The sequence below is a fragment of the Aegilops tauschii genome, chromosome 4 (genome assembly GCF_002575655.3).
Source record: "Aegilops tauschii subsp. strangulata cultivar AL8/78 chromosome 4, Aet v6.0, whole genome shotgun sequence".
Classification (NCBI taxonomy): domain Eukaryota; kingdom Viridiplantae; phylum Streptophyta; class Magnoliopsida; order Poales; family Poaceae; genus Aegilops; species Aegilops tauschii.
The window spans coordinates 325,443,132-325,587,310 of NC_053038.3; the positions used below are offsets into that span (position 1 = coordinate 325,443,132).

The window sequence follows — 144,179 nt, forward strand, 5'->3', positions numbered from 1 at the left end:
GTCGGCGGGTCTGCAATTGCTATCTTCTTCGATCTCATGTAGGCATCATCATACGTATTCAAGCCCAGCCAGTCCGGAAGGCCGATCCCAATGGTGGATAAGGGGTCTACGGGAACGGCCGCACTGCTGTGGATGTTGTGCAAAATGATGGTGGCATCCGGCCGGAGGTATGCAAGCCAATCTTCGTCAGCACCAAACCAAACCTATATATAAGACGGTGGGCAGGGGAGAAATTATGGGATGGAATAACTAAGTACTACATGATCAAACTCCATGACTGACCTACTCATCGGACAAAATCCGACTACCTCTCAACGTCGGCAACTCTAGCGGAGTCAATGTGCAACCATGGCCAGGGAGCTGTGGACTGTTCGAAGGATTGTCCCATAGAAGAACTTTCTCCTCGAGGACGCATGGAAGACCAACAAGCATGGCCTTTTCCCCAGCCTGTTTAAGCACTGTCTTAAAAAAGTTGGTGCAGGAAGCACCGAGTCTTGCGGCGGTGAGGATGTCGGAGCGGCGTGCGATTTCTCCCAGAGGATCGTCGCCCAAGGTCTCTCAACCCCGACGAGGAGGAGAACCGCCTGGTGAATCCATGGGAGCATCGACGCACTGCCTTCTCTTCAGGGGGAGGGGAACTGGCGAGGAGGAGATAAGAGTGTAGTAACCGCAGGGCCTCGTCCCTTCGCTAAGAAAATTATGCGGGCACACATAGTGGTAGTTCCTCATGCCCCGCGATGGTGAGGCTATTATTTACTACGTACTCGTACAGTAGCAGTACTAGTACTACTTTCTCAACTAGTAGTGTGATGTACTGTACTTCTATAGTGCACCAGTTTTGAACTCTTGAATCTCAGGGCCAAGGAGCTAAAGTTGGAATTTTAGGGTTCTACTGCTCTCTAGAACCATCGTTGTACTATCAATGCAGGGAAAGTACACCTGCGTAGTGGGTACTCTCCGTGCTCTATTCAAGCGCGCAGTTGGCCTACTCAGCCGCTCCTCTCACGCACACACTAGCAGCCTGTTTACCAGCGACGGTTACTGCGGGGGCAGAACATTTGAGGTATTTGATACAACGAGACTAGGCTTTTCGCTTCCATTTGTGGAGGTGTAACGGATCTCGTCGAACTTTGTTAGTAGTTCCTTCTTTATGAATGAGATGAGGCAAAGCTTTTGCCTCCGTTTCAAAACAAAAAATAATCACGTCAAGAGGAATTTCTTTTATAGAGCCGATAATGGAGTGAGTCCATGCGTGCAATGCCACAAGCTCCAGAGTAGTAGAGTACTAGCACTTTACGTACAAAGCATTGCATAGTTCCCAAAGCCGCACAAGGCTTTTCCGACTCCTCGGGCTTAATTGGGAGGCGCTAGTTTAAATATGCTAGCTGGTGAGGAAGCTGCAAGCAAGGTGCGGCTAGGGCGAGCACGCAGGCGAGAAACTTTGCATGGTGTGAATTGATATATAGGAGTACTACTCTAGTACACGAGCCACGAGATGATGGGAGGGAAAACCCGTTCACGTGGCTGGGCTATCCAGTGCACCCAGATTATGGTGTGACACGTCCGTTCGACTTCAAAAGTCAAACTACCAGTGTACAATATTGGCTCACAACAAAGTTACTATTTAAAAAAAGGTCGTCGTGCGTTCGGCCGGGATCGAACCCACAAAACGAGCTATACACTCCCGCGAGCACTACTAGTACTCGTTGGAGTACAACACAACCTCTAATCGCCTTTTGTCGCTAGTACATTGTTCCTTACAAGAAACCACTAATAATGCCAAGAAACTACTACCACTTGCATATGTTGCAAACTTAAGATAAGACTACCTTATCAACCATTGTACATGCCTTACCAACCAGCCCTACCAAGAAACGATTACTCTACAAAGTGCCATTATAGGCACGTTTCAACCCATGTCGCCCATTAAGTCAACGCCTTCTATTCGATCGGCAAGTTAGGCGTTATGACTTGTGGGTCCTACATGTCAGTCTGGACAAAAATCCCCGAGTGACCTCCTACCTTCAGCCCGTCCACCTAGTCATCCTCGGCCATAGGACGCAACTACCGCCGCTGGCAGAAGGCGAGGTCAAAACCGTCGGTGGTGCGGAGCCCATCTTGCGGCAGCCCGGATGCCAGCTCCGTCCGGCGCTCGCGGCCGCTAGCTAGCCAAGATAGCACACACCCTGCTGGATGCATCCAGCTGCTTGTCTGCAAGGTTTGCTAGCTAGGTTGGCATGGCGGTGCGGCGGTTTGCTCGCGCACGCCGCGCTAAGGCCAGCCATGTTGCTCGAGCGAAGGCCAGCGCGGCGGCTTGCTCACGCGTGAGTCACGCTCGGGCCAGCCAGCCAACCCGTGCGGAGGCCAGCATGGCGTCCGGCCGTCCGATGGAGCGGCGGCCAACTCGCTCATCACCGACGCCACCGATGAACACGCATCAATACTGTTTGAAGTAATGTTCAGGAAAAATAATGATTTGAGGAGGAAGAACAGGATAGAAGGTCAGATGTGGGTCCCTCGTGTCAATGGTCAAACAAAATGTGTTGGTTTAAGCTGCCTCGTCAGCACGGACGTGTGGGCCAACCCTGTCATAAATGGGTTTAAACGAGCCTAATCGGCACTAGGTAGTAGTTTTTTGGCGCGGATTAAGAAATTTTGGTTATGTTTTTCCTATTTTTTATACAATAGTTTCTACCTAGGGCTGGTTGAAAGTGGTAGTTTTTTGTTAAATACTCTACATACTGCAAGTAGGAGTGAAACTTAAGCTTTGGAAGCCAATAAGCAGGGCTAGTTACATTGTGCCTATGTGTACGTAATTGAAACTAAATATCAACCATGAGTGACTAATATCTTGATGGAAAACTCGAAACTATGAAAATACTAGCATTTTTTGCATGGTTGGAAATACTAGCAATGTTCACGTGCGTTGCAACAGATCATAATTAGAATAATAGTTATTCACAAACTTGATAGAAAACACTCTAATTTTGATATACAAATATCACTAAAGATATATTATGTTTCAATCAGAATACATTCCTTGGGCTGTTTTGGTGAGGTGAGGGAGGGATGTGGTTGGTTTTAAGATACTAATTATGGGTTTTTCTGCAAATTGGTAAGTGGGATGTTGGTGAGAAAAGGCAACAACTTACCTCATAGTCGTTAGATGTAGATCTAATGGTCAGAAATGACGGATGGCAGACACACCATCATCACCAACTAAGTCTTCTGTAGGAGTACTAGCAAGATATCCGTGCATTGCACGGAACATCAAGATGCATTTTTTTATAAAACACCTATTGTGATTGACCCATGCGGGAGTAATCCCATGTGTAAAAACTAATGATATCTCGAGAAAGAGGAGAGCTAAGGTGAGGAGGAGTGGGGCGTGGTGGTGATTGGTGGTCGGACTGAGCGGATGCATGGGGATGGATGACGCCGACAGCGACCACCATGATAGTTTGTTCCAGAGGATGTCTTTTTAATTGTTCAACAATGAGGTCGTTGGAGATAAGGATGAACGAGGGAAGGCCTTGTCTGCAAATGTGGAGAGAGGTGCGGATATCTTTTAGTTTAATTTCTATCCGTCAGATATAGATCGGAAGTCTATATTGCAAGATGGCAGGCATACCATCATCACCAACTCGGTTTTTTTATAAGAGAAGAAATATAAGTATGAAGATACAAACGTATTATCGATACTTGTTTCCGTAAACTTGGATCTACATTCTATTCAACGGCTCAGCATGTGGGGCCCTAGCACAATGACTTCTCGACAGTGTAAAACAAAGGTTTTCCCGTCGCTGATAAGGAGGGGATGACGGCGGCACGCTTTCGGCTTGCTCTACTCCTAGTAGTCATACTAGGTGGTCTACGCACGTGTAGATTTATTCTTTTTCACTTCTCGTGTTTGTCATACTGCCACGACTGTTGATGAATAGACGGTAAGTTATTCATGGGAAAACCTTTGTTGAGCGTGTGTGCGAGAGAAAGAGACATCGTGCGTGTGTGATATGTGTAGAGACTGAGGCAATGATAAGATATTCTTTGTGTCTTTGTGTGTGGAGGATAGAGAGAGACATGTGCATGGGGCTTTGTATTGTGTAACGTGGACACACATAGACATAATCAGAGAGTGAGTGTGTGAGATACACTTCGGACATGGGGAGAGATGCGTGAGTTAGAGAGATGGAGAATTTTGGTGTGCATCTGAGCTAGAGAGAGGGGAGATATATACATACCTAGAGCTGGAGAGAATATGCAAGGGTGTGTGTCTTAAAAGAAGGATCCAGATAGATGGGTGTTTGTGCGTGTCTGTTTCTGTTTGTGTGAAGGAAATATGCCCTAGAGGCAATAATAAAGTTATTAATTATTTCTTTATTTCATGATAAACGTTTATTATTCATGCTAGAATTGTATTAACCGGAAACTTATACATGTGTGAATACATAGACAAAACAAAGTGTCCCTAGTATGCCTCTACTTGACTAGCTCGTTTATCAAAGATGGTTATGTTTCCTAACCATAGACATGTGTTGTCATTTGATGAACGGGATCACATCATTAGGAGAATGATGTGATGGACAAGACCCATTTGTTAGCTTAGCATTATGATCGTTACAGTTTCATTGTTACTGCTTTCTTCATGACGTATACATGTTCCCCAGACTATGAGATTATGCAACTCCCGAATACCGTAGGAACACCTTGTGTGCTATCCAACGTCACAACGTAACTGGGTGATTATAAAGATGCTCTACAGGTGTCTCCGATGGTGTTTGTTAAGTTGGCATAGATCGAGATTAGGATTTGTCACTCCGTGTATCGGAGAGGTATCTCTGGGCCCTCTCGGTAATGCACATCACTATAAACCTTGCAAGCATTGTGACTAATGAGTTAGTTGCGGGATGATGCATTACGGAACGAGTAAAGAGACTTGCCGGTAACGAGATTGAACTAGGTATTGAGATACCGACGATCGAATCTCGGGCAAGTAACATACCGATGACAAAGGGAACAACATATGTTGTTATGCGTTTTGACCGATAAAGATCTTCGTAGAACATGTAGGAACCAATATGAGCATCCAGGTTCCGCTATTGGTTATTGACCGGAGATGAGACTCGGTCATGTCTACATAGTTCTCGAACCCGTAGGGTCCGCACGCTTAACGTTCTGTGACGATTTGTATTATGAGTTATGTGATTTGATGACCGAAGTTTGTTCGGAGTCCCGGATGAGATCAGGGACATGACGAGGAGTCTTGAAATGGTCGAGATGTAAAGATCGATATATTGGAAGGCTATATTCGGACATCGGAAAGGTTCCGAGTGATTCGGGTATTTTTTGGAGTACCGGAGAGTTACGGGAATTCGTATTGGGCCTTAATGGGCCATACGGGAAAGAAGAGAAAGGCCTCAAGGGTGGCGCCGCCCCATCCTCATGGACTGGCCCGAATTGGACTAAGGAAAGGGGGCGCCCCTTCCTTCCTTCTCCTTCTCTCTTCCCTTTTTCCTATTCCATGTGGGAGGTGGAATCCTACTAGGACTAGGGAGTCCTAGTTGGACTCCACACTTTGGGCGCACCCTATGAGGGCCGGCCTCCTCCTCCCTCCATCCTTTATATACGTGGCCAGGGGGCACCCCATAGACACACAAGTTGATCTTTGATCTCTTAGCCGTGTGCGGTGCCCCCCTCCACCATAATCCACCTCGGTCATATCGTCGTAGTGCTTAGGCAAAGCCCATGCGCCGGTAGTACATCATCACCGTCATCACGCCGTCATGCTGACGAAGCTCTCCCTCGACACTCTGCTGGATCATGAGTTCGTGGGACGTCACCGAGCCAAACGTGTGCAGATCGCGGAGGTGCCATACTTTCGGTACTAGGATCGGTCGATCGTGAAGGCGTACGACTACATCAACCGCATTGTCATAACGCTTCCACTTACGGTCAAAGAGGGTACGTGGACTACACTCTCCCCTCTCGTTGCTATGCATCACCATGATCTTGCGTGTGCGTAGGATTCTTTTTTAAATTACTACGTTCCCCAATAGTGGCATCCGAGTCAGGTTTATGCGTAGATGTTATATGCACGAGTAGAACACAAGTGAGTTGTGGGCGATAATAGTCATGCTGGTTACCAGCATGTCATACTTTGATTCGGCGGTATTGTTGGATGAAGCGGCCCGGACCAACATTACGCGTACGCTTATGCGAGACTGGTTCTACCGACGTGCTTTGCACACAGGTGGCTGGCGGGTGCCAGTTTCTCCAACTTTAGTTGAATCGAGTGTGGCTACGCCCGGTCCTTGTTGAAGGTTAAAACAGCACATACTTGACGAAAAATCGTTGTGGTTTTGATACGTAGGTAAGAACGGTTCTTGCTCAGCCCGTAGCAGCCACGTAAAACTTGCAACAACAAAGTAGAGGACGTCTAACTTGTTTTTGCAGGGCATGTTGTGATGTGATATGGTCAAGACATGATGCTAAATTTTATTCTATGAGATGATCATGTTTGGTAACAAAGTTATCGGCAACTGGCAGGAGCCATATGGTTGTCGCTTTATTGTATGAAATGCAATCGCCATGTAATTGCTTTACTTTATCACTAAGCGGTACCGATAGTCGTAGAAGCAATAGTTGGCGAGACGACAACAATGCTACGATGGAGATCAAGGTGTCGCGCCGGTGACGATGGTGATCATGACGGTGCTTTGGAGATGGAGATCAAAGGCACAAGATGATGATGGCCATATCATATCACTTATATTGATTGCATGTGATGTTTATCCTTTATGCATCTTATTTTTCTTAGTTCGACGGTAGCATTATAAGATGATCTCTCACTAAATTTCAAGGTATAACTGTTCTCCCTGAGTATGCACTGTTACTACAGTTCTTCGTGCTGAGACACCACGTGATGATCAGGTGTGATAAGCTCTACGTTCACATACAACGGGTGCAAGCCAGTTTTGCACATGCAGAATACTTGGGTTAAACTTGATGAGCCTAGCATATGCAGATATGGCCTCGGAACACTAGAGACCGAATGGTCGAGCGTGAATCATATAGTAGATATGATCAACATAGTGATGTTCACCATTGAAAACTACTCCATCTCACGTGATGATCGGACATGGTTTAGTTGATTTGGATCACGTGATCATTTAGATTACTAGAGGGATGTTTATCTAAGTGGGAGTTCTTAAGTAATATGATTAATTGAACTTTAATTTATCATGAACTTAGTCCTGATAGTTTTTGCATATCTATGTTATAGATCAATAGCTCGCGTATAGCTTCCCCATTTTATTTTTGATATGTTCCTTGAGAAAAATAGGTTGAAAGATGTTAGTAGAAATGATGCGGATTGGATCCGTGATCTGAGGATTATCCTCATTGCTGCACAGAAGAATTATGTCCTTGATGCACCGCTAGGTGACGGACCTATTGCAGGAGCATATGTAGACGTTATGAACATTTGGAAAAGCTCGGTATAATGACTACTTGATAGTTTAGTGCACCATGCTTTACGGCTTAGAACCGGGACTTCAAAAATGTTTTGAATGCCACAGAGCATATAAGATGTTCCAAGATTTGAAATTGATATTTCATACTCATGCCTGTGTCAAGATGTATGAGACCTCTGACAGTACTTTGCCTACAAGATGGAGGAGAATAGCTCAACCAATGAGCATGTGCTCAGATTGTCTGGTTACTACAATTGCTTGAATCAAGTGGGAGTTAATCTTCCAAATAAGATAGTAATTGACAAAAGTTCTCTAGTCACTATCACCAAGTTACTAAAACTTCGTGATGAACTATAATATGCAAGGGATGACGAAAACAATTCCCAAGCTCTTCGCGATGCTAAAATCGGCGAAGGTAGAAATCAAGAAAAGCATCAAGTGTTGATGGTTGACAAGGCCACTAGTTTCAAGAAAAAGGGCAAAGGGAAGAAGGGGAATTTCAAGAAGAACGGCAAGCAAGTTGCTGCTCAAGTGAAAAAACCCAAGTCTGGACCTAAGCCTGAGACTAAGTGCTTCTACTGCAAAGGGACTAGTCACTGGAAGCGGGACTGCCCCAAGTATTTGGCGGATAAGAAGGATGGCAAAGTGAACAAAGGTATATTTGATATACATCTTATTGATGTGTACTTTACTAGTGTTTATAGCAACCCCTCAGTATTTGATACTAGCTCAGTTGCTAAGATTAGTAACTCGAAACGGGAGTTGCAGAATGAACAAAGACTAGTTAAGGGTGAAGTGACGATGTGGTTTGGAAGTGGTTCCAAGATTGATATGATCATCATCGCACACTCCCTATACTTTTGGGATTAATGTTGAACCTAAATAAATGTTATTTGGTGTTTGCATTGAGCATGAATATGATTTGATCATGTTTATTGCAATACGGTTATTCATTTAAAGTCAGAGAATAATTGTTGTTCTGTTTACATGAATAAAACCTTCGATGGTCATACACCCAATGAAAATAGTTTGTTGGATCTCGATCGTAGTAATACACATATTCATAATGTTGAAGCCAAAAGATGCAAAGTTAATAATGATAGTGCAACTTATTTGTGGCACTGCCGTTTAGGTCATATTGGTGTAAAGCGCATGAAGAAACTCTATGCAGATGGACTTTTGGAATCACTTGATTATGAATCATTTGATGCTTGCGAACCATGCCTCATGGGCAAGGTTACTAAGACTCCGTTCTCCGAAACAATGGAGCGAGCAACAAACTTGTTGGAAATAATACATACTGATGTATGCGGTCCGATGAGTGTTGAGGCTCGCGGCGGGTATCGTTATTTTCTGACCTTCACAGATGATTTGAGCAGATATGGGTATATCTACTTGATGAAACATAAAGTCTGAAACATTTGAAAAGTTCAAGGAATTTCAGAGTGAAGTGGAAAATCATCGTAACAAGAAAATAAAGTTTCTACGATCTGATTGCGGAGACGAATATTTGAGTTACGAGTTTGGTCTTCAATTAAAACAATGTGGAATAGTTTCACAAATTCATGCCACATGGAACACCACAGCTTAATGGTGTGTCTGAACGTCATAACCGTACTTTATTGGATATAGTGCAATCTATGATGTCTCTTACCGATTTACCACCACGTTTTGGGGTTATGCATTAGAGACAGCTGCATTCACGTTAAAAAAGGGCACCATCTAAATCCGTTGAGACGACACCGTATAAACTGTGGTTTAGCAAGAAACCTAACCTGTCGTTTCTTAAAGTTTGGGGTTGCGATGCTTATGTGAAAAAGTTTCATCTTGATAAGCTCAAACCCAAGTCGGAGAAATGTGTCTTCATAGGATACCCAAAGGAGATTGTTGGGTACACCTTCTATCACAGATCCGAAGGCAAGACATTCGTTGCTAAGAATGGATCCTTTCTAGAGAAGAAGTTTCTCTCGAAAGAAGTGTGTGGGAGGAACGTAGAACTTGATAAGGTAATTGTACCTTCTCCCAAATTGGAAAGTAGTTCATCACAGAAATCAGTTCCAGTGATGCCTACACCAATTAGTGAGGAAGTTAATGATGATGATCATGAAACTTCAGATCAAGTTACTACCGAACCTCGTAGGTCAAATAGAATATGTTCCACACCAGAGTGGTACGGTAATCCTATTCTGGGAGTCATGTTACTAGACCATGATGAACCTACGAACTATGAGGAAGCGATGATGAGCCCAGATTCCGCGAAATGGTTTGAGGCCATGCAATCTGAGATGGGATCCATGTATGAGAACAAAGTATGGACTTTGATTGACTTGCCCATTGATCGATGAGCCATTAAGAATAAATGGATCTTCAAGAGGAAGACGGATACTGATAGTAATGTTACTATCTACAAAGCTCGAATTGTCACAAAAGGTTTTCGACAAGTTCAAGGTGTTGTCCACGATGAGATTTTGTCACTCGTATCGATGCTTAGAGTCTGTCCGAATCATGTTAGCAATTGCCGCATTTTATGAAATTTGGCAAACGGATGTCAAAACTGCATTCCTTAATGGATATCTCAAAGAAGAGTTGTATATGATGCAACCAGAAGGTTTTGTCAATCCTAAAGGTGCTAACAAAATGTGCAAGCTCTAGCGATCCATCTATGGACTGGTGCAAGCATCTCGGAGTTGGAATATACGCTTTGATAAGTTGATCAAAGCATGTCGTTTTATACAGACTTGCGGTGAAGCCTGTATTTACAAGAAAGTGAGTGGGAGCACTACAGCCTTTCTAATAAGTATATGTGAATGACATATTGTCGATCGGAAATGATGTAGAATTTTCTGGAAAGCATAAAGGAGTGTTTGAAAGGACTTTTTCAAAGAAAGGCCTCGGTGAATCTGCTTACATGTTGAGCATCAAGATCTATAGAGATAGATCAAGACGCTTGATAAGTTTTTTTTCAATGAGTACATACCTTGACAAGTTTTTGAAGTAGTTCAAAATGGAACAGTCAAAGAAAGAGTTCTTGCCTGTGTTGCAAGGTGTGAAGTTGAGTAAGACTCAAAGCCCGACCACGGCAGAAGATAGAGAGAGAATGAAAGTCATTCCCTATGCCTCAGTCATAGGTTCTATAAAGTATGCCATGCTGTGTGCCAGACCTATTGTATACCCTACCCTGAGTTTGGCAAGGGAGTACAATTTTGATCTAGCAGTAGATCATTAGACAGCGGTCAAAATTATGCTTAGAGGACTAAGGAAATATTTCTCGGTTATGGAGGTGATAAAGAGTTCGTCGTAAAGAGTTACGTCAATGCAAGCTTTGACACCGATCTGGATGACTCTAAGTCACAATCCGGATACATATTGAAAGTGGGAGCAATTAGCTAAAGTAGCTCCGTGCAGAGCATTGTAGACATAGAAATTTGCAAAATACATACGGATCTGAATTTGGCAGACCCGTTGACTAAACTTCTGTCACAAGCAAAACATGATCACACCTTATTACTCTTTGGGTGTTAATCACATGGTGATGTGAACTAGATTACCGACTCTAGTAAACCCTTTGAGTGTTGGTCACATGGCTATGTGAACTATGGGTGTTAATCACATGGTGATGTGAACTATTAGTGTTAAATCACATGGCGATGTGAACTAGATTATTGGCTCTAGTGCAAGTGGGAGACTGAAGGAAATATGCCCTAGAGGCAATAATAAATTTATTATTTATTTCCTTATTTCATGATAAATGTTTATTATTCATGCTAGAATTGTATTAACCGGAAACTTAGTACATGTGTGAATACATAGACAAAACAAAGTGTCCCTAGTATGCCTCTACTTGACTAGCTCATTTATCAAAGATGGTTATGTTTCCTAACCATAGACATGTGTTGTCATTTGATGAACGGGGTCACATCATTAGGACAATGATGTGATGTACAAGACCCATTCGTTAGCTTAGCATTATGATCGTTACAGTTTCATTGCTACTGCTTTCTTCATGACGTATACATGTTCCTCAGACTATGAGATTATGCAACTCCCGAATACCGGAGGAACACCTTGTGTGCTATCAAACATCACAACGTAACTGGGTGATTATAAAGATGCTCTACAGGTGTCTCCGATGGTGTTTGTTAAGTTGGCATAGATCGAGATTAGGATTTGTCACTCCGTGTATCGGAGAGGTATCTCTGGGCCCTCTCGGTAATGCAAATCACTATAAAGCTTGCAAGCATTGTGACTAATAAGTTAGTTGCGGGATGATGCATTACAGAACGAGTAAAGAGACTTGCCGGTAACGAGATTGAACTAGGTATTGAGATACCGACGATCGAATCTCGGGCAAGTAACATACCGATGACAAAGGGAACAACGTATGTTGTTATGCGTTTTGACCGATAAAGATCTTCGTAGAACATGTAGGAACCAATATGAGCATCCAGGTTCCGCTATTGGTTATTGACCGGAGATGAGTCTCGGTCATGTCTACATAGTTCTCGAACCCGTAGGGTCCGCACGCTTAACGTTCTATGACGATTTGTATTATGAGTTATGTGATTTGATGAACGAAGTTTGTTCGGAGTCCCGGATGAGATCGGGGACATGACGAGGAGTTATGAAATGGTCGAGACGTAAAGATCGATATATTGGAAGGCTATATTCGGACATCGGAAAGGTTCCGAGTGATTCGGGTATTTATTGGAGTACCGGAGAGTTACGGGAATTCGTATTGGGCCTTAATGGGCCATACGGGAAAGGAGAGAAAGGCCTCAAGGGTGGCCGCGCCCCTTCCCCATGGACTGGTCCGAATTGGACTAAGGAAAGGGGGCGCCCCCTTCCTTCCTTCTCCTTCTCTCTTCCCTATTTCCTATTCCATGTGGGAGGTGGAATCCTACTAGGACTCTCCACACTTTGGGCGCGCCCTATGAGGGCCGGCCTCCTCCTCCGTCCATCCTTTATATACGTGGCCAGGGGGCACCCCATAGACACACAAGTTGATCATTGATCTCTTAGCCGTGTGCAGTGCCCCCCTCCACCATAATCCACCTCGGTCATATCGTCGTTGCTTAGGAGAAGCCCTGCGCCGGTAGCTTCATCATCACCGTCATCATGCCGTCGTGCCGACAAAACTCTCCCTCGACACTCTGCTGGATCGTGGGCTTGTGGGACATCACCGAGCCGAACGTGCGCAGATCGCGGAGGTGTCGTACTTTCGGTACTAGGATCGGTCGATCGTGAAGACGTATGACTACATCAACCGCGTTGTCATAACGCTTCCGCTTACGGTCTATGAGGGTACGTGGACTACACTCTCCCCTCTCGTTGCTATGCATCACCATGATCTTGCGTGTGCATAGGAATTTATTTGAAATAACTACATTCCCCAAAATTGTGCGCGCGTATGTGTGTGAGAGGGAGTGTGTGTATGTGGAGTAGAGAGACCACTAATGATGTAAACCTAGTATAAGGGAAGGGGGAATGGTGTCACATGTCTGTCAAAGAGAGACAAAGGCATGTGTAGTAGCGGGATAGCATGGGTGCGGGCGGGGAGCAGACTATTTGGAAGAGGCATCGAGTGTGTGTGGGAGAGGGGTGTGAGAGCGAGAGAGAGAGAGAGAGAGAGCTAGCGAGGGAGATACAGAGGAAGAGAGGGTAGAGAGAGGGGTCGTTTGTGTGCAGAAGTGGCGTATAGATAGGGAGACAATGTTGATGTTGTTCAAAAGTGGCCTATGTACGGAGACGCAAGGGAAGCGAGTCATCGTGTGTGTGATAGGGACTTCATGAGAGATCTAGAATACATGGTGTAGAGAACAACGTGCGAGATTGAGAACGATGATACATTAGGGAGCTATGGAAAGAGTCAAGACATATATGTATACAGGGAAGGAGCTGGGGCGGGTCCACATGTGGGAGAGATAGAAAGAGGAGAGTGGTGCACAAGGAGACAAAGTGTGCTTGTTTGCAGTGGGGTGGTGTGTGAGGTGAGTGTGCGAGAACCACATAACTAGGGAGATAGACGTTTGGGGGCGGCGTTTTGTGTGTATGGGAAAGATACACTCTATATAGCGCGCGTGCTTGGGAAAGAGAGATGCCGGGAGACCTAGAGAGTGGGGGAAGTGATGTGTGCATGCCCGAGAGGCAAGTGATAGAGACCTATATTGGGGTCTGGACTTTAGAAGAGAGGAGGGTCTTAATGTCCTCGTGTGTTCGTGTCCGGGGAAGAGAACGACTTGTGTGTGGGGGGGTGGCTTCAGATAAAGAGTGAGGTGTCTATATTTGAGGGACTTTAGCGTAACTGAGATATATATGGTCAATAGTGTGTGCACTCATGGTTGATCAATTTGTTTCACAGTTTGGACTATGAGATAACGATACTTTCGAACATGCGTGACATACCTTCAAGTACCAAAATTACAAACCTAAGATTGGAATTTTGGAATTCGACTCATCATTAGCTTTTGTAATTCATTTAAACAGAGGTACATTTTTTAAGTCGGGATTTCGTGATTTCAAATTCATATATCAAACCTAGAGATATACACATACAGGCATATTCAAACTTTATAATCATCCACTTTATTCATATATACACATTTTTGCTTTTGTCATCATGTTTAGGATAAACACATTTGTAATTTCATTTGAATTGGACCATATGATGGTATTTCCTTGTACTAGCTCAATGATCCATATTTGATTTGAATGGACAATCTAAGTTTCGAGTTGGAGACATTGATTTTTGAAACTTGCAGTTTTTTGCGTGCAAAGCAAATAAATTCTCGGCCATGATATCATAGTCGGCCGTACAAGAGCAGAACACTTAATTTCAGGCGCCAAAAGCTTTCAAACTTCCCGCTCACATCAAAATATCTCGCACCCGAAAGTTTAGCCCTGCGATATTCCTGTTTTACCCCTGCCACATGAACGGAAAAGGCTGCTTTGGTAACTCCAATGTTTTCTCCTCTTTGCCCCCAATATTCTTCCCTAGAGCCCCTCCCCTTCCCCTCCCCGACCCCCAACTACGCCAAGCCGCCGAATCTAGTCCCCCGTTGTAGCGGTGGACCTCACACCCCGCCAGATCTACCTTCCGCACCTTGGCACCCCCAACTACCAACTCACCACTTCACCGAAGCCGCTTCAGCGACTGGCTTGTCCACCACTCCAGATCTCCTTGACCGCCATCATGGTCCACCGCACCGGATCTGCTTAACCTGCGCCCTCGTCCACCACAGTGTAGGCCCTTCACTGACTCCCTCATCCACCCCATTGCTAGCCCTTCATACAAGCCCTCGTCCGCCGCAACAGATCCGCCTCACCGAAAGCACTGTACATCCCGCCGGATGTGCTTCGCCGACGCCTTCGTCCACTGCACCAGACCCGCTCCACGGACGCCATATTCAACTCCACCGGCCCTGCTTTACTGACGCCGCAGCCTCATCAGATTTTTTCGATTTGTACTCCTTCGGTTTTTCTCTTCTTTATCGTGGAACTGTTCACTTACCACAACTGAGCTTTCTTGCATGTCGACAGGCGCCGCAACCGAAGCACCGGAGCCGCTTCAGCAACGGTGACAGCCGGCCCAAACTCAACCGCAACACGAGCACCATCGACGATCCTTAGCTATCAAGTATGACAACGATACCCATACGCCACCGAGAATCAGGTACTATTATCCAACGGCCGACGCCTAAGTTCACTTTCTTATCATAAGCACCGCACCTTTGAATTTCTTCGGGGCATCATTTAATTTTTCGTGAGACGCGTTATTCTCCTTGCACTTGTAGGGCCATACTTCTGGTAGTGAACATGTTACATGTGCTAAATTACAAACCAGTGCACATATAGTTACAATGCTTTAGTTTTGTCCTAAGTATTACTGTACTTCCTAGATATCACTGCCTACTATTTTACTTCTTGCATGCTATATTTATGATAATGGTGTTGTTCTGATGCCACCTGTTGGTTCCATCAGATTGCTTCATGTTCTCTATGCTTAATTACACATCAGCAAACTAGCATGTGGTTCCGCTGCATTTTGTTCGTTTTACCCTACATTTTCTGATGCTAGCTATTACATCACTGCTCCGAGCGTCTGTTCGTTACTTTTTTGTGCGTTCTTGATCTTCCCAAGTTGCATGACTAATTTGATGCTTCTACTAATTATGGAGCTGCCAACCCCATCAAGCAAAATATCTGTTCTTTTGGGGCTGGCACCTCGAACAAGCATAAAAATAGAGTGAAGCACATATATTATCGTGTAAGCACACACCCTTTCTTTCATTAGTTTAGATGAACCATTGATGATCAATTCGAACCAGTGCATGCGATTAAAATTAATTTTACCTAAATAGAGGGTGCAGAATAAACTACAACAACTAGATTTGCAACCACGGGATGCTAACGATATCTTCAAAGAACATTGCAACAGCAGTGAGGCTTCACAGCAACACATGGTAAGCCAGTGTGTTTTAATACATGTGAAATGTAATGCGTGTGGGCTGCTTTCTTGGCTTGTGCCCTCAACCTGTAATCCTACAGAATTATAAATAGTTCAGTTGTCTGCTTTTTTGTATTGCTTGATTCGAATGCTTGTTTGTTACTTGTTAGGCTATACCTGAGTTGGGGAACAGGTCAGCAGTGCATGATGTACTATCGTCAAGAAATGCATGCCTAGTTCATTTGAGTCCTTAACTTTTCCTATGAACTTCGTCACAAGACTGTCTTCGTAGTTTATACGAGGCCACACTGTTAAGTGCTTTCTCAGATTATTTCAACTGCTTAGATGCCTTGGCAACTTAAATATAGCGGTGGTACACTCCCTTTCAACTAGGGATGTCAACTGGGTCCCGTTTAATCCCGATTAAAGTCCACTAGTGGTACGATAGTTCAAAAGAAATTTTTTTTGAGGAAAATGAACTAGGGAGCTAGCAAAAACTAACTAGATGGGACTAGCGGATGTAGTTTATTTGCCACTTACATCCCTAGTTTCAACTTACCGTTTTAATTTATTTTCGGCTGATGCTGCTTTGAACCATTTAAATATAGCTTGACATGCTCGGCAATAATTCGTATGTCGTTTACCATGTAAGCTTACTGCCTAGATCATGCGATAACTATCTCTTACTTATGTCTAGCAGAAACCTTTCAGGATGCCGTTCACACCAGGACACAATGTACAACCCCAGAATCTATTTGTGGAGGCAGTGAGCCATCCATGTTACCAGATGGTAGCAGTTCAGAGGCAACACCGCCGGAGAGCAGTCTGAGCACAGATATTATAGTTCTTGAGGCTCTACTAGAGGCAGAAAGAGATGGTGTGGCTGCCATGAATGAGGTAATCTTGATCTTGGTGCTGGAAATTATGCAATTAGCTGCACGCATCATGCAAGAAACCCAAGAATTGGAGGAAGTAAGAATGTTGCATTTGAAGACGGAGGAGGTCCTGCTGTTTCTGCTATCTGAAGCCCGGGGTATTCCCAGTTCTTCTTTAGATACCAGTTGAACTTGTCATTAGATTATTATACTTGCATGTTGTGTCATGTCTCTAAATGGATTATGTTGTAAGACCCCCTATGTTGTCCATGTGTCCTAATGATCTGAATTTTTTAGGCGAGGTAATCCTCAGTACTTGTATGATTGACATAAGGTGAACTATTTTTCGTGTGAGCATATTGTATTGGATGAAATAACTGCTTGACTCAAAGTGTATCCAACCTACTGAATTCGAAGATCACGGCATTTCTAAATTATAATCGTATATAAAGGTGGAATAAATATTTGTCGTGGTTTTGAAGAAATAAATAACAAAATGTAGAATTATCTATGGATATTCGTAATCGAATACAAATTGGATTTGAATTTAGTTGCCAGGGCCCAGGGTAAATGTGAATGCTAATTCTCCCAAGTTTTGAACGAAGCGGCTAAACACCCACTATCATTTGTGGGCTGCCTGAAACAAGTGTTTGCGAGATGGAAATTACTGTCTACCCCTGACACTTGACTTCCTAATCGACCGGATTTACACTGTTGTTGATAGGGGTGGACTAGTAACTTCAATCAGACGTGACACGACTGCCTCTGAGCCCATTCAGACATAGTGGGCACCAAATGTGGGTGGCAAAACACATTTGATTCAAGCTCGTCTGAAAGACATGTGTCTCTCCCTCCATTTACCCATTCATACACGGTGGGCGGCAACACAAACTCTCCTTGTCCGAAATCGATGTAGGCAAATATTTTAAATAGGGGCAGATGTGTAACTTCCCTCGGACATGACACAACCACCCTACCTGTCAGCCCCGTTCATACACCGTGGGCGCCAACCGTGGGCGGCAAAACACCCTATCCTCGCCCGAAATCGCTACCGGCAAATATTGGGGAGATCCGAGATTACCGTCCTATCCCCAACCGACGTGATGTCCGAAATTTTAAACGGGGGATAAGTTCGTAACTTTCCCACATTTCAGACAAGCGCGTCCCAAAGTTTTAGACCCCCCCTACCCCTCCATTTCCCCATCCATACACCGTCGGCCCCACAACAACCTCCCCACTGCGGCCAGCCTCCTCCATCCGCCACCCTATGCTCCACCTTGCCGGAGCCGCTACCCCTACCCCGTCGTCCACTGCAAGAGATGGACGTCTCTCATCCACGGCGCCGGACCAGGATCCTTTCATCGCGTCCTCTCGCTTCATCGGTGTCGTCGTCCACCTTGTCGTTGCCGCTCCTACGACCGCCTCATCCACGGCAACAGGACTTATCCCCCGACCCGGCCGTCTGCCGTCTAAAGTCGTCTTCCGTGCCGCCGACAGCCATCGTACCCGCAGCACCCTCAACGTATCAGTAGGGGCCTACACGGCGTCGCAAGAGAGGTGGTACTCTTTCATATCTGCTTAAGTCATTGATCTCAACCGGAAAATAGATCATAAATTGTTTACTGTACTTTTCTTGTCTGTACCAAATCGTAGTGGCTAGTTGAAAGCAAACATTGGTTGCGAAGTAGCTTTGTCCGGTTTGCACCTTCAGATCTGCCATGGCACGGTCACTATACTCGTAAAGCTTATGGTTTCCCCCTTTATATTCACTAACATCATCGTAGGTGCTTAGTGTCGTGCTAGCACTGCTCCTCAAGACCTCAACCCATCAAGCGAAACAACATGCCACTCATAATTCCAAAGCTTACTTGTTGAAATACGAATCTGATATGATGCTCATATTACTAAAACAGAGAACTTTTAATTGGTCACCTAATGTTCCTCTATTTGTTTTGAAAAGCATGTGTGCCACCCACTGGTCTAGCAAGTTCCACTTTCCTGATTTTACTCTTGATGCTTAGGGTTTCCCCTTTTATCTACTCTACTATGATCTACGTAGGTGCTTTTTGTCATACTAGCAGTACTCCACCCTTCAAGCTAAACAACACAACACTCATAATTCCAAAGCTTAGTTGTTCAAATATGATTGTGATATGATACTGGTATTAGTTAACAGAAACATTTAACTGGTTAGCTAAAGGTCCCACTTGAGTTTCCAAATGCATGTCGCGACATATAGAGAGACAACAGAATTGCATTTCTTTGTCACTTGTTGACTGTACTTTCTTGTCCATACCAAATCTTAGTTGTTATTTCAAAGCAAACATAGGTTGCTAACTACCCTTTGCGTGGTTTGCAACTTCAGATCTGCCATCCCACTACCACAGTCAACACTATACTCATCATGCTTACGGTTTTCCCATTTTATGATGACCACGATCAGCCTACGTGGTTCGTGTCGTAATAGCACTGCCCCACCCATCGAGCTAAACAAGCTTAGCTGTACAAATTCAAATATGATATTATGCTGATATTAGTAAAACTGAGACATGTTTAATTGGTCAGCTAAATGTTCCTACTTTAGTTTCGAAATTCATGTGCGCCACATATGGAGAGACCGGAAGGAATAGTATTTCTTTGTGCGCTATGGTTCATCATGGGTGGGCAACAGACATTGTATAGAAAGACTTGTAATATCTTCAATCTGCTTGCTCTTCTGCTCTTCTTTAACATGATCCTCTTCTCTTCTTTAATAAGTATGTTCCTTGTTGGGAAGAGTAGCAGAGACATTTGCGGTCGACTGGTCAGGTCGAGTTGTTCTCCCTTAGTATATTTTGAATCTGACAGGTTAGGTCGACTTGTTCTTCTTTACTATATGTTGAAGTTGTCATCTGCGAAGTATCATCACTTCTGGAGCTCTCATATTTTGAGTAGTAGGCCACATTATTAATGCACACACCAAATTATAGCATGCATGGCATCTCTCAGAAGAATTGCAGAGATAGCACAAAGGGTTTACAGGGAGGCAGTATTGGATTAGAATCACTTATGCATTACAAAGATAATCTCACTTGTTTTTATGTTTTCATGCATGTCAGGTACTGAACATGATCAAAATGAATATGAGAATGGGCGCATGAGAGGAATATTGCGGAACAATCCACTGGCTAACAAACTTGGCATGGTGGAGGATGGCCTATCTTATTCACCCATCAAGGTGCTTGCTCTAACTTGGCAAGGTTGCATTGGTCGCACGTATTTTGCCTATGACCTCTTGCATTACTTCTACTTTGTTACACCACCATGTGCTTAGTTTAAGCATCATATATGCGTATATGCCATACCTATTGATACGTCTATAACGTATATATAATTTTTGATTGTTCCATGCTATTATATTATCCATCTAGGATGTTTTATATGTATTTATATGTTATTTTATAAGATTTTTGGGACAAACCTATTAACCTAGAGCCTAGTGCCAGTTTCTGTTTTTTCCTTGTTTTTGAGTATCGCAGAAAAAGAAAACCAAACGGAGTCCAATTGACCTGAAATTTCACGGAGATTATTTTTGGACCAGAAGAAGCCCACGGAGTATCGGAGATGGGCCAGAAGAGTCCCGAGGCACCCACGAGGGTGGGGGCGCGCCCTACCCCCCTAGGCACGCCCCCTACCTCGTGGCCGCCTCGGAGACCCCCCTGACATGTTCCCGACGCCAAAACCTCTTATATATACCCAAACTTCCAGAACATAACCTAGACCGGGAGTTCCGCCGCCGCAAGCCTCTGTAGCCACCAAGAACCAATCGGGACCCTGTTCTGGCACCCTGCCGGAGGGGGGATCCATCACCGGTGGCCATCTTCATCATCCCGGCGCTCTCCTTGACGAGGAGGGAGTAGTTCACCCTCGGGGCTGAGGGTATGTACCAGTAGCTATGTGTTTGATCTCTCTCTCTCTCATGTTCTTGATTTGGCACGATCTTGATGTACCGCGAGCTTTGCTATTATAGTTGGATCTTATGATGTTTCTCCCCCTCTACTCTCTTGTAATGGATTGAGTTTTCCCTTTGAAGTTATCTTATCGGATTGAGTCTTTAATGATTTGAGAACACTTGATGTATGTCTTGCATGTGCTTATCTGTGGTGACAATGGGATATTCACGTGATCTACTTGATGTATGTTTTGGTGATCAACTTGCGGGTTCAGTGACCTTGTGAACTTATGCATAGGGGTTGGCACACGTTTTCGTCTTAGACTCTCCGGCAGAAACTTTGGGGCACTCTTTGAAGTACTTTGTGTTGGTTGAATTGATGAATCTGAGATTGTGTGATGCATATCGTATAATCATACCCACTGATACTTGAGGTGACATTGGAGTATCTAGGTGAGGTGACATTAGGGTTTTGGTTGATTTGTATCTTAAGGTGTTATTCTAGTGCGAACTCTATGATAGATCGAACGGAAAGAATAGCTTCGTGTTATTTTACTACGGACTCTTGAATAGATCGATCAGAAAGGATAACTTTGAGGTGGTTTCGTACCCTACAATAATCTCTTCGTTTGTTCTCCGCTATTAGTGACTTTGGAGTGACTCTTTGTTGCATGTTGAGGGATAGTTATATGATCCAGTTATGTTATTATTGTTGAGAGAACTTGCACTAGTGAAAGTATGAACCCTAGGCCTTGTTTCAATGCATTGCAGTACCGTTTGTGCTCACTTTTATCAATAGTTACCTTGCTGTTTTTATATTTTCAGATTACAAAAACCTATATCTACCATCCATATTGCACTTGTATCACCATCTCTTCGCCGAACTAGTGCACCTATATAATTTGCCGTTGTATTGGGTGTGTTGGGGACACAAGAGACTCTTTGTTATTTGGTTGCAGGGTTGTTTGAGAGAGACCATCTTCAACCTACGCCTCCCACGGATTGATAAACATTAGGTCATCCACTTGAGGGAAATTTGCTACTGTCCTACAAACCTCTGCACTTGGAGGCCCGACAACGTCTATAAGAAGAAGGTTGCGTAGTAAACATCAAGCAATTTCTGGCGCCGTTGCCGGGGAGGTGAGTGCTTGAAGGTATATCTTTAGATCTTGCAATCGAATCTTTTAGTTTCTTATTTTATCACTAGTTTATTCTATAAAAGAAAACTACAAAAAATGGAATTGAGGGTGCCTCATATGCTTCATCTTTTTAATAACTTTCATGAAAATAAGGATTCCGATAATTGTGCCAAAATGTTAGAAGAAGAATGCATTAAAATGTTTGGCACTAAATCTTTGAATGATGAGCATGATTGCAATGTTGTTAGTACGAACTCTTTGAATATACATAGTACTAATGATGATTGCACTAGTCATGATGAAAATGTCTCTTATAAGCATGTTAATTTTTGTGGAGTGCATAGAGTTTGCAAGTACACACCAAATAGGGAAGATAAATTTTGCAAGAGGCATAAGTATTTAGAAACCAAATGGTTGCAAGAAAGGCTAGATGTTTGTGCTGAAAATTTAAATTTTCTTAGTCATCCTTGTGAACTTTGCAATGAACATGGTCATTTAAATATCCAATGCAAATTGTTTCATGATCGTATCGTGTCCAAAAATTGTGATGACTTGATTTCCCTTGCGTATCATAATGAACTTAGTTTGCTTGTGGGTTATGAAGAAATAAAACGTATAACTAAGGATATGCCAGAATTTGTCCTTGTTAAAGTTCTTCATTTTGATCTAGAGGAAATTTATATGTATTGTGCAGTGAATTGCATTGAAAATCCTTATATTGCCAATTACATAAAGACAAGAAAACAAATAGAAGAGAATACTAATGAAAGGGAAGAGATTTCCCAATATCCTCCTATTCTTTCTTATGATGAATCAGGTAACGAAGGAGGAGCTTTCTATTCAACTAATCTCATTAATAAGGAGCTCCAAAAAGAGGATTAAACCCACACATGATGTGAAGAAGAAAAAGAAAAGATGGAGAAACAAAGGTAAAAAGGTATCCCTCCCAAATGATGTTGCTCCTATTACTCATTGTGATGATGATAATTGCTATACTATTGGTGCTATCCATACTATTAATGATGAGAGCGATTATGCTTATGATATGAAAATACCCAAGCTTGGGGATGCCATGTTTGATGAGAATGACAAGTTTGAGAATTTATTTGCTGCAATTCATGATTTCCCAAGCTTGGGGATGCTATGATTTATGAAGATGATATGTTTAACCTCCCTAGTTTTGATATGCAAATTTATTATGATGATAGCATGCCTCCTATTTATGATGGTTATATTGATGAAAGTGGGTTTGGAATAGTGTCAACTTTAGGAAGTAATGATCCCACTATTTTGGAAGGTGTTGAATCTTATTGTAACAATTATGAAAGTGGATTTGGAGAGTTCATGACTTTATTTAGTAATGATTCCACTATCTTGGAAGAGGTTTAAATTGATTATGATGAGAACAAAGTTCCTACTTATGATGATTATTGTGATGACACTTATGCTATAAAAGTAGTGATGATTATATTAAAACTTGTCATGATTATGATTACCCTTTTTCTAAACATTACTCTTTTAATGTGGAAACAATTTATAGTATTCGAGTTTCTTATGATACTCCCACTATTCCGAATGAGAAGAATTTTGCTTATGTAGAGAGTAGTAAATTTTCTATGCTTGTAGATCATGAAAAGAATGCTTTATGTGATGGTTATATTGTTGAATTTATTCATGATGCTACTAAACATTATTATGAAGGAGAAATATATGCTTGTAGGAATTGCAATAATATCAACTTTTCCTCTCTATGTGCTTAAAGTTTTAAAGTTATGCTTGTTTTGCCTTCCTATGCTAGTTGATTATTGTTCCCATAAGTTGTTTGCTCACAAAATCCCTACGCATAGGAAGTGGGTTAGACTTAAATGTGCTAGTCAAATTCTTCATGATGCTCTCTTTATGTTTCAATTCTTATCTTTTATGTGAGCATCATTGAAATCATCATGCCTAGCTAGGGGCGTTAAACGTTAGCGCTCGTTGGGAGGCAACCCAATTTTATTTTTGTTCTTTGCATTTTTCTCCTGTTTAGTAATAAATAATCTATATAGCCTCTGGTTAGATCTGGTTTTATGTTTTAATTAGTGTTTGTGCCAAGTAGAACCAATAGGATCTTCTTGGGTGATAGTTGATTGATCTTGCTGAAAAAGACAGAAACTTTCTGCTCATGAAAATAATTATTAAAATTCACCAGAACATGATAAAATGCTAATTATTTTTGCAGAAGATCAATATACAAATTATACAAGTTGTCCAAGTTTTTCAAAAAAATTGGAGTTCCAAAAGTATTCTAACAAAACAGATTGCTACAGACTGTTCTGTTTTTGATAGATTCTGTTTTCTATGTGTTGTTTGCTTATTTTGATGAATCTATGAGTAGTATCGGAGGGTATGAACCATAGAGAAGTTGGAATACAGTAGATATTACACCAATATAAATAAAGAATGAGTTCACAACAGTACCTAAGTGGTGGTTTTATTTTCTTATACTAACAGAGCTTACGAGTTTTCTGTTGAGTTTTGTGTTGTGAAGTTTTCAAGTTTTGGGTAAAGATTCGATGGACTATGGAATAAGGAGTGGCAAGAGCCTAAGATTGGGGATGCCCAAGACACCCCAAGGTAATATTCAATGACAACCAAGAGCCTAAGCTTGGGGATGCCCCGGAAGGCATCCCCTCTTTCGTCTTCGTTCATCGGTAACTTTACTTGGAGCTATATTTTTATTCACCACATGATATGTGTTTTGCTTGGAGCGTCATTTTATTTTCTTTTGTTTTGCTTGCTGTTTGAATAAAATACCAAGATCTGAAATTCTTAAATGTTAGAGAGTCTTCACATAGTTAGATAATTATTCGACTACTCATTGATCTTCACTTATATCTTTCGGAGTAATTTGTCATTTCCTCTAGTGCTTCACTTATATCTTTTTAGAGCACAGCGGTAGTTTTATTTTGAAGAAATAGATGAACTCTCATGCTTCACCTATATTATTTTGAGAGTCCTAAACAATATGGTAATTTGATTTGGTTATAAAATTAGTCCTAATATGATGGGCATCCAAGATGGATATAATAAAAACTTTCATATAAAGTGCATTGAATACTATAAGTTTGATTCTTTATCATTGTTTTGAGATATGAAGATGTTAATATTAGAGTCATGCTAGTTGAGTAATTGTGAATTTGAGAAATACTTGTGTTGTAGTTTGCAAGTCCTGTAGCATGCACGTATGGTAACCGTTGTGTAACAAATTTGAAGCATGAGGTGTTTCTTTGATTGTTCTCCTTATGAGTGGCGGTCGGGGATGAGCGATGGTATTTTCCTACCAATCTATCCCCCTAGGAGCATGAGCGTAGTGCTTGGGTTTTGATGACTTGTAGATTTTTGCAATAAGTATGTGAGTTCTTTATGACTAATGTTGAGTCCATGGATTATACACACTCTCACCTTTCCATCATTGCTAGCCTCTTCGGTACCGTGCATTGCCCTTTCTCACCTTGAGAGTTGGTGCAAACTTCGCCGGTGCATCCAACCCCCGTGATATGATACGCTCTATCACACATAAACCTCCTTATATCTTCCTTAAAACAGCCACCATACCTACCTATTATGACATTTCCATAGCCATTCTGAGATATATTGCCATGCAACTTTCCACCGTTCCGTTTATTATGACACGTTTCATCATTGTCATATTGCCTTGCATGATCATGTAGTTGACATCGTATTTGTGGCAAGGCCACCATGCATAATTTTTCATACATGTCACTCTTATTTCATTGCCATCCCGGTACACCGCCGGAGGCATTCATTTAGAGTCATACTCTGTTCTAGTATCGAGTTGTAATCTCTGAGTTGTAAATAAATAGAAGTGTGATTATCATCATTAATAGAGCATTGTCCCGGAAAAAAAGAGAAAGGCCAAAAAAAGAAGAAAAAAAAGGAAAGGTCAAATAAAAAAAGGCCAAAAAAAGATAAATAAAAGGGACAATGCTACTATCCTTTGTCCATACTTGTGCTTCAAAGTAGCACCATGATCTTCATGATAGAGAGTTTCTTATATTGTCACTTTCATATACTAGTGGGAATTTTTCATTATAGAACTTGGCTTGTATATTCCAACAATGGGCTTCCTCAAATGCCCTAGTTATTCATGAGCAAGGAAGTTGGATGCACACCCACTTAGTTTCTTTTGTTGAGCTTTCATACATTTATAGCTCTAGTGCATCTGTTGCATGGCAATCGCTACTCCTCGCATTGACATCAATTGATGGGCATCTCCATAGCCCGTTGATTAGCCGCGTCGATGTGAGACTTTCTCCCTTTTTTGTCTTCTCCACACAACCTCCATCATCATATTCTATTCCACCCATAGTGCTATGTCCATGGCTCGCGCTCATATATTGCATGAAAGTTGAAAAGGTTTGAAAATACTAAAGTATGAAACAATTGCTTGGCTTGTCATCGGGGTTGTGCATGATGAGAGCATTTTGTGTGACGGAGATGGAGCATGGCCAAACTATATGATTTTGTAGGGATGAGCTTTCTTTGGCTATGTTATTTTGAGAAGACATAATTGCTTGGTTAGTATGCTTGAAGTATTATTATTTTTATGTCAATATTAAACTTTTGTCTTGAATCTTATGGATCTGAATATTCTTGCCACAATAAAGAAGATTACATTGAAAATTATGCTAGGTAGCATTCCACATCAAAAATTCTGTTTTTATCATTTACCTACTCGAGGACGAGCAGGAATTAAGCTTGGGGATGCTTGATACGTCTCCAACGTATCTATAATTTTTGATTGTTCCATGCTATTATATTATCCATCTAGGATGTTTTATATGTATTTATATGCTATTTTATATTATCTTTGGGACTAACCTATTAACCTAGAGCCCAGTGCCGGCTTCTGTTTTTTCCTTGTTTTTGAGTATCGCAGAAAAGGAAAACCAAAGGGAGTCCAATTGACCTGAAATTTCACGGAGATTATTTTTGGACCAGAAGAAGCCCACGGAGTATTGGAGATGGGCCAGAAGAGTCCCGAGGCACCCACGAGGGTGGGGGCGCGCCCTACCCCCCTGGGCGCGCCCCCCTACCTCGTGGCCGCCTCGGAGACCCCCTGACTTGTTCGCGACGCCAAAACCTCTTATATATACCCAAACTTCCAAAACATAACCTAGATCGGGAGTTCCGCCGCCGCAAGCCTCTGTAGCCACCAAAAACCAATCGGGACCCTATTCCGGCACCCTGCCGGAGGGGGGATCCATCACCGGTGGCCATCTTCATCATCCCGGCGCTCTCCATGACGAGGAGGGAGTAGTTCACCCTCGGGGCTGAGGGTATGTACGAGTAGCTATGTGTTTGATCTCTCTCTCTCTCTCTCGTGTTCTTGATTTGGCACGATCTTGATGTACCGCGAGCTTTGCTATTATAGTTGGATCTTATGATGTTTCTCCCCCTCTACTCTCTTGTAATGGATTGAGTTTTCCCTTTGAAGTTATCTTATCGGATTGAGTCTTTAAGGATTTGAGAACACTTGATGTATGTCTTGCATGTGCTTATCTGTGGTGACAATGGGATATTCGCGTGATCTACTTGATGTATGTTTTGGTGATCAACTTGCGGGTTCAGTGACCTTGTGAACTTATGCATAGGGGTTGGCACACGTTTTCGTCTTGACTCTCCGGTAGAAACTTTGGGGCACTCTTTGAAGTACTTTGTGTTGGTTGAATTGATGAATCTGATATTGTGTGATGCATATCGTATAATCATACCCACGGATACTTGAGGTGACATTGGAGTATCTAGGTGACATTAGGGTTTTGGTTGATTTGTATCTTAAGGTGTTATTCTAGTACGAACTCTATGATAGATCGAACGGAAAGAATAGCTTCGTGTTAATTTACTACGAACTCTTGAATAGTACGATCAGAAAGGATAACTTTGAGGTGGTTTCATACCCTACAATAATCTCTTCGTTTGTTCTTCGATATTAGTGACTTTGGAGTGACTCTTTGTTGCATGTTGAGGGATAGTTATATGATCCAGTTATGTTATTATTGTTGAGAGAACTTGCACTAGTGAAAGTATGAACCCTAGGCCTTGTTTCAACGCATTGCAATACCGTTTGTGCTCACTTTTATCAATAGTTACCTTGCTGTTTTTATATTATTCAGATTACAAAAACCTATATCTACTATCCATATTGCACTTGTATCACCATCTCTTCGCCGAACTAGTGCACCTATACAATTTACCATTGTATTGGGTGTGCTGGGAACACAAGAGACACTTTGTTATTTGGTTGCAGGGTTGTTTGAGAGAGACCATCTTCAACCTACGCCTCCCACGGATTGATAAACCTTAGGTCATCCACCTGAGGGTAATTTGCTACTGTCCTACAAACCTCTGCACTTGGAGGCCCAACAACGTCTACAAGAAGAAGGTTGCATAGTAGACATCACCTATCCATTTTCTGTACCTATTCCATGTGTCGTCATACTACGTTTTTCCAGTCAAATGTTGTTCTTTCGTAATAGATGTCCAAAAGGAAGAGGGTGAGTGCATGTCCTCAAGGAGTGCAAACTAGGTATTTGGAAAAGGTAGCGATACCTGTTAAAACAGATAGATCAGCAGCCACAGAAAACACAGGCCCAACTGTACCACACTACCCCTACTCCACTGGCCAAACCCCTATTAGAACTGTTGAGAGCCCAGCGTCAGGTACTATCTATGATATCAATTCAAATTTTGAACTCCTAAATTTCTGCATGTGCCTTACCTTCTCTCTTGTATGAAAACTAATTTTAGATGAATCTCCTTGCTCAAAGGATCATAGGATCTCACAACAATACTGGGCACTGCATTGCTCTTGTCAGTACCTCTTGCCCTTTATCAGCATACTTACACTCATTGTTGTTTGATTATGTAGCATCACTATAAATGCTCGCTTCTTTATCCTCCCTTTGCTCGAAATTATAAGATCTATATTTACTATTGGATAAATGTAGAATTAACACAATGGTTATGAAGTTTTGGATTGCACATGTTGAAGGAAATATGCCCTAGAGGCAATAATGAAGTTATTATTTATTTCCTTATATCATGATAAATGTTTATTATTCATGCTAGAATTGTATTAACCGGAAACATAATACACGTGTGAATACATAGACAAACATAGTGTCACTAGTATGCCTCTACTTTACTAGCTCATTGATCAAAGATGGTTATGTGTCCTAGCCATAGACATGAGTTGTCATTTGATTAACGGGATCACATCATTAGGAGAATGATGTGATTGACTTGACCCATTCCGTTAGCTTAGCACACGATCGTTTAGTATTCTGCTATTGCTTTGTTCATGACTTATACATGTTCCTATGACTATGAGATTATGCAACTCCCCTTTACCAGAGGAACACTTTGTGTGCTACCAAACATCACAACGTAACTGGGTGATTATAAAGGTGCTCTACAGGTGTCTCCGAAGGTACTTATTGGGTTGGCGTATTTCGAGATTAGGATTTGTCACTCTGATTGTCGGAGAGGTATCTCCGGGCCCACTCGGTAATGCACATCACTATAAGCCTTGCAAGCATTGCAACTAATGAGTTAGTTGCGGGATGATGTATTATGGAACGAGTAAAGAGACTTGCCGTTAACGAGATTGAACTAGGTATTGAGATACCGATGATCGAATCTCGGGCAAGTAACATACCGATGACAAATGGAACAACGTATGTTGTTATGCGGTCTGACCGATGAAGATCTTCGTAGAATATGTGGGAGCCAATATGAGCATCCAGGTTCTGCTATTGGTTATTGACCGAAGACGTGTCTCGGTCATGTCTACATAGTTCTCGAACCTGTAGGGTCCGCACGCTTAAAGTTCGATGACGGTTATATTATGAGTTTATGTGATTTGATGTACCGAAGGTAGTTTGGAGTCCCGGATGAGATTGGGGACATGACGAGGAGTCTCAAAATGGTCGAGACGTAAAGATCGATATATTGGACGACTATATTCGGACATCAGAAAGGTTCCGAGTGATTCGGATATTTTTCGGAGTACCGGAGAGTTACGGGAATTCGCCGGGGAGTATATGGGCCTTATTAGGCCTTAGAAGAAAGAGAGAGTAGAGGCTGCGCGCCCCCCCAAGGACTAGTCCGAATTGGACTAGGGGGGAGGGGTTGCGCCCCCTCCTTCCTTCTCTTCTCTCTCCCCTTTCTTGACTCCTACTCCTACTACTTGGAAGGTGGGAATCCTACTCCCGGTGGGAGTAGGACTCCTCCAAGGGCGCGCCATAGAGAGGGCCGGCCCTCCCCCTCCTCCACTCCTTTATATACGGGGAGGGGCACCCCTTGGAGACACAACAATTGATCTCTTGATCTCTTAGCCGTGTGCGGTGCCCCCCTCCACCATAATCCACCTCGATAATATCGTAGCGGTGCTTAGGAGAAGCCCTGCGTCGGTAGAACATCATCATGGTCACCACGCCGTCGTGCTGACGGAACTCTCCCTCAAAGCTCGGCTGGATCGGAGTTCGAGGGACGTCATCGAGCTGAACGTGTGCTGAACTTGGAGGTGCCGTGCGTTTGGTACTTGATCGGTCGGATCGTGAAGATGTACGACTACATCAACCGTGTTGTGCTAACGCTTCTGCTTTCAGTCTACGAGGGTACGTGGACAACACTCTCCCCTCTCGTTGCTATGCATCACCATGATCCTGTGTGTGCGTAGGAAATTTTTGAAATTACTACGTTCCCCAACAGTGGCATCCGAGCTTGGTTTTATGCGTAGATGTTATATGCACGAGTAGAACACAAGTGAGTTGTGGGCGATATAAGTCATACTGCTTACCAGCATGTCATACTTTGGTTCGGCTGTATTGTTGGATGAAGCGGCCCGGACCGACATTACGCGTATGCTTACGCGAGACTGGTTTTACCGCCGTGCTATGCACACAGGTGACTAGCGGGTGTCAGTTTCTCCAACATTAGTTGAACCGAGTGTGGCTACGCCCGGTCCTTGCGAAGGTTAAAACAGCACCAACTTGACAAACTATCATTGTGGTTTTGATGCGTAGGTAAGAACGGTTCTTGCTCAGCTCATAGCAGCCACGTAAAACTTGCAACAACAAAGTAGAGGACGTCTAACTTGTTTTTGCAGGGCATGTTGTGATGTGATATGGTCAAGACGTGATGAGATATAAGTTGTTGTATGAGATGATCATGTTTTGTTGAAGTTATCGGCAACTGGCAAAAGCCTTATGGTTGTCTCTTTATTGCATAAGATGCAAGCGCCAAATAATTGCTTTACTTTATCGCTATGCGATAGCAATAGTTACAAGAGCAATAGTTGGTGAGACGACCATGTGATGACACATTGATATAGATCAAGATGATGGAGATCATGATGTCATGCCGGTGACGATGGAGATCATGACGATACTTTGGAGATGGAGATCAAAGGCACAAGATGATGATGGCCATATCATGTCACATATTATGATTGCATGTGATGTTTATCTTTTATACATCTTATTTTGCTTAGTTCGGCGGTAGCTTTATAAGATGATCTCTCACTAAATTTCAAGGTATAAGTGTTCTCCCTGAGTATGCACTGTTGCGAAAGTTCTTCGTGCTGAGACACCACGTGATGATCGTGTGTGATAGGCTCTACGTTCAAATACAACGGGTGCAAAACAGTTGCACACGCGGAATACTCAGGTTAAACTTGACGAGCCTAGCATATAACAGATATGGCCTCGGAATACTGAGACCGCAAGGTCGAGCGTGAATCATATAGTAGATATGATCAACATAGTGATGTTCACCATTGAAACTACTCCATCTCACGTGATGATCGGACATGGTTTAGTTGAAATGGATCACGTGATCACTTAGAGGATTAGAGGGATGTCTATCTAAGTGGGAGTTCTTTAAGTAATATGATTAATTGAACTTTAGTTTATCATGAACTTAGTCCTGGTAGTATTAGCATATCTATGTTGTAGATCAATAGCTCGTGTTTAGCTCCCCTGTTTTATTTTTGATATGTTCCTAGAGAAAACTATGTTGAAAGATGTTAGTAGCAATGATGCGGACTTGGTCCGTGATCTGAGGATTATCCTCATTGCTGCACGGAAGTATTATGTCCTCGATGCACCGCTAGGTGACGGACCTATTGCAGGAGCAGATGCAGACGCTATGAACGTTTGGCTAAGCTCAATATGATGACTACTTGATAGTTTAGTGCACCATGCTTAACGGCTTAGAATCGGGACTTCAAAGACGTTTTGAACGTCATGGACCATATGAGATGTTCCAGGAGTTGAAGTTAATATTTCAAGAAAATACCCGAGTTGAGAGATATGAAGTCTCCAACAAGTTCTATAGCTAAAAGATGGAGGAGAATAGCTCAAGCAGTGAGCATGTGCTCAGATTGTCTGTGTACTACAATCGCTTGAATCAAGTGGGAGTTAATCTTCCAGATAAAATAGTGATTGACAGAATTCTCTAGTCACCATCACCAAGTTAGTAGAACTTCGTGATGAACTATAGTATGCAAGGGATGAAGAAAGTAATTCCCGAGCTCTTCGTGATGCTGAAATCGACAAAGGTAGAAATCAAGAAAGTGCATCAAGTGTTGATGGTTGACAAGACCACTAATTTCAAGGAAAAGGGCAAAGGGAAGAAGGGGAACTTCAAGAAGAACGGCAAGCAAAGTTGCTGCTCAAGTGAAGAAGCCCAAGTCTGGACCTAAGCCTGAGACTAAGTGCTTCTACTGCAAAGGGACTGGTCACTGGAAGCGGAACTGCCCCAAGTATTTGGCGGATAAGAAGGATGGCAAAGTGAACAAAGGTATATTTGATATACAGATTATTGATGTGTATTTTACTAGTGTTCGTAGCAACCCCTCGGTATTTGATACTGGTTCAGTTGCTAAAGAGTAGTAACTCGAAACGGGAGTTGCAGAATGAACAGAGACTAGTTAAGGGTGAAGTGATGTTGTGTGTTGGAAGTGGTTCCAAGATTGATATGATCATCATCGCACGCTCCCTACACTTTCGGGATTAGTGTTGAACCTAAATAAGTGTTATTTGGTGTTTGCGTTGAGCATGAATATGATTTGATCATGTTTATTTCAATACGGTTATCCATTTAAGTTAGAGAATAATTGTTGTTCTATTACATGAATAAAACCTTCTATGGTCATACACCCAATGAAAATGGTTTGTTGGATCTCGATCGTAGTAATACACATATTCATAATATTGAAGCCAAAAGATGCAAAGTTAATAATGATAGTGCAACACATTTGTGGCACTGATGTTTAAGTCATATTGGTGTAAAGCGCATGAAGAAACTCCATGCTGATGGGATTTTGGAATCACTTGATTATGAATCACTTGATGCTTGCGAACCATGCCTTATGGGCAAGATGACTAAAGACTCCGTTCTCCGGAACAATGGAGCGAGCAGCTGACTTATTGGAAATAATACATACTGATGTATGCGATCTGATGATTGTTGAGGCTCGCGGCGGGTATCATTATTTTCTGACCTTCACAGATGATTTGAGCAGATATGGGTATATCTACTTGATGAAACATAAGTCTGAAACATTTGAAAAGTTCATATAATTTCAGAGTGAAGTGAAAAAATCATCGTAACAAGAAAATAAAGTTTCTACGATCTGATCGTGGAGGAGAATATTTGAGTTACGAGTTTGGTCTTCATTTGAAACAATGCGGAATAGTTTCGCAACTCACGCCACCTGGAACACCACAGCGTAATGGTGTGTCCGAACATCGTAACCGTACTTTATTAGATATGGTGCAATCTATGATGTCTCTTACCGATTTACCACTATCGTTTTGGGGTTATACATTAGAGACAACTGCATTCACGTTAAATAGGGCACCATCTAAATCCGTTGAGACGACACCTTATGACCTTTGGTTTGGCAAGAAACCAAAAGTTGTCGTTTCTTAACATTTGGGTTGTGATGCTTATGTGAAAAAAATTCATCCTGATAAGCTCAAACCCAAATCGGAGAAATGTGTCTTCATAGGATACCCAAAGGAGATAGTTGGGTACACCTTCTATCATAGATCTGAAGGCAAGATATTCGTTGCTTAATGGATCATTTCTAGAGAAGGAGTTTCTCTCGAAAGAAGTGAGTGGGAGGAAAGTAGAATTTGATGAGGTAACTGTACCTACTCCCTTATTGGAAAGTAGTTCATCACAGAAATCTGTTCCTGTGACTACTACACCAATTAGTGAGGAAGCTAATGATGATGATCAAGTAACTTCAGATCAAGTTACTACCGAACCTCGTAGGTAAACCAGAGTGAGATCCGCACCAGAGTGGTACGGTAATCCTGTTCTGGAGGTCATGTTACTTGACCATGACGAACCTATGAACTATGAGGAAGCGATGATGTGCCCAGCTTCCGCGAAATGGTTTGAGGCCATGAAATCTGAGATGGGATTCATATATGAGAACAAAGTATGGACTTTGGTTGACTTGCCCGATGATCGGCAAGCCATAGAAAATAAATGGATCTTCAAGAGGAAGATGGACGCTGATAGTAGTGTTACTATCTACAAAGCTAGAATTGTCGCAAAAGATTTTTGACAAGTTCAAGATGTTGACTATGATGAGAGTTTCTCACTCGTATCTATGCTTAAGTCTGTCCGAATCATGTTAGCAATTGCCGCATTTTATGAAATCTGGCAAATGGATAACAAAAACTGCAATCCTTAAATGGATTTATTAAAGAAGAGTTGTATATGATGCAACCAGAAGGTTTTGTCAATCCTAAAGGTGCTAACAAAATATGCAAGCTCCAGCGATCCATCTATGGACTGGTGTAAGCATCTCGGAGTTGGAATATACGCTTTGATAAGTTGATCAAAGCATATAGTTTTATACAGACTTGCAGTGAAGCCTGTATTTACAAGAAAGTGAGTGGGAGCACTACAGCATTTCTGATAAGTATATGTGAATGACATATTGTTGATCGGAAATAATGTAGAATTATTCTGCAAAGCATAAAGGAGTGTTTGAAAGGAGTTTTTCAAAGAAAGACCTCGGTGAAGCTGCTTACATATTGAGCATCAAGATCTATAGAGATAGATCAAGACGCTTGATAAGTTTTTTCAATGAGTACATACCTTGACAAGATTTTGAAGTAGTTCAAAATGGAACAGTCAAAGAAAGAGTTCTGGCCTATGTTACAAGGTGTGAAATTGAGTAAGACTCAAAGCCAGACCACGGCAGAAGTTAGAAAGAGAATGAAAGTCATTCCCTATGCCTTGTCCATAGGTTCTATAAAGTATGCCATGATGTGTACCAGATCTATTGTATATCCTACAGTGATTTTGGCAAGGGAGTACAATAGTGATCTAGGAGTAGATCACTGGACAGCGGTCAAAATTATCTTAGTGGAATAAGGATATGTTTCTCGATTATGGAGGTGACAAAAAGGGTTCGTCGTAAAGGGTTACGTGGATGCAAATTTTGACACTGATCCAGATGACTCTAAGTCTCAATCTGGATACATATTGAAAGTGGGAGCAATTAGCTAGAGTAGCTTCGTGCAGAGCATTGTAGATATAGAAATTTGCAAAATACTTACAGATCTGAATGTGACAGACCCGTTGACTAAAATTATCTCACAAGCAAAACATGATCACACCTTAGTACTCTTTGGGTGTCAATCACATAGCGATGTGAACTAGATTATTGACTCTAGTAAACCCTTTGGGTGTTGGTCACATGACGATGTGAACTATGGGTGTTAATCACATGGTGATGTGAACTATTGATGTTAAATCACATGGCAATGTGATCTAGATTATTGACTCTAGTGCAAGTGGGAGACTCAAGGAAATATGCCCTAGAGGCAATAATAAAGTTATTATTTATTTCCTTATATCATGATAAATGTTTATTATTCATGCTAGAATTGTATTAACCGGAAACATAATACATGTGTGAATACATAGACAAACATAGTGTCACTAGTATGCCTCTACTTGACTAGCTCGTTGATCAAAGATGGTTATGTTTCCTAGCCATAGACATGAGTTGTCATTTGATTAATGGGATCACATCATTAGGATAATGATGTGATTGACTTGACCCATTCCGTTAGCTTAGCACACGATCGTTTAGTATTCTACTATTGCTTTCTTCGTGACTTATACATGTTCCTATGACTATGAGATTATGCAACTCCCGTTTACCAGAGGAACACTTTGTGTGCTACCAAACGTCACAACGTAACTGGGTGATTATAAAGGTGCTCTACAGGTGTCTCCGAAGGTACTTGTTGGGTTGGCGTATTTCGAGATTAGGATTTGTCACTCCGATTGTCGGAGAGGTATCTCTGGGCCCACTCGGTAATGCACATCACTATAAGCCTTGCAAGCATTGCAACTAATGAGTTATTTGCGGGATGATGTATTACAGAACGAATAAAGAGACTTGCCGATAGCGTGATTGAACTAGGTATTGAGATACCGACGATCGGATCTCGGGCAAGTAACATACCGATGACAAAGGGAACAACGTATGTTGTTATGCGGTCTGACCGATAAAGATCTTCGTAGAATATGTGGGAGCCAATATGAGCATCCAGGTTCCGCTATTGGTTATTGACTAGAGACGTGTCTCAGTCATGTCTACATAGTTCTCGAACCCGTAGGGTCCGCACGCTTAAAGTTCGATGACGATTATATTATGAGTTTATGTGATTTGATGTACTGAAGGTAGTTCGGAGTCCCGGATTAGATTGGGGACATGACGAGGAGTCTCGAAATGGTCGAGACGTAAAGATCGATATATTGGACGACTATATTCGGACATCGGAAAGGTTCCGAGTGATTCGGGTATTTTTCGGAGTACCGGAGAGTTACGAGAATTCGCCGGGAGTATATGAGCCTTATTGGGCTTTAGGGGAAAGAGAGAGGAGAGGTTGCACACCCCCCCAAGGCCTAGTCCGAATTGGACTAGGGGGAGGGGCTGCGCCCCCTCCTTCCTTCTCTTCTCTCTCCCCTTTCCTTGACTCCTACTCCTACTACTTGGAAGGGGAGAATCCTACTCCCGCTAGGAGTAGGACTCCTCCTAGGGCGTGCCATAGAGAGGGCCGGCCCTCCCCCTCCTCCACTCCTTTATATACGGGGAGGGGGGCACCCCTTGGAGACACAACAATTGATCTCTTGATCTCTTAGCCGTGTGCGGTGCCCCCTCCATCATAATCCACCTCGATAATATCGTAGCGGTGCTTAGGCGAAGCCCTGCGTCGGTAGAACATCATCATCATCACCACGCCGTCGTGCTGACGGAACTCTCCCTCAAAGCTCAGCTGGATCGGAGTTCGAGGGACGTCATCGAGCTGAACGTGTGCTGAACTCGGAGGTGTCATGCATTCGGTACTTGATCGGTCGGATCGTGAAGACGTACGACTACATCAACCGTGTTGTGCTAACGCTTCCGCTTTCGGTCTACGAGGGTACGTGGACAACACTCTCCCCTCTCGTTGCTATGCATCACCATGATCCTGTGTGTGCGTAGGAAATTTTTGAAATTACTACGTTCCCCAACACATGTAAGTACCTGTTGTCATGTACTCCCTCTATAGCGAATTAATTGTTGATCAATTGGATGTATTTAGAACTTAATAGTGCTAGATACATCCATTTGAGCGACAAGTAATAACGGACACTGGTGGTATTACTGTACTTTCATCGCAAGATAGTTGATTGTCTAGCATTACTCTGCATCTTATCTGCCCTGCCCTCCACTTTCTCCAAATTATGATATCTACATTTACTCTTACCAAAATGTCGAATAAAGCCAATGCCACTGCACACGTTGATGTCTGCATTCCCCTTGTCAGTACCTTTTGCCTTGTGACGTTGTACTTAATTAATTGCTATTTGATTATGTATCATCAGTCTGCACCTGAGCTTCATTATCCTCTGTTTCTTCCAATATTATTTGATCTATATTTACTCTTTGCAAAATGTAGAATAATGGCAACGCTTATAAAGAAGTTTCTTTGGGGAATTTATTGAATTGTCCTTCCATCAACATGGGGAAGGGCTTTGTCCAGCCCGTGTTAACATGTAATGTAAGTTCATCATTCTCAAGCCTTCAAACTTTGTTCTAGTATAGATTTGGATAGGCATCATTTCCTCCACTGGTGTTTACTTTGTTGTTTACACGTGATTGGATGTTTGCAACAACTACCAGTTTTAAAATGTAGTTGTAAAAACATGTTCCGTATGCAGAACAGATCCATTTATTTGCTTATATAATTGTGAAACCTGTTACGTGTCTCCTTGTTTCTTTCAGAGTCGTATCTCTTATGCCAAGCAGAACTTTAGGGAAGATAGTGAGCCAAACCATCTTGATGAGAGCGAGATGAACCCAAGGTCATGTATTGATGAAGACAGTGATTTGAAGCTACTCACCAGCAGCTGTGAGACAACCTCTATGCAGTCGTTGCCTCAATCAGTTCAACTTCTTCAGTCTCAACTTAAAGCGGAAAGGCTTGCTTCGGCTCAGCTCCGACTTGATGTCAATGATGCAATGAAGATCTCAGAGGACTGCCTTGCGCACTATGGTGCTATAAAGCTAGGGATGGAGCATCTATCGTTGACACAATTGAGGCCTCATCAGCTTGTTCGGTTGCTTGCGGAGCCCGTCCTGGCCAGGCCTAATGCCTTCTGAAGTGCTCTCAGTTTTGTATATTCTTTGTCGGCGCGTTTATATGCACTGGTGGCGACCTTTGATGCCTAGTGTATGTAATCCGCAGTCATGTTGCGCTTTATTATCGCCGGTAGCGAACTTTGATTCCCAGTGGATGTAATATGACGTAATTTCTTTATTGTATAGTCTAGGTTTATTCTTGGTCGGTATGCTGTAATTTAGGCTGAAAGGTTCAGTGAATCTCAGTGTTGTCGGTCTTCAGGCCGGCCCGTTACTCATATGTGCTAAAACGTGGGCCTATAATCATCCATTAGCAGGTCTAAACGTATAGTAGTTTTCCTCCTTTAACAAGCCGAGTAAAGTTCTGGCCAGCTGGGCCAGAGAATACCATGGGCTTTTAACAGGCTAAAACCTAGATTGGGCTAGTGTTGAGCCGAAAAATTCACGGGCCAATACAGGCAAAACTGCTTAAGGCTCATGTTTGGCCCAAATAGGACGAGCCGTTAACAGGCCAAAATATATCTCGGGCCTGTTTGGCCCAATAAAATTATGGGCTTTAAGCAGGCCGGTATCCACGTGGGCCATAGGCCCAAAAGTGTCACGGGCCATTATCAGATGGGTTGTAAGCAGGACGGATTCAATGCGGTCTGTAATTAGGCCCAACTGTTACACGGGCCATTAAGAGGCCGATAGGCCAGTTGGGCTGAAATTTATCCACGAAGACTACGGGTCGTTAAGAGGCCTAAAGTTACTTCAGACAAGAAATAGCCCAGTTTCTGCATGGGCCGTTAAATGGCCTAAAGTTAAACCGGGCCGACAACGTCCCAGATGCACCACGGACTGCTAACTGGCCGAAACTATTATCGGGCCAAACTGGTAAACGAGCATTTAACATGCTGAAATACAAACCTGGCTGAGAATGGGCCCAGAAGAACAGTGGCCTGTTAACGGGTCTCATCCGATATGGGCCGTAATTTGGCCCAAAACACGGCAGGCTGTGAACGGGCGTGATCTGATATGGGCCTCAATTTGACCCAAAACATGGCAGGCTGTTAACGGGCCAGCCCACTAGTGTTTGAAAAAATATGGTGGGCCTTTAGCTGGGCCGGCCTTTTTACCTTAAATGGGCCACTGTTGGGTTGTGCCACATGTCGAGATATCATAGGCGCCTTCCGTCCATTGTAGGGATGACATCTGTCCCAACGATGAGCTGACACGTGCATTATCCGGTGAATGAGAATTTTACACGTGGAAAATCCCCATTGGTCAGGGTTGTTAATGGGTTAGGATCCAAACCGGAACCCGATAGCTTAATGGCGACCCGTTACGATGGATGCCACGTGTTGATCACCCTTGACGAAAACACTTTTATGATGCATGATTTATTGTCATGGAAGTGGACACTTCCGTGATGATAATTTTAGTAATGTCATGGAACACTTCTACGACAGCACAGGTATGACTATCTTGATTCTGTCATAAAATCGTCATGGATGTACATGCATGACAGAAAACGTGACCTACTGTGACAAACATGTATCATCACGAAAGTGTATTTTTTGTAGTGCTAGATGGCTTCTTCTCTCTCTTTGATCTTCAATACAATGTTCTCCTCGATGTTCTTGGAGTTCTATTTGATGAAATCTTGTTTTGCGGTGTGTTTGTTGGGATCCGATGAATTGTGGGTTTATGATCAGATTACTCATGAATATTAACTGAGTATTTTCTGAATTCTTTTATGCATGATTATTGTAGCATTATATTTCTCTCTGATTTATCTGTTTAGTTTGGCCAACTAGATTGATTTATATTGCAATGCGAGAGGTGCTTTGTGATGGGTTCAATCTTGCGGTGCTCAATTCCAGTGACAGATAGGGACATGCCACACATTTGTATTGTTCACATTAAGGATAAAAAGATGGGGTTTATTCATGTTGCTTGGGTTTACTTTGTGTACATCATGTTATCTTGCTCAAGGCTTTACTCTGTTTTTATTAACTTAATTCCCTAGATGCATGCTGGATAGCGGTCGATGGGTGGAGTAATAGTAGTAGATGTAGGCAGGAGTTGGTCTACTTGTCTCAGACGTGATGCCTATATACATGATCATTGCCTCGAATACCGTCATAACTATGCGCTTTTATATCAATTTCCCAACAATAATTTGTTCACCCACCGTACGCTATGTGCTCGAGAGAAGCCTCTAGTGAAAACTATGGCCCCCGGGTCTACCTTTATCATATATAAAATCCAAAAATACCTTGCTGCACTTTTTATTTATTTTATTTTATTTGCAATTTATCTATTTGCCTACCACTACGAGATTTGATCCTTGCAAATAACCGTTGTGGGGATTGACAACCCCCTTGTTTGCGTTGGGTGCAAGTATTTTCTTTTGTGTGTGAAGGTGCTGCTAACGAGGTTCTGGGTGGTTCTCCTACTAGATTGATAACCTTGGTTCTTAACTGAGGGAAATACTTATCTCTACTGTACTGCTTCGTCCAGCTCATCCACGAGTGGCAAATGAAGTGCAGATTGAGAAGATCCTCGACAACATCAATGCACCTGGTCGCCCTCACTTGCTCAAGAGCTTCACATCTAGCTAACTTTTGTGTGCATTTTTCATTTGTCTCTATCATAGAGCCCACCAAAGTTGATGAAGCATTTCTGGAGCCTAAGTGGATTCAAGCCATGCAAGAAGAATTGCAACAATTCGAGCTCAACATTGTGTGGGAGCTTGTGAATCATCCTGATCCACGCAAGCACAATATCATCGGCACTAAGTGGATCTACAACAACAAGCAAGACGAAAATGGCCAAGTGGTAAGAACTAAGGCCCGTCTTGTAGCACAAACACAAGTTGAGGGTATTGATTTCGGTGAAACATTTGCACCTGTTGCTAGGCTTGAAGCTATTCGTATATTTCTTGCATATGCTAATCATCACAAATATTATCTTATATCAAATGGATGTGAAAAGTGCATTCCTCAATGGTAAGCTTGAGGAAGAAGTATATGTTGCTCAACCACTAGGTTTTGAGGATCCAAAGCATCCTAACAAACTCTTCAGACTGAACAAGGCTCTCTATAGCCTCAAGCAAGCCCCACGGGCTTGGTATAATACTCTGGAGGAATTCCTGAAGAAAAAGGGTTTCAAACCCGGTTCACTTGACCCTACAATTTTCACTAAGTTTTATGATGGTGAACTATTCATATGCCAAATATATGTTGATGATATTATGTTTGGTTGCACTAACAAGCATTTCAGTGATGAATTTGCATATATGATGCGTGAAGAATATCAGATGTCTATGATGGGAGAATTGAAATTCTTCCTTGGTCTTCAAATTCGTCAACAACCCAATGGCATCTTCATATCTCAAGAGAAATACCTCAAAGATTGCCTAAATAAATTCGGCATGCAAGACTGCAAAGGCCTCAAAATTCCAATGCCTACTAATGGTCAACTCGGCACTGAAGAAAATGGTAAAGATTTCGATCAGAAGGTATATCGCTCCATCATTGGTTTGCTTCTTTACCTATGTGCATCCAAGCCGCATATTGTGCTTACCATTTGCATGTGTGCCCGATTTTAAGCGACACCGAAGGAATCACACCACCAGGCTGTGAAATGAATTCTTCGATATTTAGCTCACACACCAACGCTTGGATTATAGTATCCCAAGGGCTCATCTTTTGATATAGCTGGATTTTCTGATTCTGATTGCGTTGGAGATCGTGTGGATCACAAGTCTACATTTGGTACATGCCATTTCCTCAGACAATCTCTTTTCTATTGGTCCTCAAAGAAGTAGACCAGTGTTGCACTTTCCACAGTTGAGGCTGAATATTGTCGTTGGTGCCTACTGCTCACAATTGTTATGGATGAAGCAAACCCTCAAGGACTATGGCCTCAACGTGAAGAAAGTCCATCTCTTGTGCGACAATGAGAGTGCTATCAAGATCGCCCACAACCTAGTGCAACATTCCAAGACAAAGCATATTCAGATTCATCACCACTTTCTTGGTGATCATGTGCTGAAGGGAGACATCGTCATCGACCACATGAAGACTGAAGACCAGCTTGTCGATATCTTCACTAAGCCCTTGGATGAAAAGAGGTTCTGCAAGTTGTGGTGTGTGCTAAACATCCTAGAATCTTTGAATGTCCTCCAAAATGGACACACGTCCTAACGCTTGTGCATTTTTGATGAATTTGATGCACAACACACGAATTAATGTTTTTCTTCAATCAATGAAGACTAACCCTCTAAGTGTGAAGAAATTAATGAAGAACTTGACTCTCAGAACCCTACGATAATTGTATGCGGTGTCTGAAGTCAACACAGTTCTTATATGAAGCGTGGACATTAAAATAATGGCGACTCCCTCCCTGACGACCCTCCTGGCAACTCCGACGTTCCCTCCGTCCAACCATGCTGATCTTCTCTGATCTGCCCTCCCATCAGCTATGGTGATCAACCTGGATCCTTCTCCGGGTGCTTCCATCGCTGCCAAGGTTAGAGACCGTTTTGCCTCCCCCGTCCACTTCCATAGCCCTCTTGATGCTTTTCACCTTGTGGTCTCCTTAGGTAGATCTTTGTTCCCTCTTTCTGTTGATAACGTTGGTAATGCATTACATGCATGCCTAGGAGGTGATCCATCGGGTTTTAATGTTATTCATATTAGAGGATTTGTTTTCAAATTTTCTGTCGCCTCCAAGGCAGTTGGTTTTCTGGCTTACAACCTTAGATCCTTATCATCTGCTTCCTTTCAGTGTTTCTTTCACCTTTGGGGATTCAGAGGGCCATTATGGAAAGGTGAGTTCTTCCTTTAGTCTCATGAAGAATCTAATTCTTGGAATATGGTTTCTTCTCCTAAAAGCGGTCCCAACCAATCCGGCGCAAACTCAACTCCAGTCAGACCTCGCCATCATGCCAACAACCTCTCCAATCCTGTCCCAGTTGACCACAACGTCCAAGCACAATCCTCGGTCAGGTGCCCATCGACCTCGTGATCGTTGGCACATTTTCTTTTTCAAACTCCATCCAGCCTGAGCCCAACCCCGTACCTAAGTCCACGCCACACTCAGCCCATCCCATCGATTCACTTTGTCGCACTTTTGCACGTCTCATGTTGCCCAACTCATTAACCGCCCAGCCCAATCATGACCCCCAGCCCATTTTCTACCCCCCATTGCCTTGACCATGGTCACGTCAAAACCGACTGCCGCACCGATATTCGCTGCAAGATTTGATACAGATATGGGCACATTGCAAAATCTTGTTTTAACAAACCCAATAAGCGCCTCATTTATCGATCTAAGCCAACCAACTACGTTGCTATCCAAACAAACCCCCCTGTTGATGACTCGTCTTCCCGTCCATCTTCCACCCCGACCTATTTCCTCTGCTATCTGACACCACCCCCACCATCGCCTCTACTGCGTCGACCACCGCAACCTCCCTACCACCTCGAACTCTCCGAACAACTCGACCACCTCGACACCAACTCCACTGTCTTCGATCAACCCCATGGCTTCCTACCCATGTGACCCCATCCCTCACCTCCCGACGGGCACCAAAATCCTCAAGCTCAATGGTCACCTCGCCGCAGCACCTACCACTTCCTCGGAGGTCAGCCTCTTGTGGAATCTAGTGAGTGGGCCATCATCACCCTTGCTCCATCGCCAGACCCAACGCACTACGCTACTGATGTCCAAATAATCCGCCACTTCCTCGACCATGAGCGATGCTTGCGTATCGCCGAATCGTCCCGTTGTGCTATGGGGGTGGCCAAGGTCCGCTTTGTCCATGCTTGCAATCTTGTTACGTCCATCAACCATGGCCCTTTCTTCGTTGGTGACTCCACTCTTCGAGTCATCCATGATGATCGAGGTATTAACTATCGTGACTGCACCTTCACTCATGATGCTTGAATTATGATGGTAAATTATCCACTTGAGTGTTGGAGGATTGATAAGGTCAGAGAATCTGTCTGTGGTTTTGGGAAGTTCCTTACTTGGGATATGGATATGTCAAACAGAGCTAGAACTTTAGTCAGGATCCATGTACAGATCTTCTCAACATCCCTATTAGTCATGTTATTTGTGAAAACCTTGATGATATCAGGCATGGACAATCTTGGACTGTTGTTGTTTACATTCTGCATATGGATCTACTTGGGGCTATTGGGGGAGATGAAGATCCTATCCCGCCGGATGGTGCACTCCGCCCATTGCCCAATGCACCATTTGGAGGGATAACCATCACATGCAACACGACCCTGTTTTTGATGCAAATGGTGTACCTATGATCCTGACTCCTCCACAGAGCCCTGGGATGGCTCATGGCGCACCTCTGCCAATGACCAACCTGCTGTTGAGGCTTTTGACTGTTTTGTTGCTATGCAAGACATTATGCATAAGTTAATGGCATCTGCACCAAATCTTAAACAACTTGAAGGTTACACTATGGAAAGCACTAGGTGTCAGATGATGGATGTTGATGATGAGTTTGGTTGAGTTAGAAAATGCTTGATCTCTTTTGTTACCTCAATTGAACCTCCCCCAATGCAAAAGCTCATGTGTGATCACTGAGATTGAAGATTGCTTGTCTGATTGTGTTCATTCTCCTAACATACCCAGTAATATCTGCAACAATGATGCTATCACTTGCAGCAATGAGATCACTTGCAGCAGTGAGTATAACATCCATATTAACAGTACACATATAATGGTTGACTCGTGACAGGAGGATATATCTGTGACTCAGCCAATCATGGATGCATCCAAGGAAGCTATGATGAAAACCCCTATCTGCAAGAGGAAGAAATCTACTGCTCCAGTTAATGTTATGGATGTCAGACGCAACAGAAGATTGGTTGGTCCCAGTGTGGGCTTCAAGGACTAGGCAGCTGCCTCCAGGGCTGACAGAGTTGTCAAAGCTAGCACTAGAAAGAATGTTGTAGGAGAATTTGGATTTGATATAAGAGATCATGAAGCTCCACCTCCCCCAGAACTTCCTTTGGACACCATCCAAGCCATTGCAACCATGCAATGCCAGATCCCTCCTAGTGAGGTGACTCAGGACAAGCTGAACGCTCCAATCTCCAATGAATAAAAATTATCTTAGATATGTTAGGCCAATTTATGTATTGGTCTGTAATAACTATCGCCAGAACCTAGCTTTTGAACCTGTTTCAGTATGCAGACTTTATGTCCTTTATTATTTTGTAGAGTGTCTGCGTGCACATTACTCTGCCTCTGGACGATCCCATTTGCAATTATTTCATTAGCTCAAACTCTGCCAGCATCTATTTTATGATGATATATGCTATTTGTTTGATGTCCAATCATGTTATTATGAAAGTGATCTCGTTTTCTAGATGCAATATCATAGTTTATAAGACCTCATGGGCATGCAATGATTACCATGGATTTGCTGAATTTATATACTCATGTATCAACACAGTGATTACACACACTGTGATCAAATCTCTATTGTTTATTGTGGATCATGAATAGAAGCTGGAACATTTTAAACTGGAATGTGAGGGGCATAAACTCACAGAATAGATGGGACGATTTGAGATAGAAAATTGAAGAAAGAAATTGCAATATTATATCCATCCATGAAACAAAAAGAGAGGAATTTGACATAACATATCTTAGTAATTTCTCCCCAAGAAGATCTAATCAATTTGCTTATGTACCATCATTGGGAAATTCAGGGGGCATTATCACTATTTGGAATGGATGCTTATTTGATGGTCAAATTATCAGTCGGGAAAAATATCAACTGACAATCAAATTGGTTTGTCTTCTATCTAGCAATATCTTCTACATTACCAATATCTATGCTCCATGTCAGAACGAAGAGAGATTTGATTTCATAAATTGGTTCAATAATATAGACACAACCAACATGGATCATTGGATGTTCCTAGGTGATTTTAACTCGATTAGAAGCCCAAAGGATAGAAGCACACCAGGTGGTGATGTAAACAACATGCTTCTGCTTAATAGTTCAATTCAAGCACACAATCTAGTGGAGATACCACTTAAAGGAAGGAGTTATACATGGAGTAATATACAAGATTATCCTATTTTGGAGAAATTAGATTGGATATTCACAAATGCAGACTAGACTATATCCTTTCCAAACACTATGGCGTGACCTCTAGCTATGGTAACATATGATCACACGCCTATCCATATAAAAATTGGGGGTGATATCCCAAAAGCAAATATCTTTAGGTTTGAAAACTACTGGATGGACTTTGAAGGCTTTTATCAGATTGTTCAAAATTCCTGGAATTACAGAGATACCATAAATAATGCAGCAAAAGATGTGTCTGCCAGATTTAAATGCCTCAAACAGGGCCTCAAGCAATGGAGTAGGAATTTGTCCAAACTTAACACTATGATTGAGAAACGCAACTATGTGATGACTCTCATGGATGGTCTAGAGGAGCAAATAAGATTATCAACAATGGAACTCAATTTCAGAAGGATCTTGAAAAATCACATCTTGAAATTGCTTGAAGCAAAGAGAATATATTGGAGAAGCAGATACAAAAGAAGGAATACTTTATTTGGTGATGAAAATTCTAAACTCCTTCATGCTATGGTTACAATGAATTATAGAAAAAAAAAGCATTTCAACCATCACCTCAAATAATGGCACTATTCATACTTCTCATGATCAGAAAGCTGTTGTCATATGGCAATCATATAAAGAAAGACCGGGAACACCCATCAAACCCACAATGCTATTTAACCTCCCAGAGATGATCCAGCCACACAGTCTTGAGCATTTGGATGAACCTTTCAGTATGGAGGAATTCCCTGATGACAGGGCCCCTGGACGAGATGGTTTTAATGGGAGATTCCTGAAAAAATGTTGGCCTATTAAACAAGACTTCTGCAAAATGATATGGGATTTCTTTGAAGGAGATGCTGACATTCAAAGCATTAGCACTGCATATATTACACTGATGTCTAAGAAGCAATCTCCTGGGAATATGAATGATTACAGGCCTATTTCTCTGGTAACTTTGCCACTGAAATTCTTTACTAAACTCATGGCCAACAGATTACAGAAGGAAATTACTAAGATTATTCATCAAAACCAGTATGGTTTCATTAAGGGGAAAAATATCCAAAATTGCCTAGGATACACTTTTGAATACCTCAGCATATGCCACAAATCAAAAATTCCCATTATCATAATTAAGCTTGATTTTGAGAAAGCATTTGATAAAATTGAATATTCTGCTATTATTGAGATGCTAAAGGCTAAAGGATTTGGGCCTAGATGAATTAATTGGGTTACCAGAATTCTAAACTCAGCTTCTACTTCAGTTCTGCTAAATGGTGTAGCTCGGAAGAAAATTATTTGCAGAAGGGGAGTAAGACAAGGTGATCCTATATCCCCTCTCTTGTATGTCCTCACTGCTGATCTCCTTCAGTCCATTGTTAATCTGGCTCAGATGAATGGTGAATGATCTCTTCCTATAGAAGAAAGTTATGGACAACAATACCCAATTATCCAATATGCTGATGATACTTTGCTTATTATGCCTTCTGACAAAGATCAATTGATGCACCTTAAAAATCTGCTAAAAACATTCAACATGTCTACAGGTCTATATGTCAACTACAGCAAATCATCCATTGTGCCTATCAACATAGATCATGCTACTGCCTTGGAACTGGCTGATAATTTTGGATGTAAGCTTGAAAGTCTTCCTTTTACTTATCTAGGATTACCATTGGGCACCACCAAGCCTTCTGTTCACGATCTCATGCCAATCATATCCAGAATTGATAAGAGACTATCTGGGATTGCACAATTTATGAATTATGCTGGCAGATTGGCCTATGTAAATTCCGTCATTGCATCCATGCCTATATTTGCTATGTGCACCTTTAAAGTTCATTACACAATACTAGAGCATGTCAATAAATCCAGCAGGAATTTCCTTTGGTATGGAAATGACATCAACAAGAAAGGAAATTGTCTTGCTAGTTGGAAGATGATATGTAGACCAAAAAAACAAGGAGGTCTGGGTATCCTCGATCTCAGAGTTCAAAACATTGCCGTAATGGTCAAGCATTTACATAAATTCTATAATCATGAGGACATCCCATGGGTCAACCTTGTATGGCTGGCATACTACTCAAATAACACTGTCCCACACGTCAGCAATAATAAAGGATCATTTTGGTGGAGAGATTGCGTGAAATTAACTGATTTATACAAGGGTCTGGCTACATGTCAGATCAAAAAAGGAGACACAGTTATGTTATAGGAAGATGTTTGGAAAGGAAATATCCTGAGCAGAAAATGGGTTGAACTGCATTCATTTACTAGGAACATTAATATCACTATCCAAGAAGCAAAATTTGTTGCAAATTACAGCAGCTTTTTCAACTGCCATTATCCATGATTGCATATGACCAGTTCATTATTTTAACTGAGCAGCTTGAAGAAATCAGAGATATACAAGAGCATGATAAATGGACCTTTATGTAGGGCAACTCAAAATACTCTGCAAAAAAGATCTATGAGATCCTAACGGGGAACCAACAAGCTCCTCTGCCAATATAATGGATATGGAAGCCATGTTGTCTTCCTAGACACAATTTTTTTGCTGGTTGGCTCTGGATGATAGAATAAATACATGTGAACTACTTACCAGGAACAATTTCCCACTAAATACCACCACATGTGAATTATGCAAAGACCACACAATGGAGGACATAACTCATCTTCTTTTCGGCTGCCCCTTTAGCCAGGGTTTCTGGTGGAGTATTGGTGTGGAGTGGAACATTGATTTAAACATTTATGTGATGATCATGGATGCAAAGAACAGATATAAATGGGACTTCTTCATGGAAATTCTTATCACAGGATGCTGGGCCATTTGGAACCAAAGAAATGTGAAATATTTGAAGACACAAGATGTTCCTTACTACAATGTGGGATCAACTTCACAAGACACTTCAAATACACAATGATCAGGGCTAGGCCCAGTATCAAGGAGGGCATGATTTCTTGGCTGGATAGTATGTAATAATTATTTATGCAATCATGTTCCTTACTAACTAACTGTAACTGCATTATCATGTTAGGAATAAGCAACTTGTATTCCCATGAGGCCATAGGCCGATATATATACACGTACAGGTGTGGTACATATGCAGGAAACCCCTTATACTACGGGATAAATACAAAGGGGTATACATGACTTCTATTATAACTCTAACACCCCCCCCCTCAAACTCATGGTGGAGGAACAACACTGAGTTTGGAGAGATAAAAGCCATGTTGTGCTCTAGTCTGGGCCTTCGTCAGGAAATCCGCCAACTGTAACTCGGAAGGCACATACTGAAGAGCAACGACCTGATCCTGCACAGCAGCGTGCACATAGAAAGCATCAACACCAATATGCTTGGTAAGCTCATGCTTCACAGGATCGCGCGCAATGCTAATAGCACCTGTACTCTCAGATAAGAGCATAGTCGGTGTAGTGACAGAAACACCAAAGTCCTGAAGTAACCACCGTAACCAAGTCACCTCTGCCGTCAAAAGAGCCATAGCTCGCAACTCAGCCTCAGCACTCGAACGGGAAACTGCAATCTGTTTCTTCGTCTTCCAGGCAATGAGAGAACCGCCAAGAAAAACACAGTAAGCAGAAAGCGAACGGCGATCAGAAGGATCACTAGCCCACGTAGCATCCGCATAGGCCTGAAGCTGTAAAGAACTGGAGCTAGGAAAGAAGAGACGGTGAGAGATCGTGCCCCGAAGATATCGGAGAACACGAAGGAGATGACTATAATGAACCGATGTGGGAGCAGAAACAAACTGACTCAGAATATGAACCGGATAAGAGATGTCCGGACGAGTGACAGCTAGATAGACAAGACTGCCAACGAGATGACGATAACGCGTCGGGTCAGGGAGAGGATCACCATCAGTAGCACAGAGGTGAACATTGAGCTCCATAGGAGTCTCAACAGTGCGCTCGTCAGAAAGAGCAGCACGAGCAAGAAGATCCTGGATATACTTTTCCTGGGATATAAAAAAGCCATCAGAGGTAGAAGAGACTTCAATCCCAAGAAAATAGCGAAGAGGTCCAAGATCAGACATAAGAAACTGCTCACTAAGACGGGCCTTTACAAAGGCAATATACTCGGGGTCATCCCTAGTGATGACCATATCATCAACATAGAGAAGAAGAAGAGTCCGGCCACGAGGAGAAAGGTGAATAAACAATGCGGGATCATGAACACTTGTTGAAAAACCAACAGTAGTGACCACATAAGCAAAACGCTCAAACCAGGCACGAGGGGCTTGCTTAAGGCCATAGAGAGAGCGACGAAGACGACACACCATGCCATCAGGAACAGAATACCCAGGTGGTGGCTGCATGTACACCTCCTCACGCAGCTCACCATTAAGAAAGGCATTCTTAACATCAAGCTGAGATATAGACCAGTGGCGTGCAGAGGCAACGGCAAGAAGTGTACGAATAGTGGTCATATGGGCCACAGGAGCAAAAGTCTCGTCATAATCACGACCATGCTCCTGCTGAAAACCACGAGCCACGAGACGAGCTTTGTGACGCTCAAGAGAACCATCGGAGCGAGTCTTAACCTTGTTGACCCACTTACAAGTGATGGGACGGACTCCGGGAGGAAGAGAAACAAGATCCCAGGTACCGGTGCATTCAAGAGCAGCAATCTCCTCCGCCATCGCAAACTGCCATTCAGGATGAACAACAGCCTGACGGTAAGAAGTCGGCTCAAGAACAGCAGCACCAGCGGTGGGAAATCCAAAGCGATCAATAGGCGGACGAGGACGAGAACGCAAACCATAAGTAGGCTGAGAGGAAGAGGATGACTCATCCAAGGAAGCATCCACAGGTCGTGAACGACGAGTGTAATGCTGCGGAAGAGATGGAACAAGAGAAGGAGGAATCGCCAATGTAGAATCAGGGGGTGGCGACGAAGAAGTCACCGGAGATGAAGGTGTAGAATCCGGTGACATGCTAGGTGAGGAGACCGGGGAAGATGGTGGCGGTGAATCGACGAGGGGTGGAGAAGCAGAGGGAGTGGGACGAATAGGCACAGGCGCGACGGGAGGGAGAGGGGAGTCAGGAAAAGTGAGAAAAGAGATATCCTCCACTGAAAAGACGGAGGAAGATGGTCGTGGGTAAAAAGGACGAGACTCATCAAAAGTCACATCTCGAGAGATACGCATCCGACGACCGACAGGATCCCAACAACGATAGCCCTTATGCTCATCACTGTAGCCTAAGAAGACACACTCAACAGACTGAGCGGTCAGTTTGGTGCGTTCGCGAGGAGCAAGAAGAACATAGCAAACACAACCAAACAAGCGAAGCATCGAATAATCGGGAGAGCGATCAAACAGACGCTCAAAAGGAACACCACCCTGCAAAGCAGCAGATGGCTGAAGGTTGATGAGATAGACAGAAGTGGAGATAGCCTCGGCCCAAAAATGAGGCGGAAGAGAGGCGGCGATCATCATAGCACGAGCCGTCTCAAGAAGGTGACGATGCTTGCGCTCAGACACACCATTCTGAGCATGAGCACCAGGACAAGAGAACTGGGCAAGAGTACCCTGCTCAGCAAGGACACCACGCAACATCTTAGAGATATACTCACCAGCGGAGTCAGCACGAAAAACACGAATGGGTGAAGAGAACTGAGTATGAACCATGGCAGCAAAACGCTTATAAATAGACAACACCTCACTACGTGAAGTCATGAAATAAAGCCATGTATAACGAGAAAAATCATCGATGAAAATAATATAGTATTTATGACCACCTTTCGAAGTGAAAGGAGCCGGACCCCATACATCAGAATGGACTAAATCGAAAGGACGCTGAGACACTGACTCACTATGAGAATATGGTAGTTGAATCTGCTTGCCAAGACGACAACCCTGACACTCTAAAGAGACATCTCCGGAGACAGACCCCAGAAGGCCTCGACGAACTAAAGACGATAATCGAGAACCACACAGATGACCAAGTCGATGATGCCACTGCTTGAAGGAACCAGTAACAGAAGCGACAGCAGCGGAGGAACTGGCGATGGTGGTGGCAGCGGAAGGAACATGAAGCCAGTCCAACTCCCAAAGACCCTGAGAATCACGGCGGCGAGGGCCAGCCCCAACCAGAGTGTGCGTGCGACGATCCTGGACAGAACAAGAGTCAACATCAAGGATGACACGACAACCAGAATCAGTAAGTTGACCGGCAGAAAACAGATTCATGGTAAGTCGAGGAACATGAGCAACATCAGGAACAGAATAAGAAGGAGTAGAAAGATGGCCTCCCTAGAGCTCTGATACCATGTTAGGAATAAGCAACTTGTATTCCCATGAGGCCATAGGCCGATATATATACACGTACAGGTGTGGTACATATGCAGGAAACCCCTTATACTACGGGATAAATACAAAGGGGTATACATGACTTCTATTATAACTCTAACATATCATACCATATTGCAACTCCTTTTAACCCCTAATATATAATGAAGAAGATCAAGGTAGGGATTTTTCCCTACTGTAAATGCTCAAAAAAAGTTCTTATACGGTGGGTAATGCCACCACCTCTTTATGACATTCTTCAAATTTAAGTTTTTCGTCATTTGTAATTTCGTCAAACTTTTCATATTCGTCATTTGAGGTTATTCTTCACCGATCTTTATTTAAGTTTTACTTGAGCTTTTCAAGTCCTCAACAGCATGCACATATTGCTAATTCTTCAGTTTGATTTCTTCATTTATGTGGATGTGAACGGACCCGCTCCCCTCTAAGCTAAACTCAACCCACTCTGTTCACAAATTCTTCATATGCATTCTACTTGACTCTGTTTAAAGTCTTCACTGTGTCCTTGACAGCTGAAGAAATAGCAAACACATTTTAAAATCTCAAAAAGTTTTTTTTGGCAGTTGCCACAATAACTTCATCTCGTGCTTCACACGCATGGATAAGTGCGAAAATGCATGTGTGACTCGTGTCACGGAGATGCGAACAGTCAGGGGCTTATCCGTTCAAAACTTTTGGACCCCTCAGTTTTCACTGCGGCTATAAATAGCTGAAGGAAATATGCCCTAGAGGCAATAATAAAGTTGTTATTTATATTTCCATATATCATGATCAATGTTTATTATTCATGCTAGAATTGTATTAACAAAAAACTTAGTACATGTGTGAATACATAGACAAAACAGAGTGTCCCTAGTATGCCTCTACTTGACTAGCTCGTTAATCAAAGATGGTTAAGTTTCCTGACCATAGACATGTGTTGCCATTTGATGAACGGGATCACATCACTAGAGAATGATGTGATGGACAAGACCCATCCGTTAGCTTAGCATAATGATCGTTAAGTTTTATTGCTATTGCTTTCTTCATGACTTATACATATTCCTCTGACTATGAGATTATGCAACTCTCGAATACCGGAGGAACACCTTGTGTGCTATCAAACGTCACAACGTAACTGGGTGATTATAAAGATGCTCTACAGGTGTCTCTGAAGGTGTTTGTTGGGTTGGCATAGATCAAGATTAGGATTTGTCACTCCAAGTATCGGAGAGGTATCTCTGGGCCCTCTCAGTAATGCACATCACTATAAGCCTTGCAAGCAATGTGACTAATGAGTTTGTTATGGAATGATGCATTACGGAACGAGTAAAGAGACTTGCCGGTAACGAGATTGAACTAGGTATGATGATACCGACGATCGAATCTCTGGCAAGTAACATACCGATGACAAAGGGAATAAGGTATGTTGTTATTGCGGTTTGACCGATAAAGATCTTCGTAGAATATGTAGGAAATAATATGAGCATCCAGGTTCCGTTGTTGGTTATTGACCGGAGATGTGTCTCGGTCATGTCTACATAGTTCTCGAACCCGTAGGGTCCGCACGCTTAACGTTCGATGACGATTTGTATTATGAGTTATGTGTTTTGGTGACCGAAGTTTGTTCAGAGTCCCGGATGAGATCACGGACATGATGAGGGGTCTCGAAATGGTCGAGAGGTAAAGATTAATATATTGGATGATAGTATTCGGACACCGAAATGGTTTCGGGATGTTTCAGATATTTATCGGAGTACTGAGGGGTTATCGGCACCCCTCGGGGAAGTAATGGGCCTTCATGGGTCATAGGGGAGAAAGAGAGGGAAGCCCGCAGGGTGGCGCCCACCCCCTCCCCAAGGGAGTCCGAATTGGACAAGGGGGAGGGGGCGCGGCCCCCTTTCCTCTTTCCCTCTCCCTCTCCCTCTCCTTCCCTTTTCCCCTCCGATGAGAAAGGAAAAAGAGGGGGGCCGAATCCTACTAGGAGTGGAGTCCTAATAGGATTCCCCCCCTTGGCGCACCCCCTTGGTGGTCAGCCTCCTCCTCCCCTCCTTTATATACGGGGGCAGGGGGGCACCCCAAAGCACAACAGTTGTTCTCTTAGCCGTGTGCGGTGCCCCCCTCCACAGTTTACTCCTCCGGTCATAGCGTCGTAGTGCTTAGGCGAAGCCCTGCGCGGATCACATCACCATCACCGTCACCACGCCGTCGTGCTGACGAAACTCTCCCTCGATCCTCTGCTGGATCAAGAGTTCGAGGGACGTCATCGAGCTGAACATGTGCTGAACTCGGAGGTGTCGCACGTTCGGTACTAAATCAGTTGGATCGTGAAGACGTTCGACTACATCGTTGGATCGTGAAGAAGTTCGACTACATCGGTTGGATCGTGAACCGCGTTGATAAACACTTCCGCTTTCGGTCTACGAGGGTACGTGGACACACTCTCCACACTCTCCCCCTCTCGTTGCTATGCATCTCCTAGATAGATCTTGCGTGATCGTAGGAATTTTTTTGAAATTGCATGCTACATTCCCCAACAATAGCCTTGACCATGTCAACGTTATTTCACTTCGCCTCCCAGCTCCTGTCGCTCTCAAGCCTCAAACCCTAGCGTCGTCGATGGATTTCATCGGCGCTGGAGAAGAAGAGCTTCACTGCCTCGACTTCTTCGTCGACGTACCCACGCCGAACGCGGATTTCTTCACCTCCGCCGCCACCGTAGACGTCTTTCGTCGCCGAGTTAGGGCACGAAAGATCTGAACTGACAATTTCCATCGCCTCGTTGTCCAGTTTGTCAAGTTCATCACTGGGGTAATTAAATGCTTATTTACTGCCCCGCTTTGATCTTCACTCTACTCAAAAATCTTCAAGTGTTGTTTTTACCACTCTTTCAATTCTTCAGCACTTCCTTTTGGCCAGTCTTGTGTATTTCATCAATGTTAGGCTTAACAACTAGATTCGTCAATTGTGCAATTGCTTCAATCTATACAACTCTGGAACCTAAGTCAAGAACACTTGATGAAATTCTTCAAGACGACGAGGGTCAATTTCCCCAACTGGTTTATTTTGAAAAATCTCTAGGAACGCATGTGACTCTTCCCAATTTCCTCGCAACTATACTTTGTTCACAGGTACAATGTCTGCCGATGAATCTCTAGGTTCTCATCAACTTAATTCATTTGTAGCATTGCTTGAGGAAAACCTTCAAACATCTTCAGAGTCCTCACAAGTTCAAAATCCTCACTTAAAGAAAATGGCTGATGGAAAGAGGCCTTAGAAGGGTGGCAAAAGGAAAGAGGAACACACTACTTTTGAGATACCCGAGGATATTTACTCAGGGTACTATACACCTGAATAAAATGTACATGGTCCTGAAACTAAAGAGCAGCTCAAAACACGCATGCAAAAGATCAAACGCGGATGGCATATGAATGGAGGGCTTACAGATATATCACACCCAAATACATGAAGGAATTCGCTGTGAAGCCTCCATGCAGTAGGCCACCGCTTGCTGAAGGTCAACATGTTGATCCTACAAGTATCAGAAGGGGTGAAGAATTCCCCAAGGAATGGGCAAGGCATCAGGCCAAGTTGGCAAAACAAGACAAGAAAGCCGTCGAAGAATTCAACAGGGCTACAAAAGCTTCAGATGAAGTTGGTGCAAGTGGCAGTGGCAGCGGAAGTGCTCCTAAGAAGGCGATGCAGAAGAAGCCTGCAAACAAGCCAAAGCCCTCAGTGGACCAGCCGACAGCATCAAAGGCTTCAGCACCTAAAATTTCAAAATCTTTAGTGCCTCCTCCTGCTTCAAGTTCATCAATGGTAGTAGCTAGAGCTTCAACACCGGTCGTGCTCGCATCTTGCCAGCGCACCAAGGGCTTTTCAAAAGCCTCAATTGCCGCATCAAGTGCCTCAGCTAGTGGGCAACCATCTTCTTCAACGCCCAAGCTGAAACAAAAGGTCACTTCTGGTCATGGAACTAGGCCAAGTCCCAAGAGCAAGGCCATGGTGCCTCAGATTGACGAACACGGGCTTGCAGATGAAGATGAGCTCGCCGAGTTCCTTAGAAGGAAGCAAGAGCAAGCTGCAATTGCCAAGAATTCTTCAGTTCCAATGATGTTGGATCCCAAGCTGCTCCTGGACTTCATTGACATCTGGTGTACCAACCCAGAAACTCCTTTTGACGATCTCAACTTGACACCTGGCCCAAGCCATATGCTCTCTTCATTCATCTTGACTAAGAAGCACAAGATTGCACAGGCAAAGCCGGTGAAGAAATAGCAAATCTAGAAGGAGAAGAAATTGCGGAAGAAGATGGTGTCTATATCCCCTCGACAGCTTGTGACATTACAATCCGAAAAGCCGCCAAGTTTGGCATGGTACCACCATCTAGTTTCCTCAGCTCCACCCCCTACTACACAGGTCAGTGAGACTGCGCGTTCAACTCAACAAGAGACTGCCAGGGCAACTGAGAAGTTGCGCCTAAAGAAATTCCCAGGCGACTACAAAAGTCGTGCCTGAAGAACCTGCCAGGGTGACTGCATCAGTCACGCCTGATGAAAATGCACCAACCAGTTCCTCAGTAGTAGCACCAACAATGACTTCATCTTTGAAGCTCATCACCCTTCCTTCTGTATCAGAAGTGAAGAAGACCAAGGCTGCTGAGAGAGAAGCAAAGAAGAGAAAGGCGTCAGCTCCACCTGCTCCTGAATCTATGAAGAAATTAAAGATGACCCCAATGTCTTTAGATATTCCAATTGATGTTATGCCACTTTCATCAGCGCCCCCTACTCGTAATCTTGAAAATCTTTAAATGGTTCATATGGGGTGAAATATCAAATTCCTCAAGCTGATGATGAAGAAGATACCCATTCTGTTGTTACCACAAAGCAAATGGATGAAGAGATTGAGGTTGATGCTGATGTATCAATGCCTCAAGATACTGCACAAGGTCCTCAGCGAACTTCGCTAAGTGAAGAAAATGAAGAGGAAGTGGATATTGACGGTGCTACAACACCTGCTCTTTGTGATGAATTTTGGGAAGCAGCTCACCCAAATTCACCCGTCACCACTCCCCTCACTCTAGAGCCTCAGTCGCCTGGACACACTGAAGAAATTCACACCGGCTCTGAAGAAAGGCAACCATCACTGCAAAGCATCCCTGGAAAAAATTCCAGCTACAACAGCTGATGAAACTGCTCAAGATGACCCAATTGTTGATGTCATCAATACAACTCCACCGCACGCAGATTCCATCCCCTCAGCAGACACAGATACAGTTCCAACAACCACTGCTAAGGAAGTTGCAACATCTCTTGCAATCACAAACCCAAATGATTCAACTGGCTCTCCCAGACCTATCTTCGACGTAATTACAAAGAGACAAAATCTTCAACCCGTCCCTGTAATGCCCAAGATTGGCAAAGGACTCAGACGGCCAAAGTTTGATAGTGCCAAATTCTTTGAAGAAGAGAATTTCTTCATTGGCGAGTCACCCTATGATTCTGCCAAACTCCGGCGTCTGAGGTTCTAGACAAGAACGCAGATGAATTTCTATGCTTCACTCCTATTCAACAAGAAGAAAGTATTCCAGCACCGCCATATTCCTCATATGGATATGGAGTCAATTCCCTACTTCCGGACAGTTCTGGCTGTTCTTCATGATGCAGGTCTACCCAATTTTTGCACTAACGTCTGTGATTGCAATGAAGAACTAATTCTTCAATTCTATTCAACTATACACTTCTCTGGCAACACAGACGACACTGCTACTTGGGCTCTGGACTAGATGAGTGAAGACACTCACTATAAGATTGACGAACTTCTTCGTGCTCTGCCAGTTGATCCACCCCAAGAAGAAGCATATATGAAGAACCTGAGCTGCCCAACCATCTGATGCAAGTGCTAATGAAGCCAATGGCTGAAGGAAATGCTCCACGGACAACCTTCCTAGTGAAGGATTTACCCTATGTGCCGAAGACAGTCTTCCGCATTTTGGCCAAGACCCTCAGTTCGATCAAAGATCACAACTCAGATACCGAAGAAGTTGTGGGAGTTATGAAGAACCTGTTGTTCCACATCATTCATGGAACTCCCATCAACATTCATGATTTCTTCCTGAGGACTTTGGTCACTGTGGCACAGTCATCTTTTGAATTGAAGCCGTATGCACCATGGATTATGAGATTCATCATATCCTGGTCTTCCATTCACTATAAGGCTGATCGTCAAAATCACTTGAACTATTTGCCTAAAGTTGAGATTCTTCAAAGCACTCTGTCCTCAGTACCTGGTAAAGGCAAGACCGTCCTTGATGAAGGAATTCGTCCCCTTGATGGACAATTCCGTCAACCTATCTCCAGCTCAACTGTTGATGAAACTGCCAGCCAGTACACTGCTACAAAAACTTCAAGACCAACTCCTTCATCTGAAGCTCCTCACATGATAACTGGTCGTGAGCTTCTCATAAGTCTACATTAGAAAGTTGATAAGCATCACCACTGGGTTAAGCATTAGTTTTCTGCTATTCAAGCCAACATGAATGTGACGCATAACATAGTGCACAAAAACCGCTACTATCTTCATGAGATCTTTGACAAATCGTGGGCCATACTCTCGCACCTCAAATCCGATGACGAACTTGCTGCTATGGAATTTCAAATGAACTTTGACTAGGCTGAACCGCCAACGAAGAAGTTCAAGAAAACTCAAGTTCCTCCTCTCATGTCGAGCTAAGAGTCTTCATCACGCACCACTGATGAACATGAAGTTGTTGAAGACACTGCTGGTGGTCCTTCTGCACCACGCAACCCCAACAATGTTGGCGCTCCCTCAACCTCTTCATGATGTTTTTCTTCAGGAGCGCTAGACCTCAGGGTCCTGACCTTTTGGTCATTTGATGACAAAGGGGCAGAAGTCTGAGTTAGTCTTCAAGCGGGTCGGTATATATGGGTTGTTTTTGCTTAAGTTGCAACTCTTGGACTTATTTGGATTCGCTCTTTGATGAGTTTTAACTTAATAATTGTTGGTCGTCTGACTCTTTTGCTACTCTTAATACGCATGCCCTGACCTTAAATATATCTGCTCATGCATGCACAATTTCGTCAGACACCAATTTTCATCATGCACTCATATTCTTCAAATATCTTATGATCATGCATGATTTGGATTTCAAGATATAGGGGGAGATCTCCACAATTCCAACCTGCCATGTGCATTTGCAATCCAAAGCAAATTCCTTATATGCACATTTTCAGGGGGAGTTCCTCAATATCTTCTAACCAATTTCTTCAAACTCTGTACTTACACTTCAAATATTTTTACTCCCGTTGAAAGCCTTAGTGGTTTTGGAGTATTGAAGACAAATAGGTTCAGGAACTAATGTGTTTGTGAGTATATACATGAGATAGAGTCCCTGAAGATTGTTTAACACATGGAAGACGACCCCTAAAAATGGATTTCTTCAAGTGAAGAATTTGGTGATGACCTTTGAAGAAATTGATATGAAGACTTTGAAGCTTGAAGACTTTGTTTTTCATAGTTTCTTTTCTTCTTCTTTAGTCGTAGGAAAAATGGTACTGTTAAAGGGGGTCTAGGTGAAACATATTTCACATTTCCAAAGTGATGCTCAAACTTACTCAAACCCATACACAAAAGCCACTTCAAGTGAAGTCTTTGGAAATCTCCAGTACAGTTGACGCATTTGCTAGCGACAGCGACAAAGTTCATTTGGTCGCTAACGAATTTGGTCACACTAAGGAGTTAGGAGTTCGCTAGTGTGATCTGCCTAAAAGTGAGGAAATTGAGTGCCACGGCGAATTTGAGAGCTCAAATTCCGACCGTTGCTGCGACGCATGCCAACTGTCGAGTGAATCCTTATCCTGACAACGGTCGAATTAGAGAAGGGCATTTATGACAATTCGTGTCGGGTTGCCCCCGGCTATAAACAGTCGCCCCCACAACCACTTGTTGACTGGATGCTCTTAGAGAACTTGACACTTGTCATTTGAGAGCAACCTGTCCTCTGACGACTTTGAGAGAATCCTAAGTGAGGAAAAACCCAGAGCCAAAGTGATTGAGCATCAGTGAAGAGATTGATCCATGTGATCCGACGCCTGTTACCTTTGAAAATTGTCATTCTTCTAGACGGTTAGGCGTCAAGTTCTGAGTACACCAAGAGTCATTGTAGTGTGCTGGTGAACAAGTCTGTGAAGGTTTTGAAAGTCTACGTTGAAGACTTACCACGAGTGATGGGGCGAGGACTAAGTGACCTTAGCTCAAGAGGAATACGATGAGGACTGTGTGTCCTCTGAGTTGCGACTCAATCGCCTCAACCAGACATACAATTGATGCAGCAACTGGAACTGGTCTACCAAATTGCATTGTCTTCACCGAGCCTACCTGGTTTCAAATTCCTCAACTCTCTCTTACATTATTCTGTTGCTGAAGAATTTGTGATCTATGCTCTGACGAATTTGAACTGAAGAATTTCATCATGCTATCTTTCATTTCCTCAGTTCATATTCTTCATGCTTGTATGATTGTATGATTGCATGTTCTTCACTCTTACGCATCCTGGTTACATGTACTCTGATTCTCTGATGACTTACTCTCCCTTACGTATCCTGATTACATGTACTCTAATTCTATGATGACTCAGTTCATATTCTTCATGCTTGTATGATTGTATGATTACATGTTCTTCACTCTTACGTATCCTGATTACATGTACTCTGATTCTACGATGACTTAGTCTCCCTTGCGTTTCTATTTTCTTCACTCTGATCTTCGTTAAATTCTTCAGAGTTTGACGAATTTATAAAAATCTCCCATTCACCCCCCCCCCCCTCTAGGAGATAACCCGCGCTTTCACATACACACGATTTCATAGTAGATCAACCTGTAACTTGTACTATCAATACAATCAAGTAGGGCGTAGCGTATTATCTCTTCTAGAGAGCCTGAACCTAGGTAAATCCTTTTATCTCCTGTTAGCATCACACCAAGGCTAACAACTCGGGACTCTCTACTCGAGATCTGCTGGATTTGAGTCCATCACCCACGTAAGCATGGACTTATAAATGGAAAAGTATTGTTTTCAACCGGCTGATTTCATTGGGACATCAGCCGCGTCGCGAGCCATCCGATCCAGCTGGATCATGCGACGCTGATCTCTCTCGCGCCCCTCACCTCAAACTGGCTCGTCAAGCTTTCCTGGGCCCCGCACACGGTCAACCTTGTCCCTCTATCCTTCCGTGCGAGCCCGTGGGCAGTTCCTTTTCTTCCCATATCCCCATCTTCATCTGTAAGCTCTGGTTAGCCTCGCTTTTCTCCACCATTACCAACTGCCTGAAGCCTTCGCAGCTCAACTCAGCGACGCAAAATCCGGCGGCCGTGCTGCGATGCAGCACATCGGCGTTGTGCAGCAGCAGCCCATGATGCTGCAGAGAGGCTCCGGTGCTGCGACGAGGACCCGTCGATGACCGCCAGTGCTGCAATGTGCACACTCGCGATCACTGCAAGCTAGACGAGGCGCGACGCTGCAGGTCATCGGTGCTGTCGTGTAGCACTTGCCGGTGCTGCAATGACTGTCGGCTGCATCCGTCGTCGTCGTCACTGCTGCAGAAGTGGGGGGCGTCCTCATGGCGATGGCTGCGCAAATCAACAGGGGGGCCGCGAGCTGCAATGGAGCTTTGCTAGTAGTCGTCAGTGTTGCAACAGAGCTTCGCCGGAGTTGCATTGAAGCTTCGCCGGAGCAGTCGGTGGTGCATTGGAGCTCCTCTGGGGCTGCAATGGAGCTTTGCCGTAGTTGCATTGGAGCTTCGCCGAAGCCGTCTATGATGCGTTGGAGCTCCGCCTGGGGCTACAGTGGAGCTTCGTCGGACGCCTCGGTACTGCCATGAGCGTCAGCTCAACTCAGCGACGCAAAATCCGGCGGCTGTGCTGCGATGCAGCACATCGGCGTTGTGCAGCAGCAGCCCATGATGCTGCAGAGAGGCTCCGGTGCTGCGACGAGGACCCGTCGATGACCGCCAGTCCTGCGATGTGCACACTCGCGGTCACTGCAAGCTAGACGGGGCGCGACGCTGCAGGTCATCGGTGCTGTCGTGTAGCACTTGCCGGTGCTGCAATGACTGTCGGCTGCATCCGTCGTCGTCGTCACTGCTGCAGAAGTGGGGGGCGTCCTCATGGCGATGGCTGCGCAAATCAACAGGGGGGCCGCGAGCTGCAATGGAGCTTTGCTAGTAGTCGTCAGTGTTGCAACAGAGCTTCGCCGGAGTTGCATTGAAGCTTCGCCGGAGCAGTCGGTGGTGCATTGGAGCTCCTCTGGGGCTGCAATGGAGCTTCGCCGTAGTTGCATTGGAGCTTCGCCGAAGCTGTCTATGATGCGTTGGAGCTCCGCCTGGGGCTACAGTGGAGCTTCGTCGGACGCCTCGGTACTGCCATGAGCGTCGGCGCCCCAGTGCTGCATACCGTGGCCGGCAACGTCGACAACTGTTGAATACGGCGGCGAACGTGGAGCAGAACCAGTGCTACGATGGAGCATTATGGGGGGTCGCCTCTGCTGCAACGGAGCATCGCAGGTGCCGCCGGTGGCGGTGTGGTTGTCGGTGCTATGATGCAGAATCACGGGGGACATGGAGGTGGTGCGATGGAGATACAAGGTTGGGAGGGGGCTGTCGTCGTGGATATCCAGCGAGAGTAGCAAGACGGGCTGCGAGCTTATGGATCAAACGGCTCGTGTGCCTTAATCGGACGGCTCCTTGGGCAAATGATATTATGTAAATATCATCCTGTTGATTTGTAGCATCGGCCCTTATAAATAGGACAGGTGGCGGTGGATGGATAGCTGACGCACGGGCCCAAAGCAGACACCGAGCCGATGCACCGCGCGCCCGTCTAATGTCCGTGTGGACACAAATCAGCCCAAATTTGAGACGAAAATGCGACACATGGCTGACAAAATAGGATTTGCCTTTGCGACGACGCGTTGGGCCATAATTTCTGGCATCATGAACCCAAACGGACACAACCGGATCATATGGGTTGTCCGGTTGAAGTTGCCCTAACGAACACATCCCCACGCCTTTCCATGGCAAGATCGATAGCTCCGGGATCGGGATGGTGCTTGGATCCCGCCGATCGGGAGGCCCGCTCACGCAGCTGGGTATGAATCATGCATGTGGAATCCTCAAAAAAAAAAGAATCATGCATGTCGCGATTGGCAGTTTAGGCTCAAAAGTCAAAAAGAGCCACGATGTGCTCTGCTCGCAAGAACACCGCCATAACTGCACATAAACCTGGCAATGGTTTGGACTGAAACTACAGTTTCAGTCAGTTTTCCTATTGGACAGCCTTTGGATTGGATGAAATAGGCTAAACCCCAAAGATAGTTTAGTTTGGTCTGGGCTCTACCTATTGTTGGATTGGTTCGGTTTAGTCTGGACAGACACTGATCGGTCTCGAACGGTTTTAATCCATAGACGGAAACCAAATCCTAGAACCAGTCCGGCAGCGCGTTGTAGCAAAACAGCACGTACATGGACGGAAGCATCCCTGGATGCGTGCGTGATGTGCATGTCCACCAGGCGGAAGCAGCAGCATCAAGTGCATGCTGACGACTGACCTGCAGCGCTACGGTCAAGCCTACTCGTCGCAGCGGCGCACGAAGGCCTAGCGCATCGCCGATGCCCAGCTTCAGTGCGACCACGACGACAATGTCCATGGCGGCCTGGCACGACACGACATGGCCCTACGGCGTGCCGTGCCGTGCTTCGATGCTCCAACGATCGAGGTGCTCGTACCAGCCCGGCGTGCCTCCATGTGCCCCTCACACGCGGACCCTCCGCTGCCGCGGCCGCAGGGCCGTACGCCGCGGATTACTGTAGCTGTCGCCACGCCGGCCGGTACGGGCCGCCTAGCTAGCCCACGATCTATGTGCACATGTGCATGTGTCCATAGTTTGAAATTTGGACTCACCATGTTTGGGGAATGGATTGGTTGGGTTTGACTTCAAAACACAAACAATTTGGTTTGGTTTGGATTCTAGCACTAATAGTTTGGATTGGTTTGGTTAGGCTGGCGGACTTGTACATGTCGCTCCTAACAAACAAACTGACAGGAGGTACATAACGACTGGATCAGTACAAACTGAATGCTAGGTTGACATGTCTAAATTTTGTATTCATGGACATCAGCACCGTTCGTGTGTCTTCATTTATGTTATTAGACTTTTCGACACCCTTTCTCCATGTTGATATCCAAACTTGAGATTCTTGATGAGACACGTCTCAACTCCCTAATTCAATAACTAATCAAATGATTGCCCCTGGATGTCCAAACTTGAGATTCTTGATGAGACACGTCTCAACTCCCTAATTCGATAACTAATCAAATGACTGCCCCTAGATGCCCATGTGCAAGACTAATAAATCAGTTAAATGGAATAAAAATTTCCGATCCCCAAGAGCTTTTGTGCAAAGAAAAAGGGTGAGAGCCACACATGTATCCTCCTTTCGAAACACATGCACGCCACTACAATGCATGCTGGACTCGGTTTGTTCAGTGCAAAGCAAATAATCATAGTGATTTGGATAAAGATGATTCTCGTTGGATGACAAATGGACTCCATATGGGTGTTCAAACAATCAATGGACAGGCAATATTATATAACTAATCACGTTTGATGTCCCGCCAGCCACGGGGATATGAGTGGAGCAAGGGTGAGTCTGCATGTCAGCCACACAGACATATACTAAAGACAAATTCACATTCAGGACAAGAATGTACGGTACGCTGCCACCCTGGATCTAACTATACCTTATAAGTTCTTACCAGCAGCCATTAACGAACTACCTGAATTATCTCTCGGCACCACAGTATAGGCTAGAGTAATTGGTGCAGGACTGGGTACCCCCTCTTGGAATTTGACATCAAAAGCCACAGACTGGTAAAGACAAACTTCATCTTCTTTGCAGTAGTAAACCTGCAAATCGGAATACAAAATGCTCACAATATGATCTTAGAAAAGAATTCCTTTAGTTCGGCTATGTGCTTGCACCAGAAGTACAACCCATGTCACAAAAGTGCAACACCAGGGTACCTCCATTGAATAAAAATGAGCACCAGGTCACATGATCTAAAGATATCAATGATGCAAAAGGAATTCTTGTGTCCTAAATCAGTGACGTATCCACATAGATTCGAGATGATTCTATTCATGTGGCCTGTATTGGACCATCTTTATAGAAAATATAGTGTGCTGCTGTAGTGTTTGCTAGAAGACCATGCGGTACTATCACTGAGTGGAAAAGAGCAGTGTGATGTTCACCGATGATCCAAGAAATTAAACATAACTGTTGCTTGAAGGTTTAATATATCTCTACCTTGCAGTTGATCCTTCCTGTTGATGATGATGATGATGTTCTTTTGAACTTGAGTGACGCCTGCCCATCTGAGTTTAGAGATCCATTCACTGGCTCGATCTCAATTGCATTAGCTGGTTCTGTTTCCACATCAAATTTGCTGCGAGCTTCCTGATTCTCAGAGGTAAAAAAAAGAAAGAAGATTTAGTCTACTGAAAACAAGCAAATTTATCATCTGAAGCAGCTCATGTTGACAGAGCTGTTTCAAGAAATGTTTACTAGAACACTGAACTGACATTTAGCCCAATTATACTTCATGATAGTAATCGCATGTAGCATATTAGATCTGATTAACTGTTATCCCTGTTCATATCTTACTGTCCTAGACTTCATACATGAATCAGGTACCTTCATCCGTTTTGGAAAAAAAAAAGGTACCTTCAGGTTTCCAGTCCAGCTAAGCTGTATGAACATATCGCACAAGCCTTTTAACAAGACAATTTCTATGAAAACAGAAGTGCTTGTACAGAATATGGAGGTTGCAAGCATGAACCTTAAAGCATCAAGACAAAACAAACATGTTGTAGGCAGTACGGAGATGAGATGCTGTCACACAATCAAATGAAGAATGCTGCTAATTTTGAATTTGTACCACACTATAATGTGTACAGTTTCACAAAACTCTACATTTGTTGTATAAACTATCACAGAACTCCACACTAAGATAGCTTCACGAAATTCCACATTTAGGGAGGCAGGGTATCACAAAATTCCACATTTTAGATTTTAACAGCGGTCTGACAGGTGCCCACCTGCAAAACTCTTATAAATAGCAAACGACCTTCAGCAACTATAAATGACCATCATGCACCATCTACGAGAGACTATGATGCAAAAGATAAAATCCTGAGAAGATTTGGACCTTCGAGAAATGGTAACCATCAGGAACTGAGATTGCAAGAGACACATATCCTTCCATTGAGGAACCACCATCAACGTTAATAACATTTGTGTCTGCTGATAACCGTCGTCTTAGGCGTCTCAATGCCTTCGGTTTTGGTGATGGCGCCTGCACTCCAGTCAAATCTAGTGTGCGCACCTCAGCACCTCTCTCATTCAAAACTATAGATCTGATTGCACTGTTGTTTGTATCTGCTACAAGAAATCTTCCTACAAGATATGAGAAACACAAGCATTACCCTCAGTTAACCTAAAAGAGAAATAATATAGGGAATAAGATTATATTTGTAACACTTGTATTTAACAACTTAACATAGAAAATAAAATAAAGTATTACCTTCTCCAACTTCAACAAGTCCTGCTGGCTCAGATAGCTGCATCAGCCAATTCAAAACATTTGTGTCATAAAGCGCTTCCTAGACAATATTTCTTTTCACAGATAGTAACATAAAGAATACTCCATCAACCTATGGTTAAACTAGTATAGAATGCTGATTATGGTGGTATTTTTAATTAATAAGCATCGCATATCAAAGTAAATGCAGACAATAGAGATTGGTCGAGTGATCCCTCACTTGAGCTGACAAGGCATCACCATCCTTGTATCCTGCACGTCCAGTACCAGCAATCGTTGTAACTTTTTTTGTGACAGGATCTAACTTTTTTATCTGCAGTTTCAGAAGAGAACATGAAAAAAATAGTGTATCTTGCAGCAAAACAATAGTGGTTGAAAGAGGCAAAAGAATCAGGGCATATTGTGTGCAGTAGGCACAAGAGGTGTAATAGTGCACTAGAGGCACAATTTTCATATCCAAATTCGCCCACACACCCGAGTGAATAGTAGCAAATTCAAATTTAGTGTGAATAATAGCTTTTGGTACTATTAAGTACTCGCAACAGGATTCATATTTTTGTTTCTCGTTGAGTGTGTGGATTGAATTTATATTTAGAATTTTGTGGATGGATGCTCTTTGTATCGATGTTGTCCATTTTCTTTTTCAATTTATGACCAGAGCTAATTTAGCCTCCAGTACAATAGTACATCCAGCGACATGCAAAGTTCGTGAAGGATTAGGCATATGTCCATCTATTTTCATGGAGTACATACTAAGACCAATCTATTTCCAATTATGTACCCCATGAAAAAGCCTGTGTATTTTTATAGAACCAACCTGTGTAGTTTGCTGCTATGAAGTTTTACTCACGCATTCTGTTTCCTCTATGCTTTTGGGGGGCATATTGCTTGTGCTAAGGGGCAACCCATGTCCAGTCACATGCTGGTAGATGATTAGGCATAATTACTCTGCATGGCACCTAACTGAGATCCAGATTGCACCAACTAATTGAGTTCTATGAGCAAACCGAGCAATTGACAAGTCCTGTGGTTACTTATTTGATGGGAAAAACCTGAGTTATGTTCCCTTGGGAGGTGTCCCTTAATGAGTAAAGCTGTAGACAACATTCAGGTTTGCAATCACTCATTTATTAATCAACTGACGGAAAAGCTAACTGGCGACCGTTTGCTGGGAGAGCATGGCATTTCATACGTTTTTCCTGGCAGTTTTAGTTGTATCGGGGGTGGCAGTTTCTTTCAGAACAACACGGCATTTTCTGGGAGGATGGCAGTTTTGAGCCTTCATTCCAGAAAATGACATGCTCTTCTGAAGAAACTGACACCCCCTGACAAACTAAAACTGCCATCAAAACGTTCGCAAATGCCACCCCCTCCCAGCGAACGGTCGCAGATAAGAGGGTCCTTAAACAACTGGATCTGGTATTTGGTAAAGAAGACTCTACTTTAGTCATGGCTCTATGAAGCATTCTAGCACACTACTAAAAAAGAAATAAATCCATTCTAGATCGTCGAAGGTGGGCGGCGCGCAACCTCCTCTCCGGCATGGGGGTGCATGAAGGCCGGATCTGGCTGGTCATGGTCGGATCCGGCACGGGCGTGGCAGGGTGCGTCCTCGCCGGTGGTCGGCGGCTGCAGGCCACTGGTCGGCTGCGCGGACCATGCTGATGGATGTTGGCTGGCGGTGGGTGAGTTCGAGGGCCAGCTCGGCCAGCGGTGATGCCCCGGCGGCGCTGCGGTCCTCTCCTTCGCCTTCTGTCTATGGCGGCGATCGAGGTCAGCTCCCCTCCAAACCATCTGAGCGGGCCGTGGCCGGAGGGCTGGACTTCTCCCAGGTGTTGATCGCCACCGAGGGCTGTGGATTCATTGCGGGCCACGGATTCACCCCCTCCTCCCTTCTGGTGGCTGAGTGTCACCGGGGTGCTCAGGCCCAGGTGGGGCAGGGTGGGGGTGGCGGTATTCAGATCTGACTGTGCTCGAGTGGGCATGGGTCTGGGGCTCTCCAGGGGTGGGAAAGGTGGTGCCTATCCGCCCGTTCCTTTGGTGATCGGTGGCCACAGGCCTGGTGCAGGGGCGGGTTCGGAGCCATGGACGCCAGGGCAGCGGCCCTGGATGGCAGGCTTCACGGTTGGCTCTCCAGCAAGCAACGCTGAGGCAGGTGTTGGCGGCGAGCTTCGGTCATGTGGGTGGCGAGGTGTACGGTGTGGTCATGGAGAAGTTGTCGCTGGCAGTGGCAGCATGGCCCTGATCTAGATCTGGAGTTCTCAACACGTCGGGTGCCCCCGCATCGGGGTGGGTCTTTAGCCTTTTCCCGGTGTGGTGGGCAGGGGCATTGTCAAGCAAAAGCTTTGTGCCTTGGCGTCCACGGTGGCAATGCCTGCACGTGTCGTGTTCCTCTTGGGGAACAGCCTTGGTCCCTTCCCTCGACACTCAGGGTGAAAACTTTGTCCGCTTCGGCAGACGCGGCAGCGGCGCGTGGCATCGGTACCTTCTTGGAGGCGTCGTCATTGGGTGTGGGTGGTTATCGGTTGTGTCGGCATTACTCCTGTGCCTCTACAGGACAGCACTCTGGCAGTGTCTGGTTGTGCACTCTTGTGCTGTTTTTGCGTCTTCGTGTGGTGTGTCGTGTTTTCTTTTCTGATCAGCTTCCGAGGGCTTCCTCAGCACCATGTATCATTTGGCCCTGTGCTTTATATATAAAGCGGGGCGAAAGCCTGATCCGAGTAGATCCATTTGCACAAAGGCAGCCAAGAACAATTTACAGCTGGCTCCTTGTGGTGGCAAAAGTTTCCGATTAGCGCTGAGTCGTGGGTCAAATAAAACTATATACACTTAAACTTTCCACAATATTATAAATATGTATTTAGTGATCAGAACTGGTCAGAGTTTCTGAGAATCCTCCAAATCTCAACTGTGATTATGCGAATTTTGTTTCTTGGATGCAAATTCACATGATAGTGTCAGAAGATGGTTGATTACCTTGTGATTATAAGAATCTGCAACATATATTTGATTATCGCTAGCATAGACAACACCCAGTGGATGCTGGAGTAGCACATCCCAACCAGTCCCGTCATGATCGCCAAACTGAACAGGAGGGAACATAATTACCTCTTAATAGGATAAATTTAGAAAATTATATACATCTTTTGGTACTTACCCTAAACAAATTATCTGGAAAATTTGGATCTCCCCCAGCAAGCCATCTTGACCCCCCTGACTTCAAATTAACAGCTCGAATGGAACTGCTTTCACTATCAGCAACAAATAACTCCCGCAATTCTGCGTGGGTAACTCCATACAAATCAGGGATCTGTGGCCTCAGATAAAAAGTAGTAATATGATAATCACACAAAATATACCAGGATCCAATGAAATCCCAGATGGCTGCGCAAACGATGTGTTGGTGGGGCTGCAACATGAAACAACTAATTAAGAAATCGTAGTGTGTACATCAAAGGACCAAAACACTGCAGCAGCCAGATGGGAAACTTCTAATTATCAGTGTGAATAGGCCCAAGTTGGTAATGTAGTTAAGTAAATCAACAATGCATATGGAAACCTTGTTATTAGTTGTCACCCAGCATAGATGCGAACCCAAGGTAGCACAACATAGGGTAAAAGGTTTCAAACCAAAGAATAGTTATACACTGATACAAAGCACGACTATAACCTGAAAGGTTGTTCAGTTCTAACACTCATTGAAATTACAGAAACCATCAACACAAGGCTGCAAGTTATTGTCTACAAACATGTCAAGTGCACAATGAGTTCCTGACTTCCTAAGGAGACACAATAGAAAAAAGCTGCCAATACTCATTCATCTAATAGTCATATGGATCCATTTATCATGTAATCTACCAGTGAGACATAATTAAATAAGTTGTTAGAAACAATCAGATAGCAGCAGTCATTGTTAAATAACCACAGCTACAAATTACATGCTTTGGCACTGTACGCCCATAGAGACGCCAGCTTACAAACTACTTTCCTGGCTGAAAGGGAAATACGATTACCTTGAACCATTCAGATTTTTTTCGGAGCCATTACCACTGAAAACTTCAGTTACACCATCAAGGGTGTTGTGTTTCCAGATTTGATGTTGTCCCGCCATCGCAATGTACACGGTCTCCTCCAAGGGAGCATAGCAGACATCCCATGGTGAATTTAGAACCTAGAATAACACTACCAAATCAGGCTAACTGCCTTCTACAAACATCAAGTTTGATAATTAACTTCCCTAAATAGTGTTAAGCTAATCAATAAAATGCCCCACAGATGAAATAATGCTAAATTATATGACCGCCCATTTTTTTGAAATTGTGGAGTTATATTTTCTCAAACTATCCATAATATAAGCATCAGGTCATCAGGCTTTACATCACCCCATCAATCAACACTTTTAATAGAATGTCTTCAGATGATCTGATAATGTATGCATGTGTATTCTAACACTTAAAATAACTGCAATGCGGATGGTTCTCAACACATGTCATCATCATGTTGGAAATGGATCGCCCGATTGTGCACATTGGCAATGACCAACATTTATCAGTTCATATTCGAGGTGCGGGTATCTTAAAACAAAAAGGTAGCTGTAAGATGGTAGGCACCATTTTCACCTAATGCTCTACTCTATGATGTATGCTCTTTGCGGATGATGTGGTGCTAGTTGACGATAGTCGGACGGGGGTAAATAGGATGTTAGAGTTATGGAGACAAACCTTGGAATCGAAAGGGTTTAGGCTTAGTAGAACTAAAACCGAGTACATGATGTGCGGTTTCAGTACTACTAGGTGTGAGGAGGAGGAGGTTAGCCTTGATGGGCAGGTGGTGCCTCAGAAGGACACCTTTCGATATTTGGGAAACCTTGGAATCGAAAGGGTTTAGGCTTAGTAGAACTAAAACCGAGTGCATGATGTGCGGTTTCAGTACTACTAGGTGTGAGGAGGAGGAGGTTAGCCTTCATGGGCAGGTGGTGCCTCAGAAGGACACCTTTCGATATTTGGGGTCAATGCTGCAAGAGGATGGGGGTATTGATGAAGATGTGAACCATCAAATCAAAGCCGGATGGATGAAGTGGCGCCAAGCTTCTGGCATTCTCTGTGATAAGAGAGTGCCACAAAAGCTAAAAGGCAAGTTCTACATGACGGCGGTTCGACCCGCAATGTTGTATGGCGCTGAGTGTTGGCCGACTAAAAGGCGACATGTTCAACAGTTAGGTGTGGCGGAGATGCGTATGTTGAGGTGGATGTGTGGTCACACGAGGAAGGATCGAGTCCGGAATGATGATATACGAGATAGAGTTGGGGTAGCACCAATTGAAGAGAAGCTTGTCCACCATCGTCTGAGATGGTTTGGGCATATTCAGCGCAGGCCTCCAGAAGCTCCAGTGCATAGCGGACGGCTAAAGTGTGCGGAGAATGTCAAGAGAGGTCGGGGTAGACCGAATTTGACATGGGAGGAGTCCGTTAAGAGACCTGAAGGATTGGAGTATCACCAAAGAACTAGCTATGGACAGGGGTGCGTGGAAGCTTGCTATCCATGTGCCAGAGCCATGAGTTGGTTGCGAGATCTTATGGGTTTCACCTCTAGCCAACCCCAACTTGTTTGGGACTAAAGGCTTTGTTGTTGTTGTTGTTGTTGCTCTACTCTATGCATGAACAAACACAAACACATCAAATATCAAAATTCAGGGTGTGACAGGATAGGGAACTGTTTAATTTTTGCCGCAGAATAGTGTTTTCTGGATAATCTGGAGCATAATGGGTGGATAGGATAGGAGACTCTAGATTTTATCTTTAACATAGATCTCAGGACTGCGGTAATATAGGTGCACAACACTACAATCAATCCCAGTCTACGAAGCTGGACCTTAGACGACAGTCAAGATGAGCTATTGACAAGCAGCTAGCACCCAAGAGCAGAAAAGAACACACCAGCCGCCAGGGTATGACAGATATTTGTTGTTAACTATCTCTGCTTCAGCTCATGTGCCGATAAGGATTAGAATTGAGCAGTATAATCGCTCTGGTCTGAGCATAGGAGTCAACCAAGTGATCAACGTTCTGTTTGACTACAGAAACTGCAAGTGGAAGCGTGCAACTAGTATAATCAAGGTGAACAGAACAGAAATGGCAGCAGTAAAAATATGTGTCATTGCAGTTGCATGCAAAATAATCCATATTCAGTTTCATGATTCCAATAAAAATACATGTTAAAAAGAACGTGGAAGCATGCCTGATTAGTTCCTCGGCCTCCTCCTTCATAGTCGGAACCTTTAGTCCCATTTCCAGCTAGTGTTCTGACAGTCTCATTAACAAAATCAACCTCTCTGGATAAGGATAAAAAGGCATTCATGTCAATAAAAGCAATACTTTGGAATATAAGAATTATCTGCGAACATGGTTAACCATGCTAATTGACTGTGTAACCAATATAAGATATCACTAGAAAAGAACAACCAGTAGAACTAGTTAATCTTCCGCAGCAATAACAATCTTGCCAACAGCCAGGGCAGAGGGGAGATGATCCCGGCCGGTGCAGAGTAGGGAGAAGGAGAAATCATAGGTGGGTGAAGAGGTCTATACAAAATCTCTAATGCATGTAGAAATAACAACGGGCAATATGCTTGCTCAATACAGAGTTTTATGGAAATTTTCCTACAAAAAACTACTACTCCCTCTGTCCGGTGAAGAGTGTACATTTGGCTTTAAAATTTGTCCACAAAAGAGTGTACTTCTATCTTCCCAATGCACTAAAGTAGAAAAAAATGTTTCTCTCTCATCACACCGTAACCAAGACCAATAACATTCTACACATGGTCTCCTTAATTTCTACATGCACTTAGCCCATTGGGGGTTGGGTAATTAAAGAGAGAGATGGTGGCTTGCACCTTTCCAATGCATTTTTTACTCCACTCCATAATTTGTCCTAAAATTTCTATATGTACACTTTTCACCTGATGGAGGGAGTACATGACATTAGGCTACCTTCGCCCATTACAGCCGCCACTAACACCATTTGCTTTATCTCCCCTGCAATTCTTTTTTGCTCTTTCTTGGGTCTTATTATCCTCCGTTGCCGCTGCTGTGAGAGCGATTGTCATGTCTTTGTTCTCTATATCTATTTCTTTTGCTCTGAACAGAAGGTAGGGCCTACCTCACATTGCCCTCTCTGAGTGAGGCTAAATGGTCCCACATAAAGCTACTCTTCAAAGATAAAATTAAGGTATAAAGACCATGTCATGCAGAGAAGGGTTTTGGCATTTTGGGCAATAGCACAAAATACAGATCAAGTAACAGTAGCCAACTTACATTTGTGACTGGTAGCAGTGGCAGATGGAAGGTATCACTTTCACGACTTCAAGGGTATGAAAGGAGCAGTTATTTGGTGGAAATTCAATGATTTGAAACTTATTCGATGGCATATAAGGATATTTTCCCTTTAAAATAAGCCATAAGTGTACATTAACAAGTAACTTTTCATGTTACCACTGAATGGCTACCCCCCGGAAAATATGAACTGAGCATCCTAACTTAAGTCAGTGGGAGTACTCACCGCAGTGCATGGTTCTCAGTGTCCGCTACATATAGGATATTCTTTTTGAAATTGTATGCAAGACCCTGAAAATTCATCGCAGGAGACATGAGATCATTACATAAAAATGCATAACAAAAGCAAGTTCAATTCAATGAAACATGTATTGTTTTCTTAAGAAACACATGAAGGGAAAGCTGATCTTGATAGCTTAGCCACCTGCCAAAACAAACATCAGTTTTGAAGGACATTGAAATGCCCTCTGTTCACATTCAGCAGAGATATTGCATCTCCAGATCTTTACTCTAGTAAAGCCATGGTACCACCAATCCAGTACCCAGCATGCTGCTGTAAGAGCAGAATTTTATTGCAAGGACACAACATAGTCATGTTCCTTACTTGAGGGCGATTAAACGAGGCAGTATCAAATTGGCCATCAAGTAGTCCTTCTTCCGAACTTCCAACTTGGCATATAAATTCCCCGTCCAGGTTAGTGACCACCTTAAGTTACAGAAATGAGGATAGAACAAACAGCTCAGTACACTCTAAGATAAAGTAGGCTTCATATGTGAAATAAATTTGCCAAATAATGTTAATGACATATTGTTTTCTAAGGTGTATACTAATTAAGGAGAAATATGTTTATTACAATCGTAGGAACTGAGAAATAGATACTCAATGTAAAAGGACAAATACTCACAATTCGATTGTGGTTACTGTCTGATATAAATAATCGATTGTTCTGTACATCAATTGCAAGTTTCCCAGGAAACTTTAGTGGTGAAGTTATTAATCGACTATCCCTGTCCTTCTCCAACGCCAAGGGGAGGGAATTATTCTGTAGTAATTTCCTTTCATCATAAAACTCAAGTGCTGCACCAACTACGTCATCAAGGTCCTGGAGAGAACATGGTTAAGAACGATTGACAGGACATTGGCATATGAACAACCACACTGAAATAATCCAGCATGGCTTGTTCCTGGAAATGATTTTACATTTGATTAGATAGCCTCACTGTATGGAGAAACATAAAAAAGACATGCATATGAAAGGGTATGCAGATAAGTGCATATATCAGGGTACATGTTTTTCTTAGTGGTAGTGAAGAGCTTTGGAAGAGAAGTACTCCCTCCGTTCCAAAATAAGTGTCGTGGTAAGAAAGTATAGAGTGAGTACTATACTAACATAAGTTTGTAACTTTTAGGGGATAAAAACGATGAGAATAAGTAAGCAAGTATACACATCTACATTAAATATCAAAATCATCCAAATTGCCAATCATGTGAGAACAAAAATATAAGCTAAATCCATGTTTTGCACTTTTGTGTTTATCTGTTGGCATTGATCCAAGGCAAAAGATCAGCGAACAACACTGATTAAACACACTCCGTCTTCATATTATGCTCAGCAATATGCACATTTCAAGTTTATTTGGGGGCTGAGGTTGGTATGGCAGACAGCATAGCATATTTGCTGGTATATCACAGATAGCAGTTGAAAATCAACACACAACATCAAGAGTTGGTAAATGTTTATTTGCTTGGTTCTAAATATAGAATTAAGTTTTTGAAACCTTGCTCCTTGCTCCTTGCTAATGCTTCAACTCTTCAAAATGCATTTAGTAAATATTTTTTGTAGGGTTAAAGCATGCAAAAACAGATAGCTTATACATGAGAATATTAACACACGACTTAGGACTTGAGTCTCATCTTTGGAAAAGATGTCCATCAATACCTTTCTGTGGCCTTCGCCTGATATTTGTGCTAGAACCTTTCCATTGGGCGCGACAACCACAAACGTCGGCCAAGAGTTCACCCCCAGTTCTCTCCACAAGTACATGTCACCGTCATTTACAACCTTTGATGAAAAGGTGGAGGGTCAAATAAGTTACATAGTACACAAACACACGGTCCCGCGTGCGCACACGAAAAACACATGATAGTCACTCCAGGAAGAAGTAAATACAACGGCAAGAGACTGACTGAGAAAAGTGATATTTGTTTTAGAGAACACACATGAGGACATACATTCTTGCATAAACAGATAGTCTCGTGTACAACAAAGTACTGAACAGAAAAATAAGTGCAACTGCCAACAGCAAGGTTGCCTGACAAAATACTAACAGGACATCTACAAACTAAACAACTTCTGAACAATAATGATATGCGCCTGTACCGGTAATAGAAATGCATGGAAACGAACGAGATGCAAAAGGGGAAATTTGGGGAAAATGGATATTTGCCACCACAAATCTCAATGACATGTGACCTAAGGGACCAGATGTCAGTCAGGCATCAGTGGCAACTCATTCTTTGAAGTGGCCAATATCCAACTTCTCCTTTCAAAATACTCGGCATATTTTTTTTCTCTTGATCACTCACCCCAGTGTGTGTTATTTTATATTAGAAGAAAGCGTTGAAATGAAGGTAGGTCTTACAACAGAAAAACAACCTGAAAAAACAGAAAACTACAAAAACAAAAGCAGGCTAAAGCTACAAGAAACAGAAGAACTAAGAACCGATGCCAAAAGCCAAAAGCCCAAAACCAAAACTGTGCAGCTAGCATACTGCTGTGTACATATAAAATTTAAAGAAATAAACAAGTACTTTTCCAAAGTGAGACTGCAAATTGAGCACGTGAAGGCACTTGAATGATGCTCTCCAGTTGAACATTTCAAGAGTTATGGCTGTTGCCTTACTGGATGAGTAACGTTGTAGCGCAGGACAGCACTGCGGATGGCTTCAAGATCTTTTTCATTATCAAATTTGGCAGAATGCACACCAACAACAGTGAACTGCACAGGGTCAAGCAACATGTAAATATCCAATACATCCATCTTCCAACTTATCAAGGTCTTTAAGTGACAAAAAAACACTTAAACTTAATTGCATCATGATCAGCTAAGCAGTAAGGTGTCATGAGTTGTGCTGATAATAATGCCAGAGCAGGTGTGACAAATTTTCAGACAATACATACGCGCAAGTACAATGTTAGAAATAAGGAACACCAGATAACAGTAGCTGCATGAGGAGAGGGCTGTACTAACAACTTCACGAGTTAACACTTTTATGGTAGCGAACTCTAATACAGTGCAGTTTACAACTCAATCAGAAGACCTACAGTATGAAATTATAGGGAGCCTTTCAGTTTCAAAACTAATGATTACGATGTGATCAAAGTACTGAAAATAGCAAGGTGAACAAAAACGCGGCAAATTTCTGATAATAGATAACATAAAGAGTATACATGTCAAGGCTCACAGCACCCAAATACCAAAGTTGCTGTGTTAGAAATCATATCAGGATTCACAGCTTCTAAAACCTGCATATTACGACCTGAACAAGTATCTAAATATCATTTCTTGCGCAACATGTGAAGACAAAAGCAGAAGCAGAAGCTCACAGGTTTATCTTTATACTTCTTCTCTATAAACTCCAGGTCTGGCAAGACATGCATGCAGTTGATGCAGCAGTATGTCCAAAAATCCAACACGACTACTCTTCCTTTTAAATCCTGCATTTTGCATAGGAATTATTTCAATATTATTGTCGCAGTTCCAGAGGCCTAAACCTCATGGTAGGAAAATAATTTATCGTGTTTAAAGAAAAATGAAATTAACCCATCGGAAACAGATGCCTCCTCTGGAGCAAGAGGAAGGAATGCTACCACTAACAGTAACTACAACAAGTTGACTAAGTACAGATAAGTCTATTGCTTACAGCAAAACTGACTTGAGTCAGTCAATCTGCAGCTAAATTGAAGATTTTGTATCCAAATTAATACACCTCTCATTTCTACAATCCTTTTAGTTCTGTAGGTGTATAAGATCTTAAAACATACTGGGGCTGCAGAAACTATCTGAAAGACTACTACTAAGATGACAAGCATAAATAGTCAAGGTTCCCCGGATAGGATACATCGCTGCAATTCCATACTGCAAAATTACGCTCATCAAGAAAAAAAAATGTTAAAATTTTCATGACAGTGAAGTGCCAAACATATGTTTCGCTGCAACTGGTTCTGTTGGCAGTGTCCCTAGCAAACATGTTATGATGTTCAGCAAGTTTTACACAACTGTCAGTAATCTTTAATCAATGGTTTGCTCACCAAAATTGCATATGCACCAAAGTTTGAACATCATCAATGGATCTTTCTGACCTTGAATAGGCGTATATTGGTTTAACTTTTTTTTCATGGCAGATTAGAGAAACTCAGATTGACATTGCTGCCTATCTTAACCCAACTATTTGGCAGATAGTTCGCAAGCTGTGACTTTGTGGTACGCAATATTAGGATTTCTAACTATAACTGAAGAGACACTAAAGATTGCAATAGCATGTCAACAGTTACTAAGGTATATTTGTGTGGACCTGTGACTGAAAGAGCAAATATCCTGTAAAAGACTTGACACTTTCGCAAATGAAGTATACATTGTAATCCCAGGTTTCTAACAAAAAGGTCCTCAAAATCTATCATATATGAATAAAAGGGATCCTTAAATCAGGTGTTTGCATGTTACGGGATTTTACTGTTTTAATTTGGAAGTATTTACCAGTAGAAATCGTTGCAGTATAGCATACCATGTTCCATTATACTCCCTCCATTCCTAAATATAAGACCTTTTAGAGATTCCACTATAGACTACATACAGAGCAAAATGAGTGCTAAACTCTAAAGTATGTCTATATACATCCATATGTAGTCCATAGTGGAATCTCTAAAAGGTCTTATATTTAGGAACAGAGGGAGTATGTTTTTGGTAGACACGACATTGTCACTGGCAATATAGCTGACAATCAGACCACAGAAACAAGCTGTTTGCTCCAAATCCCTTCCACCCCTTTCATGTTTTGCATTTATGTTTCATATTCAATCGGATAAGAATTATAGCTAAACTTGTGACAATGTGAGTAGGTGAGATTTAGATAAAGACTACCATGAAAACTGAAAGATCCAATAGGAGAAAATATCGAACACGTGGTACTGTAGCAAAGTTGCAGCTACTGAGAATAACCTAAAATGGGTTCAAAATTACTCTTCCAAACTGAAGTGGGGCTGTATTCAACCAGTCGAGCTTTCTTGGGAACTCAGGTACGTAAGTGGCAGAGCCCCTATAGAAAATTTTGGGAAGTGTGTTAGCGTTACTTTAAACATGTTCAGCCATGAAGCACATTCTAGCATTACAGGCCTAGAAAATTGAAGAATATGCAGGTAGCCAGTTACCTACCCAGTTTCAAAATCAGCTAAATACTTCTTTATTTGCTGAACTCTTGATGACAGTGATTCTCCTACAAAAACAGCGCAGAGAGATCAACATGTAACATAGCAACAGATTTCCCAGTTGCAAGAGAAAGATGAGACCAAATCAACTAGTTTTTGGATCTAACACCTTCCAAGCTAGTTTCAATCATCTTTCTACGTGCTGCAAGAAAAACATTGGATTCGCTACAGTGAAAGCTGGCATGACCAGTCTAACTGCCTAAGATGACACCATGATGTTATGTCAGATGGGGAACTACTTGAGAGCAAATCTGGCGTAATAGCTCATGGTCTTATTTTTGTCAAAGTTGACTAGGTTCATCAGTTATACTTGAACGAGACTTCAAAGTACTTTCTTTAATCACTAATGGACTTGCAAATCCCATATGGGGTTGAATATTTGTGTGCTTACCTTCATTAGTTGCAAAAATTGAACTGTTCCCACCCGTCAAAAAATTAAGCAGACCTTTAGGAGATGCGAACTGCATTGCCTGAATAAATTAAACGAAACCGACAAATTAATCTAAAAGAAACACTTCCTGCCTGAAAGAATTTACTTATGGCAAGTGTACAATTGTGCACAATGAAGCAGAAACTTCAAGATGCAGCATAAACTGTAGAAATTGATATGGGAGAAATAGAACTGCAATATGAATCAGTGCTTCCTTCATATGGATCAACAAAACTGTTGTTATTTTACTACTAGAAACTTTGGAATGGACCCTCAACCCAGAAGCCAACACCACAAATCTATTAGGTTTATTCGACTAGTGTTAGCCATTGACATGCAAGGCAACGTTGCTAAACCTACTAAATCCCCGGCAGCGGGAGGAGAGGCCATCGATCGGATCCAGGAGAGTACCTCGTGCCACACCGTGCAGAAAATGGAGCAGCCGGTGAGGTGCGCCATCATCTTCTCGGACTGGTAGCAAAGCACACAACTTGCCTGTTGCAGACCACGCCGAGCTAGCCTCTCGGTGGTCCAGCAGTGATCCTGGCAGGCGAACACATAAAGAACTTGGCCCTAAGGGGGCACCAAGATTTCCAGTTGAGCTTCCAAGAGCTCAAACCGACCACCCCTGAAGTAAGGAATCGTAGCAGCTCTTAAACGTGTACTGGCCGTCAGGCGTCCAATGCCACAGAAGGACACCCGGCGAATTAGATAGCTGCACCCTGCGCACCAACCACCAGACCTGGACCTACTGCCATAAGGCTAGGGGGTTCAAATCCTCCCTGATGCCCGTGATCCAGCGATGGTCGGGCAAGGCATCTCGGACGGTTCGGCGTTTCTAGTGCGCCCTAAGACCAAAAGCAGGAGATCAGGTGCAATCTGCAAAATGGTTCTACCGTCAAGCCAGCGATCCTCTCAGAAGAGGGTGGAGCCCCATCACCAACCGATGAATGCCCATCTTGGTGGATGCAGCAAACACCTCCCGCTAATCCTGGGAAAATTGCAAGTCCAAACCCCTCCAAGGGCGGAGTGGGTCAGTGTGCATCCTCCACAGCCAACGAACCATGAGGCTGACCGCCGCCCTAAGTCCGGAGCACCCAAGCCTCCAGTCCGAGGGACTGGCACACCCTATAACAATTAACGTGACAGTGGGCGCCCTGCTCATCCAGAACCCTGCAAGGTTTTGTCGACCTGCTTCTGCACCTTCTTGTACATGCTTAGGACCAACAACTAGTGTAGAGGCATGGTGGTCAGGGCCAACTTGACCAGGGTGAGGCGCTACGGCTTCGTCATCACGGATATACACAAATTAATTAATAAACCAAATCAAGACAGAAAAGCATGAAACAAGGTAAGTAGTTGGATGTGATAGTGAAAGTAGTGTTTTCATTATTTCAAAGAGCAGAAAATGCATACTATTTTCAGCTCAATTTAGAGCCCTTAAACATATTTGCTGACGGCAAAAAGAAGGGTAAAATGTGACTCAGAACTTCTACAACAACGACTGAGGACAGGTGGCAAAGTGTACTAGTATACAATAGTACCTTCCAATTTCCGATTGTAAAGAAAAGACATGAAAAAGCTATTCCAAGACTTCCATATCTTAATATATCCCGACGAGAACCCAACAACCTGCAGAATTTCTTCTCTGGATGTCAATCAATTATGTGTTAAGTATAGTTACTATGAACTGCATTTCTCTGAACATGCGAAAGACCATTCTATTGAGGAGATTGAATAACCCCTATGGGAATTCTATAACAAGACAGATTCAGTGTAAAATGTGCATTCCTGGAAAAAGATTTCAAATAAGCTGCAAGTTAAGTACTTGCTGATAATAGCAAAGCTTAGCTTCTACAAATAAGCACTAAGCTTCTTTGCAGAAACAGACCTTACCCTTGGTCTTTCGAACTTGAAGAGTTTGTATTCTCAACAGATTCAGCATTAGTTGCTCCATTCAGAATTTCAGGAGAAGCATTTCCTAAGGAACTAATATTCTTGGTATTTTCTGTCCGTTCATCTGCATCAACTTTCTTTTAATCAGTACTAAGTACACTGATACAACAATAAAAAATAGCGTTCCGGAGTCAATGAAACAGAAAATTGGCATATTACAAAGTTTCTGCATGGACCAATTCAAGAAACCCAACGAATACCATTAAGATTCAAGAAAACCACACAGGATATTATTCATTGAAGTTGATAGAACAAAACAAGCGAATTTTGCGCACAAGATACACAGGTTTTTCTTTCCGGTTTATCCTACAAGAGATGTATTATATTAAAGTAAATCGATTATGCTTGAACTACATACTGTGGTAAGCATTAGAACCACCATACAGGATGTCATTAATTGAAATATCTCCAATGTCTTTTCTGATGAACACAGGACTGGCTTGTTGTAATGCATCTTCATCTAGAGAAGTCGTCACAGCAATACATCTGCAAGATGTGTAACCAGAACAACTATTTAATGTAATAAAAATTTCACATTGGTGCATCTGCACAGTTAAACAGAAATTGCATCACATATTTGAATTGCATGGGTTCACAGGCACACTGAAAACAAATAGTGCCAACTAAGATGTGGTGATCATTACAGGCAAATCTCTTTTTTGTAGGAATAACACAAGTGATTCATGACTATAGAATCAATATTTACTGGTCAAATGCCACACAGCTCATGGAAATAATTGATAGAACAGAGTAGCTACTTTGGATGTCAAGAAAGACCATCCGACTCATTAATTGCCTTATGAGAAAATAAGGCTTCAAAGAACTTAAGCACCGCTATCATTGTCAGGGTGGTCATGTAATGCTGCATATATGAGGGCATGTACAAAGGAATGCCATCAGCAGTCTATAAGAGATGCCACAACCCACATATGATCTTTTATAAGGTTGAAAAAAGAGAACGTGTATAGAGAATGAGGCTCTCTGTCTCTGCCCATATTCTCATAGACAGCTTACATATGCATTTCGTATGTCAGTACACGCACTATCTGTATCACCCGCCCACAACGTGTGGCACTACATATAGAGCACTTATAGACAGATCATTGTACATTTGTCTCTGATTTACGTTATAGATGATATGAATCATACAATAGTAATATTAGTACATGCCAGCATTTATGCAAGTCCATGGTAAAAGATTTACTACAATTGACTAAAAATATTCAGATTTGTGTAGTATGACCAAAATAAGCCAGACAATAAACAGAGGGATAAGAACGCAATACAGACCGTATTTCCGCAGCTTTTGCAGCTTGAACTCCAGCAAGCGCATCTTCTATCACGATGCACTGGTACAATATCACATATTCAAAACTTCATATGCAAACTAAATGAAAAACTACAGAAGGGGTATACCAAGTATTTAAGAACTAAAATCTCAAAAGTAGGATGGTTACTTGCATATCTTTTGTCTCGAACAAGCATTTATTCATTGTATATTTGGAACAAGCACACCAATAGGACGCAAATCAGCACATACCAACACTAGTGGCATCAACCACGCAACCATAATAACAACAAAAAATCAGTGAAAACTGGTAGAACCAGGGGTCCTACCGGACCTGCTCCGGAGGTTGTAGGGGAAGGATGGAGTGGGACGGGGCGATGATCGGGCGCGCCGGCGGCTGGGCGCCGTCGCGTCGGAGGGAGATGGCGGCGGCGGCTAGGGTTAGAGGCGGCTAGGGTTCCGGCTCCTCTGGGAGCCGGGCAATAGGGATAATAATATTCTTATTGCTTAATCTGAAAAAGAGTCTTACAGCATATATTTATAACCTAGATGACTTGCACGCGAATTAACCTAAGATAACTTGTGGGCTAAGATTGCCCGGTGGGCCTTCTACGGCCATAAGCCAGGCCGGTCATAACATCTCTCCCCGCCTGCGCAAACAGCTCGTCCTCGAGCTGAAAGTCTGGATAGTGTTGGCAGAACTCATCACGCTGCTCCCAAGTGGCCTCGTCCTCCGGAAGTCCAGCCCACTGAATCAGCACGTACCACACCCCGCGACGGAGCTGAGCCTTCAAGACCTTCTCCGGTCCCGGAAGGATGCGTCCATCGAAGGTCGGAGGGAGCGCTGGAGGGGCCGCAGGTGGCTCCCCACGGTAAGGCTTCAGCAGCCCCACATGGAAGACGTCGTGGATGCGGGCTCCAGCAGGAAGCTGAAGGCGGTAGGCCACCTTCCCGATGCGCTCCAAAACAGCAAAGGGCCCCGCGTAACAAGGGCCCAGCTTGCGCTTCGCGCGTGGGTCCAGTGACTGCGTAGAGCGGTGAAGAAGACGCAGCCACACCCAATCACCCACCGCGTACTCCGCCTCGCGATGGTGGCCGTCGTAGTAGTGTTTGGCCAGCTGTTGGGCCTGAAGAAGACGTTGCCGAACTTCGGCCAACATGTCGTCACGGCGCCACAGAAGCTCACCAGCCACCTCCGTCCGAGCCGTCGTAGGATCCACCGGAAGGATGGGCGGTGGCGGCCGGCCATAGACCACCTCAAAAGGAGTGGCGTGCAGGGCGGAGTGGTAGGAGGTGTTGTAGCAGTACTCCGCCCAGGAGAGCCAATCGACCCAAGCGCGAGGACGATCACCTGTGACACAACGCAAATACATGGCAATCACCTTGTTGACGACCTCGGACTGGTCGTCCGTCTGAGGATGGAATGTTGTGCTCAGGCGGAGTTTCACGCCCGCCAACCGGAAGAGATCGCGCCAAACATGACCGGTGAACATTGGGTCCCGATCACTGACGATCGAAGAGGGAAACCCATGGAGACGAACGATCCCGTCGAAGAAGGCGTGGGCCACGGAGGCAGCAGTGTAGGGATGACCGAGCGCGAGGAAGTGAGCATACTTGGAGAAGCGGTCGACCACCGTGAGAATGACCGATTTGCCACCCACCTTGGGGAGGCCCTCGATGAAGTCCATGGAGATATTCGCCCAAACCTGAGACGGCACCTCCAAGGGCTGGAGCAGACCAGCCGGTCGTAGTGTCTCCGTCTTGTTGCGCTGGCATGTCTCACAAGACCGAACCCAGTCACGGACCAGGGCCCGATCCCTAGGGATGTAGAAGTCGGCGCGGAGACGATGGAGAGTTTTCTGCACACCCTCATGGCCCGCCAAGTGGGCGAGCAGCAGCACCTGGTGGCGGAGATCATCATGCGGCGGCACGAAGACCTGGCGCCCATGGAGGAGCGGGCCGTCGGTGAAGCGCCACGGCTCCTCCAACTCTCCCGCCGCCAGCTGCTGCGGAAGGAGGAGGGCGTCAGCCGCGGTTGCCGTAGCCCGGCTGAAAGGACATGCGGTGCCCCCATGTGTGGTTTTGGTAATTGATGACATTCTCTATGGACTAATGGTTGCATTGAGTTATATTTGAAGGATTTTTCCATAGGCATTGCTTGAAGTCCATGTGTTGGTTTCAAGGAGTTTATGGGTTGACCAAGGTGCTATTAAGGAATTATCCAAAGATTGGTCATATGAGTGTTGAGCTTATTGCAAGCATGTCTTGAAGAAGAAGATTGTGTGATCATTCATGTTTACCTTCAAGACATCATCCAAACGAAGAGAGTTGGAAAGATTCAAGGTTGATCAAGACTAAGTTAAGAGTGAATCAAGTTGATCAACTCACAAAGCGTAGAAGATGTATCGAGAGGGATCAAGTGATCCCATGGTATGGTAAGCATTGTCCATTGCACTTTGTGTACTAACCCATGGTCTATGTGAGAGTCTATGTGGGGTTAGGTACGTGTCCATGGGCTTGCGTCAAGAGGAAGATATCATACAACCCATGGAAAGGATGACATCAAGTGGTGATCGTCATCAAGATTGCCGTGTGCAAGTTCAAGTGGAGCATCACGAAGAGATCAAGTGCTTGAAGCTTGCCATCCATTGTGGTGTCAATGGACTTGTGAAGATGTGCCGAAGAGTGGCTCACCCATAGTGGAGTATGGGGAGCAATCATCTAGTCTCCATCGACCCAACGCAATCAAGAAAGGTGGTCCATCTTGAGGAGGACAAGATCGTCATCATCTAGCTCAAGTGGATCATGTGCAAGGCAAAGGTTTGCCCTTGATAGGTTTTCTATTTTACCGGTCTCATGGTGGTAGTTGGGAGACCGGGTTATAGGATCGATAGCCGTACTATCAAGGGGGGCTCCCAAGTGAGTAGGTTGATCGTATCGTTCGTCGAGAGCTCAAACCATTGTATCCTTGCATCATGTTTCTTGGTTGTTGTTTGGTTATCTTTGTGAGTCTTAAAGCTTATGGTCATCTTGATGACAAGCTTGAGTTCATCAAAAACGGAGTTTGCATGCGTCTTCTATGATGTTTTCAGTGTTGGAGGTTTTACCGGTCTTATCCGAGGAAGGGTTCTCACGATTTTCTTTTGGGCCTTTTCTCATTTGCTTCTTATTGATATTTCTATCAAGATTGTGTTAGCCCTTGTCGCTAGCTTTCCAACAAACTTGGTTTCGTCGAATTCGGAGTCCGTTTGCAGAAGTTGTGTCAGTTTTGGTAGTACCGCTTGGAGCGGTACTACCGCGACTACTTCCGTGGCTACTTCCGCTCGGGACCAAAAACTCGTCACAAGTCCAGCAGTGGTAGGCATGGATGTAATTTTTTAGTACCGCTCGCAAGCAGTAGTACCGCTACCCTTAGCAGTAGTACCACTACCCCTAGCGGTAGTACCGTGAGGTCAAGCGGTAGTACCGCTCCTTGGAGCGGTAGTACCGCTCGATGCGGGCTGTGAGCATAACGGTTGGATTTTTCCCCGCCTATAAAAGGGGTTCTTCTTCCCCAATGAACCTTATCCTTTGAGCTCGTGTTCTTCCCCCATTGTTGACCTTCTTCGAGCTTGCTAACTCTCAATCCCTCCAATGATTCTTGCTAGTTCTTGAGGGAAAAGAGAGAGGAGATCTAGATCCATGTTTTCACCAATCACTTTCTCCTCTAAGTGAGGGGAACCCCTTGGATCTAGATCTTGGAGTTCTTCGTGTTCTTCTTTCGTTCTTCCTCTCATTTTCCTCCCTAGCATTAGTTGCTTTGGTGGGATTTGGGAGAGAAGGACTTAGGCACTCCGTGTGCCCTTGCCATTGCATTTGGTGCATCGGTTTGAGTTCTCCACGGTGATACGTGGAAGTGAAGTTTGAGAAGCTTATTACTCTTGGGTGTTTGGGCACCCTAGAGCTTGTTCCTCTTGGGTGCCTTGGCGCCCTAGACGGTTGGTGGTGTTCGGAGCTCAATTATTGTGGTGTAAAGCTTCGGGCAAGCGTCGGGGTCTCCAATTAGGTTGTGGAGATCGCCCCGAGCAATTTGACGGGTTCCGGTGACCGCCCCCAAGGGTTGCCAACGTGTACGGGTTCGGTGACCGCCCCCAAGGGTTGCCATTTGTACGGGTTCGGTGACCGCCCTCAAGGGTCCCTTAGTGGAATCACGGCATCTTGCATTGTGCGAGGGCGTGAGGAGATTACGGTGGCCCTAGTGGCTTCTTGGGGAGCATTGTGCCTCCACACCGCTCCAAACGGAGATTAGCATCCGCAAGGGTGTGAACTTCGGGATACATCGTCGTCTCCGCGTGCCTCGGTTATCTCTTACCCGAGCTCTTTACTTATGCACTTTACTTTGTGATAGCCATATTGTTTCTTGTCATATATCTTGCTATCACCTAGTAGTTTATCTTGCTTAGCATAAGTTGTTGGTGCACATAGGCGAGCCTAGTTGTTGTAGGTTTTGTGCTTGACAAATTAACCGCTAGGTTTATTCCGCATTTGTTCAAGCCTAAACCGTAATTATTTTAAAGCGCCTATTCACCCCCCTCTAGGCGACATCCTCGATCTTTCACCGGCGAATGTCGGTGAAGATGCCGAAGGTCGGCCCCGAGCGGATGCACAGTACAGCCCCCGCGGAGTCGACGGTGGCGGGGTCGGGGTCGGCGTCACGGCGTGACAAGGCGTCGGCCACGGTATTAAGACGACCCGGGCGATACTCGACGGAGAAGTCGAAGCCGAAGAGCTTGCTGATCCATTGGTGCTGCGGCACGGTCGAGAGCCTCTGGTCCAGCAAGAACTTGAGACTGTAGTGGTCCGTGCGAATCCGGAAGGACCGACCCCACAGATAGGGCCACCAGTGGCGCACCGCCTGCACCAAGCCAATGAGCTCCCGCTTGTACGCCGCGAGCTTAAGATGGCGCGGAGCGAAAGGCCGGCTGAAGAAGGCGAGAGGGCCATCGCCCTGATGAAGCACGGCGCCGAACCCGGCGCCCGAGGCGTCACAGTCCACCACGAACGGAAGGTCAAAGTCCGGCATCTGAAGAACGGGGCCCGTCGTGAGGGCCCCCTTGAGGGCCTCGAATGCCGCCGTCGCCTCGTCGTCCCATGCGAAGGCGTCGCGGCGCATCAAACGTGTGAGGGGCGCTGCAATGAGGCCGAACTCCCGGATAAACTTCCGGTAGTAGCCCGCGAGGCCGAGAAAACCGCGAAGAGCCCGCGGGGAGTGTGGCGTTGGCCAGGCTGCGACAGCCGCCACCTTGTCGGCATCCATAGCAACCCCGTCGGCCGAGATGACGTGGCCGAGGTAGGCGACTGAAGGCGTCCCGAACGAGCACTTCGAGCGCTTTGATGCGCCCGAAGCTCGTTGAAGACGATGGCGACGTGCTGGAGGTGCTCCGCCCACGAGGCATTGTAGATAAGAATGTCATCAAAGAAAACGAGCACAAACCGACGTAAGTAGGGACGGAGGACGTCGTTCATCAGGGCCTGGAAGGTTGCTGGTGCGTTGGCGAGGCCAAAGGGCATCACCAAGAACTCGAAGTGGCCGTGGTGAGTCCGGAACGCCGTCTTGGCGATGTCGTCCGGGTGCATGCGCACCTGGTGGTACCCCGACCGGAGATCGAGCTTGGTGAAGAAGCGCGCCCCATGGAGCTCGTCCAGGAGCTCATCGACCACCGGAATAGGAAACTTATCCTTGAGTGTGAGCGCATTAAGGGCGCGGTAGTCGATGCAGAAGCGCCACGTGCCGTCCGACTTGCGGACGAGGAGGACCGGCACGGTGAAGGGCGACGTGGAGATCCGAATGATGCCTGCGGCGAGCATGAGTGCACACTGCCGCTCCAACTCGTCCTTCTGGAGCTGCGGATAGCGGTAAGGGCGAACCGCCACCGGTGCGGAGCCCGGCAGGAGATGAATACGGTGATCATACACCCGGGCCGGTGGCAGGCCCTGTGGCTCGTCGAAGAGGTCATTGTGCTGTTGCAGGAGGTGATCCAGTAGGGGATGCTCGGCCTCAGAGGTGCCCGCAGCCAGCTGGAGCTACGGCGTCGCCGGGGCGGCGCCCCCAATGCCGTCCCACCGGATGCGGCGGCCCAGTCGCCAGAAGGTCATCGTCAGAGCGTCGAAGTCCCAAAGGATGGGACCGAGGGTCCGAAGGAAGTCGACGCCAAGGATGAAGTCGAAGCAGCCCAAGTTAATGCCCGCACATGTGATAGAGAAGTGTTCGTCGCCGATGGTGATGGGGACGTCCCGGGCGAGTCCATGACACCGGAGACGATCACCGTTGGCCACCGTGACGCGAAGTTGCTCCCCGCCCGTCGGCTGAAGTGCTAAGCGCCGCATGGTAGCCTCGGGCAGGAAGTTATGGGTGGAGCCTGTGTCCACCAAGGCCACCAAGCGCTCGCCGTGGATCATCACCGGCAACAGCATGGTCCGCTCGTCGCGGATGCCCACGAGCGCGTGGAGAGAGACCACGAGGGCCGTCGCCGGGGAACCCAGGGGTCCGGTCTCAGCAGCCGCTGGGGGTGGCAGTGCGTCGGCCCCGTCGGACGAGGCGTCCTCCTCGATGTAGTCGACCGTCTCCAAGTAGAAGAGGCGCGGGCAGACATGGCTCGGCGTATAGGGCTCATCGCAGTTAAAGCAGAGGCCCTGGCGCCGCCGCTCCATCTGCTCCGCCGGAGAGAGACGACGGAAGGGTCGCGTCGTGGCTGGTGTAGTAGTCGCGGAAGCGGCCGGAGGTGGCCGGCCTGGCGCCGGGGGTGGGCGGGTGGCCTACCGGCCTCCTCGAGCCGGGGCGGCCGGTAGCATGGCCTGGGCGCGAGCCTTGAAGCGCGGGCGTAATACATGGCTGTCTGGAGATCCTGAGGGCCGCGAAGCTCCACGTCCACGCGGATGTGATCCGGAAGGCCACCGACAAAGAGGTCGGCCCGCTGCTGCGCCGTCACACCTGACGCATGGCATGCCAGGGCCTGGAAGCGGTCGGCGAAGTCCTGCACCGTGGAGGTGAAGGGAAGGCGGCCGAGCTCCGCCAGTCGGCTCCCGCGCACCGAAGGCCCAAAGCGAAGGAGGCAAAGCTCGCGGAAGCTCTCCCAAGGGGGCATGGCGCCCTCGTCCTGCTCGAGGGCGTAATACCAGGTCTGTGCCGCGCCGCGGAGATGGTACGAGGCGAGCCAGGTCCGCTCCGAGGCGAGGGTGCGCTGCCCGCGAAAGAACTGGTCGCACTGGTTGAGCCAGTTGAGGGGGTCCTCCGTGCCGTCATAGGTGGCGAAGTCGATCTTGGCAAACCGCGGCGGTGTCTGGGTCGGAGCGCCGTGTCGAGATGGCTCGGATGTGCGGAGTAGCAAGGCGGGTGGCGCCTGGTCGGAGTACTCCGGGTAGGGACCCGCGAAGCCGGATGGCCCGGCGAACTGCGGAAACGGGGTCGGCTGCTCCGGCGTCGTGGTGTAGACCGGCGAAGGCGAAGACCCAGCCGCCCAAGCTGGTAGTGGCGACGGGGATGGCGGAAACCGGACTTGGTGTATTGGAAGGCCGGCCGGCGAGGGTGCCCCCGAGCTGGGCAGGGGCAGCGCCGGTGGGTGCAGCGGCAGCGGGGGGGCTGGACAGGGCCGGTGGGTGCCGGGGACGGTGGCGGCTGCAGGTGCCAGAGGGGCGCCGTCGAGGGCGGCGGCGGCAGGTGCCACAGGCCTGCGGCGGCTGGTGGTGGCCCGCTGGGTGCCCCGCCTGGGACGGCAACAGCGGGGGCCCGCCGCCTGCGGGTGCGCCCGGGAACGGCCACGGCGCTGGGTGGCCGTAGGTGGCGATCGGTGCAGCCGGCAGGGGGCCGTATGCTCCTGCCATGTACTGGTGGTACTGGTTCATGTGGAGACCTTGGATGGCCGTCACGAGATGCTGCAGCGTGCTGGTCATCTGTTCCGGCGTGAAGACAGCGGCTGGTGGCGGCACGGAGGTGACTGAGGCTGGCGGCGTGGGGGAGCCCGCGGTCGTGACCTGCTCCGACAGCATGGGGACCCCGGCGGAGGTCATCAGGGCAGTGGCCAGCGGAGCGGTGGACATCGGGGCGGTGGTGCCGCCGGGCAGCATGGGCGTGGAGGATGATGACGACATGATTGCAACCTTGTCTCTGGATACCAAATTGGTAGAACCAGGGGTCCTACCGGACCTGCTCCGAAGGTTGTAGGGGAAGGATGGAGTGGGACGGGGCGATGATCGGGCGCGCCGACGGCTGGGCGCCGTCGCGTCGGAGGGAGATGGCGGCGGCGGCTAGGGTTAGAGGCGGCTAGGGTTCCGGCTCCTCTGGGAGCCGGGCAATAGGGATAATAATATTCTTATTGCTTAATCTGAAAAAGAGTCTTACAGCATATATTTATAACCTAGATAACTTGCACGCGAATTAACCTAAGATAACTTGTGGGCTAAGATTGCCCGGTGGGCCTTCTACGGCCATAAGCCAGACCGGTCATAACAAAAACTTTCCTAACCTAAGACCAAAACAAGAGAACAAAAATTATCAAATCCTGCTAAGTGTGCCAGGGGGTCTTGTATGCAATGGCAGGAGGCAAAGCCCCTTAGCCCTGGCCAGGGAACAGAACTGTCAAATACTGCGATACTAATGCTAAAAATAGAAGCATATTCAGCCTTCCCCAATTCATACAATAAATAGAGCAGCTCGTAGTGATGAAACTCTCCACATAAGAGTGAAAACCAAGTGGTGGAACAGCATTCAACATTAGATTTAACCCCTTCTGCCTTGCCTTCGGGCATGTACCAACTAAACATCCCAGTTATCATTCGTCACATCCAATTACCCAAAACTATCCACACTTAAGCCACAGAAGTATATAATTATGGCCACAAATAGTGAATTGCCTGATGATGATTCAAGCGGACACTTAGGAATTGCTATGTGATGTACATGGACGACTTTGTACTATTAAACTATAACTTCTCTTTGTTATCTAAAAATACAAAAAAGCTACGGAACAACAAAACTAGGGCGTTAGCAGTGGCGAATCTAGCATGACAATGGAGGGTAGGCTTAAAACATCAAGTTCCTAAGCCTAATTAGCAAATGCATTGCAATTGTTGCATGTAAAACACCAGAATATACTTGTCAAGTGAAGTGGTTAGCTGAAATAGGATTTTGGAGGGTAGGCTTAAGCCTATTGACCCCCCCCCCCCCCCCCCCCCCTCCTAGCAGAATCGCCACTGGGCGTTAGGGAGGGAAAAGGAGGATTAGAAGCAAAAGTAAATATGATTGTAGCATTCTGCTCCTGTGTTTTTGATCTAGGATATCCATATACCAAGAGGTTTATTTATGAACTCCATAGAAATCCATCTACTGACAAATCTCCATGTAAGCAGCAATGGATATAGATCAGCATGGTTGCAGATTTACCAAAGTCACTCGATTGAACCCAGCATGTATATATTTTCCACAGCCAGAAGACCACAATTTTTTTTAACGCGTCATAAAAGGGTTGTGCATGTGATTTGCAAGATAAATTACCTCATTCGTGTCAACACCTAAGTTCTTAGATGCTGCAAGGAATATGTCTGGAGCAGGCTTTAAATTTTCAAAAGCATCAGCGGAAACAATAGCATCAAATCTGAAATTTGGAAAAGGTTCATCAACACCAAGTAGCAAATGTAGGAAAGGATAAAATAGCCTTGGTCATACTTGCTGCAGACTATGATTTACACTTTCCAAATTAAATGAAGCTCTAAAGTGGTAAAGCAATTGATGCATTAACCAATAAAGAAATTGAAATCATGAAATTCTAGGATGCAAGGAAAATTTTGAAAATTTATAGGCTCAGCTCTACTGAGGCAGTACAACATAGTAGCAACAAAAAGTTCAGTGTCATTGCTCTAATACAATTATGAGATTCAAAACTCGATAGAAGTTTATGAACATGGTCTTGGAATTCAAATAAAAGGAGACACTTACAGTGATACAGGCAAACCAGCAGCCGCCAGATTTGCATCAACCTTAACCCTATCAGCGCTAGATGCAACAGCGACCTTCAGACCTGCGTTTTTGCACTATACTGACAAAGCAATAATCACTTCCTAAAACCATTAGGCTAACACAAATCTGAATTCAAGCACTGCAAATACCTCCATGATGAGTTCCAGAGCCCCTGGGAACCCAATTCCAGAATTTGGTTTAGCATACTGCAGAAAAAAACATAATATTTTAGCATGGTGCAATCAAACTGAAATGGAGAATAGACGAAAAAGATTGCACAGCAAATTTAAACCTTGTCAAGGTATATCTCAAAAAAGCGCTTCTTGGCGCTTTCAGTACTAAAATCTTTCACTCCTTTCACCCTGGCAACACCTCCAAGGAAATTGGCCTCACCTAAATCATTTTTATCCACATTGGAAGCAAGCAAAAAAGATGAAGCTGATAATAACTCATTTATTGTACAACTCAGATCATGCAAAAAAGTAACGAGAGAATAAAATGTACACAATTAAATGCTTGATAATTGGTATCATGTCCACCAATGCAGGGATAGGTGAAACATTTAGGACCCTGATAAGTGCCACACGTGTGGCACGAACACATGGCAACTCCGAACGTTTTTTATGGCAAGTTTAGTGACGCAAGGATGGCAACTTTAATTGTCAAGCATGGCAACTTCTTTTCGGATGGCAAGTTTCAGTTTTTTTGGGGGGGTTGTTTTTTCTTTTCGGATGGCAACTTTAGTTGTAAAAAAACATCAGGGCCGAAGTGCTTCGTGCCACACGTGTGGCACTCATTTATGCTTATAGCTAGACATAACATACTCCTATGAGTACTCTGATGCAACAGTACCTTTTTAGTTCATTAAATGATTATACGGGCACTGACAGAATCTTATTGTTTTAAAACTAGTAGAAAAACAATTTGCGAGGGATTATGGTTACTGCCAAATAAGCATATAACAAATTAGTAAAAAGCTGATAAATCACTTCCACATTGGAAACAAAAAAAAACTGACAACAATTCCTTTATTGCACGACTCAGATCATGCAAAAAAGTAACGAGAGAAGAAAAGGTACGTGATTAAATGTTTGATACTCCCTCCGTCCAGGTGTGTTGGGTGCCTAAGAGAATCTAGAATTCCCAAGAGTGAAAGGCACAATCTAATATCATGTGCTCCAATGCACGGATAGGTAAAACATTTATGCTTATAGCTAGAGATAACATACTCTCATGAGTATTTGATGCGACGGTACTTTTTTGGTTCAGTAAATGGCTATCTGGGCAGTGACAGAATGTTATTGTATTAAACTAGAAAACTAATCTGTGAGGGATTATGGTTACTGTCAAATAAGCATATAATCAATTACTGGTCAATGAAATTACCAAGGAATCGCAATGATCCATGGTCTGAGCATACAGACTACCAACTTACACAAATTAGAAAACTTAAGAAGCACAGAACTTGGTTCGAGCATACTGTTCAATTACTCTGCTGCCGAAGTGGTGTACAATGTACTATCAAGCCAACTAGTACAGATACACAGGAAAAAACAATACAGTAGGTCATTAGGTCATAGTTTAAAAGCAATATTTTTAGGTCATAATGTGCATACAATATTTGTAGTTCAGATTACACGCAACCTAATAACGTAGGGGGCGCAGAAATTTAAGGTAAACGAGCATATAGGATGGGATGGTCGTTAGAAATCGCGCGAACTGCATTTCCGATCTGACAGTACTAGTAGCACAGAGAGATAAGTCACCTGTGCCCGTGAAGGGGATGAAGTCATCCACGGTGACGTCGACGCCCATCTCGGCGAAGACGTCCACGGCGGCGCAGCGCGACGGCTCCTCGCTGTTGCAGAGCACGCCGTCCATGTCGAATAGCACGGCCGAGACCTTCCCCCATGCCCCCGGCACCGCCTCGGTCTCCGACGAGGAAGGCGCTGGGGCGGAGGCGGAGGCGGCGACGACGGGACGTCGCCCCCGGCGAGGGAGTTGCGGGGTGGCGGCGGCGGTGGCCCGAGATAGGGCTTTCGGTAGAAGTATAGGGCGGAGCGGTGGCGCCGGGGAGGCGAGCGGGTAGTGCCGAGAGGTGAGGAGGCGGTGGAAGCTTCTAGAAGGCACGATTTGCCGCGCCATGGTAGCCGTCGGGGACCGCGAGCTCGGGAGTAGTGGGAGGCAGGGACAGTTTATGTGGCGGGGCGGCCACGGTGCACGAGCGGGTGGATATCTGGTCCTAAACGTGGTCGTCCTTTGCTGCGGTCTCTGCTTGGCCGGTGCGACCTTATCTTGGCATGATCCACACAAAATGGAAGAGGGAAAATTAGGCGGGAGAAACCAAAACAAGGGTAGCAAACCCCAGGCGGAGGAATTTGTGAGCAGACGACATCTTTTTATCGAAAAAGCCTTTCCCCGGGTTTTATAAATAAAGCAAATTACCAAGACCACAAAGTACCGTATAAGTTCACACATGCATACATCCAGGTCGCACGACAAATAGTACAGAAGATGCAGCTGAGGGCACAGCTCAACATGCCCTGAAAGAACAAAAAAAAAAACAGTGGCAAGGCCACGAAGATGCTAATCTGGCTCAGGTGATGGCGGCGCCAAGCGAAGAGCCATCGCATGAAGATCAGCAATGATGATGTTGATGGCGCGTCATTGAGGCGGCTAAGCGGCCGCTAAAGCTGCAAATAGCCACACATTTTGAACACTGCGTCAGTAGCACGTCGAAGAGAAACACGCTGGATCACTAGCTTATTCCGAACCGTCCAAAGCATCCAAGTAAGGACCCAATAGTCAGCCACCTAATGGGGCGACTCGCTGGGGACGAGGCTTGGATCTCGACAAAGAGGTCACGGAAGTTGGTGTTACACCAACGACCACCGACCACCTCGCGCAGGCAACTCCAGAGAAACTGGGCGGAGACGCATAAGAAGAAAATGTGATCTGAGTCTTCTTCGGTCCCACAGAGAGGACACATCCCATCTCCCCGGACATTTCGTTTTAACACCTCAACACCGGAGGGGACATGCCCGCGGATCCATTGCCACAAGAAGATTCTAATCTTCAGAGGGAGTCTGATCGACCGGATCGTCTCCGGGGGCTCCGGCCCAAGGGTGGCAGCGATGGCCCGGTATAAAGACCTCGTGGAGAATCTATCCGAGGGCTCTAGGTGCCAGGATAGGCGATCGTGCGCTGTCTCCAGGTGTGGCTCGTGGAGCGCAACGGCATCCATGAGCTCGTGCCAGGCGGATTGCTCCGGGGGCCCAAAAGGGCGTCGAAACGCGAGACGCCCTAAGTCAATAGGGGTCGTCTCAACTGAGACCAGAGGGTCGACCGCGATGGATAACAGGTCTGGGGGGCGGGCCGCGAAGGGGGAATCGCCAGCCCACCTATCGAACCGGAATAAGGTGGTCATTTCGGATCCCACCGAAATGGAGGTCCTGATGCGGAGAAGAAGCAGCAGTTGGATGATGGACTGCTAGAACTGGGAGCCCCCAGACTGCTGATAGAAAGCGAGGGGCTGGCCACGCAGGTATTTATTCTGGATAATGTGGAGCCACAGGCTGCCGTCGCCATTGGCAGTACGCCAGAGCCAGCGCGTCAGGAGCGCAATGTTCATCCGTTTTGGAGGACATGATGCGGAGGCCGCCCTTGTCCTGCGGCTTGCAGATTTCGGTCCACCGCACCATGTGGTATTTCTGCTTATCACCCTCGCTAGCCCAGAAGAAGCGAGTCTGGACCGTGCCGGTCTCATGGTGAAGCGTCTCGGACGGGCTGTAGAAGCTCATGATGAACAGGAGGAGGCTGGATAGGCAGGAGTTAATGAGGATCGTCTGGCCTGCCTTAGACAACCATCGTCCCTACCATGGCTCAATACGATGATGGAGTTTGAGAACCAAGGCCTCAAGTCAGCGGCGAAGAGCCATGAGTCCCTAATGGGAATCCCCAACTAGGTAGTGGGGAAGGAGCCGAGCTGACAATTAAGTCGGTTGGCAATAGTCCGGCTCTTAGTGGCGGAATAGCCCATTACCATCACCTCGCTCTTATCAAAAATGATCTTGAGGCCTGACATCTCCTGGAAGCAGAGCGGGAGAAATTTGACATTCGTGATATCCTCCATGGTGCCCTCGACCATAATGATGGTGTCATCGGCGTACTGAAGAAGGGAAACACCATTTCCGCCCACCAAGTGTGGAACTAGACCTCGGTGTGTCTCGCGGCCTTCGCCTTGTCGAGGATGGTAGCCAAAGCATCAACCACCATGTTGAAGAGGAACGGAGAGAAATGGTCACCCTGACTAACCCCACATAGGGTGGGGAAGCAAGGACCGATCTCGCCATTGATGTTGACCGCGATCTGACCGGAGGAGACCACCTGCATGACCCGGGTAACCCAGCGGTCATCAAACCCCTTCTGGAGCAGGAATTCCCAAAGGAATGTCCAACTGACCGTGTCATAGGCTTTGTGGAAGTCGATTTTTAGGAAGACGGACTTCTGGTGTTTCGTACGGACCTCATGAAGTACTTCATGAAAGACTAGGACCGCATCCAGGATATACACACCTGCACACGTATCCGGATGGCCCCTCACATATTGTGCCCGACATCCACATATCTCAAATCCATGCTCGTCAATCATGCACGTAAATGTTGCACGTAAATAACAAATGTTGGTACCAAAAATACATAGTGTGTACATAAAAATTATTTGAAGTGCACAACTCAAACATCAGCTCTTTGGTTTCCATTGTGGGTCCACATATGCTCCACAAGATCACTAAGTAGCTGTGCGTGCACATGATGATCTCGAAGATTCTGATGCACCTGTAGAAAGTTCATAAGCTGAGCTGCATCTTGATCTTCCGGGATTTGAACTTGTTCTCCAGGCGTGTCAAAATCATTGGTTTGGGCAACACCATCACCCTCATCCTCGACAATCATATTGTGCAAGATAACACAACATGTCATGAGCTGCCGCAAAGTTTCTGATTCCCACATCATTGCAGTTCCACGAACAATTCCCCAACGAGCTTGAAGTACTTTGAATGCCCTCTCCACATCCTTTCTAATTGTTTCTTGCATTATTGCAAAGTGTCTTTCTTTGTTACCGTGTAGTTCGGATATGGACGTTACAAACGTCGTCCACTGATGATAGATGACATCGGTAAAATAGTAACCCATGTCGTACTCATGATCATTGACAATGTAGTTGCACGGCGGCGATTCCCCATTATAAAGCCTCTTGAACAAGGGAGATCGTTCAAGCACGTTGATGTCATTATGAGAACCCGACATTTCAAAGAAAGCATGCCAAATCCACAAGTCATGTGATGTCACTTCTTCTAGTATGATGGTGGCCTCTTTAGTGTGACCTTAATACATTCCCCGCAAATCTTTGGGGCAATTCTTTCATTGGTAATGCATGCAATCAATCAGCGGCGAAGCTTGGAATAAAAAGCTGGGCATGCCAGACTAAAGAAGAGCATTTTTTTAAGCTTGACTGATACGCATTAGTATACGGTATAAGATTACAAGATAGGAGTTTTCTACTGTCCTTGTTTCCTTGCCACTAAGTGTTACTTTTGGATTGCATGAACTTGCTCAGGACAAGAGTTATACAACTTTTTTCCTGGGTACTACTAACTACTAAGCCATATGCGTATGCTGGTGTAGTATATAATCTATAATACCTAAATAATTCATCTCCACTACTATATTTTTCTTGACATGCAGCCTATCCACCTCAGCACACCTGCCACATCAACATTCTTTCATTGACTTACATATGGGACCAACCACTACAACGCTCCTGCCACATAAGCTTCAGTTACTTGCTAAGGACCCACCCCAACGTTGCCTAACGAGTGTTTTTCTCTCTGATTCAGTGCTTCGGAAAGACAACACTCGAGCGCTCCTCCATACAGAGAAACTTCCCCCTTTCTGTAGTAGCCCACGGTGGCAGGGATCCCACCGGTGCTGGAGGATCCATCATTCAAGCGCCCCTTCACACACACAAAATCCCTTCTCTGCAGTAGCGCACGGCTGCGGGGATTCATCTCTGACTGTGACGCTCCTCCGGCACAACTGCTAGTTGGGTTGCATTTGCGGCTCACACGGAGACGGAGTCCCTCTTGCCCAGCCTAGGGTGGCTGGTCGGACCAAGGTGGGGCCCCTCCCGGCAGCGGTCAAGCCCGCTCTACCGGCGCCGTCGGCTGCCTCCCCTCTGCATCCGCCTCGGCTGCAGCGGCCGCGCTCGCCTCTGCTGATGTCGCCGGTGGCCTATGCTGGTGGGTGGAATTAGACAGGCCGCTGGGTTTTTTTTAGAAGAAAAGGGCAGCGCCCCTGTTCCATTTCATTCAGCCCGCTGGGTTTAACCTGGAAGTAGGCTCTGCCCGATGACTCGGCCATGGAATGTACGCCGCGTACTATTTTCTTCGGTATTTGATATTCTTGTCAGTATTTTTTTCGAGGAGGGTCAACTGCACTGCACACAACCCACTACTTCAGGCCCATCTGCAACCCAGTGCTCCCGCATGCCCACACTATTTATCTTCCCCGGTTGCCCCGGCCGCTCTCCTAATAATATCCGAGACGAGATGACGCTCCACTTCCTCTCCCCACGATCTCAACATGTAACTGATGGATTGCTGTTTAAAGTATGTGCTCCGCCTCACCTTATATCCTCACACCACTCCTACTGCAGCCGCCGGTCAGCTCCCTCCCATTTCCTCCATATTCCCTATGACATGTTGCTGCTTGGATCAGAAAATAGAATTTTCTCAGGTGGTGCCTGCTGGGCGACACAGCGTCCAAGTAGTCATGTTCGTTGGTTTTCCATCACTGCACACAGAGATTTCAGGCATCTACTGGTACATAGTCTTCTCCCAAGTTCCCCTCTGTTGGTAATTTAGAATGTTTGTATGCTTAATTTAAATTTGAATTTAGTTTTGCTTGGTTGAATATGTAACCTTGCATTGCAATTCTTTACACGGGACAGTTAAACACAAACGCCTTGCATCATTGCCCATACTTCATTCTCTGTTCTATTGTTCCAGACGCCATATATTTGTTGACCGGGATGCCTCCATAATCCTCCATACCGCAACCATGAACTGAAGGCACACCCACCATCTTGCACTGCTGTACAAGGCAAGCTGCAGCCGCTATCCCCCTCTATCTTATTTCTTCGATTTCTGTCATGTGGAACATCTCTCTGCGATGACTTCCACTCTTTCTCTGTCTATCAGATTTTTTTGCAGGTGTTCACATCAATTGGTTTATCTGAATGACTTGATTTCTATTGATATCCCCCGTGATGGAGGAATCTGATCCGCCAAAGAAATATATGGCATCGCAATCAACCATGCCCGCTGCTCAACTCGCCTTCCCCAGCGCCAATCTCCAATCTGGTAGTCGGTAGATGTCCGCTCGCCAGTTATTAGACTCATCTATTTTCCAAATATGTGTGAGCTTATTATTATTATTATTATTATTATTCAGGTACCGCTGCTGTTGCAAATATCGTCTACAAGTTTCTCTCTCGGTAAGGACCTGCATATGGTTATGCCAGTTTTACAAACTAGCCAGCTAAGTGCTAGGATATATATGGCGTACTCTCTACTATTTATATATCATGTCAAACACATACTATTTTATGTAGTATAAAACTGTGTGTAGTGCCCATGTTCTGTCGACAACTTTGTCTACTAACCAACAATAAAAATATTAGTCAAAGCCTGTTCTGGACATTTCTTTTATTGGAATCTTGAAACCATAGAAAAATATTTCAGCTGATGTCCTCTATTTCTCACATTTCAGCTCATTGTTCCATGTCTTATCTTAACAAGAATCAGGTTGTTCCCGTTGAATTTTAGCTTCTATGAGCCCTCCAGTGGCACCATCTGTAAGTAGCCTATCAATCTATTTCTGTTAAAGATCTTCATATATACACAAGGCATCTTCTATTGCTTCTTTCCTGAAAAGGGTTCTTAAGTCACTGTCTTACTTCTGGTGGACTGACTATAAACATTGCGATATGCAAGTGGCCATATAAACCTCTACATGTAAGATCCAATTTGCAGAGTAAAACACCAATTTTGGGCAATGTTTCCCGCAAAAACGTGCGGGGAGTCATCTAGTTAGTACAATACGGTCTACTTTCCTCACACTACAGTTGTCCAAGATGAGAAACCCAGCAGCCGTCAGTCAGCTGGCGGACCATCTTCCCATGGCTGCCACTACCTGACCTTGCCGCCGTGGCTTCCGACAGCCAGTTATGTGCACTCCAAAGTGTACAGGTGCTAAGGTGCTAAGGATGCCACATAGGCCAAAAAAATGATGCGGCAAGGCAATTAAAAAGAAGAGAAAGCATTATGGTGATCCTAGGAAAAAAACGATGCTAAGCACGTGAACTTATGTAAAAAGACTATCAACAAATACATGAGGGAGTTTAATTATTAAATAATTTCATGAAGAAAGCTTAGCTACCAAAGCTAAGCACCTATGCATTATGGAGACTAGTTGCTAAGATTTTAAATGCACTTAGCACCTTACCTAAGCATCTATGCATTGGCAGAGGCCTTAGGCCTGCTATGTGATACATACTCATGCGAAAGCGAGACCCGGAGGCAGGGTCCAAACTTGGATCAATCGTAGATGGACTAAGCTTCGAATAGCATGGGTAATAAAAACATGAGCGGCAAGAATCCTGGGCGGGCCATGGCCCGGTTTGGCCCTAAGGAAGCTCTGCCCCTGCAATCAATTGATCCGAGCATTCCTGAAACCCTCTGGCCTCTTCAGTAGCCAACAACTTTACTGTATCCTGCATATTTGGTTCTCTCAAATACTCTGCTCCAGACAATTGCACGACGACGCGGGCAAACTTGACAGTAGTCTTCAGACATGTGCTCTCCCCCATCCTAACCATCTCACCAACGGCATCTGCGACAATGCCAAGTGCAAGCATCCTCAGAGCAGCCATGCACTTCTGCTTAGCAGAGAAAGAAAGTTGCCACAACAATCCCTTGTGAGCTTGAAGCGGTCATCATGTGCCTCCACTCCCTCCACAATGCGCAAAAACAAGGGTTCCGCATGCGAAAACAACGACGAAACCATGGATCATCCTGGAAAGTTGGGTTCAGAGCAAAGCAGTCCTTCTGCAGTAGCCGTGCTCCAGACACCCTATCCCGATTGACCACTCTTCCCCCTTTGATTGAGCCCTTTAAGTTGAGAATATGCTCGACTTGCCGGTCAATTTCCTCTTGCATTCTCATGAACATGATCATGTCCACTTCTTCGTACGAATCGGAGGAATCGAAGAACTCATCTTGAATCATTTGATCAAGCTCCCTCAGTCTATACTCCTCATCGGACAAAGCATCGGAATTCATCGTCTTCACTAAAAAACACAAAAAAACAGGCCGGACAATGTGTCAAACACATAGAGTGCAAGGAGGTGCCCGGGAGTTGTCGGACGTACCGCGGTGGCGTCCGAGCCGGCGACGACGGGACAGAGGAATGTTGTGCCGATACTGGCGGCACAGAGGCTCGGAACGACTGCAGAGCGCGCGCGACGGACGTCGCAGAGAGAGGAGAGAGCAAATGGATCTGGTAGGTCGCGGTGGTGGATTTGGTGTAATTTACGATGGGATAGGGCCCTCAGGTCCGACGTGGCGGACGCGCTCGGACGCCTCCATATCCGCCTCATATTTGGGTTGGATATGAGTAGTGCCAGTCAGTCTGGACGTTTGAGGCTTGTTTGATACTCTCGTGTGGGTCAGTATTTTTGTGATCAACAGTGATTGCCCGTCCGCCCGAGTCGTTTGAGGCACCGGTCTAGGCGCCGGGCTGTAGATACTCTCTCGAAATAGGCTTTCGCCCCGCTTTATAAATAAAGCAACGGTCCATACAATCCAAGTTCAAACACCCGACAGATAATGGCCGGGGCCACAACACAGTCAAGCCCAAGAAAGCATAAAGGTAATAGAAAAAATCCACCTAGTGGCCGCCGCGTAGCGACACTACGAGGACGATGGTCGACGTGCCGAAGCCAGAAGCGCGTTCGTCATCAAGCCAAGTCGATCGCGATCACACTGCCTCGAGAGCGGGTGCCAGTGCTGCAGGAAAGCAAGGAATTTGAAGAAGGAGTCAGATGCCTTCCTCGAAAAAACCTTCTCTATCACCATCTTATTCCTAGTCGTCCAAAGAGTCCAGGACATCACCGCAAAAATAAGCCAAAATAAGCGGCGTTGTCGTGACGGCTGTAAAGCTCTATGTTGGAGAAACTCCGCGAGATTTAGGGCCTCCCAATCATGCCCCAACGCCTCACGGACGTACGTCCATAGTAACCTTGCCGCGGTACATGAGAAGAGGATATGTGTCTCGGTCTCTGGTACCGTGCCGCTTAAGTACCTCTATCCCCGAGGGGAGGCGATCCCGTAGAAGTTGCCAAACACAAATCTTAATCTTTAATGGAACGGGGGCTTTCCATAACGGGGACAACCAGGGAGTGGCAGGCGACGGGCAAAGGGCATGGTATGCCGTGTTCACTGAAAACTCCATCGTCGGCGCGAGCCACCAGGATACCGTGTCCGGATAGTCTGGGAGCACGAGTGGTAGGGCGGCCCGCAGTCTAGTCCAGTCGTTACTCTCGGCTTGTCCAAAGGTGCGACGAAACCCAATGTTCCAATGTCCAGCTTCGAAAGTTGTAGCCACTAGGACAGACGGATCCACACATATCAAGAATAGGGCAGGGAAGGAGGCGCGTAAAGGCTCATTATCCAGCCAGGGATCCAGCCAAAATTTGATCTCGTTCCCCAAGGAGAAGGAGATCCCTAGGCGGATGTCCTCCTTGATCCTTTGGATGGCGCACCAGAATTGTGAGCCGTCCGTCCGGTTGCATGCTAAGAGTGGTTCTCCCCTAAGGTATTTCGCCTGAACGAGCTGTAACCATAGTCCTCCCTCACCGTGTAGGATCCGCCAGACCCATCTCAACATGAGCGCTACGTTCATACGACGGGAGGCAGTGATGCCCAGTCCACCACGGTCCTTGGGCATGCAAATATCCGCCCATTTTACCACGTGGTACTTTTGGCGGCCATTGGCCGCCTGCCAAAAGAACCTAGCGAGATCCTTATTGAAGGCACTATGAATGCCATCCGGTAGGATATACATCCCCATCATGAACATGGGGAGGCTCGCTAGGTTGGAACTAATAAGGATCGATTTGCTCGCTTTGGAGGTAAACCGTCCTCGCCAGGGCTCGGCCCGAGCTGCCACTCGTCCCACTAAAGGATCGAACGCACTCGTCAGGATCTTCGAGTCTGCCATCGGCATCCCCAAGTAGGTAATGGGGAATGAGGTAAGTCTGCAGTTTAGGTTATCCGCAATCCTCTGTTGGTCCTCTGCGGGATAGCCCAAGACGATGACCTCGCTCTTGTCAAAGTTAATCTTGAGTCCCGATATAGCCTCAAAGCAGAGGAGTAGGACCTTAAGATTAACAATGTCGAGGGCGGAACCTTCCACCATAATCATGGTGTCATCGGCGTATTGGAGATGGGTGACCCCTCCTCCTGAATGAGGTGACCAACAACTCCCGTGAGGTGGCCGGCCCTCCTAGCTTTGTCCAGGATTCCTGCCAGCGCATCCACGGCGAGATTAAAGAGAAGGGAGGGTATTGGGTCCCCTTGCTTCACTCCCGCAGAAGACGAGAAGAATGGCCCCACCTCACCGTTAATGTTAATCGTTGTCTTGCCAGACCGTACCAACTGCATAATCCAGTTGCACCTTCTGTCCTTGAAGCCTCTGCGCTGCATGACTAGCCGCAGGAAGTCCCAGTCTAGCCAATCATAAGCTTTCTGGAAATCCAGCTTGAGAAAGACACCCTTCCTGCGCCGCCCCTTAGCGATTGCCTGGAAGTAAGTGGTATTAGCATCACCTTGGAGGAGCCACTTCTGCCCCCCCCCCCGGCGTTGCCAAAACAGCTCCTCACCCTTGAAGATCTCCATTAGGAAGGCTTCAAGGGAGTACCACCGCAACCAGTCATCAGCCGACAAATCGACTGAATCAGTAGTCGCGTCTAGGGCCTTAATTTGGTCCAATAGAGCCCCTTTGCGAGACCTCAGGGCAGCACCAAGGTTGGCGCCCCAACCCCACATAAACTGGCGGGTGGTTTTAGAGCAGTGATGCCAAACGTCTGTGGCACAGAATACCCTTGGTGGGTTATTTGACGCTTGCACCCAACGGTCCTGAACCATCTCGACGAACCCCGGCTGCAGAAGCCATGGTGGTTCGAAATGGAAGTGTCTAGACCTCGGTGGAGACCCTTTCCCTGATGCAAATAGCAGGGGAACGTGGTCGGAGCCAACCCGAGTGACCGCCCGCAGTGAACACAGTGGGAACATAACCTCCCATTGGACAGACACGAGGACCCGATCCAGCACACTCCGGATAGGGTCCACCTTTTATTGGTCCATGTGAACCTAGCCCCTACCCGGGCTATCTCACGTAGGTCCATCTCCGCTATGGAGTCGTTGAACATGTGCAAAGCCGCCGATCGATGTTGGGCGAGCTTTTGTCATCCTCCTATCTAATAAGGTTGAAGTCACCCGCCACCACCACTGGAGTCGTGCAACGTTCTACCTTATCATGCAGCTCGGCCAGGAACACCGCCGACCGCCCGTGATCAACCGGGCCATAGACAATGATCACCTCCCAACTAAGGTTCACACGTCGGTTGGTGATGGACATACTAAGGAAAAATTCCCTGCGGTCCATATCCTCTACTGAAAAGAAGTCCTCCCTGACCCCCAGGAGTATGCCTCCAGACAGCCCAGACGCCAGCAACCATTGCCAGGCAAACGGGTGACGAGAGAGCCCCTGTAGCTCCTGAATGGAGAAGTCATGACGAATCGTCTCCCGAAGACCTACTATGTCGATATCTTCCTGCCGGATGTAGTCAATCAGTTGGCGTCGGCGTCCCAGGTTGCCCAAGCCCCTAATGTTCCAGCATAGGAGCTTCATATGGGAACTCCGCCGGAATCACTAGGCCCCTCAGGTGGGGCCGAGCTAGCCCTCCCGCCCAGGGTGGGATTGGGCGTTTGCTTCAATGGACGGCCACGACGCCCCTGCTTAATGGGGGCATCGCCTGCCACGTCAGCGCTAACACCTCGGACTACCATCGTCTGTTCAGATGGTTGGAGTCGCGTAGGAGGTCTTCCCCGCAGGGCCCTCCCTACTGGAGGGCCACTTGGGGTGTCAAGCCGGGATGGCGGCCGACTCAGGCCCGATCCAACCCCGGGCTCTCTATGCCCAGAGCCAGATGGGGCCGAGGCATCAAAAGCATGGGCCCGGGCCTCAGCAAGAGCGCCATCGAGCCGCTCTTTGGCACAAATGGCCGAGATCTGTTCAAGTCGGGGACCCTTCTGTTGGGGAACGTAGTAATTTCAAAAAAAATCCTACGCACACGCAAGATCATGGTGATGCATAGCAACGAGAGGGGAGAGTGTTGTCCACGTACCCTCGTAGACCGACAGCGGAAGCGTTATCACAACGCGGTTGATGTAGTCGTACGTCTTCACGATCCGACCGATCAAGTACCGAACGTACGGCACCTCCGAGTTCTACACACGTTCAGCTCGATGGCGTCCCTCGAACTCCGATCCAGCCGAGTGTTGAGGGAGAGTTTCGTCAGCACGACGGCATGGTGACGATGAGATGTTCCACCGACGCAGGGCTTCGCCTAAGCTCCGCACACGGCTAAGAGATCTCAAGGATCAATTGTTGTGTCTCTGGGGTGCCCCCCTGCCCCCGTATATAAAGGAGCAAGGGGGAGGCAGCCGGCCAAGGGGAGAGGCGCGCCATAGGGGGGAGTCCTACTCCCACCGGGAGTAGGACTCCTCCTTTCCTTGTGGGTGTAGGAGAAGGGAAGGGGGAAGGAGAAAGAAGGAAGGGTGCGCCCCCCTTCCCTAGTCCAATTCGGACCAGACCATGGGGAGGGGTGCGGCCACCTTTTGAGGCCTTTCTCTCCTTTCTCGTATGGCCCATTAAGGCCCAATACGAATTCCCGTAACTCTCCGGTACTCCGAAAAATACCCGAATCACTCGGAACCTTTCCGAAGTCCGAATATAGTCGTCCAATATATCGATTTTTACGTCTCGACCATTTCGAGACTCCTCGTCATATCCCCGATCTCATCCGGGACTCCGAACTCCTTCGGTACATCAAAACTCAATAAAACTGTCATCGTAACGTTAAGCGTGCGGACCCCACGGGTTCGAGAACTATGTAGACATGACCGAGACACGTCTCCGGTCAATAACCAATAGCGGGACCTGGATGCCCATATTGGCTCCCACATATTCTACGAAGATCTTTATCGGTCAGACCGCATAACAACATACGTTGTCCCCTTTGTCACCGGTATGTTACTTGCCCGAGATTTGATCGTCGGTATCTTGATACCTAGTTCAATCTCGTTACCGGCAAGTCTCTTTACTCGTTCCATAACACATCATCCCGCAACTAACTCATTAGTCACAATGCTTGCAAGGCTTATAGTGATGTGCATTACCGAGTGGGCCCAGAGATACCTCTCCGACAATTGGAGTGACAAATCCTAATCTCGAAATACGCCAACCCAACAAGTACCTTTGGAGACACCTGTAGAGCACCTTTATAATCACCCATTTACGTTGTGACGTTTGGTAGCACACAAAGTGTTCCTCCGGTAAACGGGAGTTGCATAATCTCATAGTCATAGGAACATGTATAAGTCATGAAGAAAGCAATAGCAACATACTAAACGATCGAGTGCTAAGCTAACGGAATGGGTCAAGTCAATCACGTCATTCTCCTAATGAGGTGATCTCGTTAATCAAATGACAACTTATGTCTATGGCTAGGAAACATAACCATCTTTGATTAACGAGCTAGTCAAGTAGAGGCATACTAGTGACACTCTGTTTGTCTATATATTCACACATGTATTATGTTTCCGGTTAATACAATTCTAGCATGAATAATAAACATTTATCATGATACAAGGAAATAAATAATACTTTATTATTGCCTCTAGGGCATATTTCCTTCAGTCTCCCACTTGCACTAGAGTCAATAATCTAGATTACAAAGTAATGATTCTTACACCCATGGAGCCTTGGTGCTGATCATGTTTTGCTCGTGGAAGAGGCTTAGTCAACGGTTCTGCAACATTCAGATCCGTATGTATCTTGCAAATTTCTATGTCTCCGACCTGCACTAAATCCCGGATGGAATTGAAGCGTCTTTTGATGTGCTTGGTTCTCTTGTGAAATCTGGATTCCTTTGCCAAGGCAATTGCACCAGTATTGTCACAAAAGATTTTCATAGGACCCGATGCACTAGGTATGACACCTAGATCGGATATGAACTCCTTCATCCAGACTCCTTCATTTGCTGCTTCCGAAGCAGCTATGTACTCCGCTTCACATGTAGATCCCGCCACGACGCTTTGTTTAGAACTGCACCAACTGACAGCTCCACCGTTTAATGTAAATACGTATCCGGTTTGCGATTTAGAATCGTCCGGATCAGTGTCAAAGCTTGCATCAACGTAACCATTTACGATGAGCTCTTTGTCACCTCCATATACGAGAAACATATCCTTAGTCCTTTTCAGGTATTTCAGGATGTTCTTGACCGCTGTCCAGTGATCCACTCCTGGATTACTTTGGTACCTTCCTGCTAGACTTATAGCAAGGCATACATCAGGTCTGGTAAACAGCATTGCATACATGATAGAGCCTATGGCTGAAGCATAGGGGACATCTTTCATCTTCTCTCTATCTTCTGCAGTGGTCGGCCTTTGAGTCTTACTCAACTTCACACCTTGCAACACAGGCAAGAATCCTTTCTTTGCTTGATCCATTTTGAACTTCTTCAAAACTTTGTCAAGGTATGTGCTTTGTGAAAGTCCAATTAAGCGTCTTGATCTATCTCTATAGATCTTGATGCCCAATATATACGCAGCTTCACCGAGGTCTTTCATTAAAAAATCTTATTCAAGTATCCCTTTATGCTATCCAGAAATTCTATATCATTTCCAATCAGTAATATGTCATCCACATATAATATCAGAAATGCTACAGAGCTCCCACTCACTTTCTTGTAAATACAGGCTTCTCCAAAAGTCTGTATAAAACCAAATGCTTTGATCACACTATCAAAGCGTTTATTCCAACTCCGAGAGGCTTGCACCAGTCCATAAATGGATCGCTGGAGCTTGCACACTTTGTTAGCTCCCTTTGGATCGACAAAACCTTCTGGTTGCATCATATACAACTCTTCTTCCAGAAATCCATTCAGGAATGCAGTTTTGACATCCATTTGCCAAATTTCATAATCAAAAAATGCGGCAATTGCTAACATGATTCGGACAGACTTAAGCATCGCTACGGGTGAGAAGGTCTCATCGTAGTCAATCCCTTGAACTTGTCGAAAACCTTTCGCAACAAGTCGAGCTTTATAGACAGTAACATTACCATCAGCGTCAGTCTTCTTCTTGAAGATCCATTTATTTTCAATGGCTTGCCGATCATTGGGCAAGTCAACCACTTTGTTCTCATACATGGATCCCATCTCAGATTTCATGGCCTCAAGCCATTTTGCGGAATCTGGGCTCACCATCGCTTCTTCATAGTTCGTAGGTTCGTCATGGTCTAGTAACATAACTTCCAGAACAGGATTACCGTACCACTCTGGTGCGGATCTTACTCTGGTTGATCTACGAGGTTCAGTAATAACTTGATCAGAAGTTTCATGATCATCATCATTAACTTCCTCACTAATTGGTGTAGGTGTCTCAGAAACTGGTTTCTGTGATGAACTACTTTCCAATAAGGGAGCAGGTATAGTTACCTCATCAAGTTCTACTTTCCTCCCACTCACTTCTTTCGAGAGAAACTCTTTCTCTAGAAAATTTCCGAATTTAGCAACAAAAGTTTTGCCTTCGGATCTGTGATAGAAGGTATACCCAACAGTCTCCTTTGGGTATCCTATGAAGACACATTTCTCCGATTTGGGTTCGAGCTTATCAGGTTGAAGTTTCTTCACATAAGCATCAAAGCCCCAAACTTTAAGAAACGACAACTTTGGTTTCTTGCCAAACCACAGTTCATAAGGCGTCGTCTCAACGGATTTTGATGGTGCCCTATTTAACGTGAATGCAGCCGTCTCTAAAGCATAACCCCAAAACGATAGCGGTAAATCAGTAAGAGACATCATAGATCGCACCATATCTAGTAAAGTGCGATTACGACGCTCGGACACACCATTACGATGTGGTGTTCCGGGTGGCGTGAGTTGCGAAACTATTCCGCATTGTTTCAAATGTAGACCAAACTCGTAACTCAAATATTCTCCTCCACGATCTGATCGTAGAAACTTTATTTTCTTGTTACGATGATTTTCAACTTCACTCTGAAATTCTTTGAACTTTTCAAATGTTTCAGACTTATGTTTCATTAAGTAGATATACCCATATCTGCTTAAATCATCTGTGAAGGTGAGAAAATAACGATATCCGCCACGAGCCTCAACATTCATCGGACCACATACATCTGTATGTATGATTTCCAACAAATCTGTTGCTCTCTCCATAGTTCCGGAGAACGGTGTTTTAGTCATCTTGCCCATGAGGCACGGTTCGCAAGTACCAAGTGATTCATAATCAAGAGGTTCCAAAAGTCCATCAGTATGGAGTTTCTTCATGCGCTTTACACCGATATGACCTAAACGGCAGTGCCACAAATAAGTTGCACTATCATTATCAACTCTGCATCTTTTGGTCTCAATATTATGAATATGTGTATCACTACTATCGAGATTCAACAAAAATAGACCACTCTTCAAGGGTGCATGACCATAAAAGATATTACTCATATAAATAGAACAACCATTATTCTCTGATTTAAATGAATAACCGTCTCGCATCAAACAAGATCCAGATATAATGTTCATGCTCAACGCTGGCACAAAATAACAATTATTTAGGTCTAAAACTAATCCCGAAGGTAGATGTAGAGGTAGCGTGCCGACCGCGATCACATCGACTTTGGAACCATTTCCCACGCGCATCGTCACCTCGTCCTTAGCCAATCTTCGCTTAATCCGTAGCCTCTGTTTCGAGTTGCAAATATTAGCAACAGAACCAGTATCAAATACCCAGGTGCTACTGCGAGCATTAGCAAGGTACACATCAATAACATGTATATCACATATACCTTTGTTCACCTTGCCATCCTTCTTATCCGCCAAATACTTTGGGCAGTTCCGCTTCCAGTGACCAGTTTGCTTGCAGTAGAAGCACTCAGTTTCAGGCTTAGGTCCAGACTTGGGTTTCTTCTCCTGAGCAGCAACTTGTTTGCTGTTCTTCTTGAAGTTCCCTTTCTTCTTCCCTTTACCCTTTTTCTTGAAACTGGTGGTCTTATTGACCATCAACACTTGATGCTCCTTTTTGATTTCTACCTCCGCAGCCTTTAGCATTGCGAAGAGCTCGGGAATTGTCTTACTCATCCCTTGCATATTATAGTTCATCACGAAGCTCTTGTAGCTTGGTGGCAGTGATTGAAGAATTCTGTCAATAACGCTATCATCCGGAAGACTAACTCCCAGTTGAATCAAGTGATTGTTATACCCAGACATTTTGAGTATATGCTCACTGACAGAACTATTCTCTTCCATCTTGCAGCTGAAGAACTTATTGGAGACTTCATATCTCTCAATTCGGGCATTTGCTTGAAATATTAACTTCAACTCCTGGAACATCTCATATGCTCCATGACGTTCAAAACGTCGTTGAAGACCCGGTTCTAAGCCGTAAAGCATGGCACACTGAACTATCGAGTAGTCATCAGCTTTGCTCTGCCAGACGTTCATAACATCTGGTGTTGCTCCTGCAGCAGGCCTGGCACCCAGCGGTGCTTCCAGGACGTAATTCTTCTGTGCAGCAATGAGGATAATCTTCAAGTTACGGACCCAGTCTGTGTAATTGCTACCATCATCTTTCAACTTTGCTTTCTCAAGAAACGCATTAAAATTCAACGGAACAACAGCACGGGCCATCTATCTAAAATTAACATAGACAAGCAAAATACTATCAGGTACTAAGTTCATGATAAATTCAAGTTCAATTAATCATATTACTTAAGAACTCCCACTTAGATAGACATCCCTCTAATCCTCTAAGTGATCACGTGATCCATATCAACTAAACCATGTCCGATCATCACGTGAGATGGAGTAGTTTCAATGGTGAACATCACTATGTTGATCATATCTACTATATGATTCACGCTCGACCTTTCGGTCTCCGTGTTCCGAGGCCATATCTGTTATATGCTAGGCTCGTCAAGTTTAACCTGAGTATTCCGCGTGTGCAACTGTTTTGCACCCGTTGTATTTGAACGTAGAGCCTATCACACCCGATCATCACGTGGTGTCTCAGCATGAAGAACTTTCGCAACGGTGCATACTCAGGGAGAACACTTATACTTTGATAATTTAGTGAAGGATCATCTTATAATGCTACCGTCAAAACAAAGCAAGATAAGATGCATAAAGGATTAACATCACATGCAATCAATATAAGTGATATGATATGGCCATCATCATCTTGTGCTTGTGATCTCCATCTCCGAAGCACCGTGCTTGTGATCTCCATCTCCGAAGCACCGTCATGATCACCATCGTCACCGGCGCGACACCTTGATCTCCATCGTAGCATCATTGTCGTCTCGTCAATCTTATGCTTCTACGACTATCGCTACCGCTTAGTGATAAAGTAAAGCATTACATGGCGATTGCATTGCATACAATAAAACGACAACCATATGGCTCCTGCCAGTTGCCGATAACTCGGTTATAAAACATGATCATCTCATACAACAAATTATATCACATCATGTCTTGACCATATCACATCACAACATGCCCTGCAAAAACAAGTTAGACGTCCTCTACTTTGTTGTTGCAAGTTTTACGTGGCTGCTACGGGCTTAGCAAGAACCGTTCTTACCTACGCATCAAAACCACAACGATAGTTTGTCAAGTTGGTGCTGTTTTAACCTTCGCAAGGACCGGGCGTAGCCACACTCGGTTCAACTAAAGTGAGAGAGACAGACACCCGCCAGTCACCTTTAAGCAACGAGTGCTCGCAACGGTGAAACCAGTCTCGCGTAAGCGTACGCGTAATGTCGGTTCGGGCCGCTTCATCTCACAATACCGCTGAACCAAAGTATGACATGCTGGTAAGCAGTATGACTTATATCGCCCACAACTCACTTCTGTTCTACTCGTGCATAGCATCAACGCATAAAACCAGGCTCGGATGCCACTGTTGGGGAACGTAGTACTTTCAAAAAATTTCCTACGCACACGCAAGATCATGGTGATGCATAGCAACGAGAGGGGAGAGTGTTGTCCACGTACCCTCGTAGACCGACAGCGGAAGCGTTATCACAACGCGGTTGATGTAGTCGTACGTCTTCACGATCCGACCGATCAAGTACCGAACGTACGGCACCTCCGAGTTCTACACACGTTCAGCTCGATGACGTCCCTCGAACTCCGATCCAGCCGAGTGTTGAGGGAGAGTTTTGTCAGCACGACGGCGTGGTGACGATGATGATGTTCCACCGACGCAGAACTTCGCCTAAGCTCCGCAACGGTATTATCGAGGTGTAATATGGTGGAGGGGGGCACCGCACACGGCTAAGAGATCTCAAGGATCAATTGTTGTGTCTCTGGGGTGCCCCCCTGCCCCCGTATATAAAGGAGCAAGGGGGAGGCAGCCGGCCAAGGGGAGAGGCGCGCCATAGGGGGGAGTCCTACTCCCACCGGGAGTAGGACTCCTCCTTTCCTTGTGGGAGGAGAAGGGAAGGGGGAAGGAGAAAGAAGGAAGGGTGCGCCCCCCTTCCCTAGTCCAATTCGGACCAGACCATGGGGAGGGGTGCGGCCACCTTTTGAGGCCTTTCTCTCCTTTCCCGTATGGCCCATTAAGGCCCAATACGAATTCCCGTAACTCTCCGGTACTCCGAAAAATACCCGAATCACTCGGAACCTTTCCGAAGTCCGAATATAGTCGTCCAATATATCGATTTTTACCTCTCGACCATTTCGAGACTCCTCGTCATATCCCCGATCTCATCCGGGACTCCGAACTCCTTCGGTACATCAAAACTCAATAAAACTGTCATCGTAACGTTAAGCGTGCGGACCCCACGGGTTCGAGAACTATGTAGACATGACCGAGACACGTCTCCGGTCAATAACCAATAGCGGTACCTGGATGCCCATATTGGCTCCCACATATTCTACGAAGATCTTTATCGGTCAGACCGCATAACAACATACGTTGTCCCCTTTGTCACCGGTATGTTATTTGCCCGAGATTTGATCGTCGGTATCTCGATACCTAGTTCAATCTCGTTACCGGCAAGTCTCTTTACTCGTTCCGTAACACATCATCCCGCAACTAACTCATTAGTCACAATGCTTGCAAGGCTTATAGTGATGTGCATTACCGAGTGGGCCCAGAGATACCTCTCCGACAATTGGAGTGACAAATCCTAATCTCGAAATACGCCAACCCAACAAGTACCTTTGGAGACACCTGTAGAGCACCTTTATAATCACCCATTTACGTTGTGACGTTTGGTAGCACACAAAGTGTTCCTCCGGTAAACGGGAGTTGCATAATCTCATAGTCATAGGAACATGTATAAGTCATGAAGAAAGCAATAGCAACATACTAAACGATCGAGTGCTAAGCTAACGGAATGGGTCAAGTCAATCACGTCATTCTCCTAATGAGGTGATCTCGTTAATCAAATGACAACTTATGTCTATGGCTAGGAAACATAACCATCTTTGATTAACGAGCTAGTCAAGTAGAGGCATACTAGTGACACTCTGTTTGTCTATATATTCACACATGTATTATGTTTCCGGTTAATACAATTCTAGCATGAATAATAAACATTTATCATGATACAAGGAAATAAATAATACTTTATTATTGCCTCTAGGGCATATTTCCTTCACCTTCTCCCCCCGAAACACAATATCACAATCTGAAGCAACGTCGCCAAGGTGTGCCATCGGCACTGAGTCAAGAACCACAAATCGAGAACCGGAATAAGAAGGCCCTGAGGGACCAGAGGGAGGGGGTGGTGTCATACCTGGAGTGAGGTCGCGTGCTGCCACACGCATAGTCTCCATCTCAGGAACCGTCGGGAACCGGCCATCCGGAAGGGTCCGAGACCAGCAGAGGCGGGCGCTCTGTCTAGATGCGACAGCCGGAGAAGACACCACCTGAGGGGCAGGGCTGGGCACGGGAGAGTCGGAGTTGACCGTGACCAACCCCACCCCCGGTGGAGGCGGCGAAGCGGCCATGCCCAACCCCACGCGTGGTGGCGGTGACGTAGTAGGAACCATGGACGAGGAACCCACAGCTGGCAAAGGTGGGGTCCCCGGCGAGCGAGAGTAGCACACCACCCCGGGTGAGCGCGGGGAGGACGACGGGCACACATCCATCCCCACACTGTCAGTATCATCCTCCAGATCCATGGTCATCGAAGGAGCCGGCGAGGTAGGCCTCCCCACCGCAGGAGGCGGCAACGTTAGACCGGCCCCAGTGAGAGCGAGAGTGGCAGCCCTAGAGGGCCCCGACCCCACCCCACCCACATGGGCCGGGCTCAGCCTGGTGTAGTCCTGCGCCGGGGGGACGTCATCCTCCTCAGATGATGTCTCATTGGAGTCCTCCGCACCCCCGTCGTGCTGTAGGAGATATGCCCTAGAGGCAATAATAAATGATATTATTTATCTCCGAGTTCATAATTATGTTTATGTTCCATGCTATAACTACAATGATTCTCGAGTCTGCAATATCCACGAGGCTCGGAGGAAGACTCATATGCACGTGTGGAATAATAAACGGTAAGAAGTATTCCTAGTCTGGCCTCTAAGACTAGCTCAAGTGTTGCATGATGGTTCTGTTTTCCTGATCATGGGCATGTCTATGCCAGCAATTTTGAGGGCACAATGTTAAGAGAACATTTGTGTTGAATCGACCCGGATTGATGTTATGCTAAGAGATTCATTCGTCACAAGTTAATGGTGCATAACAAAGAGATGGTTAACGTTTGCATGATTCCTTAGACCATGAGAGTATCGAGTTTCTTCATGCTTGCTTCATGAACTTTGGGGTTTGTTAAACGTCATCCGTAAATGGGTGGCTATTACGGCGGCTTACGGGTTCATGGAAAAGTGTGTCAAGTAACTTGATAGCTCAAGATTGGGATTTGCTCCTCCGACGATGGAGAGATATTTTCGGGCCCTCTCGGTATTACGGTATCCATCATCGTCTGGCCAGACACAGTGTGATTTGATCACTGGGATGCCGGAACACGGAAACGAGAAAAGAGAACAAAACCAGTAACGAGGTAACTAGCATAGTGGACAAGTTGTTGATCCACGGGAATGCCAACATGTCTCACCTCGGGTATTTGTAACATATCGCGAAGCAACAGGAATAGCACACGGCAACTGGAGGTTCACTCGAATATTTATTCGTGTGGGTATAGGGGTCAATATGGGTGTCCATGGCTCCGATGTTGATCATTGATCGGAAGGGGTTCCGGGTCATGTCTATACTTCACCGAACCTATAGGGTCACACGCTTAAGGGTCATCTATCTGCTGAATACTAAACAGGGACTAAGAGAAAATCACCGAAAAAGTTTCGGACACCGAAAAGTTTCGCACAGCGGAATCGTACCGCATAGAGAGGTCATCGGATAAGTTTCGATGATACCGAAAAGTTGTTTCGGGATACACCATTAAGTCAAATTGGTTTCGGCACATGCCTGATAATTCTTGGAGGATGCCAGAATCATTCTGGAAGCTTTTTGGAATTTTCTGAGATAAAAACCGGAAATGTTCCGGAGCTGCCGGAGCCACTTCAGATGCGTTTCGCAGATGAAAATCACTAAAACCGGAATTGTTTCGGAACGCATTGAAAATCATTTTAGTGGGTACTGGAAATGTTCTTAGCCCACATAAATATTTTCAGTTCGATCAGACGCTGAAAAATGTCGTCGTGAATAGTGAAAATCAGCTTTATGGTTACTTTATGGAAAGCCACCTTTTGGGGCTTTGCTCCAAAAGATCTTGGCGATGACATGGATGGATAGGAGCCATTTTTTGGGCCCCTCATGGGGGTGTGGCCGGCCACATGGGGTATCCCCCTTGGGGACCCTCTTGTTCATTGGTTTCACTCCTAGGTCCTTGTGGAAGGACTTCATTCATGTGCATTTTGGGTTTTTTGTGAAACTACCCTACCCCCTTGGGATTTCCTATAAATAGAGGTGGAGGGGCAGCCCTCCACACTCATCCCTTGCTCTCATACACATGCCATGCATTATGTGGCTTCTTCTCTCCCTCCCACGAAAAGAGTTTCGTAGAGCCGTAAGGCTGTCTGGGTTCCGGCAGGAACTAGTTCTGGACGACGAAGCCCTGCCGGATAGATGACACCGTATGTGTGCAACTCTGTAGAGAGATCGTAGTTTCGGTCTTAGTTCGTGAGTGTTGGGAATCGTAGCATAATTTAAAATTTTCCTACGCTCACCAAGATGCATCTATGGAGTATACTAGCAACGAGGGGAAGGGAGTGCATCTACATACCCTTGTAGATCGCGAGCGGAAGCGTTCCAATGAACGTGGATGACGGAGTCGTACTCGCCGTGATCCAAATCACCGATGACCGAGTGCCGAACGGACGGCACCTCCGCGTTCAACACACGTACAGTGCAGCGACGTCTCCTCCTTCTTGATCCAGCAAGGGGGAAGGAGAGGTTGATGGAGATCCAGCAGCACGACGGCGTGGTGGTGGATGTAGCGGGTCTCCGGCAGGGATTCGCCGAGCTACTCCGAGAGAGAGAGGTGTTGCAGGGGAGGAGGGAGGCGCCCAAAGCTGTAGTTTTCTGCCCTCCCTCCCCCCCCTTATATAGGACCCCTTGGGAGGGGGGGCCGGCCAAAACCCATCTAGGGTTGGGGGGGCGGCGGCCAAGGGGTGGAAAGGGTTGCCTTGCCCCCCCAAGCCAAGGGGGAAGTCCCCCCACCCTAGGGTTCCCAACCCTAGGCGCATGGGGGAGGCCCATGGGGGGCGCCCCAGCCCACTAAGGGCTGGTTCCCTTCCACTTTCAGCCCACAGGGCCCTCCGGGATAGGTGGCCCCACCCGGTGGACCCCCGGGACCCTTCCGGTGGTCCCGGTACAATACCGGTAACCCTCGAAACTTTCCCGGTGGCCGAAACTTGACTTCCTATATATAATTCTTCACCTCCGGACCATTCCAGAACCTCTCGTGACGTCCGGGATCTCATCCGGGACTCCGAACAACTTTCGGGTTTCCGCATACACATATCTCTACAACCCTAGCATCACCGAACCTTAAGTGTGTAGACCCTACGGGTTCGGGAGACATGCAGACATGACCGAGACGCCTCTCCGGTCAATAACCAACAGCGGGATCTGGATACCCATGTTGGCTCCCACATGTTCCACGATGATCTCATCGGATGAACCACGGTGTCGAGGATTCAATCAATCCCGTATGCAATTCCCTTTGTCAATCGGTATGTTACTTGCCCGAGATTCGATCGTCGGTATCTCACTACCTTGTTCAATCTCGTTACCGGCAAGTGTCTTTACTCGTACCGCAATGCATGATCCCGTGACTAACTCCTTAGTCACATTGAGCTCATTATGATGATGCATTACCGAGTGGGCCCAGAGATACCTCTCCGTCACATGGAGTGACAAATCCCAGTCTCGATCCGTGCCAACCCAACAGACACTTTCGGAGATACCCGTAGTGCACCTTTATAGTCACCCAGTTACGTTGTGACGTTTGGCACACCCAAAGCACTCCTACGGTATCCGGGAGTTGCACGATCTCATGGTCTAAGGAAAAGATACTTGACATTGGAAAAGCTCTAGCAAACGAAACTACACGATCTTTTATGCTATGCTTAGGATTGGGTCTTGTCCATCACATCATTCTCCTAATGATGTGATCCCGTTATCAATGACATCCAATGTCCATAGTCAGGAAACCATGACTATCTGTTGATCAACGAGCTAGTCAACTAGAGGCTTACTAGGGACACGTTGTGGTCTATGCATTCACACATGTATTACGATTTCCGGACAATACAATTATAGCATGAATAATAGACGATTACCATGAACAAAGAAATATAATAATAACCATTTATTATTGCCTCTAGGGCATATTTCCAACAGTCTCCCACTTGCACTAGAGTCAATAATCTAGTTACATTGTGATGAATTGAACACCCATTGCGTCCTGGTGTTGATCATGTTTTGTCCTAGGGAGAGGTTTAGTCAACGGATCTGCTACATTCAGGTCTGTATGTACTTTACAAATATCTATGTCTCCATTTTGAACACTTTCACGAATGGAGTTGAAGCGACGCTTGATATGCCTGGTCTTCCTGTGAAACCTGGGCTCCTTCGCAAGGGCAATGGCTCCAGTGTTGTCACAGAAGAGAGTCATCTGGCCCGACGCATTGGGAATCACCCCTAGGTCGGTAATGAACTCCTTCATCCAGACTGCTTCCTGTGCTGCCTCCGAGGCTGCCATGTACTCCGCTTCACATGTAGATCCCGCCACGACGCTTTGCTTGCAACTGCACCAGCTTACTGCTCCTCCATTCAAAATATACACGTATCCGGTTTGTGACTTAGAGTCATCCAGATCTGTGTCGAAGCTAGCGTCGACGTAACCCTTTACGACGAGCTCTTCGTCACCTCCATAAACGAGAAACATATCCTTAGTCCTTTTCAGGTACTTCAGGATATTCTTGACCGCTGTCCAGTGTTCCTTGCCGGGATTACTTTGGTACCTTCCTACCAAACTTACGGCAACGTTTACATCAGGTCTGGTACACAGCATGGCATACATAATAGACCCTATGGCCGAGGCATAAGGGATGACACTCATCTTTTCTATATCTTCTGCCGTGGTCGGGCATTGAGCCGTGCTCAATTGCACACCTTGCAATACAGGCAAGAACCCCTTCTTGGACTGATCCATATTGAACTTCTTCAATATCTTGTCAAGGTATGTATTCTGTGAAAGACCAATGAGGCGTCTTGATCTATCTCTATAGATCTTGATGCCTAATATATAAGCAGCTTCTCCAAGGTCCTTCATTGAAAAACACTTATTCAAATAGGCCTTAATACTTTCCAAGAATTCTATATCATTTCCCATCAATAGTATGTCATCCACATATAATATGAGAAATGCTACAGAGCTCCCACTCACTTTCTTGTAAACACAGGCTTCTCCATAAGTCTGTGTAAACCCAAACGCTTTGATCATCTCATCAAAGCGAATGTTCCAACTCCGAGATGCTTGCACCAGCCCATAGATTCAGCGCTGGAGCTTGCATACTTTGTTAGCATTCTTAGGATCGACAAAACCTTCCGGCTGCATCATATACAACTCTTCCTTAAGGAAGCCATTAAGGAATGCTGTTTTGACGTCCATCTGCCATATCTCATAATCATAGTATGCGGCAATTGCTAACATGATTCAGACGGACTTTAGCTTTGCTACGGGTGAGAAAGTCTCATCGTAGTCAACCCCTTGAACTTGTCGATAACCCTTAGCGACAAGTCGAGCTATGTAGATGGTCACATTACCATCTGCGTCCGTCTTCTTCTTAAAGATCCATTTGTTTTCTATGGCTCGCCGCTCATCGGGCAAGTCAGTCAAAGTCCATACTTTGTTTTCATACATGGATTCTATCTCGGATTTCATGGCTTCTAGCCATTTGTCGGAATCCGGGCCCGCCATCGCTTCTTCATAGTTCGAAGGTTCACCGTTGTCTAACAACATGATTTCCAGGACAGGGTTGCCGAACCACTCTGGTGCGGAACGTGTCCTTGTGGACCTACGAAGTTCAGTAACTTGATCTAAAGCTTCACGATCATCATCATTAACTTCCTCCCCAGTCGGTGTAGGCACCACAGGAACATTTTCCCGCGCTGCGCTACTTTCCGGTTCGGAAGGGGTGACTATCACCTCATCAAGTTCCACTTTCCTCCCACTCAATTCTTTCGAGAGAAACTCCTTCTCCAGAAAGGACCCGTTCTTGGCAACGAAGATCTTGCCTTCGGATCTGAGGTAGAAGGTATACCCAATGGTTTCCTTAGGGTATCCTATGAAGACGCATTTTTCCGATTTGGGTTCGAGCTTTTCAGGTTGAAGTTTCTTGACATAAGCATCGCATCCCCAGACTTTTAGAAACGACAGCTTAGGTTTCTTCCCAAACCATAATTCATATGGTGTCGTCTCAACGGATTTCGACGGAGCCCTATTTAAAGTGAATGCGGCAGTCTCTAAAGCATAACCCCAAAATTAGAGCGGTAAATAGGTAAGAGACATCATAGATCGCACCATATCCAATAGAGTGCGATTACGACGTTCGGACACACCGTTTCTCTGAGGTGTTCCAGGCGGCGTGAGTTGTGAAACGATTCCACATTTCCTTAAGTGTGTACCAAACTCGTGACTTAAATATTCTCCACCACGATCTGATCGTAAGAATTTTATTTTCCTGTCACATTGATTCTCAACCTCACTCTGAAATTCCTTGAACTTTTCAAAGGTTTCAGACTTGTGTTTCATTAGGTAGACATACCCATATCTACTTAAATCATCAGTGAGAGTGAGAACATAACGATATCCTCCGCGAGCCTCAACACTCATTGGACCACACACATCGGTATGTATGATTTCCAATAAGTTGATTGCTCGCTCCATTGTTCCGGAGAACGGAGTCTTGGTCATCTTACCCATGAGGCATGGTTCGCACGTGTCAAATGATTCGTAATCAAGAGACTCCAAAAGTCCATCTGTATGGAGCTTCTTCATGCGCTTGACACCAATGTGACCAAGGCGGCAGTGCCACAGATATGTGGGACTATCGTTATCAACTTTACATCTTTTGGTATTTACACTATGAACATGTGTAACATCACGTTCGAGATTCATCAAAAATAAACCATTGACCAGCGGGGCATGACCATAAAACATATCTCTCAAATAAATAGAACAACCATTATTCTCGGATTTAAATGAGTAGCCATCTCGAATTAAACGAGATCCAGATACAATGTTCATGCTCAAAGCTGGCAATAAATAACAATTATTGAGGTTCAAAACTAATCCCGTGGGTAGATGCAGAGGTAGCGTGCCGACGGCGATCACATCGACCTTGGAACCATTCCCGACGCGCATCGTCACCTCGTCCTTTGCCAGTCTCCGTTTATTCCGTAGTTCCTGTTTTGAGTTACAAATATGAGCAACCGCACCGGTATCAAATACCCAGGAGCTACTACGAGTACTGGTAAGGTACACATCAATTACATGTATATCACATATACCTTTGGTGTTGCCGGCCTTCTTCTTGTCCGCTAAGTATTTGGGGCAGTTCCGCTTCCAGTGACCACTTCCCTTGCAATAAAAGCACTCAGTCTCGGGCTTGGGTCCATACTTTGACTTCTTCGCAGTAACTGGTTTACCGGGCGCGGCAACTCCCTTGCCGTCCTTCTTGAAGTTCTTCTTACCCTTGCCCTTCTTGAACTTAGTGGTTTTATTCACCATCAACACTTGATGTTCTTTTCTGATCTCCCCTTCCGCTGATTTCAGCATTGAATATACCTCGGGAATGGTCTTTTCCATCCCCTGCATATTGTAGTTCATCACAAAGCTCTTGTAGCTTGGTGGAAGCGACTGGAGGATTCTGTCAATGACCGCGTCATCCGGGAAATTAACTCCCAGCTGAGTCAAGCGGTTGTGCAACCCAGACATTCTGAGTATGTGCTCACTAACAGAACTGTTCTCCTCCATTTTACAACTGAAGAACTTGTCGGAGACATCATATCTCTCGACCCGGGCATGAGCTTGGAAAACTAATTTTAGCTCCTCGAACATCTCATATGCTCCATGTTTCTCAAAACGCTTTTGAAGACCCGGTTCTAGGCTGTAAAGCATGCCGCACTGAACGAGGGAGTAATCATCAGCACGTGATTGCCAAGCGTTCATAACGTCTTGGTTCTGTGGGATTGGTGCATCACCTAGCGGTGCTTCTAAGACATAATCTTTCTTGGCTACTATGAGGATGAGCCTCAGGTTCCGGACCCAGTCCGTATAGTTGCTGCCATCATCTTTCAGCTTGGTTTTCTCTAGGAACGCGTTGAAATTGAGGACAACGTTGGCCATTTGATCTACAATACATAGTGTAAAGATTTTAGACTAAGTTCATGATAATTAAGTTCATCTAATCAAATTATTTAATGAACTCCCACTCAGATAGACATCCCTCTAGTCATCTAAGTGAAACATGATCTGAGTTTAACTAGGTCGTGTCCGATCATCACGTGAGACGGACTAGTCAAGATCGGTGAACATCTCCATGTTGATCGTATCTTCTATACGACTCATGCTCGACCTTTCGGTCCTCCGTGTTCCGAGGCCATGTCTGTACATGCTAGGCTCGTCAAGTCAACCTAAGTGTATTGCGTGTGTTCCGAGGCCATGTCTGTACATGCTAGGCTCGTCAACACCCGTTGTATTCGAACGTTAGAATCTATCACACCCGATCATCACGTGGTGCTTCGAAACAACGAACCTTCGCAACGGTGCACAGTTAGGGTGAACACTTTCTTGAAATTATTATAAGGGATCATCTTACTTACTACCGTCGTTCTAAGCAAATAAGATGCAAAAACATGATAAACATCACATGCAATCAAATAGTGACATGATATGGCCAATATCATCATGCTCCTTTGATCTCCATCTTCGGGGCACCATGATCATCTTCGTCACCGGCATGACACCATGATCTCCATCATCATGATCTCCATCATTGTGTCTTCATGAAGTCGTCACGCCAACGATTACTTCTACTTCTATGGCTAACGCGTTTAGCAACAAAGTAAAGTAATTTACATGGTGTTATTCAATGACACGCAGGTCATGCAAAATAATAAAGACAACTCCTATGGCTCCTGCCGGTTGTCATACTCATTGACATGCAAGTCGTGATTCCTATTACAAGAATATGATCAATCTCATACATCACATATATCATTCATCACATCTTCTGGCCATATCACATCACATAACACTTGCTGCAAAAACAAGTTAGACGTCCTCTAATTGTTGTTGCAAGTTTTTTACGTGGTTTGTAGGTTTCTAGCAAGAACGTTTTCTTACCTACGTATGAGCACAACGTGATTTGCCAATTTCTATTTACCCTTCATAAGGACCCTTTTCATCGAATCCGTTCTGACTAAAGTAGGAGAGACAGACACCCGCTAGCCACCTTATGCAACTAGTGCATGTCAATCGGTGGAACCTGTCTCACGTAAGCGTACGTGTAAGGTCGGTCCGGGCCGCTTCATCCTACAATGCCGCCGAAACAAGAAACGACTAGTAGCGGCAAGAAGAATTGGCAACATCAACGCCCACAACTTCTTTGTGTTCTACTCGTGCATAGTAACTACGCATAGGCCTGGCTCATGATGCCACTGTTGGGAATCGTAGCATAATTTAAAATTTTCCTACGCTCACCAAGATGCATCTATGGAGTATACTAGCAACAAGGGGAAGGGAGTGCATCTACATACCCTCGTAGATCGCGAGCGGAAGCATTCCAATGAACGTGGATGACGGAGTCGTACTCGCCGTGATCCAAATCACCGATGACCGAGTGCCGAACGGACGGCACCTCCGCGTTCAACACACGTACGGTGCAGCGACGTCTCCTCCTTCTTGATCCAGCAAGGGGGAAGGAGAGGTTGATGGAGATCCAGCAGCACGACGGCATGGTGGTGGATGTAGCGGGTCTCCGGCAGGGCTTCGCCGAGCTTCTCCCAGAGAGAGAGAGGTGTTGCAGGGGAGGAGGGAGGCGCCCAAAGCTGTAGTTTTCTGCCCTCCCTCCCCCCTTATATAGGCCCCCTTGGGAGGGGGGCCGGCCAAAACCCATCTAGGGTTGGGGGGGCGGCGGCCAAGGGGTGGAAAGGGTTGCCTTGCCCCCCCCCCCCAAGCCAAGGGGGAAGTCCCCCCACCCTAGGGTTCCCAACCCTAGGCGCATGGGGGGAGGCCCATGGGGGGCGCCCCAGCCCACTAAGGGCTGGTTCCCTTCCACTTTCAGCCACGGGGCCCTCCGGGATAGGTGGCCCCACCCGGTGGACCCCCGGGACCCTTCCGGTGGTCCCGGTACAATACCGGTAACCCCCGAAACTTTTCCGGTGGCCGAAACTTGACTTCCTATATATAATTCTTCACCTCCGGACCATTCCGGAACCTCTCGTGACGTCCGGGATCTCATCCGGGACTCCGAACAACTTTCGGGTTTCCGCATACACATATCTCTACAACCCTAGCGTCACCGAACCTTAAGTGTGTAGACCCTACGGGTTCGGGAGACATGCAGACATGACCGAGACGCCTCTCCGGTCAATAACCAACAGCGGGATATGGATACCCATGTTGGCTCCCACATGTTCCACGATGATCTCATTGGATGAACCACGGTGTCGAGGATTCAATCAATCCCGTATGCAATTCCCTTTGTCAATCGGTATGTTACTTGCCCGAGATTCGATCGTCGGTATCCCAATACCTTGTTCAATCTCGTTACCGGCAAGTCTCTTTACTCGTACCACAATGCATGATCCCGTGACTAACGCCTTAGTCACATTGAGCTCATTATGATGATGCATTACCGAGTGGGCCCAGAGATACCTCTCCGTCACACGGAGTGACAAATCCCAGTCTCGATCCGTGCCAACCCAACAGACACTTTCGGAGATACCCGTAGTGCACCTTTATAGTCACCCAGTTACGTTGTGACGTTTGGCACACCCAAAGCACTCCTACGGTATCCGGGAGTTTCACGATCTCATGGTCTAAGGAAAAGATACTTGACATTGGAAAAGCTCTAGCAAACGAAACTACACGATCTTTTATGCTATGCTTAGTATTGGGTCTTGTCCATCACATCATTCTCCTAATGATGTGATCCCGTTATCAATGACATCCAATGTCCATAGTCAGGAAACCATGACTATCTGTTGATCAACGAGCTAGTCAACTAGAGGCTTACTAGGGACACGTTGTGGTCTATGCATTCACACATGTATTACGATTTCCGGACAATACAATTATAGCATGAATAATAGACGATTACCATGAACAAAGAAATATAATAATAACCATTTATTATTGCCTCTAGGGCATATTTCCAACAGTGAGTGCCTCCCGAAGGGCTGTCCGTGTGACCGTCCGAGTTTCGAAGGTCCTCCCGAAGGGCTGTCCGAGTGACCGTTCGAGTTTCGAAGGTCCTCCCGAAGGGCTGTCCGCGACACCGTCTGGGGGGGCTGTTCGACCGCCTCCCGGAGGGTTGTCTGAGGAGCAGATGAGTGTATACATCCTCGCGGTTGGGAGGTTGTAAATCCTAGCTGCGGGGATCTGCACCGCCGATCGTCATCGACTCTACTTCCCGCTGTGCTATGAGTCGGTAACGAAAAAGATCAAACCATGTATGCAGTCTCCATAGTGGTCCTGGGCTGGTGCGTAGGTTAGAAATTTTTTGTTTTCTGCTGCGTTATCCTACACGTGCCGGTCGTCGGAGGGAGCCGGAGGTGGGGGAGGCGGGATCACGCCCGACCGGCTCTCGAGCTCCTCCAGATGAACCTTGTAGGTGAGACGCCTACCCTTCTTGCCAAAGTAGAAGATCAAGGAAAGGTCGTCAACCTCGGCCGGCATCGGGCATAGAACCTCGATACGGGTCGGACCATCCCCCTCCAGGGAAGCGAGATCAATGGACACGAGCTTGCCCACCGGCTTCGAGACTGCCTTGAGAATACGCTCAAGCTTGCCCCCTCTAGGGGCGAGCCTGCTTCCCTTTGGAAGCCCATATACCAGCACCCACACCGGGGTGAGCAATGGAATCGAATCCGGTTCCGCGACGGCTTCCTTGACGGAGATGAGGAACTTGTTGATCGGACATCTGATATTGTCATGAGTGCAGACGCGGAGAAGCTCAGCAGAAGGAAACGACACCGAGAAGACCAGAGGTGCCGTCTCGGTGACTACCCAAGAGAAGTCGCTGTCGCGGTAGTCACCAATCTAGGCCGCCAGCTCATCATGGACGAGGTCCGCGGTCACCATGACCGACGGCGGCAGAGTCTGACCAGGCACGAGCGAGACCGTCGCCAAGTGCGGCCTGGCACGCTCCTCGTCCAGCTCCGCGTCGGCGTAGTAGAAACCAGAACCCTCGGATCCATACCCCTAGTAAGCCAGAGTCGTGGGGCAACGGGAAGGCGCCTGGCACTCGGAGTGAAAGTGTCCCGTGCATGCACAGTTGATACACATCGTCTCTGAAGGAAATATGCCCTATGCAATAATAAATTGTTATTTATATTTTCTTATATCATGATAAATGTTTATTATTCATGCTAGAATTGTATTAACCGGAAACTTAGTACATGTGTGAATACATAGACAAAACTGAGTGTCCCTAGTATGCCTCTACTTGACTAGCTCGTTAATCAAAGATGGTTAAGTTTCCTGACCATAGACATGTGTTGTCATTTGATGAACGGGATCACATCATTAGAGAATTATGTGATGGACAAGATCCATCCGTTAGCTTAGCATAATGATCGTTAAGTCTTATTGCTATTGCTTTCATCATGACTTATACACATTCCTCTGACTATGAGATTATGCAACTCCCGAATACCGGAAGAACACCTTGTGTGCTATCAAACATCACAACATAACTGGGTGATTATAAAGATGCTCTACAGGTGTCTCCGAAGGTGTTTGTTGGGTTGGCATAGATCAAGATTAGGAGTTGTCACTCCGAGTATCAGAGAGGTATCTCTAGGCCCTCTCAGTAATGCACATCACTATAAGCCTTGCAAGCAATATGACTAATGAGTTAGTTACGGGATGATGCATTACGGAACGAGTAAAGAGACTTGCCTGTAACGAGATTGAACTAGGTATGATGATACCGACGATCGAATCTCGTGCAAGTAACATACCGATGACAAAGGGAATAACGTATGTTGTTATTGCGGTTTGACTGATAAAGATCTTCATAGAATATGTAGGAACCAATATGAGCATCTAGGTTCCGCTATTGGTTATTGACCGGAGATGTGTCTCGGTCATGTCTACATAGTTCTCGAACCCGTAAGGTCCGCACGCTTAACGTTCGATGACGATTTGTATTATGAGTTATGTGTTTTGGTGACCGAAGTTTGTTCAGAGTCCCGTGTGATATCACGGACATGACGAGGAGTCTCGAAATGGTCGAGAGGTAAATATTCATATATTGGAAGGTAGTATTTGGACATCGGAATGGTTTCGAGTGGTTCAGGTATTTTACCGGAGTACCGAGGGGTTACCGGAACCCCCCGGGGGAATTAATGGGCCTACATGGGCCTTAGCGGAGAGAGAGGAGGGCTACAAGGGGTGGCCGCACCCTCCCCCATGGCAGTCCGAATTGGACTAGGGGAGGGGGCGGCGCCCCCTTTCCCTCTCCCTCTCCCTCTCTCCTTCCTTTTTCCCCTCAAGTGAAGAAAGGAGAAGGGGGGGGGGCGAATCCTACTAGGAGTGGAGTCCTAGTAGGACTCCCCCATGGCGCGTGCCTCCTGGCCAGCCGCCTCCTCCTCCCCTCCTTTATATACAGGGGCAGGGGGCACCCCATAGCAGATCAATTGTTCTCTTAGCCTTGTGCGGTGCCTCCCTCCACAGTTTACTCCTCCGATCATAGCGTCGTAGTGCTTAGGCGAAGCCCTGCGCGGATCACATCACCATCACCGTCACCATGCCGTCGTGCTGACGGAACTCTACCTCAACCCTCTGCTGGATCAAGAGTTTGAGGGACGTCATCGAGCTGAACGTGTGCTGAACTCGAAGGTGTCGTACGTTCGGTACTAGATCGGTTGGACGTTCGACTACATCAACCGCGTTAACCTAACGCTTCCACTTTCGGTCTATGAGGGTACATGGACACACTCTTCCCCCCTCTCGTTGCTATGCATCTCCTAGATAGATCTTGCGTGATCGTAGGATTTTTTTTGGAATTGCATGCTACGTTCCCAACAGTGACATCGAGTCAGGTCTATGCATAGATGATATGCATGAGTAGAACACAAAGAGTTGTGTCGATAATAGTCATACTGCTTACCACCAATGTCTTATATTGATTCGGCGATATTGTTGGATGACGCGGCCCGGACCAACATTACATGACCACGTTCATGAGACCGTTTTTACCGACGTGCTTTTGCACAGAGGTGGCTGGCGGGTGTCTGTTTCTCCAACTTTAGTTGAATCGAATTTGACTATGGCCGGTCCTTGTTGAAGGTTAAAACAACACACTTGATGAAAAATTGTTGTGGTTTTGATGCCTAGGTAAGAACAGTTCTTGCTAGAAGCCCGTAGCAGCCACGTAAAACTTGCAACAACAAAGTAGAGGACGTCTAACTTGTTTTTGTAGGGCATGTTGTGAGGTGATATGGTCAAGACGTGATGTGATATAAATTGTTGTATGAGATGATCATGTTTTGTAGAAGTTATCGTCAACTGGCAGGAGCCTTATGGTTGTCGCTTTATTGTATGAAATGCAATCGCTATGTAATTGCTTTACTTTATCACTCAGTGATACGTCTCCAACGTATCTATAATTTTTTATTGTTCCCAGCTATTATATTATCCATCAAAGATGTTTTATATGCATTTATATGCTATTTTATATGATTTTCGGGACTAACCTATTAACCTAGAGCCCAATGCCAGTTTCTGTTTTTTCCTTGTTTTTGAGTATCACAGAAAAGGAATACCAAACGGAGTCCAATTGACGTGCCAATTTTTGATGATTTTTTATGGACCAAAAGAAGCCCCCGAAGTAAAAGAGTTGGGCCAGAAGAGTCCCGGGCCGTCCACGAGGGTGGGGGGGCGTGCCCTACCCCCTGGGCGCGTCCCCCTGTCTCGTGGACGACTCGGAGACCCCCCTGACGTGAGACCTACCCCAAAAATTCCTATAAATACAGAAACCTCCAGAAAATAACCTAGATTGGGAGTTCCGCCGCCGCAAGCCTCTGTAGCCACCAAAAACCAATCGGGACCCTGTTCCGGCACCCTGCCGGAGGGGGGATCCATCTTCATCATCCCGGCGCTCTCCATGACAAGGAGGGAGTAGTTCACCCTCGGGGTTGAGGGTATGTACCAGTAGCTATGTGTTTGATCTCTCTCTATCTCTCTCTCGTGTTCTTGATTCGACACGATCTTGATGTACCGCGAGCTTTGCTATTATAGTTGGATCTTATGATGTTTCTCCCCCTCTACTCTCTAGTAATGGATTGAGTTTTCCCTTCAAAGGTATCTTATCGGATTGAGTCTTTAAGGATTTGAGAACACTTGATGTATGTCTTGCATGTGCTTATCTGTGGTGACAATGGGATATTCACGTGATCTACTTGATGTATGTTTTGGTGATCAACTTGCGGGTTCAGTGACCTTGTGAACTTATGCATAGGGGTTGGCACACGTTTTCGTCTTGACTCTCCGGTAAAAACTTTGGGGCACTCTTTGAAGTTCTTTGTGTTGGTTGAATAGATGAATCTGAGATTGTGTGATGCATATCGTATATCATACTCGCGGATACTTGTGGTGACGTTGGAGTATCTAGGTGACATTAGGGTTTTGGTTGATTTGTATCTTAAGGTGTTATTCTAGTACGAAGTCTAGGATAGATCGAACGGAAAGAATAGCTTCGTGTTATTTTACTTCGGACTCTTGAATAGATCGATCAGAAAGGATAACTTTGAGGTGGTTTTCTATCCTACAATAATCTCTTCGTTTGTTCTCCGCTATTAGTGACTTTGGAGTGACTCTTTGTTGCATGTTGAGGGATAGTTATATGATCCAATTATGTTATTATTGTTGAGAGAACTTGCACTAGTGAAAGTATGAACCCTAGGCCTTGTTTCCTAGCATTACAATACCGTTTTCGCTCACTTTTATCACTAGTTACCTTTGCTGTTTATATATTTTCAGATTACAAAAACCTATATCTACCATTCATATTGCACGTGTATCACCATCTCTTCGCCGAACTAGTGCACCTATACAATTTACCATTGTATTGGGTGTGTTGGGGACACAAGAGACTCTTTGTTATTTGGTTGCAGGGTTGTTTGAGAGAGACCATCTTCATCCTACGCCTCCCACGGATTGATAAACCTTAGGTCATCCACTTGAGGGAAATTTGCTACTGCCCTAAAAACCTCTGCACTTGGAGGCCCAACAACGTCTACAAGAAAAAGGTTGTGCAGTAGACATCACTAAGCGGTAGCGATAGTCGTAGAAGCAATAGTTGGCGAGACGACAACGACGCTACGATGGAGATCAAGGTGTCAAGCCGGTGACGATGGAGATCATGATGGTTCTTTGGAGATGGAGATCAAAGTCACAAGATGATGATGATGGCCATATCATGTCACATATTTTGATTGCATGTGATGTTTATCTTTTATGCATCTTATTTCCTTAGTACGACGGTTGCATTATAAGATGATCCTCACTAAATTTCAAGGTACAAGTGTTCTCCCTGAGTATGCACCGTTGCTACAGTTCGTCGTGCCGAGACACCACGTGATGATCGGGTGTGATAAGCTCTACGTTCACATACAACGGGTGCAAGCCAGTTTTGCACACGCAGAATACTCGGGTTAAACTTGATGAGCCTAGCATATGCAGATATGGCCTCGGAACACTAAGACCGAAAGGTCGAACGTGACTCATATAGTAGATATGATCAACATAGTGATGTTCACCATTGAAAACTACTCCATCTCACGTGATGATCTGACATGGTTTAGTTGATATGGATCACGTGATCATTTAGATGACTAGAGGGATGTCAATCTAAGTGGGAGTTCTTAAGTAATATGATTAATTGAACTTTAATTTATCATGAACTTAGTCCTGATAGTTTTTTGCATATCTATGTTGTTGTAGATAAATGGCCCGTGCTACCGTTCCCTTGAATTTTAATGCGTTCCTAGAGAAAGCTAAGTTGAAAGATGATGGTAGCAACTACACGGACTGGGTCCGTAACTTGAGGATTATCCTCATTGCTGCACAGAAGAATTACGTCCTGGAAGCACCGCTAGGTGCAAGGCCCGCTGCAGGAGCAACTCCGGACATTATGAACGTCTGGCAGACTAAAGCTGATGACTACTCGATAGTTCAGTGTGCCATGCTTTACGGCTTAGAATCGGGACTTCAAAGATGTTTTGAACGTCATGGAGCATATGATATGTTCCAGGAGTTGAAGTTAATATTTCAAGCAAATGCCCGAGTTGAGAGATATGAAATCTCCAACAAGTTCTATAGCTGCAAGATGGAGGAGAACAGTTCTGTCAGTGAACACATACTCAGAATGTCTGGGTACCATAACCACTTGACTCAGCTGGGAGTTAATCTTCCTGATGATAGTGTCATTGACAGAGTTCTTCAATCACTGCCACCAAGCTATAAAGGCTTCGTGATGAACTATAATATGCAAGGGATGGAAAAGACAATTCCCGAGCTCTTCGCAATGCTAAAGGCTGCGGAGGTAGAAATCAAGAAGGAGCATCAAGTGTTGATGGTTAACAAGACCACTAGTTTCAAGAAAAGGGGCAAAGGGAAGAAGGGGAACTTCAGGAAGAACAGCAGGCAAGTTGCTGCTCAAGGGAAGAAGCCCAAGTCCGGACCTAATAAGTCTGAAACTGAGTGCTTCTACTGCAAAGGGACTGGTCACTGGAAGCGGAACTGCCCCATGGCAAAGTGAAAGGTATATTTGATATACATGTTATTGATGTGTACCTTACTAATGCTCGTAGTAGCGCCTGGGTATTTGATACTAGTTCAGTTTCTCATATTTGCAACTCAAAACAAGGGCTAGAGATTAAACGAAGATTGGCTAAGGACGAGGTGACGATGCGCGTCGGAAATGGTTCCAAGGTCGATGTGATCGCCGTCGGCACGCTACCTCTACATTTACCTTCGGGATTAGTTTTAGACATGAATAATTGTTATTTGGTGCCAGCGTTGAGCATGAACATTATATCTGGATCTTGTTTGATGTGAGACGGTTATTCATTTAAATCAGGGAATAATGGTTGTTCTATTTATATGAGTAATATCTTTTATGGTCATGCACCCTTGATGAGTGGTCTATTTTTGTTGAATCTCGATCGTAGTGATACACATGTTCATAATATTGAAGCCAAAAGATGCAAAGTTAATAATGATAGTGCAACTTATTTGTGGCACTGCCATTTGGGTCATATTGGTGTAAAGGGCATGAAGAAACTCCATGCTGATGGGCTTTTGGAATCATTTGATTATGAATCACTTGATGCTAGCGAATCATGCCTTATTGGAAATAATACATACTGATGTATGCGGTCCGGTGAGTGTTGAGGCTCGCGGCGGGTATCGTTATTTTCTAACCTTCACAGATGATTTGAGCAGATATGGGTATATCTACTTAATGAAACATAAGTCTGAAACATTTGAATAGTTCAAAGAATTTCAGAGTGAAGTGGAAAATCAACATAACAAGAAAATAATGTTTTTACGGTCTCATCGTGGGGGTGAATATTTGAGTTATGAGTTTGGTATTCATTTGAAACAATGTGGAATAGTTTCACAACTCATGCCACGTGGAACACCACAGCGTAATGGTGTGTCTGAACGTCGTAACTGTACTTTATTAGATATGGTGCAATCTATGATGCCTCTTACCGATTTACCACTATCATTTTGGGGTTATGCTTTAGAGACGGATGCATTCACGTTAAATAGGGCACCAGATAAATCCGTTGGGACGACACCATATGAACTGTGGTTTAGCAAGAAACCTAAGCTATCGTTTCTTAAAGTTTGGGGCTGCGATGCTTATGTGAAAAAGCTTCAACCTGATAAGCTCGAACCCAAATCGGAGAAATGCGTCTTCATAGGATACCCAAAGGAAACTGTTGAGTACACCTTCTATCACAGATCCGAAGGCAAGATATTCATTGCTAAGAATGGATCCTTTCTAGAGAAAGAGTTTCTCTCGAAAGAAGTGAGTGGGAGGAAAGTAGAAGTTGATGAGGTAATAGTACCTTCTCCCGAATTGGAAACTAGTTCATCACAGAATTAGTTCCAGTGATTCCTACACCAATTAGTGAGGAAGCTAATGATGATCATGAAACTTCAGATCAAGTTACTACCGAACCTCGTAGGTCAACCACAGTACGTTCCGCGCCAGAGTGGTATGGTAATCCTGTTCTGGAAGTCATGTTACTAGACCATGATGAACCTACGAACTATGAGGAAGCGATGATGAGCCCAGATTCCGCGGAATGGCTTGAGGCCATGAAATCTGAGATGGGATCCATGTATGAGAACAAAGTGTGGACTTTGGTTGACTTGACCGATGATCGGCAAGCCATAGAGAAGAAATGGATCTTCAAGAAGAAGACTGACGCTGACAGTAATGTTACTGTCTACAAAGCTCGACTTGTTGCGAAAGGTTTTCGACAAGTTCAAGGGGTTGACTACGATGAGACCTTCTAACCCGTAGCGATGCTTAAGTCTGTTCGAATCATCTTAGCAATTGCCGCATTTTATGATTATGAAATTTGGAAAATGGATGTGAAAACTACATTCCTTAATGGATATCTTAAAGAAGAGTTGTATATGATGCAACCAGAAGGTTTTGTCGATCCGAAAGGTGCTAACAAAGTGTGCAAACTCCAGCGATCCATTTATGGACTGGTACAAGCATCGCAGAGTTGGAATATACGCTTTGCTAGTGTGATCAAAGCATATGGTTTTATACAGACTTTTGGAGAAGCCTGTATTTACAAGAAAGTGAGTGGGAGCTCTGTAGCATTTCTAATATTATACGTGGATGGCATATTGTTGATTGTAAATAACACATAATTTCTGGATAGCATAAAAGCATACTTGAATAAGAATTTTTCAATGAAAGACCTCGGTGAAGCTGCTTATATATTGGGCATCAAGATCTATAGAGATAGATCAAGACGCTTAATTGGACTTTCACAAAGCACATACCTTGATAAAGTTTTGAAGCAGTTCAAAATGGATCAGTCAAAGAAAGGGTTCTTGCCTGTGTTACAAGGTGTGAAGTTGAGTCAGACTCAATGCCGACCACTGCAGAAGATAGAGAGAAAAATGAAAGTCATTCCCTATGCCTGAGCCATAGGTTCTATCATGTATGCAATGTTGTGTACCAGACCTGATGTGTGCCTTGCTATAAGTTTAGCAGGGAGGTACCAAAGTAATCCAGGAGTGGATCACTGGACAGCGGTCAAGAACATCCTGAAATACCTGAAAAGGACTAAGGGTATGTTTCTCATTTATGGAGGTAACAAAGAGCTTGTCGTAAATGGTTACGTCGATGCAAGCTTTGACACTGATCCGGATGACTCTAAGTCACAAACCGGATACGTATTTATATTGAATGGTGGAGCTGTAAGTTGGTGCAGTTCCAAGCAGAGCGTCGTGGCGGGATCTACATGTGAAGCGGAGTACATAGCTGCTTCGGAAGTAGCAAATGAAGGAGTCTGGATGAAGGAGTTCATATCCGAGCTAGGTTTTGTGACAATACTGGAGCAATTGCGTTAGCAAAGGAATCCAGATTTCACAAGAGAACCAAACACATCAAGAGACGCTTCAACTCCATCCGCGATCAAGTCGAGGAGGGAGACATATAGATTTGCAAGATACATACGGATCTGAATGTTGCAGACCCGTTGACTAAGCCTCTTCCACGAGCAAAACATGATCAGCACCAAGACTCCATGGGTGTTAGAATCATTACTATGTAATCTAGATTATTGACTCTAGTGCAAGTGGGAGACTGAAGTAAATATGCCCTAGAGGCAATAATAAAGTTGTTATTCATATTTCCTTATATCATGATAAATGTTTATTATTCATGCTAGAATTGTATTAACCGGAAACTTAGTACATGTGTGAATACATAGACAAAACTGAGTGTCCCTAGTATGCCTCTACTTGACTAGCTCGTTAATCAAAGATGGTTAAGTTTCCTGACCATAGACATGTGTTGTCATTTGATGAATGGAATCACATCATTAGAGAATGATGTGATGGACAAGACCCATCCGTTAGCGTAGCATAATGATCATTAAGTTTTTTTGCTATTGCTTTCATCATGACTTATACACATTCCTCTGACTATGAGATTATGCAACTCCCGAATACCGGAGGAACACCTCGTGTGCTATCAAACGTCACAACGTAACTGGGTGATTATAAAGATGCTATACAGGTGTGTCCAAAGGTGTTTGTTGGGTTGGCATAGATCAAGATTAGGATTTGTCACTCCGAGTATCGGAGAGGTATCTCTAGGCCCTCTCGGTAATGCACATCACTATAAGCCTTGCAAGCAATATGACTAATGAGTTAGTTACGGGATGATGCATTACGGAACGAGTAAAGAGACTTGCCTGTAACAAGATTGAACTAGGTATGATGATACCGACGATCGAATCTCGGGCAAGTAACATACCGATGACAAAGGGAATAATGTATATTGTTATTGCGGTTTGACCGATAAAGATCTTCGTAGAATTTGTAGGAACCAATATGAGCATCCAGGTTCCGCTATTGGTTATTGACTAGAGATGTGTCTCGGTCATGTCTACATAGTTCTCGAACCTGTAGCGTCCGCACGCTTAACATTCGATGACGATTTGTATTATGAGTTATGTGTTTTGGTGACCAAAGTTTGTTCGGAGTCCCGGATGAGATCACGGACATGACGAGGAGTCTCTAAATGGTCGAGAGGTAACGATTCATATATTGGAAGGTAGTATTCGGACATCGGAATGGTTTCGGGTGGTTGGGGTATTTTACCGGAGTACCGAGGGGTTACCGGAACCCCCTGGGGGAATTAATGGGCCTACATGGGCCTTAGTGGAGAGAGAGGAGGGCCGCAAGGGGTGGCCGCGCCCCCTCCCATGGCAGTCCGAATTGGACTAGGGGAGGGGGCGGCGCCCCCCTTTCCCTTTCCCTTTCCCTCTCCCTCTCCCTCTCCTTCCTTTTCCCCTCCGGTGAAGACAGGAAAGGGGGGCGAATCCTACTAGGAGTGGAGTCCTAGTAGGACTCCCCCCCATGGCCAGCGCCTCCTGGCCGGCCGCTGTAACACCCCGGATGTAACTTTCCATATTTGTAACTCCGACTCTTGCCTTTTTCGGCTATGTGTTATGATATTCTCTTCGTGGTCCGGTTTTGTCTTTTGTTTTGCATTTTGTCCATGTCATGCATTTCATATCATGTCATCATGTGCATTGCATTTGCATACGTGTTCGTCTCATGCATCCGAGCATTTTCCCCGTTGTCCGTTTTGCAATCCGGCGCTCCCATCTCCTCCGGCGCACCCCTCTTGTTTTCTTTCATGAGCGGGTGTCAAACGGTCTCGGAATGGACCGAGGCTTGTCAAGTGGCCTTGGTATACCACCGGTAGACCACCGGTCAAGTTTCGTTCCATTTGGAGGTCGTTTGGTACTCCAACGGTTAACCGAGTAACCGCAGATGCCTTTTGTGTGTGCAGAAAAACCCCCTCTCTAAACAGCCCCAAACCCACCAAACTCTCTTCCATGCTGTAGGTCGTTCGATCACGATCGTGTGGGCGAAAACCGCACCTCATTTGGACTCTCCTAGCTCCCTCTAGCTACATATATGCATCCCCTCCCGAAAACGTTCGCTGATCAAACCCTAGCTTTCCCCCGCCGCCGCCGGACACGTCCGTACCCCGCCGGACGAAGTCCCGCAGCCACTCTGAGCTCGACACGTGGCAGCCCGCCGCCGCCCGTACCCCGCGCCGCCGCGGCCCGCGAGGGCCCAGCGCCGGCCCCCGAGCCCGGTCGCGCCCCGCCGCCCGTGCCTCCCTCCAGCGCCGCCACCTCGCCTCCCTCCGCCGCCGCACCGGCGCCGGCCGGCCCCGCCGTCTCCCCGCCGGCCGCCCGTCGCCACCCGCAGCTCGCCGTGCGCCGCCGCCGCGCCCGAGGCCGACGCCGCCGCCCGCGCCGTCCTTCTCCTCCCTCCGCCCGCTCCTCCTCCTTCCTCCTCTCGTCGCCACGCCGGCCACCGCGGGCAGAAGCTCCAGCTCCGGCCACGGCGAACCCCGAGCTCCCTCGAGCGATCCAGATCTGGTGCAAGAGTGCTAGTTGCTGTTATCTGCTGGTTCTTAGCAGAACTTGGAGATTTGTTATTTTTGTTGCATTTAATCTGTGCATCTTATGGGCATGATCTCTACATGTGTTTTGTTGTATGCCATGCCATCTTTCCAAGGGTGTATGCCATGTATTTTTGTGATCTCTGTGGTGACTAGCACAAGCATGCAAACTAGGCCCCGTAATGTTTCTGATTTCAGGGACTTGGTGATTTCTCTAAAGTCTTTGTCTGCTGTTATTTTGTTGCCATGTAAACTTGATGCTACAGAGAGATCCATGCTTATTTTGGAGATGTTCAGTAAGGCTGTTTTGTAGATATTGTTGTAATTGATCCATTACTGCCCTTATTTGCAATTATGGAGTGCCATAGCATGACTCAATCTTGCTCTACTTTTGCTATAAAATATTTCTAGCAGATTGTTTACGTGTTATTCAATTTTGCCAAGCTTGTTGTAGTTGTTCCATTTATGCTATGTACTTGCTCTTGCCATGGATAGCTTCATAAATATGCCATTTTGCTGTAGGTATGCTAGTTTTGTCATGCATTGCTTTGTGGTGAGTGCATCAAGCTCACCAAGATGCCTTCATGTTATTGTTTCTGCCATGCTTTGTTTTCTGCCAAGTCTGAAACCTGTTAACGAAACTTGCTATGTTTACATGGTTGCCATCATATCTTCTGGTTCTTTTTGGCTTATGGTCAGTAAGGGACTTTTGTCATATGCATTTAGTAGAACACTGCCATGCCTTGTTTTTTTTATGTTAACTTCCTGTAGCATATTGTTTTCGTGCTCTGAACATTGCTGCCTGATGCTGTTTATGCCATGTCCAGTAATTTCTCCAAGTCTGTGAACATGTTATCTTTTGCACTTTTGTCATGCTTGTTTGAGCTTGTTATGTTGTGATCTGGCCGTAGCTCAGTGTTCATCTTTTGTCAAGCATCTCCTGTAGATTACTGCCATATGCTTTGTTGCTATGTTGGAGTGCTGTAGCATTGTTACTTGTTGCATTCTAAGTGCTATCATGCTGTTAATCGCAGATTCGTGTCATTCTTGTTTTGCTTGCCATTTGCAAACCGTGCACCCGTTTCCGGTGATCTTTATATCGATTTCGACCAAAATCATCTCATCTTTCCAGTGGCATGCTTGGTTTGCCAAGTTACTGCCTTGTTCACCATTTTTCCTTCCGGAGCACGCATATGCATCGCATATCATACATGTTTTGCATCATGTTGCTTGTGCATTTCCCGTGATTGATTGTGGTTCCGTTGCTTGTGTTCTTGTTTTGGGTAGAGCCGGGAGACGAGTTCGTGAACGAGGAACCTGTTGAGTACGCTTACGAGGATCAAGCTTTCGACAACTCTGAGAACCTTGCAGGCAAGATGACCACCCCTCGAAATCACTTCTATCTTTGCTTTGCTAGTTGTTCGTTCTATTGCCATGCTGAGCTACCTACCATTTGCTATATCATGCCTCCCATATTGCCATGTCAGCCTCTAACCATCCTTTCCTAGCAAACCGTTGTTTGGCTAAGTTACCGCTTTTGCTCAGCCCTTCTTATAGCGTTGCTAGTTGCAGGTGAAGTTGAAGTTTGCTCCATGTTGGAACATGGATATGTTGGGATATCACAATATCTCTTATTTAATTAATGCATCTATATATTTTTGGTAAAGGGGTGGAAGGCTCGGCCTTATGCCTGGTGTTTTGTTCCACTCTTGCCGCCCTAGTTTCTGTCATACCGGTATTATGTTCCTTGAGTTTGCGTTCCTTACGTGGTTGGGTGATTTATGGGACCCCCTTGACAGTTCGCCTTGAATAAAACTCCTCCAGCAAGGCCCAACCTTGGTTTTTACCATTTGCCACCAAAGCCTTTTCCCCCAGGTTTTCGCGAGCCCGAGGGTCATCTTTATTTTAAACCCCCGGACCAGTGCTCCTTCGAGTGCTGGCCCAAACTGGGCAATGTCCGGCGCCCCCTGGGCAACCAGGGTCTATGCCAACCCGACGTCTTGCCCATCCGATGTGCCCTGAGAATGAGATATGTGCAGCTCCTATCGGGATTTGTCGGCACATTCGGGTGGCTTTGCTGGTCTTATTTTACCATTGTCGAAATGTCTTGTAAACCGGGATTCCGAGACTGATCGGGTCTTTCTGGGAGAAGGTTTATCCTTCGTTGACCATGAGAGCTTATGATGGGCTAAGTTGGGACACCCCTGCAGGGTATTATCTTTCGAAAGCCGTGCCCGCGGTTATGAGGCAGATGGGAATTTGTTAATGTTCGGTTGAAGAGAACTTGTCACTTGACCCAATTAAAATACATCAACTGTGTGTGTAGCCGTGATGGTCTCTTCTCGGCGGAGTCCGGGAAGTGAACACGGTTTGAGTTATGAATGACGTAAGTAGGAGTTCAGGATCACTTCTTGGTCATTGCTAGATGACGACCGTTCCGTTGCTTCTCTCCTCGCTCTCATTTGCGTTTGTTAGCCACCATATATGCTTAGTGTCTGCTGCAGCTCCACCTCATTACACCATCCTTTCCTATAAGCTTAAATAGTCTTGATCTCGCAGGTGTGAGATTGCTGAGTCCTCGTGACTCACAGATTCTACCAAAACAGTTGCAGGTGCCGACGATGCTAGTGCAGATGATGGGATCGATCTCAAGTGGGAGTTCGATGAGGAACGTGGTCGTTACTATGTGTCTTTTCCTGATGATCAGTAGTGGAGCCCAGTTGGGACGATCGGGGATCTAGCATTTGGGGTTATCTTATTTTCATTTGGATCTTGACCGTAGTCGGTCTATGTGTGTATTTTGGATGATGTATGGATTATATTTATGTATTGTGTGAAGTGCCGATTGTAAGCCAACTCTTTATCCCATTCTTGTTCATTACATGGGATTGTGTGAAGATGACCCTTCTTGCGACAAAACCACAATGCGGTTATGCCTCTAAGTCGTGCCTCGACACGTGGGAGATATAGCCGCATCGTGGGCGTTACAGCCGCCTCCTCCTCCCCTCCTTTATGTACGGGGGCAGGGGGCACCCCATAGTAGATCAATTGTTCTCTTAGCCGTGTGCGGTGCCCCCCTCCACAGTTTACTCCTCCGGTCATAGCGTCGTAGTGCTTAGGCGAAGCCCTGCGTGGATCACATCACCACGCCGTTGTGCTGACGGAACTCTCCCTCGACCCTCTGCTGGATCAAGAGTTAGAGGGATGTCATCGAGCTGAACGTGTGCTGAACTCGGAGGTGTCGTACGTTCGGTACTAGATTGGTTGAATCGTGAAGATGTTCGACTACATCAACCGCGTTAACCTAACGCTTTTGCTTTCGGTCTACGAGGGTACGTGGACACACTCTCCATCTCTCGTTGCTATGCATCTCCTAGATAGATCTTGCGCGATTGTAGGAAATTTTTTGAAATTGCATGCTACGTTCCCAACAGTCTCCTCTCGAGACCTGGACCGTCCGCCCCTAGCCGGAGGCGGCACCGGAGCCTGCTGCTCCGGACCGAGGAGGGTGGTTCGAACGTCCGGGACTCAGGGGCGGAGCCAGGATTTGAACATAGGGGGGGGGGGCGAAAAGACAAGAACCAACAACCCTTATGAAACAATATATATATACCAATATATATATTCTACCAATGTAGTGTTGTTACATGTCTAATTTTCCTAACATATATGAACACAACATTAGTATAATTTGTCTAAGATTTATAAACATGTAACATAAAATTGTGACATGATACAAGTTTACATTCTGACACATTGTTAAACTGTCTCTTCAGATTTAGGTTTGCATTTACCTGTAACATTGTACTCGAGTAAATAATGTCCTAAAATCTTAATTTATCTTCACTTTAAACTAGAAAAGTACAGCAAAACAAAAACAAATGATACATTAGATCTATTTCTTTCAACTGTCTACATAAAATTAGCATGTCTACATAAAATTAGCAAGTAGTATTACCGAGTTATTACTTATTAGACACTACTTGCATCAACGAAAGTAGATTAGCTATAAACATATACCTTGAAAAAAGGATCCGCGAGAGTTCACCAAACAATTATAGGCGTGCAGAAAACCGGCGATAAGAAGAAGAGGCGGCCGTTGCAGCATCATTGCGTCTTCGGATTGAAATGATTATATCTACTCGCTGGACACCAGTCTCCAGTATGCAGTATCCTAGCGTCTGGCCGTGTGCTTGTTCTGTTGTTGTGGATCTCGTCATGGCGGCAGGCGGCGGTGGCAAGCGCCCTAGACGGCGAGACCTTTTTAGACCTAATAGCGAGACGCAGGTATACGCCGACGAATCTGATTGATTTTTTTAGGCAAATCTGATTGATACGTGTGCACAGCCGGCAAAACAACCACACATGTGCAAGGCCGCGATGGCTTATGGGTAACATGGGCTGGGCTTCCTTATTTTTATGTGTCGATAAAGCAAGCATTGGGCTAATTAAGTTAAAGCCATTAGCACATCTGCAGTAATACAACCCGCTGCAAATCCATGGGGATGGCGAGCCATTGGGGGCGGGGGGGAGGGGGGGTCTAGCCCCTGCTCGCCCCCCTGTCTCTGCCCCTGCCGGGACCGC

General features: G+C 45.4%; 2 protein-coding genes and 2 long non-coding RNA genes across 6 annotated transcripts; 2 read left to right on the plus strand and 2 right to left on the minus strand.

Moving 5' to 3' along the window:
- Positions 1–65,587: 65,587 nt before the first annotated feature.
- On the minus strand, positions 65,588–96,525 carry LOC109773779 (protein SUPPRESSOR OF QUENCHING 1, chloroplastic). Of its 3 annotated transcripts, none has more exons than XM_020332494.4 (28): positions 95,927–96,525; positions 94,453–94,553; positions 94,310–94,366; positions 94,140–94,234; positions 93,699–93,798; positions 84,172–84,230; positions 83,240–83,367; positions 82,822–82,945; positions 82,470–82,557; positions 80,887–80,965; positions 80,443–80,503; positions 80,251–80,326; positions 78,618–78,728; positions 77,914–78,009; positions 76,950–77,072; positions 75,915–76,112; positions 75,614–75,715; positions 75,236–75,300; positions 73,916–74,009; positions 71,692–71,849; positions 71,038–71,087; positions 70,836–70,957; positions 70,655–70,762; positions 67,899–67,991; positions 67,661–67,697; positions 67,286–67,533; positions 66,385–66,534; positions 65,588–65,984 (listed from the first exon to the last, which is right to left on the minus strand). In XM_020332494.4, the coding sequence occupies exons 1-28, from the start codon at positions 96,303–96,305 to the stop codon at positions 65,820–65,822; spliced, it is 3,267 nt and encodes a 1,088-aa protein (XP_020188083.1). In that variant the 5' UTR covers positions 96,306–96,525; the 3' UTR covers positions 65,588–65,819. The 3 variants fall into 3 exon arrangements, with proteins under 3 accessions (XP_020188083.1, XP_020188081.1, XP_073352769.1); XM_020332492.4 differs by having other exon boundaries at positions 82,822–82,954; positions 95,927–96,504; XM_073496668.1 differs by lacking the exons at positions 65,588–65,984; positions 66,385–66,534; positions 67,286–67,533; ... (10 more) ...; positions 76,950–77,072; positions 77,914–78,009 and having other exon boundaries at positions 78,640–78,728; positions 80,230–80,326; positions 95,927–96,504.
- A 1,183-nt stretch (positions 96,526–97,708) lies between these two features.
- Positions 97,709–98,552, minus strand: LOC141021847 (uncharacterized). Its single transcript, XM_073497698.1, has 3 exons — positions 98,376–98,552; positions 98,203–98,328; positions 97,709–98,032 (listed from the first exon to the last, which is right to left on the minus strand). Exons 1-3 carry the CDS (start codon positions 98,550–98,552, stop codon positions 97,709–97,711), a joined length of 627 nt encoding a protein of 208 aa, XP_073353799.1.
- A 2,213-nt stretch (positions 98,553–100,765) lies between these two features.
- LOC141021311 (uncharacterized) lies at positions 100,766–101,363 on the plus strand. The gene is made up of 3 exons (XR_012182066.1): positions 100,766–100,880; positions 100,978–101,040; positions 101,227–101,363. It is a non-coding gene; the product is annotated as an uncharacterized lncRNA (long non-coding RNA).
- A 92-nt stretch (positions 101,364–101,455) lies between these two features.
- Positions 101,456–113,009, plus strand: LOC123493774 (uncharacterized). The gene is made up of 4 exons (XR_006662688.2): positions 101,456–101,580; positions 101,672–101,714; positions 101,990–102,074; positions 112,897–113,009. It is a non-coding gene; the product is annotated as an uncharacterized lncRNA (long non-coding RNA).
- The last annotated feature ends 31,170 nt before the right edge of the window (positions 113,010–144,179 follow it).

Coding starts and splice junctions, on each gene's coding strand:
- LOC141021847 (XM_073497698.1), bottom strand. CDS start 98,552: ATGCAGGTGGTCTCCTCCGGTCAGATCGCGGTCAACATCAATGGCGAG. Junction 98,329..98,375: donor AGGCCGCGAGACACACCGAG/GTCTAGTTCCAC, acceptor TCCCTTCTTCAG/TACGCCGATGACACCATCAT. Junction 98,033..98,202: donor TTGATAAGAGCGAGGTGATG/GTAATGGGCTAT, acceptor GAGCCATGGTAG/GGACGATGGTTGTCTAAGGC.
- LOC109773779 (XM_020332492.4), bottom strand. CDS start 96,305: ATGGCGCGGCAAATCGTGCCTTCTAGAAGCTTCCACCGCCTCCTCACC. Junction 83,368..84,171: donor GCAAAAGCTGCGGAAATACG/GTCTGTATTGCG, acceptor CACATCTTGCAG/ATGTATTGCTGTGACGACTT. Junction 80,504..80,886: donor AATTTTTGCAACTAATGAAG/GTAAGCACACAA, acceptor CTGTTTTTGTAG/GAGAATCACTGTCATCAAGA.